Source organism: Myxine glutinosa, chromosome 1, assembly GCF_964187855.1.
Source record: "Myxine glutinosa chromosome 1, kmMyxGlut1.1, whole genome shotgun sequence".
Lineage (NCBI taxonomy): Eukaryota > Metazoa > Chordata > Myxini > Myxiniformes > Myxinidae > Myxine > Myxine glutinosa.
Window position 1 is genome coordinate 15,770,369 of NC_136261.1, and position 144,179 is coordinate 15,914,547.

At 46.9% G+C, this 144,179-nt stretch overlaps 2 protein-coding genes across 3 annotated transcripts in view; both read right to left on the bottom strand.

The window, feature by feature from the left end:
• Window positions 1-879: 879 nt before the first annotated feature.
• On the bottom strand, window positions 880-66,560 carry LOC144893597 (uncharacterized). Of its 2 annotated transcripts, XM_078784200.1 has the most exons (4): window positions 66,456-66,560; window positions 61,918-62,347; window positions 6,647-6,787; window positions 880-6,512 (listed from the first exon to the last, which is right to left on the bottom strand). In XM_078784200.1, exons 2-4 carry the CDS (start codon window positions 62,333-62,335, stop codon window positions 5,107-5,109), a joined length of 1,965 nt encoding a protein of 654 aa, XP_078640326.1. In that variant the 5' UTR covers window positions 62,336-62,347; window positions 66,456-66,560; the 3' UTR covers window positions 880-5,106. The 2 variants fall into 2 exon arrangements, with proteins under 2 accessions (XP_078640326.1, XP_078640373.1); XM_078784247.1 differs by lacking the exons at window positions 61,918-62,347; window positions 66,456-66,560 and adding an exon at window positions 32,139-32,902.
• Window positions 66,561-98,123: 31,563 nt separating this feature from the next.
• LOC137421457 (uncharacterized) overlaps window positions 98,124-144,179 on the bottom strand; it is a 51,721-nt gene continuing 5,665 nt past the window's right edge. The window contains exons 2-3 of the mRNA XM_078784302.1: window positions 103,820-103,960; window positions 98,124-103,685 (exon numbers count right to left, since the gene is read on the bottom strand). Coding sequence (XP_078640428.1) covers window positions 102,538-103,685; window positions 103,820-103,960 — 1,289 coding nt within the window. The 3' untranslated portion in view covers window positions 98,124-102,537. The remainder of the gene's footprint in view (window positions 103,686-103,819; window positions 103,961-144,179) is intronic.

A 144,179-nucleotide genomic window follows, 5' to 3' on the forward strand; every position in this document is an offset into this window, starting at 1 on the left:
CTCGGCCAATCGGTAAGGAAGGCGCGAAAGAGCCACAACAAGCGACGCGCTGATTGAAGGACAAGCGCCGGTGATGCAAGAATGCGCGAAAGACCACCAATAAATGACACAATGATTGGGAGAGATACAGGGTGACGTCAGAAGACGATCAGTAAAACGACTCGCTGACCGACATTTTCTCTCTTCGCCTCTGCCTCTCTTCAATTCTTGGCATATTTTGCGCTTGGACCTGTTCTTGCCTTCAGACTTTGGTGGAGAGACGGAGTGCCGACGATTCTTTTCCCCTGTGCTCACATACGAATGACGAGCTAGGCTTGCTGTTGGAGCGCTGACGATCCTCCTTTACTGCATTCACGCACGGGACCTGACGAGTGATCGCGTGGGCGCGCTGAGGGCTGCTCAGCGCCTACGACCAGGCAGTTCCCGCCAACACCAGCGCTGCGTCGCACGAACGCGCTCGATGCCTGACGATTCTTTACGAATCACAAAAGCTAAACTCGCACCACACAAACCCCAACACAATGATTATTTTATTTGAATATTCCTTCGTCCGTGTATTTGAAGTGAGGTGTGGGGACGTCCCGATTTAGGACCTTTATTTTGCCGGCCCATTCTTGTTGGCATCCGTGGCAATAAAACCTTATTTCTTTTTGTACATAATTCAGTGTTCGTGTGAATCTAATCACTTCGCAGGTTGGAGAATGCGCGCGGACTGCCAGGTAAATCTCGCCGCTTCTTCTTCCTCTTTCCTTCTTCCACCCGCGTGTGTATAGCAAATCCACCATTGACCCGGACGCCTCGTTAAGCTCGTTTCCATCCGCTATTCCCCAGTCTTAACCGAGGGCAATCGCGTGACAATATTCACAAAAACACAGGCAGTGCATTTGTGCTTTGAGGACCTCTCTTTATTGTGAAACCCTGAACAAATTAAAGTTTAAGGAAAAACATAGGCAGGACTCTTCTTTTGATAAACAATTTTACAACAAGGGTGTTCTCCCAATATCACACATGGCAATGAAACATGGACGACAGCAAAGATCGAGTAAAAATTGATGTCCAAACTGCCATGGAAAGATTCCATCTGAGCAGAACTAAAACGGGACCAGAAAAAAAACTAAATCAGATGGAAAACAAATTTTCTAGACACTGGTCACAATCAAAAAACGCAAATGGAACTTGGCTGGATACATGGGAAGGACAGAGACAAGAATAACAAAACTGCATTCGAAGAAAGGCCCTGAAAGAAGCACGTTGAGATCCAAGTACAGATTGAGAGATTAAGTTATGTTACCATTTTTTCTTTTTTGTACACAAGATCGAGGTTCGTGTAAGAGCTAACATTGATCACAAAAAGACAAACTGACACATCAAACATATGACAAAAGGAAGGATCGGGAGAGAAGATGGAGAGCAGGGATATTGGGAGATCTGTGGGAGGGAGAGGGCTTGGGGGAGGAAGCATGGGGAAGGGGGCGGGGGGGGGGGGGGTGGGAGAGGTAAAAAAAAAAAACACATGGACACTGCTCGGACATCCAGGAGTGGTCAGAATTTCAAAAAAGTGGATCTGGGGTGAATTAACAGGGGAAGAAAAGATCAAGGTTTTGGATGGGAGAAGATAAGAAATGGTAGTGAACAGCTGTTTTAAAGGCCTGGAGGGAGGAGTGGGATTGAAAAAGAGTGAGGGAGTTTGTTCCAGAGGCAGGAGAAAAGAGGACTGAAAGAGTGAAGGTGAATAGAGAGTCTTGATTTTGGCAGTTTAACCACAAGAGGGTTGCTGGTAGATCTTGTGCGACCTGTAGGAACATTTGTGGGACAGAGCACAGAGAGAGATGGGGAAGCAAGGCTGAAGAGGAGTCGGTCGAAGACAGAAAGACCACCAAGAGGAAGTCTGCAAGCCATGCGTGGAGATTTCCATTGAGTTTGGTGAGCAGAGCAGGGTGCTAGACCGTATCTAAGGCATGTGCTCTGTCGAGGGAGACGGCTCTGATTTATTGTTTGGCATGAAGTATCTCCATCCATTGTTGAGAGAGCAGAAGCAGCATGTCCAGAGTAGAACGTCCTGCTAAGAAATCAAATTTATGATCCAAGATCAAGCCATTAGAGATGAGGAAGGATTTGATGTCAGAAGCGATGGCCGATTCCATGACCTTGCTGATTGTTTGGTGCAGGCTGATTAGTCTGTAGTTTCAAGGATCTGTTTTTGCACCTTTTTGTGCATTGCGGTAATGTTGGCTGATTTCCAAGCAGATGACAGATGACCTTGAACAAAATAGAGGGTGAAGAGAACAGAGAAAGGGTGAGGTAAAGAGGCAGAGAAGGATTTTAGGACCCGTGGGCTGATGCAGTCTGGTCCAGTTGCAGAATCAGAGTCAAGGTTTGACAAAAAGTTCTCCACCTTGTCAGGAGAGAAGGACACAGAGTCCAGGAGCAGCTGGGTACGACTGAGTACGGTGAATACAGAGAGAGATGGGTTTGGGACACAAGATTTTGACGCAAACACAGAGTTGAGGCATTCGGCTTTTTCACGTGCGGTGTCAGCTGTGTAGCCCTTTGAGGTAAGGGAGGGGATGGATGGGGGAACAAACACCAGAAACAGATTTGACCAGATGCTACCAGGATTTGGATGAGGGCGACAGGTTTGAGAATTCAGTCTTGAGAGCAGGGAGATACTGTTTCCGGGCTCTCATGAGGGTAGATACACTTGTTCTGAGCTTTGTGAAAGGAAATGAGATTACCTTCAGTTGGATTTGCCTTCCATGAGGTGATGGCAAGTTGCTTCATGGCAACTGCCTCACTACAAGCTTCAGTGCATCATGGACGGGAGGAAGGGTATGACAAATGAAGAGGAGATGGGATAAATCTATGCATGAGAGAGCAGTTTACTTTGGAAGAATTCCCAGGAAGAGTTGATGTCAGAGGCAGTAAAGATGGGAGACCAGTCCAGATGATTGATGGCTGCTTGAAAACAATGCCAGTCAGCCTGAGTTAAATGCCAGACTCATCGGTGCCGAGGAGGCTCTCTGCGATTGGCCAGAGATGTTCACTTTAACAAGGAAATGATCAGAAGAACCGATTGGAGCAGAAGAAGAGCAGCAGACATTTGCAGGGAAGTCAGTCATAACCCAGTCGAGAAGAGAAAATACTCCGTTTGCTGAGATCCAGGTTGGGAAATTGACAGATTGTGTCAGTCCCAGTGAGTCGCAGAAGTCCTTTGCTGAGGTCTCATCGCTGGTGTGAGAGGAACCCACACCCAATCAGTTGGCATGATGACAGTTCAAGTCGCCATATATGAGGAAGAGAGAGTTGGGATGAGTGGATAGAAGTTAGTCCATGTTGTCAGACAGCGAGATGTAAATGGAGTCATCACTGTTTGGAGGACGGTACAGAACACATATGAACAAAAGGTGGGAGCGGAGAAGACGCCGAAGCCAGAGCTACTCTTGGGGGTGGGGTGGAGAGAGGGCAGTGCAAGGAGAGTGAGGAAGAGAGTCTTTGATAAAGATAGCAACCCCACCACCAGGACAAGGCTCGGGCCTATCATACCGGAGGAGGGAGAAACCAGGAAGAGATATTAAGGAATCAGAGACATCTTGAAGGAGGAAGGTATCTGTTAAGCAGATTTTTTTTTTTTTTTGTATACAAGATCGAGGCTCGTGCAAGAGCGAACATTAATCACACAAAGAGTCAAACCGACACATAACACACAAAATAAGGGGAGCGGTAGAGGTATGTGATGGAAGGGAGGGGAAGTGGGGAGGAGGCAGCTTTGAGGAGGTGGGAGGGGGGAGAAATGGAGAAAAATAGTAGGGTGGAGATTTGAAGGGGAGGTGTGAGGGGGGAGTTTTGAAGGGGAGGGGTGAGGAATGTTTGAATTATTGGCATCAAATTTTTCATCAAGGGGATCAGGGGTGCTGGCTGGTTGTCCGGAGTTACAGGTGGTTCTCTGAGGAGTTGTGCTCACAAGGAATATGCCCAAAGGGATGTACGCTTTCACGATAGCTTTCTCCTTGCTGGTTCACTGAATATCTCGTCTACTGCTGGGGAACGCATACAAGAGGAGCATGCACAACCTGGCACGGGTAATGCTACGTGAATTTAACAAACCTTTAACAGAAAAACTCTTCCCAAGTCAGAGCATTTTTTTTACGTGAGCACTCCAGCGTGGGTTGCACTGTGGAAGTTCAAGCTCCGTTGAGAAATAAAATCCTCGTCAAAAAATAACTTTTGTAAGGACGCTCTCGTTGGTTGTTATCTCCATATGCGGGTTTTAGGAGGTGCGAGTAAGTTCTCCCTGAACTCAAAATCTCCACCTCCTTTTTCGGTGAAGGGTCATTATTCATGAACCACGATGTGAAATTTCATTCTCATAGATTTGTTCCAAGGGCCCGTTTTAGAATCCTCACTGAACATCTAACAGCCTCCACCTGTATCTTGTTTGTCATGATATTCCCCAGAATGCTTTTAAGTGCTCAGTGGGGGTTTTCTTGATCATCCGGAGTCCCTGTTGCTCCGACTATCAGTGGTACAATTTCAGGTTTCTTCAATTTCAAAATACTCTTGACGTCATTTTTCAGATCCTGCTGTTTCAGATTTCAGCTCTCCTGTATGGACCCTTGTATGTAATTTCAAATTGCTTTTTTGAGAGAAACCTTTGTCACATATCGAGCATTTGTGTGGTCGCTCTCCTGTATGGATCCTCATATGTAATTTCAATTTGCTGTTGTTAGAGAAGCCTTTATCACCTATTGAGCATTTGTAAGGTCCAGAGTTTTGTTTTAGATTTGATTCGATTAGATTAGATTTTAAATTAGGTCTGGAGCTAGATTTGCAGGAATAGAGCCTGTGATTGATGTTGTGAAGAGGAACAGGTTGAGATGGTTTGGTCATGTGTTGAGGAAGGATGAAACTGACTGGTTGAGAAGACTGATGGAAATGAATGTAGAAGGGAGTAGAGGATGGGGAAGACAGAGAAAGACTTGGCTAAAGATGGTGGAAGAACAAATGCGGGCAGGGGTTAACAAGGGGAGATGCAGAAAATAGGACAAAATGGAGAAGATCATCATGGTGACCGCAAGGCCAACCCCCGCTCGAGCAGGGAAAATGGCCTTAAAATGCATGTTGTTGTTGTTTTGAGCATTTGTAAGGTCGCTCTCTTGTGTGGATCCTCACATGTAATTTCAATTTACTGTCGCTAGGGAAACCTTTATCACATATCGAGCATTTGCAAGGATACTCTCCTGTATGGATCATCATGTGCGTTTTCAAATCGCCTTTTCCAGTGAAACCTTTGTCACATATCGAGCATTTGTGAGGGCGCTCTCCTGTATGGATCCTCATATGCCTATTCAAATCACCTTTTGCAAAGAAACCTTTATCACATATCGAGCATTTGGAAGGGCCCTCTCCTGTATGGATCATCATATGCGTTTTCAAATGACGTTTTTCAAGGAAATCTTTGTCACATATCTTGCATTCGTGAGGACGTTCTCCCGTATGGATCCTCATATGCGTTTTCAATTGATCATTTCTGTGGAAACCTTTGTCACATATCGAGCATTTGTGAGGACACTCTCCTGTATGGATCCTCACATGCCTATTCAAATCACCTTTTCCAAGGAAACCTTTATCACATATTGAGCATTTGTGAGGACGCTCTCCTGTATGGATCCTCATATGCCTATTCAAATCACCTTTTCCAAGGAAACCTTTATCACATATCGAGCAGCTGTAAGGACGCTCTCCTGTATGGGTCCTCATATAATGCGTTTTCAATTGACCATTTCTTTGGAATCCTTTATCACATATTGAGCAACTGTAAGGACGCTCTCCTGTGTGGATCCTCATATGTAATTTCAAACTGTTGTGAGAGAAACTTTTATCACATATCGAGCAGCTGAAAGGACGGTCTCCTGTATGGATCCTCGTATGTAATTTCAAATGGTTGTTATGAGAGAAACCTTTATCACATATTGAGCAGCTGTAAGGACGCTCACCTGTATGGATCCTCATATGTGATGTCAAATGCAATTTTCGCAAGAAATCTTTGTCACATATCGAGCATTTGTGAGGACGCTCTCCTGTATGGATCCTCATATGCCTATTCAAAATACCTTTTCCAAAGAAATCTTTATCACATATCGAGCATTTGTGAGGCCGCTCTCCTGCATGGACCATCACATGTGTCTTCAAATTACCTTTTGTCAAGAAAGCTTTATCACAAACAGAGCACTTGTGGGGGCGTTTTCCAATGTGGATCCTCATGTGTATTTTGACGTCACTCGTTGAAACAAAATCCATTCTGCACACATTACACTTGTAACAAATTCGCTTTTCTCGAACCTTTTTGAGTTTGTTTAATTTAATATTAATCTTGGTGTTGCGAGGCCCAGACATGCACTTGTATTTCTTCGGAAATGAGTCTTCATCTTGTGATTGCTTCTTCAAAAAAGGCTTCTTCCTCACCGTCAAGCTGCGACTGGACCTTATTTGTCCCATATTATTTCTCGATTGTTCTACAGAAACAAAGAACACAATATTTTCTTTTTTTTTGTCAAAATCAAAATGCAAAGTATTTGACACTTTTCTGAAAATTTATATTTTCTCAATACAAAAGATTGCATGTTAATGTTTTTACATTTCCACTCACCAGATGCAAAACAGGAAGCACTTCCGTTTGTCATGTGAATATCATCTGAACCTTCCTTTGCAGAAGCACATTTTGAATCTTCTGTGACAGATGAATCGTTGTCATGTTGTCTGCCTTCCACATTTACAGGACAGACATCACCTGTGTAGAAATCAGCGTCAGTCTTTTGCAGGGAAATGAGATTGAGAACCATCTGGAGAGTTCATAGAACATGTTACGCCACACAATGTATACTTCAATTCAAATATAACAATTAAGTTAAAGATTGTTAAAGAAAAATTCCGGATGTTAACCCTCTGGAGTCTATTCCCATGATGCACATCGAATCCAGGAGGCGGTAATTGCACGGTAAATTTGAATGCGGTTAGAGCCTACAAATTCGGCTTGCAGACGTTTCGGCGCATGCGTGAAGCCGATAGAATCGGCTTGTAGACTCCAGAGGGTTAAGCACGATTAAAGCAGTCTTTCACATCATCCTTATGCACCACCCTATTTGACATGTCCAAGTGCTGCGATACTGGAGGTTATTGGAATAAACAAGAAGACGATTTATGTTCAACAGTGTTCAAATATTTAATTCAATTCAAATGAAGTAAAGATTGCAAAAATCCTTTCAAAAAAAAAAAAATCTGGAATTTACTGGCATTGTAGTGTCGTGTCTATTACCTCACTCTATCTTACACGTTACATTAGTTATTTGTGCCTGTTGTTTGTGTCCTTTATGATGTCATTCTGAACATTAAGTTTCCTGTTTGGAATGATTTTCAATGTTGTTTGACTGCCAAACCGGCAGACAGAGTGAAAATATTGTTGCAGACACGGGGTTTGGGGTGCATCACGTGTGCGACTTCTCGGACTCTCCCGGAACTCTGGACCTGCAGGCCGCCATGCCGTGGATAGGTCCCCGGCCAGAAAAGATGTTGAGCAACGACTGACACCGATTGAGACCGCCAAACATAGCAACACAATTGATCTCAGCAGGCGATCCCTCCATGGCAGGAACAGGCAGGAAGGTTCTCCTTGGGTGCCCAGCGCGTACAAACAGCAGCGATTGCTCTGGCGTTGCAGCATTTAAGCTGCTTCCATACTCAATATTCTAACCCCAGCAAGCCCCTCTCTGTGGAGAAGTTCGAAGGTGCATCCGTAGTCTACCAGTTAATTTAAAATTTCGCACTGGCATTCGGCGGATTTCCTGCAGGGAACCCCGACGTGTTCTCCATATTCACTGCTTATGCTGCAGAAGTCACACACATACATACGCCCCTCCCCGTAACCTTGACCACGCCCACTCCCACATCATGGTACTTCCCCCAAACCATGCACGCTCAGAAGCTGCCTCACAGACCAGCACACACAACTTACACACACCGGCCATCTCACGATCCCTCGCACCCCAATTATTCGCACAATCAGCTACACAATCATTCTCACTCCATTCACACACATCGGGCCACTCCATGACAGTTTACACACTGCTTTGCAAATGAGCCAATCCCACAGAGGCTTCTCCAAACTCTCTCATACATTCATTCAAGAACCTCTTTGTCCACCTGACTCCGACTTCTCCCGATGCAAGTATCATTTGTGTAATGCCTCGTCAACACCTGGCGCCCTTCCCTTTTTCATCCTCTTCAATGCCGTCCGCACTTCCTTTTCCGTGATCTCTACTTTTCTCTCTATTTAACTCTGCAGCTACAGCTCGCTGCTGCTTCCTTCCTGATTAAACAGCTCTTTGAAATATCCTACACACACCTTCAATTATGCAACCGTCTTTGTCGCTTCCATCCTTAATCTTCTGCAATTCCCTTGAATGCCTCTCCACACTTCTACCATTCCTTCTCCATTTCTTCCCCTTCTTTGCCAAATTGCTCATACCTGGCCCTCAACCTCTCCTTGTACACTTAGGTGACAATTCCCCTAAACCTCCCCCACATAATAACCTTCTGACCCCCTGCTCCTTGGATGTTCATGAAACTGGCATCTCCTCTGCTGGCATTAGTTGGTGGGCGTTAGGCAGGGAAATACTGCTGGATTCTGATGTTGATGCATCGTTTTACTGTTTTATCGGAATAGGTGAGTTCTAAAGGTTTTGAGGAATATCCATTTTGAAATTAGTTCCCTCTTCCAAATCACCTTCACCTGCACACAAGTCGACATTTTATTTTATTGTCTACAAAGTCGAGGCTTGTGTCAGAGCAACACAAAAAGCACAAAGACATAAACAGAAAACACATAAAACATAAAATAGAGGGAGTGGGCGACAAGAGGGGGAGAGAGGAAAGCATAACAACAGAAGAGAACAGCTACTTTTGTAGATCTGCAGAAGGAAGAGGGCTGGAGGGGGATGGGGGAGGGGGGGGGGGGAGAGGAGAAACGGTGCAAAGCAAATAAACACGACTTGGACAATCAGGAGAAAAACGGAATTTGAAAAAGGTGGATTTGGAGTGTATTAACGGGGGTAGAAAAGATCAAGTTTTGGATGGAGGAAGAAAAGAGATGGTAGATAAGAGAAGATAAGAGAAGTTACCCAATACTTCACATCGATAGTCGATGTCCAAACTGCAGGTTCTGAAATTTTGTTCATTACAACTTGAATTATGTTCAAATGAACATTTCAGAATTAAACATATTCTTTTCTTAAGAAAGACCAAATTGTTGTTGGGAAAAAAACAATTTCCACATTTTGTTCGTTTTGTTGACCAGTGGGGGGTTTTTTTTTTGTACACAACATCGAGGCTCGTGGAAGGGCGAACATTAATCACAAAAAAACAAGCGGAAACAAAAAACATACAGTAAAGGGAGCGGGAGACAAGATGGGGAGAGAGAGCGAAGCACACAAGTACAACAGTGGAGAACAGGGACATCGGGAGATCTGTGGGAGGAAGAGGGCTTGGGGTGGGGAGGTATGGGAAGGGGGGAGGGGGTGGGGAGGTGTGGGAAGGGGGGTGGGCAGTGGGAGAGGTATAATACACATGGACACTGCTAGGACTTCCAGGAAAGAAGTCGGTATTTCAAAAAGTGGATCTGGGGTGAATTAACAGAGGTAGAAAAGATGAAGGTTTTGGATGGGGGAAGATAAGAGATGGTGGTGAACAGCTGTTTTAAAGACCTGGAGGGAGGAGTGGGATTGAAGAGAGCGAGGGAGTTTGTTCCAGAGGCGGGAGAAAAGAAGAATTAAAGAGTGAAGGTGAGCAGAGAGTCTTGATTTTGGCAGTATCACCAGAAGGGGGTTGCTGGCAGATATTGTGCGACCTGTAGGAATATTTGGGGGACAGAGCACAGACAGAGCTGGGGGAACTTGGCCGGAGAGGAGTCGGCAGAAGACAGAAAGACCACCAACCTGCCTGCAGTGAGTGATTTTGTTTATTTTATTTTTGTTTATCCCCCACATCCTGTGTTGGAGTTTGTTTTCAAATAAAAGTTTTTTTTTTCAACTTTCATATTGTTCATCCAAATCTTTCCAAGACAAAGAATTATGCAATGTATTTCACTGTTTAAAGAAGGATAAGTGAGGGTGGAGGTACATCATATTGGATTTGGGGGATCTCTTGAAGATCTCCTGGGAGATTGATCGGCTGTCTCCGTGCAGCGGGCCTGTCCCAAGAGAGCTATCCAGGGATTTAGAACAACAACAATAATAATGTTTAATCCCGTCCATGGGTAAAGAGAGGTACTGAAACTACAAGAGCAAAGCATTTCTCGGCATCGCAAATCCCCATGCTGCACACCCAAAGCAAAGTAAAAAGATGGAAACAAGTTCCACCAGGAATGACCCAATATAAAATCTTGAGCTCCTTTCCATTTTGCCCCGTGACACAAAATCCTGGGGCATAAACTGGGAGTCAAAGAAAAAGTTTACATATTTCATGTGTCGCCCAATGCTGATTGCACATACAAGTTTGCATTAAACAAGACCGAAAGTCTAACAGCGGCGTAGCCGGGATTGTTTGATAATTTAATTGAAGAGGATAGTATGACCTGGGTGGAGATACCAGTTCGCAAATAATGCAAGTATTAAATTATTTTGAAGTACTCTAAATCTCAAAGCTGTCTTAAATGTGAACAGATTGCTTTGAGACACTGGTTTATTTGAAACCAGCAAAAATACCCGGCGTTGCCAGGTAACAATGAGTCGCTTCCTGACGGGAATATGAATAAGGAGGGGGGGAGGAGAGAAGGGAGAGAGGGGAGGGGAGGAGAGGAGGGATGAGAAGGGGAAGGGGAGGAGGAAAGGGAAGGGAGAGGAGGGTGGAAGGAAGGGGAAGGAGGGAAGGGAGAGAGAGGACGGAGGGTGGAGGGGAGATAGAGAAATGAGGGAGGAGAGAAGGGAGGGTGGAGGGGGAAAGGTGGAGAGAGGAGGGAGGGGGGCAAAGAGGGAGGGTGGTGAGCAGTGGTGGCGGAGCGAGGAGCAGGGAGGAGAGAGGGAAGAAAAGGAGGGTGGAGCGAGGAATCGGGTTAGAGTGCCAATATCACAAAAAAAATGTCAAATCAATCAACTGCAGGTCAATCAACAAATGGGTACGTGAAAACAAAAAGGCAGCTCTGTCTACTGTAACGCCATGGTTTGCAAGGGCAGCCTCAATGGAGCAAACATTACCGCTTTGCACAAAAAATGCGCAAAAACAGATCCTTGCAACTACAGACGAATCGGCCTGCTCCCAATTATCAGCAAGGGCATGGAATCCATAATTGCTTCGGATATCAAATCCTTCCTCTTCTCCAATGGCTTGATCTCCGATCATCAATTCGGATTCAGACCAGGTCGTTCTACTCTGGACATGTTGCTTCTGCTGTCTCAACAATGGATGGTGGTCCTCAATGCCAAACAGGAAATCAGAGCTGTCTCCCTTGACATACCACGTGCCTTCGATACGATCTGGCACCCACATCTGCTCACCAAACTCTCCTCCTATGGTATCAATGGAAATCTCCACACATGGCTTGCAGACTTCCTCTCTGGTCGTAGTCAACGTGTGGCCCTGAATGGATTTCTCTCATCTCCCCTTCCCGTTCAGGCTGAAGTTCCCCAAGGCAGTGTGCTGGGCCCTGTGCTTTTTCTGGTCTTTATCAATGATCTCTCCGACTCTCTGGAAAATCCTCTGTATCTCTTTGCTGATGACTCCACTCTCTGCCGCTCCATTCCTCTTCCCTCAGATCGGCAGTCTGCAGCCTCCTCACTCTCTGAAGACCTGGACAAAATCACAGACTGGTCAAACATGTGGAACATGTCTTTCAATCCTGACAAATCTCACACTCTTACTATGTCTCTCCGAAAAGATCGACTGGACAACCCTCCCATCTACTTTCTCAACAATCCTCTCCAAGAAGTTCTGTCGCTCAAGCTTTTGGGTCTCACCATCTGCCATGATCTTTCTTGGGAAAACCACATTTCCAAGCTGGCCTCCAAAGCCAGTCGCCGACTGGGCATCCTCCGTCGTGCGAAGTCCTTCCTAGGCACACCTGAGCTCCTCACCACATACAAGGCTTTCATCCGCAGCTCAATGGAATACTGTTCTCCCCTATGGGCCGGTGCTCCTGCCTCACACCTGGCTCGGCTTCACGCTGTTGAATCCAAAGCTTTCAGAATCATTGGAATCTCCCGCGATGAAGCTATCTCTGAGGGCCTTTCACTCACTCACCGCAGGCAGGTAGGTGGTCTTTCTGTCTTCTACCGACTCCTCTCCGGCCTTGCTCCCCCAGCTCTCTCTGTGCTCTGTCCCCCAAATATTCCTACAGGTCGCACAAGATCTGCCAGCCACCCTCTGATGGTTAAACTGCCGAAATCTCGGCTCTCTGCTCACCTTCACTCTTTCATTCCTCTTTTCTCCCGCCTCTGGAACAAACTCCCACACTCACTTCAATCACACTCCTCCCTCCAGGTCTTCAAAACAGCTGTTCACCACCATCTCTTATCTTCCCCCATCCAAAACCTTGATCTTTTCTACCCCCACTAGTGAAAGTCTTGTTTTTGAAAAAAAAAAAGTCTTTGAAAAAAAAAAAACCCCCAGATCCACCTTGTTTGAAATTCCAACTTCTTTCCTGGAAGTCTTGGCAGGGTCCATATGTTTTATACCTCTCCCACCCCCCACCCCCCTTCCCATGCCTTCCCCCCAAAGCCCTCTCCCTCCCACAGTTCTCTCGATGTCTCCATGTCTCTCGGTCCCTGCTCTCAAATGTTGTGTTTGTGTCCTTCCCCCTCTCTCCCCATCTTGTCTACCGCTCCCGATGTTATTTGTTTTGTGTGTCTGTTTGTCTTTCTGTGTGATTAATGTTCGCTCTTTCACGAGCCTCGATCTTGTATACAAAAAAAAAAGAAAAAAAAAAGAAAAAAAAAGATATCTCATTATTATGTGTGTAATTAAGGCTGTGTTCCCAATAGTTTGAATCTCCATTGCATCAATCAAATAAGATAGGTTCCACAGCTCCCTCAATGGCAGGAAGAGTGGTTTTCTATGACCCGTGCAAACGCCATCACGCACGCGGTCCTCTGGCCGAAAAAGTTGGCAAATGGTATTTATTTTATTTTTGTTTATCCCCCACATCCTGTGTTGGAGTTTGTTTTCAAATAAAAGTTTTTGTTTTTTTCAACTTTCACATTGTTCATCCAAAACTTTCCAAAACAAAGAATGATGCAATGCATTTCACTGTTTAAAGAAGGATAAGTGAGGGTGGAGGTACATCATATTGGATGTGGGGGATCTCTTGAAGATCTCCTGGGAGATTGATCGGCTGTCTCCGTGCAGCGGGCCTGTCCCAAGAGAACTATCCAGGGCTTTAGAACAACAACAACAACAATAATGTTCAAGCCCGTCCATGGGTAAAGAGAGGTACTGACACTACAAGAGCAAAGCATTGCTCGCCATCGCAAATCCCCATGCTGCACACCCAAAGCAAAGTAAAAAGATGGAAACAAGTTCCACCATGAGTGACCCAATATAAAATCTTGAGCTCCTTTCCATTTTGACGGGGAGCACCAAATTTGATTGGCAAATGGTATATGGTGTAGGGGGATGGTAAATCCACCATCCCTCACATCATAGCCCGGACACATGAGCAATAGGTTATGGGGTTATGGCGGTGAAAACCAAGCCAGGGAGGGTTTGGTTAATGTTAGGGTTTAGAAAAATGACGTTAGGAGACTTGAGATTTAAGTAGTGACACCATACCTGTAGTGGGGACGTAGCCTAGATTAGTATGGTTGATAACGACGTGGTATGTGCTTAGTTTAAAGGGAGGATGGGGAGCACTAAGTTAGAGGGAAACCAGGTAGCTTAGATGATGCAGTGTGTGATTGAGGAATTGAGATTGTGCATTGGGTGAATGGCATTGTAGTGAATGAAGAAGCCTGGGCGGAAAGGAGGGTGCAAGTGCCACCAGGTGTGTGTGAGCACCAGGTGAGTGTGCAAGTGCAGGTGAAGCACAGGTGTATGGAGAATGGTTGGATGAAATGAATGGTCTGGAGTGAGTGGAGCACGGAATGGATGGTGTGGAGTGAGTAGTGTGGAATATGTGGAGTGGGAGTGCATGGTGCGAGGGTGTGAATGGAGGAAGATGGACCCCCTTCACGAACACCTGGGTAGGGTAGGTTAAGAGTAGGTAGAGGGTATAGGTAAATGGTGGTGGATATTTACATCTGTGGTGCGTGGGTAGAATGGAGTGTTTGGATGGGTGCATTGGCGAAATGAAATAGCTGGGCGTGTGGCCTGTTCGAGGTGTGGTTGTTTGAGTGCTCCGCCACTGTTAGTCTAGGTAGAGGGTATAGGTAGAGGGTAGGTAGAGGGTATAGGTAAATTGTGGTGGATATTGACATCTGTGGTGCGTGGGTAGAATGGAGTGTTTGGATGGGTGCATTGGCGAAATGAAATGGCTGGGCGTGTGGCCTGTTTGAGGTGTGGTTGTTTGAGCGCTCCGCCACTGTTAGTCTGTCGGCCAGGTGAGGCTGCAGGTCGGCTCTGGGAGCCAGTAGTGTTCAGTGGGGCCCGAGGATCCAGGGACGGACCCGGGTAGACCGATGCCAGAGGGGGCATAGATGGGGAAAGAGCCAGAGGGCCATCCACAGGTAGGTAGGTTAGGGTGAGGAGCTAGGTAAGCTCGGGTGGCAACTACAGTGGCGGAGGTGCACAGGTAGGTAGACCTGTTAGGGGAGCCACACGACCCAGTCCCGAAATTGTGCAAGGGCACAGAGGGAAGAATCGGGGGAGTGAGACCCCAAATTGGAGAGCACCACAGTATGTTCAATGGGAGTTCGGTTCTGAGAACCACATAGTGTAAAGTGGCCAATGGTTTTGTAGGGAAAGTACCCGGGTAGTGTAAAGTGTATTAAAGTCATTTAGAAAGGAGTTAGGATTGGAAATCCCTTCGCACCATCTGTACCCACTCACCTGAGGTGATATTGCTCCACACTATGTTTTTTGTTTTTTTGTGCAAATGTTTGGATGAAAGACGCATCATGACGTGGGGGTGACATTGTGCTTCGATTCCATCTCTTCCTCCTTCGGATTGACGAGGAATTGGAATTGGGGGCAAATTTGGGTTAGAGGGATTGTTAACCAATTCGGATTAAGGGGAGATATGGGGAAGACAGGACGTAGCGACAGATTTGTAAATGTGTAAATTTTGTAGATACGGGGTAAGGGCAAGGGTAGAGTAGGTGACAGGGGGGGAACGTACGGTAGGGACGAGCTTTCTCGGCTCGCTCTCCTGCGCACCTCACCTCTGCATTACCTTGTAATAATGTGGACCCTTGCGACCTTGCCCTGATGCTTGCTTTGTCCTTCCTTCCCCACTCACGGCATGTTTCTTTTGGGCCCGGGGGGAGTGCGCAGGTAGCCGCAGTTGTGTGCCCGAACCGCCGCTGCCTGCCTGCCTGGACCGGTACACCACATATGGACCGCACGTCTTGCGGCCTAGCACCGCCATATGGACCACAGTTCTGTGGCCAAGCACCACACACATATGGACCCCACGGGTTGGGACCTGACCCCTCTGCTGGAACCGGCCATTGTGGCCAGAGAAAATCTTGCTTGCGGACCACGGTGAGGTGGCACTTAAGCCATGCAGGCGGACCACCTTTAGTTGGCCCCTGCTGGCCATAATTAAAAGAACAGCGGACGCACTTTGTGCTTGTGTTTATTACCATCAAATAGGCCGCAAGCACAGAACATCGAGCAAGACATCAAGAAACATCGGCCCAGCAGAGCAGGAGCAGAGCTGAGAAGGGTCATCAGTTAGTTTATTATGAAATGTATGACTGAGCACTGGATGGTGCTTTTTGTGTTTTTGGTGCTCTGTGGTGCTTCATGGTGCTTTTGTGAATTGTGGTGCTCTTGTGCTCGGGGGTGCACTGCAATATCAATTGTGCATCCCCGGGCATGTGGGTATGGTGTATCGGTGCAGTGCAGTGCATGCTCTTCCTCTTTTCAAAAGTTCTGCTTTTGTTTCCCAAATGCCAGGTCCTGGGTTCACATTGTAAATACCAAATAGTCTTTGTAAATAATGCTCCCCACCATATATGTGTTGTTTCAAAATAAATCCGTAATTCGGTTATTCTGTGGGCGTGAGTCAGTTAGGTAGGATGCAACGTAGCAGGCAGGACATACTTACCTGTTTTAAAAATGTCTCACTCAGGGTGAAGTTAATAGTAGAGGGTTAGCACACCTGAGTGTCACACTAAATTAAAGTTTTCAGGCCGGGACGTCCCGTGAGGAAATGAGTGTGCAGTGTTGCGGTTTTTAGAACCCTCCACATTGTAAATTTTTGTGTAATATTCCCTTATAAATAATCCCCTGTAAATATCCCCATTTTTCTAACGTAAAGATAGCACCCATAGCTAGTCCACGAGCAACACGTAGCACACCTTAGGATCTCTGTAGATATCTCATTAGTATGTGTGTAATTAAGGATGTGTTCCCAATAGTTTGAATCTACGTTGCATCAATCAAATAAGATAGGTTCTACAGCTCCCTCAATGGCAGGAAGAGTGGTTTTATACGACCCGTGCAAACGCCATCACGCACGTGGTCCTCTGGAGGAAAAAGGGGGAGGAGTAAGTTGAGCGCCAAGAACAAGGCGTGGCCCTGTCAACATCTCGTCAAGGGGCGGACCGGTAAGCCCTCAGGAGCCAACCAGGGCCGAGGCCAGCTCATCGTTGGGCGTGTCCTGGGAGCCGGCGGCACGATCTAACAACGCCCCATAAAAGCGGCCAAGAGGGACTGCTTCGGCAGATCACAGATGAGCACATCGGGAGATCACAGAGGAGAGATCACAGATGAGCACTTCGGCAGATGAGCAGAGGAGCACAACGGCGATACAAGCAGTTCAGAAGAGAGGAGACAAGCGCGGCGTTGATCTATTACATACGCGAGAGCCCGGTTTTCCCCGAGAAATATATTCGCCTTATACGACGCGGGAAAACCATACGTGCAGCTGCCGCCGGGTTTTTGCTCAAGCCCGGAGCGCGACTTGGAGCGGACCCTTCTCCTCCTGCCATCTACCTGGACCCTTCTCCTCCTGCCATTCCTGCCTTTCCTGCCATTCCTGCCTTTCCTGCCATTCCATCCCTTTGAGTGTAAGTGTGTTCGTTCTGTCTGGGCTTTGCTAATTAAGACTAAGGCTGCCCTGTGTCCTGCTTCTTCCTCTTCTTGTAAATTCTTTGCCTTTCGTTTCCTCTTCATTTATTGTACATCCATATATATAAAACACAGTGTGTGTGCGCGCGCGCGCGTGTGTGTGTGTGTGTGTGTGTGTGTGTGTGTGTGTGTGTGTGTGTGTGTGTGTGTGTAATGTTACCGATAGACTCCTAAACGGAGAGGCTTACGTGCTTGATATTTGACATAGACATGGCCATTGAGCCTGGGACGAACATGGCCGAACTCAAAATATTTGACGATCCATATTTTTTATTCATATTGTAACGAATTTGGAAAGTGTAAAGAATGTGAGAACTGGTTTGCTGTGGTTTAACTGACCCTCGTAGAGTAAATAAGGTCGAAGGACGTCCCCCTAGTTAATTCCATGAAACTTACACACAGGCCACGATATATCTTTTTAAATAGCTTATTTCCTTATTCTATGTTGGCTAAATATGTGTTTCCCACTAGATTGACTCTGCATTGTATCAAACGAAATAAGCGTAGGCCCCTTTCAATTTTCCCAATCATCTCCGCTCTCCAAAGTTCCTTTCAAAAGCGGTGCGAGTGGTGTTCAATCCCGCAAGCCGCCATTGCCCATGTGCTAATCTCGGAGAAGAGGGGGGTAGGAGCCGCCAACTCACAGGCGTGGCACGTCGTCATGATCAAAGGGGGAATCGGACAGCCCTAACAGCCAACCAGCACCGCGGTGAGCGACCCGGTAGGCATGCCCTCGCAGCCGGCGGCTTGATTCCGACCCGAGTAATAAAAGCGACTGGAAGGGACTGCTTCGGCAGATGAGAAGAGAGATGAGATGACATGAGAGATGAGCTGTGAGAGGAGAGATGAGCTGTGAGATGAGAGATGAGAGACGCTCCAAAAAGGAGAGGTACTTGGAGATGGAACAAGCTTTGGAGAAACGTGCTGAGAGGAGGGAGACGGCTCCACCAGAAGGAGAGGAGCAGGTGTGACCGAGCCAGCGCGTGACGTCCACAGCATCAGCAGCGTCGACGCGACCGAGGGTTTTCCCGCCAAAAACGCGAAGAGTGGGAGCTGCTACCTCCAGCCCTGCCGGTTGCAGGGACCAGACCCTGCCTCCCTCTCCAGCAACCCACCTCCGCCATTCCTGCCTGCAATTTCCCCCGTGTAAGTGTGAACGTCGTCTGTCTTAATCGTTGTCCTGGGGTTAAGTAAATTGAATCGTATAAGCTAACGATTCACTGTGTGACTGCTCCTTCCATCCATTGCTTGTAAATAACTTTGATCGCTCCTTCTTTTTGCTTGTGTGTATAATAAATCCTGTTATTCCTCCGTACTCTGTCTTCTTCTCTCTTCCTTCTCTTTCGGTCGCTTTAGAGTGCGTTTAGAGTGCGTTTTTAGAGGTTTCCAAATTGAATATCTGTGGCGCGATCTGGTCAACGTTGGGGGAGTCGGGCCAATCGGGGATCCTGTAACGGTCGCGGTTGACCATCCGCTCGGCCCAAAGTAACATCTTGTCCGCGACCCGTAACAATATTTACCTCAGCGCATTTCAGCGAAGTACCCGCTAATCTCAGCCGGTTCCAGAGCAGCTCGCTGATTCGCTCAGAGCGATCACGTGATGTTCCATTCCCGCCACCAGACTGAATCACTCAGAGCGATCACGTGATGTTCCATACCGTCACAAGTTTTTTCACCTTTTATGCGATCGTGTTTTGTATCGATTTTGTGCGATATGAATTAAATGTCTTTGAAACAGCTGTGAAACGTCTTTCCACAACCCTTCCGTAACCGATTGGAGCAGTTTATTGCCGCACAAAACGAGATCCGCAAAGCGAGTTGGTCGAGTCGTGCTGACCAAGATGGCGACACGGCGGCTTCACTTTTCACAGAGTATGAGCGTTCTATATATTTTCAATTCAGTGCGCTCGTGATTTGTGGCATAGACATGACCATTGGGCCTTCACGGTGTAATTTGTGCGACGCTTTTGTCCGAGTGAGCTTGAGTCGAGAGGGCGAATGTACGGGTTGGGAATGTACGGGTCTCCCTTCCCCCGCCCGGCAATGCCGGTACTGGAGGACGTCACAGGATCGGTGAGTCTCCAAAATCCGCTTCATACTGTTGCGAATATGCAGGACTTTGTCCGATTGTTGTGCTGCTCTCCGACCATGAAAACTGCAACATCAATGTTGACTGGCCATCCCCTTCCCTCCCCCTTCCCCCTCCGTCCCCCCTTCCCTTCCCCCTCCACCCTACCCCTCCCCTTCTCCCCTCCCCCCTCCCACCTTCCACCCCCTCTCCCTCCCACCTCCCATCCCTCACCCTCCCATCCCTCACCCAGATCCGTAACAATATCATTCCTGTGATGGTACCATCAGTTTTGTACAATATAACTCACTGTGCTCCAGGTGAGCGAAAAGAACATTCCCAATGTCTCTATCCCAGCATCAAGCCAAAGTCGATCCACGCCCAAGTGATCATCAGAACGATGTCTTATCGAGACCAGAATCCCGTTCGGTTGACAGACACACTGTCAAACATGGGCAAAGGTATCCTCAAGAGGCGACTGGGAAATCACACCTTCGGGTATGGACGTTCAACGGCTCCCAATCGGCGAACCGCAAACTCCCACTCAAAATCCACGTTACACACACACACCAGGTTAACGTCTGGATGCGGTGAAATGGTTGAAGCGAGGTGAAGAGGCGAGAGCAATGCGAAATCAGGCGCGAGGCAAAAATGGCCAACTGGCCCGTACTCGAGACGTAACGGCACTCCAACGATTCTCTTCGGAATCAACCGCAAAACCTGTCACGCAGGTTTATCTGTCACAGCGATAACAACTCTGTCGCAGGAATCCCTTTCCCAGGAAACCTGGGCCCTGTGCTTTTTCTGGTCTTCATCAATGATCTCTCTGACTCTCTTGAAAATCCTCTCTATCTCTTTGCTGACGACTCTACTCTCTGTCGCTCCATTCCTCATCCCTCAGATCGGCAGTCTGCAGCCTCCTCAGTCTCTGCAGACCTGGACAAAATCACAGACTGGGCAAACAAATGGAACATGTCTTTCAATCCTGATAAATCTCACACTCTTACGATGTCTCTCCGAAAAGACCGACTAGAAAACCCTCCCATCCACTTTCTGAATAATCCTCTTCAAGAAGTTCTGTCACTCAAGCTTTTGGGTCTCACTATTTGCCATGATCTTTCCTGGGAAAACCACATTTCAAATCTGGCCTCCAAAGCCAGTCGCCGACTGGGCATCCTCCGTCGTGCGAAGTCCTTCCTTGGCACACCTGAGCTCCTCACCACATACAAGGCTTTCATCCGCAGCTCTATGGAATACTGCTCTCCCCTCTGGTCTGGTGCTCCTGCCTCACACCTAGCTCATCTTCACGCTGTTGAAACCAAAGCATTCAGAATCATTGGAATCTCCCGCGATGAAGCTAACTCCAAGGGCCTTTCACTCACTCACCGCAGGCAGGTTGGTGGTCTTTCCGTCTTTCCGTTCTACCGACTCCTCTCTGGCCTTGCCCCCCCAGCTCTCTCTGGGCTCTGTCCCCCAAATATTCCTACAGGTCGCACATGATCTGCCTGCAACCCTCTTAGGGTTAAACTGCCAAAATCAAGACTTTCTGCTCACGTTCACTCCTCTTTTCTCCTGCCTCTGGAACAAACTCCCTCACTCTCTTCAATCCCACTCCACCCTCCAGGTCTTTAAAACAGCTGTTCACCACCATCTCTTATCCTCCCCCATCCAAAACCTTGATCTTTTCTACCCCCGCTAATTTTGGTCCCTTTGTGTTTTATACCTCTCCCCCCCCCCCCCCCCCCCCACCCCTTCCCACGCCTCCTGCCCCCAAGCCTTCTCCCTCCCACACTTCTCTCTGCTCTCAAATGTTGTTGTGGTTGTGTGCTTCCCCTTCTCTCCCCATCTTGTCTTCCGCTCCCTCTTTTTGTATATTTTGTTTGTCTGGTTGATTTGTTTGTGAAATAAATGTTAGCTCTTTCACGAGCCCCGAATCAGTATACAAAAAAAAAAAAAAAAAAAAAAACAAAAAAAAAAACATTGGAGAAGCAATGATGGATTCCATGACTTTGCTGATAATTGCGAGCAGGCTGATTGGTCTGTAGTTGCTGGGATCTGTTTTTGCACCTTTTTTGTGCAAAGCGGTGATGTTGGCAGATTTCCAAGCAGATGGCAGATGACCTTGAGCAAAAGAGAGGGTGAAGAGAACAGAAATAGGGAGTGAAAGAGCGGAAGAACAGGATTTTAGGACCCGTGGGCTGATGCCGTCAGGTTCAGTTGCAGAATCAGAGTCGAGGGTTGACATTTGGATGAAGGAGACAGGTTTGAGAGTTCAATCTTGAGTGTGGAGAGACAGTGCTTCCTGGCACTCCTGAGGGTAGACACAAACTTGTTTCGAGCTTGGTGGAAGGAACTGAGATTGCCTTCACTTGGATTTCCCTTCCAAGAGGCAAAGGCAAGTTGTTTCAGGGCAACTGCCTCACCACAAGATTTAGTGTACCATGGATGGGAGGAAGGGTAAGACAACTGAAGACGAGATGGGATAAATCTGTGCATGAGAGAGAGCATTGCTTTGGAAGAATTCCCAGGAAGAATTGATGTCAGAGGCAGTAGAGATGGGAGACCAGTCCAGATGATTGATGGCTGCTTGCAGACCGTGCCAGTCGGCCTGAGTGAAATGCCAGACTCGTCGGCGCTGAGGAGGCTCTCTGAGAATGGCCAGAGAGATGTCCACTTTAACAAGCACATAATCAGAAGAACCGATTGGAGCAGAAGAAGAGCAGCAGACATTTGCAGGGAAGTTAGTCATAACCAAGTCCAGAAGAGAAGATACTCCATTGACTGAGATCCGGGTCGGGAAATTGACAGATTGTGTCAGTCCCAAAGAGTCGCAGGAGTCCTTTGCTGAGGTGCCATGGCTGGTGAGAGATGAACCCACACCCAGCCAGCTGGCATGATGACAGTTGAAGTCGCCACATATGAGGCAGAGAGAGTTTGGATGAGTTGATAGAAGTTGGTCCATGTTGTCTGACAGCGAAATGTAAATGGAGTCATCACTGTTTGGAGGACGGTACAGAACACATATGAACAAAAGGTGGGAGCGGAGAGGAAGCCGTAGCCAGAGGTACTCCTGGGGGTGGGGTGGAGAGAGGGCAGTGCAGGGAGAGTGAGGAAGACAGTTTTTGATAAAGATAGCCACCCCACCACCAGGACAAGGCTCAGGTCTATCATACCGGAGGAGGGATTAACCAGGAAGAGATATTAAGGAATCAGAGACATCTTGAAGGAGGAAAGTTTCTGTTAAGCAGATCAAGTCTGGATTGTCAGAAGCAACCTGATGTCCTCCCGATGTCCCTGCTCTCAAATGTTGTGTTTGTGTCCTTCCCCCTCTTCCCCCTCTCTTTTGTGTCCTTCCCCCTCTCTCCCCATCTTGTCTGCCGCTCCCCTTGTTTTTTGTGTTTTGTGTGTCGGTTTGTCTTTTTATGTGATTAATGTTAGCTCTTTCACGAGCCTCGATCTTGTATACAAAAAAAAACAAAAAAAAACAACCTGAATGGAGAGATCAATCAGGTTTGAGCGAAGGCCCCGGATGTTTGAGGTCCATACCGTTAATGAGGAGAGAGGGGGAGCATCGGGTGCAGGACAGGGGAGGGGAGGGGTAGGGTCAGATGAAGGGTGAGAGGGGGAGGTAGGAAGAGCAGTTGATAGTGTGTCAGAGATTACAGAAGAGTTACAAGAAAGGGAAGGATGAGGAGGACGAAAGGTTTGATGGTGATGGGATGAGGCACAGTGAGGGGTTGTTTGAGGGGGGGGGGGCAGAGGAAAGTAGAAGGTTGGGGGAGGTGGAGGTATGAGATAGAAGGGAGACAAAGTGGGGAGGCAGCTTTGAGAAGGAGGTGGGAGGAGGGAGAATTTGGGAGGGATGGTTGGGGGGGGGGAGATTTGAAGGGGAGGGGTTGGGGGAGAGAGTTGAATGGGAGGACAAGGGGGGAGTTTAGGAGGGGAAGGGCAAGGGGGAAGTTTTGGAGGGGAGGGGCAAGAGGGGAGATTTGGAGGGAAGGAACAATGGGGGAGATTTGGAGGGGAGGGGCAAGGGGGGAGTTTAGAAGGGGAGGGGCAAGGGGAGAGTTGAGAAAGTGGATGATTCATGAAAGATGAACATTTATAACAAATTGGGTTTGTTGTGATTTTCAAGTTAGCGATCCGTTTAAGAACGATGGAGGAGGGGTGGAATGAATGAGAATTTAGAGCATGGAGTGATTAGGAATCATAACAGATTGAAATTTTTTTTGAAATGGAATGAGTTGAAGAGGAAATTGAAAGGAGCCTTTTAAATAGGAAGAAAAACAGCGTGTTGTAATATACGACTGAATAAAACATTCCAGGGGAAAGTTTAAACATATTTAAACAGAACCGTGAAGAACAATCTTATATTCACAAAAATACCAATGGGGAGAGGGAGCCTCGAGAGATGACCACGAGTCACTTGAACAGGGCAAAAGGCGGAAGGCAAGGGGAAAATGGGGGTGGGGCGAGACAGCGCACGTGGGCAGAGGAAAAAGCACACGATGGGACAAAAGCACATGAGAAAGGGAAATACGTTTTTTTTTTTTTTTTTTTTGGGGGGGGGGGGGGGTTGGGGGTTAAAATGTCAGACAAATAGTAGATGTTCGGTGAAGTTTTGGGGAGAAGGGAAAATCAAAAAACCTAGCAAAACCAGCGAAGGAAGAAACAAACTTCGACGGGAGAAGCCTGAGGCTGCAAGGCCTCACACGCCGCGCGGCAAACAAACTATTAATTTATGATAAACACAGAGATAAACACCGAGAAACATCCAAGAGACACACTATAAGTTCACACGCCGAAAGATAAAATACAGTTACGACAAAATACAATTGTGAACAGACTTTACTTTGAAAACGTGGAGACCGTGTGGAGCTTCGAAAATTCATGACGTCGGGTTGTTCCTTTAAAAAACAAGCGTTACGCCTAGGTCCCCCGTCGGTGAAGATGCGAGTTGACAAAGTGAAAGACGCAAGGCGGCCATCTTGGATTTTGACGTGGTGACCCAATTTTCAATAGCGTACTTCCTTCTGCCCAGATACACCCACACACCAGATTAGAATTTGGTACTTCGCTTATTTTTCAAGATATTTCGCTCACAAGGTTCAGACATATATATGGGGGCGGCCATCTTGGATTTTGACGTGGCGACCCAATTTTGAAAAGCTTTCTTCCTTATGCCGAGATATACCCACACACCAAATTAGAAGTTGGTACTTGGCTTATTTTTCAAGATATTCATCTCAAGGTTCAGACATACATGGCGGTGGCCATCTTGGATTTTGACGTGGCGACCCAATTTTCAATAGCGTTCTTCCTTGTGCCTAGATACACCCACACGCCAGATTATAAGTTGGTACTTCGCTTATTTTTCAAGATATTTCGCTCACAAGGTTCAGACATATATATGGTGGCGGCCATCTTGGAATTTGACGTGGCGACCCAATTTTCAACAGCGTTCTTCCTTATGCCGAGATACACCCACACACCAAATTAGAGGTTGGTACTTCGCTTATTTTTCAAGATATTCATCTCACAAGGTTCAGACGTACATGGCGGCGGCCATCATTAGATTTTGATGTGGCGACCCAATTTTAAATAGCGTTCTTCCTTGTGCCGAGGTCCACCCACACACCAGATTCGAAGTTGGTACTTCACTTATTTTTCAAGATATTCAGCTCACAAGGTTCAGACATACATGGCTTCAGACATACATGGCGGCGGCCATCTTGGATTTTGACGTGGGTTGCACCTCCACACCAAATTCGAATGCGGTCCTTCGCTTACGCATTCATGCACGCCCGCACAGACGGACGGACGGACGGACGGACGGACAGGAAAACCATAGTCCCCATTTCGCTCCGCGGTGCGACAGGGGACAACAAAAGGGGTGATACTCTTATCTTAGCTTTCAGTGGAATATTTAGTAAAAGCAAAAGGAAACCAAAGAAGTTATGGACTGATGAGGGAGCAGAGTTCTATAACAAAATATTCATAAAATCTCTTCAGGGGGAGGGTATTAAATTATACAGCACCTTTAATGAAGGGAAGGCAGTTGTTATTGAGCGTTTTAATCGTACTTTGAAAGAGAAACTATGTAAAAAATTCACACAACTCGGTTCTAAACAATGGGTATATTTAATTCAGGATATTGTCGATCATTACAATAATACAATTCATTCATCAACAAAATCAAAACCATCGGAAACATTTACAAAATTAGAACATGAAAAGGAGATTAATTTGAGAAAAGGGCAATTCCACGACGTTACGGAGTGACACTTTGAGTCATTTTTGTGAACTTTGATTGCTCTAGCACAGCGATAAAGCCACTAGTACCTACTCTCTATCTATCATATTGTAAAGGAAGAATTGCACTTTCCAGAGATATTAATGGAGTTCCTGTAAGTTGGACCATTGTCAAGTAATTAACATTCAAAAACTGTGTTACGGAGTGACACTGTCTTTTGTGATTTATTAAACAATAACAACATTTATTGAAAACTCTGCTCTCACAATAGTTATAAAATTGTAATGAAATACTGGGAAGATACACTAATAGTTGTACCTTCAGTACAGGGGTTTCAAAATTCCAGACATGACCTAATTACTCTGAAATAATTACAATAGTCCCGTTACGGAGTGACGTAAAATCCCGTTACGGAGTGGCGCGTCAATTTTGAGATTTCTCCCAAAGCAACAAATCATTTCTAGATTACGCCACACTTTCATTCTGAACCCAACTGACTTGTGCTGGCGTTTCAACATCTAACACGTTAGAAAATAATAAAAATAAAAATCTGAACTGAGAAAATATACAATAAACATATACAAAAGTCAAGAAATAGACTAAACAAATTGAGAACAATTTGAAATTGTAGGAGTGGATGACCAGAAACAAAACAAAGTTTGGAATTAATCAGTTGGCCACATCACAAAACTTCACATGACTGCCCTGCAAAAGGTTCCCTTTCCCAAAGGGCATTCAGCAAATACATGATGATTGCGATGGTCGAGGGATGGCTGAAGAAGGAATCTGACGACTTGGTTGGGATCAATCCAGGATTTATCTTCCACCTCTGGGAATGTATATGCCAAGTCAGATAGGCCCGCTTTTCGCAAAAATGATACTTCCAAACAACCATCATCTACTATCTGAGTCACCTGGCCAACAAACAACTTCTTAGATTTTTTTTGTGACATACTGCACAGTCACAAAGTCACCAGGGTGCACTTGGGGTTGACTGTCTGACCTGGGGCGCTCAGCAGGTGCTGGACTAGCAGTATTTTGACATTCCATGGATGAGGGATGATACATGGCACTCGGGGTGAAGACTCACCAATTCAAATTCTGCCGCTGTTGAGTACATCGAGGCGCTCACAACATATTTCCTCACAGGTTTCACACTGTGTTTGGTGTGTATTCGGAAGCGACTTCACTAACTGCCAGCGCTCGTCCAATTGCGACTGGCACTTCTGAATGTCTCCTGCTGCGATGAATAAAACTTCGATCTTTTTGCACTGTGCCGCTGCTACGTGGAAGAAGGATTCTGCATCAGATACAGGATCCCCAGCCAGATTTGCCAACCAAACTCTCCTCTTTACCTCACCTCCTATCCCATCAACAGCACCCTTACCGTGAGATGTCGCAAAGAAATTCCAGGATAATTGAATCATGAACAATTCTTGAAGGAATGTTAGATTGGAAAACAAGAATTTCTGTTTAAATTGACTGGCTGCCCCATCTGAAAAAAAGTCACTCGCCCTAATCCTGGGGTGGCGTGATATTAGTGTGGTGATGATATTGGACAAGAAGGTATGAACAGCATATTTGCCATGCTGGAGGTCATCGCTAACAATAACGAAAGACTCGGTAACATTAACATCAATCCAGGCGCGCACTGTGAATAGAGTGACTTGGACGTGGCTCCAAAGAGCACTCTGGATTTCATTCTGTTCTATCGCAGCATAGTTCTCCGCAAAATCGACCTGGACGACAATGCGATCACCATCAACTGCCTTCCTTCTATCTTCAAAGAAGTAGCTCTGCTTCCTCTTGATGAATGAGTGCAAGCTGAAGCATGGAAGTTGTTTGCAATACCTCATGCAGGGCATCCTGAACAGTCCCATCTCTAGCTACTTTTGTGGCCTGCTGCTCAATTGTCTCCCACTGAAACCACTTCAGCGGCAGGTTAGCTGTTTCGTCGTCGACAGAATACACTGTGGCAAACCTGGTATGGCTTATTTTTTTTTTTTTTATACTGAATCGAGGCTCGTGAAAGGGCTGACAACCGCGAGGGAAAGACAGCACAGGGGGACCGCGAGGGAAAGACAGCACAGTGGGACCACGAGGGAAAGACAGCACAAGGGGCCCACGAGGGAAAGACAGCACAGGGGGACCGCGAGGGAAAGACAGCACAGGGGAACCGCGAGGGAAAGACAGCACAGAGGGACCGCGAGGGAAAGACAGCACAGAGGGACCGCGAGGGAAAGACAGCACAGAGGGACCGCGAGGGAAAGACAGTACAGGGGGACCGCGAGGGAAAGACAGTACAGGGGGACCGCGAGGGAAAGACAGTACAGGGGGACCGCGAGGGAAAGACAGCACAGTGGGACCACGAGGGAAAGACAGCACAGAGGGACCGCAAGGAAAAGACAGCACAGAGTGACCGCGAGGGAAAGACAGCACAGGGGGACCGCGAGGGAAAGACAGTACAGAGGGACCGCGAGGGAAAGACAGCACAGAGGGACAGCGAGGGAAAGCGAGGGAAAGACAGCACAGAGGGACCACGAGGGAAAGACAGTACAGTGGGACCGCGAGGGAAAGACAGCACAGAGGGACCGCGAGGGAAAGACAGCACAGAGGGACCGCGAGGGAAAGACAGCACAGAGGGACCGCGAGGGAAAGACAGCACAGAGGGACCGCGAGGGAAAGACAGCACAGAGGGACCGCGAGGGAAAGACAGTACAGTGGGACCGCGAGGGAAAGACAGTACAGTGGGACCGTGAGGGAAAGACAGCACAGAGGGACCACGAGGGAAAGACAGCACAGAGGGACCGCGAGGGAAAGACAGCACAGAGGGACCGTGAGGGAAAGACAGCACAGAGAGACCGCGAGGGAAATACAGCACAGAGGGACCACGAGGGAAAGACAGCACAGAGGGACCGCGAGGGAAAGACAGCACAGAGGGACCGCGAGGGAAAGACAGCACAGAGGGACCGCGAGGGAAAAACAGCACAGGGGGACCACAAGGGAAAGACAGCAGAGAGGGACCGCGAGGGAAAGACAGCACAGAGGGACCGCGAGGGAAAGACAGCACAGAGGGACCGCGAGGGAAAGACAGCACAGAGGGACCGCGAGGGAAAGACAGCACAGAGGGACCGCGAGGGAAAGACAGCACAGAGGGACCGCTAGGGAAAGACAGCACAGAGGGACCGCGAGGGAAAGACAGCACAGAGGGACCGCGAGGGAAAGACAGTACAGAGGGACCGCAAGGGAAAGACAGCACAGAAGGACCGCGAGGGAAAGACAGCACAAAGGGACCGCGAGGGAAAGACAGTACAGTTGGGACCGCGAGGGAAAGACAGCACAGTGGGACCGTGAAGGAAAGACAGCACAAAGGGACCGCGAGCAAAAGACAGCACAAAGGGACCGTGAGGGAAAGACAGTACAGTTGGGACCGCGAGGGAAAGACAGTACAGTTGGGACCGCGAGGGAAAGACAGTACAGAGGGACCGCGAGGGAAAGACAGCACAGAGGGACCGCGAGGGAAAGACAGCACAGAGGGACCGCGAGGGAAAGACAGCACAAAGGGACCGCGAGGGAAAGACAGTACAGTTGGGACCGCGAGGGAAAGACAGTACAGAGGGACCGCGAGGGAAAGACAGCACAGAGGGACCGTGAGGGAAAGACAGCACAGAGGGACCGCGAGGGAAAGACAGCACAGAGGGACCGCGCGGGAAAGACAGCACAGAGGGACCGCGAGGGAAACACAGCATTCCTGACATTTTCCTGTCATGCAGTTGTCCGAATCCTGATCACATACAATGCTTTCAAGGAATTCACGAAAGTTGGTCGAAAGTCCAGGTACATGAGATGACAAGGCCTCCAATAAGAGGCGCATGTTTTCATGATATCTGCAGAGGCAGACATTGTGCGGAAACTTTGAATTGAGGCACACATTGGCTGGACGAAGTACTGCGAATTTGGATAGCCGATGTTGATGTTTGGATATTTCTCACAAAACAAACTGTATGCCTCTCATATTGTCATCATTAGGAAACTCTTTTGAACCTTGTCCTTCCGTTTCCCAGTCTTAATGACCACAAAGTCTTTCTTCCCTGGCGACATCCATGAAATATCGGGAGTCAGTGTTTTTGCCCTTCGCCCGACATCTCCGCTGACGTGCACGTTCATTTTCCCTTGCCTTCGCAACATTAGCAGCACGCGCCTCTCTTGCGTTTCACATCCAGCTCCCTGCATTTTTCCTTGTGCCTGTCTCGAAAACGCTTTTGTCGCTCGGCAGCAGTCAATGGCATCCTTTCTGTAATATGAATGCATCGACAAATTATCCATTTGAATTGCACCGTACCCTTCTACGAATCATCTAAAAGATCATGAAATGTGTTGGCCACAAAAACTGACAGTAGAGGTTGTAAGCGGCTTCACTCAGCTTGTCCACTGCAAAGTTGGCGGTCCGCGGTGGCGCGGTGATTTGTCTAGTTTTCCTCTTCAATGCGTATCCGCAGGTGACAACAGAGGTGTAGTTTATACTCACCGATTGCTGGATGTAAACCGATTTCAAAACCGCTCAAGATGACCACGTGTAAACTTGAAACTTGTCATACGGAAGTAAAATCTGGCACGCAATGAATTCTGGGACAGCTACTCTGTCGCCACCTTTTTTCAGGCTGAGTTATCAATTGTTTGACAGAATGAGTCACTCCGTAACGTTACGGAGTGATAGGTTTTCTTTTTAATTTATTTTTTGTAGATTTTTTAAAAATGTATTATTATACTGTACAATGATTGGGTGGTATAAGTTCTTAATGACACTGGATTTATTTGGTTTTTCATCCACCAGTTAAAGAGAAAAGTAAACAAATGTCAAATTTTCGTTATGGAGTGACACGTCACGGAGTGACATCCGACTCCTAATTTGAGTGTTAATTAAGCATAGAAGGCCAACTCGTATTTTTTCAATTGGTTTTGAAATAATCTTCATACAGGTATCTTCTGATGGATAGCATTTGTTGACTTCATGCCAATGAATTGAGAGACTAATGAATTAATAGTTCTTTGCATTATCGAGGGCCAATTTTACTGTGCTTTTCAGTGGAATGACTTCATTAATTGCAACGAGTGATGTAAGCCAACAGAGCAAGCTAACTCAGTGATCTTGATATTATCTGAAAGTACATTTTTTCAGCTTTCATTTGGTACATAACATGAACTTTTTCAGTCAAACTTAAAATTTGACCTCCGCGGGCCGTTTCTCATGGAATTGCCCAAAACCTAAGTTCAAAGTTGGTGATATTGTAAGAATATACAGATGGAAAGGACCCCTGAGTTTTTTTAAATTGTTGATGTAATGGATACAGTTACTTGGACTTATAAATTGTATGATTTACATGGAGAAGGGATTTTAGGTTCATTTTATTCACAATAATTGCAGAAGACAAAGTTGCATACAAGTTAAAAGGAATAAAGGTGGAATTAAAGATAGTATAAACTTTGAGAATTATTATAATTGTTTCACATTTGTTACGGATTTATGTGAATTTATGTGAATTACAATTCAGGTCATTGCTTATTAATGTTTATTCTATTAAAGGTTGTTGTGGTTAAATGGTTAGAGGCGCTCTGGATAACAGGAGACCGGAAACGGGATGGTGAACCGGAAGAAAAGAAGAAGACAAGGTCCGGGAGAAGCGGCCATCTTCTTCTCATCGCCCAGCTCCGACGCGAGCGGTGTCGATATTGAGCAGCGTGGGTAACGCTGCGTTTGAAAGCCCCTCTGGCGAGAGGAGTTACCTGTGCGGGGTAATTACCGGTTACACGTCAAGTTGCCGTGGGTTCGTGCATGGAACCAAGCGTCCGGCACAGTTCGCCTCCACGTCTACAAGGACGTGTACGGGTCGCACCTTGGGCCTCGCGCGCTTTGCGAGCCGCGCTTTGCTTTGCCCGCTTTGCTTTGCAAGGAGGTGTGCGCTGCAGCAGCTGTTCCCGGTACGCGACGTGCACGTTTGGAGCACGTCAGCCTGGGGTTCGTTCAACCGCCCGTGTGCGGAGAAGTCGACCTTCCCCTTGGTCTGGAGGACCCCAGAGACATTGTGAGGGACAGTGACCATTGAGGGGTCGTGAGTGGGGAAAGGGGGGAAATATATGAGATGGCCATCTTAGTAATATTGGTGATTGATTGTTGATGGTTGTTGATTGATTGGGGAATATATTGTTACGGGTCGCGGACAAGATGTTATTTTGACCGAGCGGTGGTGTATTACCGCGACCTAACAGTTCCCCCGATTCTTCCCCAACTCACCCGATTCACCCCAAACTTTGGCCGTATCGCACCGCAGCTGCCCAATCTGGAAAACTCTAAAACGACCGAATGCAAAGAGGAAAAGGAATAAGACGAGAAGACGTACAGAAGAGTAATTGGATTTATTATACACACAAGCAAAAAGAAAGCAGTCACGTTTATTTACAGACGAGATTAGATACACAGTGCAACGCTAGCTTACCTACAGTCTTCATTAACCCAGGGACAGAACAAACAAAAGACAGACTCACGCGGGGAATGATGACAGGAATTGGCTGGAAGGAGAGGATGGCTAGGAGTTGTATTGTGCAGCACGATCGGCGCGTTTAGCAGCCGCCGTTCCTTCGCGGCCCTGCTCAAAACCGCCGTCCAGGCCCCAAGCGGCTGTTGAGTGTGGTTGCTGCTGTGGCCGCCGCTGCTGCTGCTGCTGTGGACGTCGCGTGCTTTTCCAGGATTACAGCAGGCTTTGTGCTTTCTGGGATGTCCTCTCCTTGGATGTTCTCTATGTTCTCTTGGTCCAATCACTCCTCACCACCGACAACTCAACGCAACCAACGCAACCACTGACCACCACAACGCAACCACTGACGACCAAAACCACACAACTCAGCTCTGCTTCTTGGACCCTCTCTCTCCTCAACGGCTTGGGCTCCCTTTTCTCTGCCGGTAAAAGCTCATCTCTGCCAAAGCTTGTCTCAGCTTCTCTTTTGGGAGCGTCGCGCTGCGGATTTTAGCTGCGGTCACGCCTGCTCATTCCCTCCTCTCAGCGCCTCTCTCTAAAAGCGCAGCCTCTTCTCATCTCAATGCTCAGTACTCATCTCTTTCTTCTTCAAAGCTCGACTGCTTGGGGAGCGTCGCGCTGCGGGTTATATAGGCCCCGCCCCTCAACCTTTGCGAACCTCCCCGATAGCTCTTCCTCCACCCTCCCTAGCCAAACCCCTGGCTCATGGTTGGTCGAGTGGGGCTGGCTCACTCCTCCCCTCTATGACGAGGTGGAGACAAGCCTTTCTTCTCCGACCCTGCCTCGTGGTCAATGGCGGTTATTGGAGGGGAGGTAATTTCTAATCGACGAAAAGGGGGAATGGAGGTTTTGGGAATGGGAATGAAGGGAATCTATCTCTTTTGCTTGGTGCAATGGAGTACTTCTATTAATGGGAGACACAGCCTTACCCTAAAACACAGAATAAGATATAACTATCGAACAGGGGTATTCTATTATTGGCTGACGTGTATGCTTGTGGACTAATTATGGGATGCCCTTTGACCTTTACACAGCTTCGGAGGCAGGAGGCGCAGAATAACAATAATAATAAAGCACGCAATCAAAAAAAAATACAGTCCTCATATCCGCAACACTATTATTGAGTAATCCGGATCCTTGGTGTGGGGTTTCTTATTGACTTGAATTATTGTGTCTTTCATATTGATTGCGCTACGAAAGCGTATAAATCAGAGATCTTTCTGGCGGGGTCCTCCCACGGTCCGGGGGTCACCACGACCAGGTAGTTACCGGGAGGACCACGTAACAGAAATTGGGGGCTCGTCCAATTGAATTCCGGGATCTAAAATTGTATAACATAATAAAATACTAATTTTTATTAATTAAAATTAATTAATTAATTATTAATTGGTAAATTTTTTAGAAATTGTGGTAAAGTCTTGGGTGAAGGTTAACAGGTGTTAACGATAGTCACCATGGCGTTTGTTGCACAGAACCTTGCGGTAACACCTAGTGAGGCACAGTTCCGAGCGTTACTAAAAGCGGCCCTCTTGAAATTGGCCAAACATTTTAACTTGGAGGTCCGAACTAATTTGAGGAAGGCAGAGTTGCAGACCACGGTGATACAATCTATGGTGGGATTAGGAACATGGGACGAGTTAGCCTGGCAGTGGCTACCCGAAGAACCAAAAGACGTTGAGCTCCGGAAACTGGAGTTGCAATTACGGAGCCAGGAACGGATCAAAGAAGAGGAAAGGAAAGCAGAAGAGAGGAGAGAAGAGAAACAAGCAGAGGAAAGGAGAGTGGAACGAGAACTCCAGGAAAGGTTAAAAGAAGAAGAAAGGAAAGCGGAAAAGGAAAGAGCAGAAGAAGAAAGGAAAGCAGAAAAGGAAAGAGCAGAAGAGGAAAGGAAAGCAGAAGAGAGGAGAGAAGAGAAACAAGCAGAGGAAAGGAGAGTGGAACAAGAACTCCAGGAACGGATCAAAGAAGAAGAAAGGAAAGCAGAAAAGGAAAGAGCAGAAGAAGAAAGGAAAGCAGAAAAGGAAAGAGCAGAAGAAGAAAGGAAAGCAGAAAAGGAAAGATCAGAAGAGGAAAGGAAAGCAGAAAAGGAAAGAGCAGCAGAAGAAAGGAAAGCGGAAAAGGAAAGAGCAGAAGAAGAAAGGAAAGCAGAAGAGAGGAGAGAAGAGAAACAAGCAGAGGAAAGGAGAGTGGAACGAGAACTCCAGGAAAGGTTAGAAGGGAGAAAAGCAGAGGAGAGGAGAGCTGCAAGGGAACTCGAAGCAGAGGCGAGAAAAGCCGAAAGGGAATTAAAGGAACGTGACATGGCGCTTCAGCAAGAAATTAAATTCAAGGAGCTGGATTTAATGAGAGAACGGGGAGAGGTACCACCCTTGCTGACGGAGTCGACACCTAGCCAGAAAACCTGGGATGTGGGCAGACATGTGAGGCTGGTTCCACCCTTCAGTGAAAAGGAAGTCACTCAATTTTTTCCACACTTTGAGAAAGTGGCTCGCCCAGTTAAACTGGCCGGAGGAGGCCTGGACCATACTAGTGCAAAGTGTGCTGGTGGGTAAAGCTCAAGAGATTTATTCGGCGCTACCAATGGACCAATGTGCAGATTATGAGGTATTGAAGAAGCACATCCTCAAAGCCTATGAGTTGGTTCCTGAAGCTTACCGGCAAAAATTCAGGAATGCCAGGAAGAGGGAGAGTGAGACCCATGTGGAGTTTGCCAGAGTGAAAGAAAACATGTTTGATCGGTGGTGTGAGTCGAAAGGAGTCGGGAACGACTTCGAAGCATTGCGTGACCTGATGCTGGTGGAGGAATTTCAACAGTGTGTCCACGAGGACATCAAAGTGTACCTGCAGGAAAAGAAAGTACCAAAGTTGTAGGACGCAGCCACCATGGCAGATGATTATGCCTTAACACACCGGATAGGGGTCCACACACCTAGCTCCTCGCCTAGACTTCAGCAGGGGAGTTATGGAACACCCGGTGCGGAGAACGACAATACATGGCGGCGGCCTCGAGAGGATTATGGGGACAACGCTGATACCCCAACTGTTCGAAATCAGAGGGCTACGGGCCCAAGACAAACTTATTTCCCGGGGGGCCCGAGGCAGACCACGAGTTTTTCCTCCGGGCCTACTTGCGCCTTTTGCAAAAAACTGGACACTTGATGTCCAGTTGTTACCTCATGAAAAGGGACAACCCAGAGCGGAGTCCGACTATTACAACTCCGAATGCGATGGCTAGCGTAAGAAATCGCCCACAGAAGAGTTACCAATCATTTATTTATGAGGGGTTTGTCTCACTCGAGGGAGACTTGACTAACCCAAGACCTGTTAGGGTATTGAGGGACACAGGAGCCCATCAATCCTTAATGCTTGAAGGCATTTTGCCATTGTCAAAGAGTACCGCAACTGGTGATAGTGTTCGGTTACAAGGGATCGGTGGCTGTGTTAGTGCCCCACTTCATGTCATCCATTTGGAATCCGATTTGGTGTCAGGACCGGTCACCGTCGGTTTGCAAGCCACGCTTCCTGTAGAGGGAGTATCGGTGATTATCGGGAATGATTTGGCCGGGGGGCAAATTTATGGTAACCCAAGGGTGGGTAAAGAGCCCCACAGGGGAAATAACACCACCCCAGCTCGGGATGGCGACAAAAGTTCCAAGTTATTTGTAGGGGGACTGAACTTCAACACAGAGGAAGAAGTTCTGACCTCTGTCTTCAACAGATATGGGCCGCTGGTGGAAGTGCGGGTGGTAAAAGACAGGGAAACGCAACGGTCAAGAGGGTTCGGCTTTGTCACGTTTGCAAGCACAAGAGACGCCAGGGAGGCAGAGAAGAATTGGAATGGTAAGGATTTGGAGGGTCGGACCATAACAGTAGGGAAGGCATTTCGTAGGCGTCGAGAGGTCTACAGAAGAGGACCACTTGGCGGTAGTTTTGGTGTTGGCAGCAGCCGATATTACTATGGAGGCTCCCAGAGTTACGGCATCTCCCAAAAGAATGATTGGCAGAGGACTGGCCGAGAAGGAGACCGCCAGTCTGGTGACTGCTGGGACAAGGGGTCCCACCGTAACTGTTAGGAGTCCGGAGAAGTTGAAGCACTCTATATACGGCGGAGCCGCCGAGCCTGGGCTCCTACACGGGCTAACCGTGAACGCCACGTTCTTAAAAGGCGTCCCGGTAGGGAACGTTCCTACACGGACTAACCGTGAACTCCACGTTCTTAAAGGCGTCCATGTAATGAACTTTCCTCCCCGGACTAACCGTGAACCCCACATTCCTTAAGGCGTCCATGTAGTGAGTACTCAGCTGGGCCTCCATCCAAGAGCAACTAGAAGTTGTTGACGCTTTGTCCAGAGTGAATTAATCTGGGGGTTTTTGTGAAATTTTGTTGCTTTATTTTTAAGTGATAATTGTGCCCGGGGGGAACTGAGGATTTGGGGGTGTAAGTTATCGGGTTTGTTTATCAAAGTTGGCCGGCAAAGAAAGTTTTCGCTGGGTTCAAACTTTCTTTCTTGAAGGGGGGGAGTGTTACGGATTTATGTGAATTTATGTGAATTACTATTCAGGTCATTCCTTATTAATGTTTATTCTATTAAAGGTTGTTGTGGTTAAATGGTTAGAGGCGCTCTGGATAACAGGAGACCGGAAACGGGATGGTGAACCGGAAGAAAAGAAGAAGACAAGGTCCGGGAGAAGCGGCCATCTTCGTCTCATCGCCCAGCTCCGACGCGAGCGGTGTCGATATTGAGCAGCGTGGGGAACGCTACGTTTGAAAGCCCGTCTGGCGAGAGGAGTTACCTGTGCGGGGTAATTACCGGTTACACGTCAAGTTGCCGTGGGTTCGTGCACGGAACCAAGCGTCCGGCACAGTTCGCCTCCACGTCTACAAGGACGCGTACGGGTCGCACCTTGGGCCTCGCGCGCTTTGCGAGCCGCGCTTTGCTTTGCCCGCTTTGCTTTGCAAGGAGGTGTGCGCTGCAGCAGCTGTTCCCCGTACGCGACGTGCACGTTTGGAGCACGTCAGCCAGGGGATCGTTCAACCGCCCGTGTGCGGAGAAGTCGACCTTCCCCTTGGTCTGGAGGGGCCCAGAGACATTGTGAGGGACAGTGACCATTGAGGGGTCGTGAGTGGGGAAAGGGGGGAAATATATGAGATGGCCATCTTAGTAATATTGGTGATTGATTGTTGATGGTTGTTGATTGATTGGGGAATATATTATTGAGTAATCCGGATCCTTGGTGTGGGGTTTCTAATTGACTTGAATTATTGTGTCTTTCATATTGATTGCGCTACGAAAGCGTATAAATCAGAGATCTTTCTGGTGGGGTCCTCCCACGGTCCGGGGGTCACCAAGACCAGGTAGTTACCGGGAGGACCACGTAACACATTAAAGACAGAAGAGTTTTGAAAAATGAATGCGATAAGAAGTTATAATAATCAATTATATACTGAAGAGGTGAATAAGAAAGCATTGGGGGCTTTTGATGATAAGAGATTTATTTCAGAGAATGGAATTGATGGTGGCCCTTATGGTTAAAAGTGACAAGATTTTTTTTTTTTTAAAGGGGGGTTAGGGATTTTAAAGGGCTACCGCCACCTTTTTACCATTATATAAATGATTGAACCAGGTTATAACCAAACCAAGGAATGGAGGTGTAATCAACTTTGGTATATAAATGGAAAGCATAACGAATGTGAGAAATACCAAATAGGTATAATTGAGGAAATAACGGGGGTGAAGGTAAATAAACAAATAAAAGAATAAATTTCAATACTAATAAGTTGGAGGCTCTGGGAGGTAATATCCTAGAGTGGACAGAAAATTTTTATGGTTGTCAAGAAATCGAGGGAAAAATAATTTACTATAATCTTAAAATGATATGTGGCTCAGGGGGATTTCAGACAAGGTCATTAAGAGAGGTGTATCATTTTATATCAGCTCAGTGGCGATACCCAAACCAGGAGTTAAATTCCAATACCATATTTATCAATATTTTAGATGGTGATTGTTCTTTTAAGAGAATTAAGCTGTTACCTCAAAATGAAACACAAATATTAGTTGGGTCTCTGTACGAGTATTATGAAAAATGGGGAGAGTTAATAAGCTAAATGCGGACCATTGACTTCAATGTGTTTTAGTAGTAGGTAAATTGGCTCAGAAAAAGAGAAAAAAAGGGATGATTTAGTGCGTTTCAATGCGCTTTCCCCATTCACTTACATGTTAAATGGATTGTGCCCCAGAACCAACATTCTTCCCCTACTGAGGAGTATAGAGGCTCAAATGTCCCAGAGGAGTTTGTAACAACAAACAACAACATGCATTTTAAAGGCCATTTTCCCTGCTAGAGCGGGGGTTAGCCTTGCGGTCCCCATGACAATCTTCTCCATTTTGCCCTATTTTCTGCATTTCTCCTTGTTAACCCCCTTGCCCGCATTTCTTCTTCCACCATCTTTAGCCAAGTCTTTCTCGGTCTTCCCCGTCTTCTACTTCCTTCTACATTCATTTCCATCACTCTTCTCAACCAGTCACTTTCAGCCTTCCTCAACACATGACCAAACCATCTCAACCTGTTCCTCTTCACAGCATCAATCACAGGCTCTATTCCCATCATCTTTTGCAATTCATCATTTGTCTTCCTCTCTCTCAACGATACTCCGCACATCCGTCGAACCATTCGCATTTCCACCCTTTCCAACCTTCGTTGCTGCTCTACGTTCATTACCCATGTCTCGCTCCCATAAAGCATAACACTTCTCACACATGCAGCATACACCTTTCCCTTCAGCTTCAACGACACTCCCCTCATCAGCATGCCACTCAGTTCCCGAAACTTCTTCCATGCACATCTCACTCTAGCAACCGTTGCCGAGTCTGATCCACCTTCTCCATTCAGTACGTCTCCGAGGTAGCAAAATGTTTTCACACCTTCCAGCTTCACGCCGTCTCCAAGATCCAACTCAACATTTCCTCCATCTGCAGCTCCCTCTGTGCACACCTTACATTTGAATGTAGCTGCCACACTGGTTAATGACCCACTCAGACCACTACATTTTTGATGAACCCACTCAGCGCACATTGTACATTGAATGGAGTTCACTCCGACACCCTTCCTACACACAGCACAGGGCCACTTCCCAGTTCTTTCCACCTCACCACATGCTTTACCACTTGCCATCACCTTCGTCTTTCCTATGTTCACCTTCACACCTTTTGTCTCCATACATTCCTTCCACTTGTTCATCTTTTCCTTCAGTCCATCCATACTTTCAGCAATCAACACCAGATCATCTGCATACAACAACTCCCATGGTAAACCCTCCAATACGTTCTGAGCCAGCACCTCCATCACAGCTACAAATAGTAGTGGACTTTGTACCGACCCCTGATGCACTCCCACCTTCACATCAAACTCACCACTGTTCCCGTCCTTCGTCCTTACAGCTGTGCGCGCTCTTTTGTACATTGCCATCACTGCTCTGATCAACCATTCCTCCACTCCTAACTTCCTCAATGCCCATGTCAATACTTTGCGTGGAACCCTATCGAATGCTTTCTCCAGATCAACAAACCCAAGAAACAACTTCTTCCTCTTCTCCATGTACTTCTCCTGCAACTGCCTCACAATGAAAAGCGCGTCTGTCGTTCCTCTTCCTGGCATAAATCCAAACTGCATTTCGTCGATCTTCACTTTCTTCCTTATCCTCCTCTCCAACACCCTTTCCAATACCTTCATTCCATGCTCCAATAACTTTATCGCTCGGTACGAGCCACACTCCAGAGGGTCACCTTTCCCCTTGTATAGAGGGACGAGGGTACTAAGTTCCCAATCCACTGGAATGCGGCCTTCTTTCACCACCAGATTACAGATCTCTGTCATTCTCTTCACACCCCAACTTCCTGCTGCCTTCAACATATGTACCTCTGGCTACGGCTTCCTTCTCGTGCCACGCGCGGCCACGCGGCCTAGTTGTTGAAGCTTCCGACCTGGAGGCTTGGTTTCTCTCCGGGCATCCAAAGTGGTTATTTTTTCATTCGTGTGTTTGTCAAATTTCAACTCGTTACTTTATCGTCCATGCTTTATTGTTTGTTTATAGTTAGTTTTGGTTTGAATTTCCTGTAACTCGTAATTAATTAATCCTGTTCTGCGGCTCGTGTGCGGCCTTGTACCCCTGTCGGTGTTTGTTAACTTAAGTCCCCTACATCGTGTTTTGCTTGGCTCTCAGTTTTTCCCTTCTACACCGAACGTAATACTCTCTGTCTAACGTTTTAAATCCCCACCCCACCCCCTCCCCACCAAAAAAAAAAAACATTTATTTTTCCTTTCTCCACGTGTGCCGTTGTCTCATCCTGTACTTTCTGTCCAGGTGTATCGCGGTGCTTTTCGCCCCGCCCCCATTATCTCCTTGCCATCCACCTTTTGCCCTGTTCACGTGACTTGTGGTGGTCCCTCTCGGCCCTCCCCCTGTTGGTATTTTTTGTGCATATAAGATTGTTCACGGTTCTGTTTAAATATTATTTTAAACATGTTTAACCTTTCCCCTTCAGTGGTTTATTCAGTGGTATATTACAACACGCTGTTTTTCTTCCTATTTAAAAGGCTTTTCTCAATTTCCTCTCCAACTCATTCCACGTCAAAAAAAAGAAATTCAATATCTTATACGTCTCCCTCACTACATGGTCTAAATTCACATTCATTCCATCCCTCCTCCATCGTTCTGAATCGGATTGCTAACTTGAAAATCACAACAAACCCAATTTGTTATCAATGTTCGTCTTTCATTAATCATCCACTTTCTAAACTCCCCTCTTGCCCCTCCCCTCCAAATCCCCCCCCTTGCACCTACACTCCTAAACTCCCCCCTTTCCCCTCCACTCTTAAACTCCCCCCTTGCCCCTCCCCCCCTGCCCTTCCCCTCCTAAAGTCCCCCCTTGCCCCTCCCCTCCAAATCCCCCCCCTTGCCCCTCCACTCCTGAACTCCCCCCTTGCCCTTCCCCTCATAAACTCCTCCCTTGCCCCTACACTCCTAAACTCCCCCCTTGCCCCTCCACTACTAGACTCCCCCCTTGCCCCTCCCCTCCTAAACTCCCCCCTTGCCCCTCCCCTCCTAAACTCCCCCCTTGCCCCTCCCTTCCTAAACTCCCCCCTTGCCCCTCCCCTCCTAAACTCCCGCCTCACTCCTCCCCTTAAAAACTCCCCCCCAACTCCTCCCATTCAAATCTCCCCCCATACCATTCCTCTCAAATTCTCCCTCCTCCCCACCTCGTCTCCCTTCTATCTCATGCCTCCACCCCCCCCAACCTTCTACTGTCCCATTCCCCCCCTCAAACAACCCCTCACTCTGCCTCATCCCTTCACCACCAAACCTTTCATCCTCCTCATCCTTCCCTTTCTTGGAACTCTTCTGTAATCTCTGACACACTATCAACTGCTCCCCCTACCTCCCCCTCTCATCCTTCATCTTACCCTACTCCTCCCCTCCCCTGTCCTGTACCCGATGCTCCCCCTCTCTCTTCTTTAACGGTATGGACCTCAAACATCCGGGGCCTTCGCTCAAACCTGACTGATCTCTCCATACAGGTTGCTTCTGACAATCCAGACTTGATCTGCTTAACAGAGACTTTCCTCCTTCAAGATGTCTCCGATTCCTCAATATCTCATCCTGGTTACTCCCTCTTCCGGTATGATAGACCTGAGCCTCGTCCTGGTGGTGGGGTGGCTATCTTTATCAAAAACTCTCTTCCTCATTCTCCTTGCACTGCCCTCTCTCCTCCTCACCCCCAGGAGTACCTCTGGCTACGGCTTCCTCTCCGCTCCCACCTTTTGTTCATATGTGCTCTGTACCGTCCCCCAAACAGTGATGACTCAATTTACATTTCACTCTCTGACAACATGGACCAACTTCTATCCACTCATCCCAACTCTCTCTTCCTCATATGTGGTGACTTCAACTGTCATCATGCCACCTGGTTAGGTGTGGGTTCCTCTCTCACCAGTCATGGCACCTCAGCAAAGGACTTCTGTGACTCACTGGGATTGACACAATCTGTCAATTTCCCGACCCGGATCTCAGCCAATGGAGTTTCTTCTCTTCTAGATTTGGTTATGACAAACTTCCCTGCTAATGTCTGCTGCTCTTCTTCTGCTCCAATCGGTTCTTCTGATCATGTGCTTGTCAAGGTGGCCATCTCTCTGGCCATTCTCAGAGAGCCTCCTCAGCGTCGAAGAGTCTGGCATTTCACTCAGGCCGACTGGGACGGGCTTCAAGCAGCCATCAATCGTCTGGATTGGTCTCCCATCTCCATTGCCTCTGACATCAATTCTTCCTGGGAATTCTTCCAAAGCAAACTGATCTCTCTCATGCACAGATTTATCCCATCTCGTCTTCAGTTGTCTTACCCTTCCTCCCGTCCATGGTACACCGAATCTTGTGGTGAGGCAGTTGCCCTGAAACAACTTGGCTTTGCCTCTTGGAAGGCTAATCCAACTGAAGGCAATCTCAGTTCCTTCCACCAAGCTCGGAACAAGTGTGTGTCTACCCTCAGGAGTGCCAGGAAGCACTATCTCTCCTCACTCAAGAACGAACTCTCAAACCTGTCTCCTTCCTCCAAATCCTGGTGGCGTCTGGTCAAATCCGTTTCTGGTGTTTGTTCCCCCTCCATCCCCTCCCTTACCTCAAATGGCCACACAGTTGACATCGCACGTGACAAAGCCGAATGCCTCAACTCTGTGTTTGCCTCAATATCTTTAGCCCCAAACCCATCTCTCTCTGTTCCCACCTTTCCCAGTCGAACCCAACTGCTCCTGGACTCTGTGTCCTTCTCTCCTGACAAGGTGGAGGAGTTTTTGTCTAACCTCGACTCTGATTCTGCAACTGGACCAGACGGCATCAGCCCACGGGTCCTAAAATCCTGCTCTGCCGCTCTATCTCACCCTCTCTCTGTTCTTTTCACCCTATCTTTTGCTCAAGGTCATCTGCCAGCATCCTGGAAATCAGCAAACATTACCGCTTTACACAAAAAAGGTGCAAAAACAGATCCTTTTAACTACAGACCAATCAGCCTGCTCCCAATTATCAGCAAAGTCATGGAATCCATCATTGCTTTGGATATGAAATCTTTCCTCTTCTCCAATGGCTTGATCTCTGATCATCAATTTGGATTCAGACCAGGTCACTCTACTCTGGACATGCTGCTTCTCCTGTCTCAACAATGGATGGAGGTCCTCAATGCCAAACAGGAAATCAGAGCTGTCTCCCTCGACATATCACGTGCCTTCGATACGGTCTGGCACCCAGCTCTGCTCACCAAACTCTACTCCTATGGTATCCATGGAAATCTCCATGCATGGCTTGCGGACTTCCTCTCTGGTCGTAGTCAACGTGTGGCCCTGAATGGATTTCTCTCATCTCCCCTCCCTGTTCAGGCTGGAGTTCCCCAAGGCAGTGTGCTGGGCCCTGTGCTTTTTCTGGTCTTTATCAATGATCTCTCCGACTCTCTGGAAAATCCTCTCTATCTCTTTGCTGATGACTCCACTCTCTGCCGCTCCATTCCTCTTCCCTCAGATCGGCAGTCTGCAGCCTCCTCACTCTCTGAAGACCTGGACAAAATCACAGACTGGTCAAACAAGTGGAACATGTCTTTCAATCCTGACAAATCTCACACTCTTACTATGTCTCTCCGAAAAGATCGACTGGACAACCCTCCCATCTACTTTCTCAACAATCCTCTCCAAGAAGTTCTGTTGCTCAAGCTTTTGGGTCTCACTATCTGCCATGATCTTTCTTGGGAAAACCACATTTCCAAGCTGGCCTGCAAAGCCAGTCGCCGACTGGGCATCCTCCGTCGTGCAAAGTCCTTCCTAGGCACACCTGAGCTCCTCACCACATACAAGGCTTTCATCCGCAGCTCAATGGAATACTGTTCTCCCCTATGGACTGGTGCTCCTGCCTCACACCTAGCTCGGCTTCACGCTGTTGAAACCAAAGCCTTCAGAATCATTGGAATCTCCCGCGATGAAGCTATCTCTGAGGGCCTTTCACTCACTCACCGCAGGCAGGTAGGTGGTCTTTCTGTCTTCTACCGACTCCTCTCCGGCCTTGCTCCCCCAGCTCTCTCTGTGCTCTGTCCCCCAAATATTCCTACAGGTCGCACAAGATCTGCCAGCAAGCCTCTGATGGTTAAACTGCCAAAATCTCGGCTCTCTGCTCACCTTCACTCCTTCATTCCTCTTTTCTCCCGCCTCTGGAACAAACTCCCACACTCCCTTCAATCCCACTCCTCCCTCCAGGTCTTTAAAACAGCTGTTCACCACCATCTCTTATCTTCCCCCATCCAAAACCTTGATCTTTTCTACCCCCACTAATTCACCCCAGATCCACCTTGTTTGTAATTCCAACTTCTTTCCTGGTAGTCCTGGCAGTGTCCATATGTTTTATGCCTCTCCCACCCCCTTTCCCATGCCTCCCCCCCAAAGCCCTCTCCCTCCCACAGTTCTCTCGATGTCTCCATATCTCTCGGTTCCTGCTCTCAAATGTTGTGTTTGTGTCCTTCCCCCTCTCTCCCCATCTTGTCTACCGCTCCCGATGCTTTTTGTTTTATGTGTCGGTTTGTCGGTTATGTGTCGGTTTGTCGGTTTGTCTTTCTGTGTGATAAATGTTCGCTCCTTCACGAGCCTCGATCTTGTATACAAAAAAAAACAAAAACAAAAAAAAACATATCTCTCACAACTCCCGTCAGCCCTCCCGCTTTTCTACCCTTCATTGCTTTTATCGCTTCCTCAACTTCCTTCTCAGTTATCTTCTCTGCCGGTCCTAAAACTGGGTTACTCTCTATGTTGCCATCCCATTCATTCTGTGTATTTTTTTATTATTATTATTATTATTTTTTTGTATACAAGATCGAGGCTCGTGAAAGAGCTAACAATAATCACAAAAAAAGACAAACCGACACACAAAACACAAAAAACAAGGGGAGCGGCAGACAAGATGGGGAGAGAGGGGGAAGGACACAAACACAACATTTGAGAGCAGGGACATCGGGAGGACTTGGGGGGAAGTGGGAGAGGAATAAAACATATGAACGCTGCAAGGACTCTGGGGTGAATTACCGGGGGTAGAAAAGATCAAGGTTTGTCAAGGTATTCAACAGCATTTCCATATATCTTTTCCATCTTCCTTTAATTCCATCTGGGTCGACAACGATTTGTCCCACTTCATCCTTCAAGCAACCCACCCCAATCACATCACACCTCTCTTTCGCTATCTGCTTTGCAATCCTGAATACTGCTTTCTGACCCTCTTCCGAATCCAAGCATTCTCCGAACATTTTCCTACATGCCTCCTGCGCCTTTCTACCTCTTTCTTTGCAGCCTTCCTAGCTGCCTTATAACTTTCATGCTCTTCCTTTTCTGCTCCCGTACCCTTCGCCTTCTGCCACTCCTTGAACTTCTTCCTCTTCTCGTCAATCCTCTTTCCAACTTCATCATCCCACCACCATGTTTCCGAGTGCCTCGGTGGTCCTTTTGTCCATCCACATACCTCACCCACGGCTCCCAACAGACTATCTTTCATTGACATTCAACCACTTTCAAGCTCAACCACATCATCCTCGACCCTACTCAGTCTCTCTTTTAATCCCCCCCTCACTGTCACCTCTTTCAACCTCCACACCTTCATTCTCGGTTGGTACTTCACCCGCCGAGCTCTCCTCGCACCTTTCACCTTTATGTCGCAGACAACCAAGTGGTGCTGTGAAACAGCCTCCTCCCCCGGGATCACCTTTGTGTTCCGGAGGTACCCCCTATCTCGCCTACGCACCATCAGGTAGTCAACGGTTGTCGTCGACCCACCTGACGTGTATGTAACAAGCTTATTATCCTCTTTCTGGAACTGAGTATTACAAATCAACAAATCAGCTCCATCAGCAAACTCCAAAATCCTTTCACCTTCTCCATTTCTCACACCATATCCGTAACCCCCATGAACTCCGTCAAAACCATCCATACTCCTTCCCACATGTCCATTTAGGTCTCCTCCTACCACAACAACTTCCTCATCTTTCACGTTTTCCATCAGCTTCTCTATCGCACCTCAGAACCTGTCCTTTTCTTCATCTCTTCGACCAACCTGCGGAGCATATCCCGAGATGACGTTCACCAAGAGCTTTCCAATCATCATTTTCACCATCATCAACCTATCACTCACTCTAGTCACACTCACCACACTGTCTACACACTCCTCAGAAAACAGGACACCAACACCATTCACGCCCTACAGGCACCCTTGCCACATAAGCTTGTATTTCTGTCCCTGCCAACCCTTCACCATTCTCACACCACTTCCCTTCCATCTCGTCTCTTGCACACAACATATGTTCACTCTTCTTCTGACCAATACTTCCACCACTTCTCCTGATCTCCCTGTCATTGTCCCTACATTCCATGTCCCAAACCTCAGAAACTGATCTCCACTTCGGGCTGTACCCTGCCCATATGTAGTTGTAATCATCATGGTTCTCTTTTTGAGGCAATGTTTTTTATGGCCGGATGCCCTTCCTGACGCCAACCCTCTAAGTCGTCTCTTACAACACGCAGGGATACGGTGTACCTATTTTAATCCAGGGTACACACTGGGAAACGTTTAAAACATGGAAATTCTGGGGGGCGGGGGGAGGGCGGCGTCGGCATCACGGCTGCGGTTTAAACATATTTAAACAAAACCATGAAAAACAATCTGGGAAAAGTCTCTAAGTGAGAACGTGGATTTGAGAAAGCAGGAGCAGAGGTGGAAGAAAAACGAGATATAGGGGGCGGGGCACAAGTCGAGACGAGGAGGAGAGCGAACAAGCACGTGTCCGGGAGGAGAGAAAGAATTAATGTAGAATTTTTTTGTTGTTGTTTGTTTATTTGTTTGTTCTGTTTTGTTTTCAAAACGCTGGACAAAGGGTAAGATGTTCGTGAGAGGTTGGGGGGAGAAAAGAAAATCAAAGAAACAAGCAAATCCTATGAAGGAAAGAACCCATATTCAAAAAACACTGACGGGGGGGAGGAAGCCTGGAGAGACCAGGCCGCGCACGAGGCACGCAAAAAAAAAAACGACTAATTACACACAAATTTGCAACAACTACAAAACCAAAACCAAATAGAAACACACAACAACACATACACAACAAAATACCCAGCGGAAATTTGACAAAGACACGAACGGGAAAACACTCAAACTTTGATGCTGTGGAGAGATCGAAGCAAGCCTCGCCGCTCGAGGGACCGGAAGTCGGAAGTCTCTCTATATACGTTTGTAAAACGACTAGAAAAAGACTGTGTTCGATTAACCAAGATAATGAGAGAAACCAATAAACCAATGTCCTCAACAAAAGAAGAAGAAACAGAATTTGGGCAGCCAAAGGTTGTCTGTCATATTTGTGAGGAGAAAATTGGTGAAGGCCTAAAGGTTAGAGATCATCATCATCTCACTGGTAAATATAGAGGTCCGGCTCATCAAAGTTGTAATATTAATTATAAACTCCCCTCTTTCATTCCTGTCTTTCTTCATAATAACGCTCATTATGATACACATCTATTTATTAATGAATTTTCAAAGACATCTGGAGACATTTCAGCAATTCCTCACACGGATCAGAAATACATTTCATGCACAAAAACAATTCATACATCTCCTATAACTCATATCAGATTTCTTGATACATTTAAATTCATGGCAAGTCCATTGCCCAACTTGGTTCAAAATCTAAAAGAGTTACCATGTCTTTGGAAACAAATGTCTTTGGAGTATTTTTCAGATAAAGATTTACGAACACAAAAGAGAATTTACCCCTATGACTATATGGACTCATTTGAGAGATTCAATGAAACACAACTTCCTTCAAAATGAAATTTCTATAATAAATTAAATAATAGTCATATATCTGATAAATATTATGCACATGCAAAAAATGTTTGGAAAAAATACATCAAGAATCTTGGTGAGTATCATGATTTGTATCTCAAAACTGATGTCCGACTATTGGCTGATGTATTTGAGACTTTTAGAAGCGTCTGTCAAAATAAAAATTCCTATGGATTAGACCCTGCTCACTATTACACTGCTCCTGGTTTAGCTTGGAGTGCCATGTTAAAAATGACAAAACAGGTTTGGATTTAATCAGTGATGTTGATGTGCTTTTGATGACAGAAAAGGCTAAACGAGGAGGAATATCTCAAGTATGTTCGAGGAGATATGCTAAAGCTAACAACAAATATCTTCCTGATTATGATACTACAAAAGATCGTTCTTATTTGATGTATTATACAACATGCATTTTAAAGGCCATTTTCCCTGCTAGAGCGGGGGTTAGCCTTGCGGTCCCCATGACAATCTTCTCCATTTTGCCCTATTTTCTGCATCTCTCCTTGTTAACCCCCTTGCCCGCATTTCTTCTTCCACCATCTTTAGCCAAGTCTTTCTCGGTCTTCCCCGTCTTCTACTTCCTTCCACATTCATTTCCATCACTCTTCTCAACCAGTCACTTTCATCCTTCCTCAACACATGACCAAACCATCTCAACCTGTTCCTCTTCACAGCATCAATCACAGGCTCTATTCCCATCATCTTTCGCAATTCATCATTTGTCTTCCTCTCTCTCAACGATACTCCGCACATCCGTCGAGAGATGTATTTGTTGTATTATGATGCTAATAATTGTATGGATGGGCTATGTCTCAAGCCCTACCTTATGGAAAACTCAAATGGATTAAAGAGAAAGATTATGAAAAGGTTTTACAGGATATCGTTATCTCTACACAAAAAGAATTGGATAAAGCTAAAATTGGATATTATTTTGAGGTCGATTTGAAATATCCTGAAGACCTTCATAATAAACATAAAGATCTGCCTTACGCTCCTGATAAAGCAAGACCAAGAAAAGAATGGTTAAGCGATTATCAACAATCATTTTATACAAAAGGCAAATCAACAGAAAAATTACTTACTACATTATATAACAAAGGAAATTATGTTTTACATCAAAGGAACTTGAGACAATGTTTATCAGCAGGGTTGAGAATAAAGAAGATCCATGGAGTTTTACAGTTTAAACAAAGCCAATGGTTGAAGGAGTATATTGATTTTAATACACTCCAGAGAACTGAAGCAAAAACTGATTTTGAAAAGGACTTTTATAAATTGATGAATAATGCGGTCTTTGGTAAGACCATGGAAAATGTTAGGAATAGACAAAACATAAGACTTGCAACATCTTGGGAACAAGCATCAAAATTAATTAATAGACCGAGTTTTTTAAGAGCCGAGGTGTTTACAGAGAACTTTTGTGCGATCCATTTGGTTAAGGAAAGCATAGAAATGAACAAACCGATTTATATTGGAACAATTCTTGATCTTTCAAAGTCTTTGATGTATGATTATTATAATAATAATTTAAAGAAATATCAAAAAGATCTTTAACTTCCATACACAGATTCAGATGGCTTCATCTTGAAAATTAATACTGATGGTGTTTATTCAGACATGAAAAAAGACATTAATATCTATGATACTAGTAATTATAGTCCAGAGAGTGAGTTGTTCTCTTCTAAAAATAAAAAGGTGATTGGAAAGTTCAAGGATGAATTAGGAAGAAATGTTATGAGTGAATTTGTGGGATTGAGGTCTAAGGCTTATGCTTATAAATATATTGATAATAATATTGAAAAGTGACAAAAATTTGAAAGGAATAAAGAAAAATGTTCTTAAAGAAACAATAAACTTCGAAAATGATTATAATTGTATAACTTTAAAGAAAGAAGAGTTTAGAAAAATGAATACGATAAGAAGTTATAAGCATGAGTTATATACTGAAGAGGTGAATAAGAAAGCATTGGGGGCTTTTGATGATAAGAGATTTATTTCAGAGAATGGAATTGACAGTGTCCCTCATGGTTATCAGTGATAAGATTTTTTTTTTTTAAAGGGGGGGGGGGGGAGGTGTGTTGGAATTTTAACGGGCTTCTGCCACCTTTTTTACCATTATATAAATGATTGAACCAGGTTATAACCAAACCAAGGAATGGTGCAATCAACTTTGGTATATAAATGGAAAGCATAACAACAACACAACAACAACATGCATTTTAAGGCCATTTTCCCTGCTAGAGCGGGGGTTAGCCTTGCGGTCCCCATGACAATCTTCTCCATTTTGCCCTATTTTCTGCATCTCTCCTTGTTAACCCCCTTGCCCGCATTTCTTCTTCCACCATCTTTAGCCAAGTCTTTCTCGGTCTTCCCCGTCCTCTACTTCCTTCTACATTAACTTCCATCACTCTTCTCAACCAGTCACTTTCATCCTACCTCAACACATGACCAAACCATCTCAACCTGTTCCTCTTCACAGCATCAATCACAGGCAATATTCCCATCATCTTTCGCAATTCAACATTTGTCTTCCTCTCTCTCAACGATACTCCGCACATCCATCGAACCATTCGCATTTCCACCCTTTCCAGCCTTCGTTGCTGCTCTACGTTCATTACCCATGTCTCGCTCCCATAAATCATAACACTTCTCACACATGCAGCATACACCTTTCCCTTCAGCTTCAGCGACACTCTCCTCCTCATCAGCACACCACTCAGTTCCCGAAACTTCTTCCATGCACATCTCACTCGAGCAACCGTTGCCGAGTCTGATCCACCTTCTCCATTCAGCATGTCTCCGAGGTAGCAAAATGTTTTCACACCTTCCAGCTTCATGCCGTCTCCAAGATCCAACTCAACATTTCCTCCATCTGCAGCTCCCTCTGTGCACACCTTACATTTGAATGTAGCTGTCCACACTGGTAAATGACCCTCTCAGACCACTACATTTTTGATGAACCCACTCAGCACACATTGTACATTGATTGGAGTTCACTCCGACACCCTTCCTGCACACAGCACACGGCCACTTCCCAGTTCTTTCCACCTCACCACATGCTTTACCACTTGCCATCACCTTTGTCTTTCCGATATTCACCTTCAGACCTTTTGTCTCCATACATTCCTTCCACTTGTTCATCTTTTCCTTCAGTCCATCCATACTTTCCGCAATCAACACCAGATCATCTGCATACAACAACTCCCACGGTAAACCCTCCTTTACGTTCTGAGCCAGCACCTCCATCACAGCTACAAATAGTAATGGACTTAGTACCGACCCCTGATGCACGCCCGCCTTCACCTCAAACTCACTACTGTTCCCGTCCTTCGTCCTTACAGCTGTGCGCGCTCTTTTATACATTGCCATCACTACTCTGATCAACCATTCCTCCACTCCTAACTTCCTCAATGCCCATGTCAATACTTTGCGTGGAATAGGGCTGTCAACCGAGCCGAGACCGGGACAAAATCCCGGCGGTTTCGGCTTTCGAGACGGTCTCGGGACGGTCCCGAGATAAATTGATTGACGCAATTTCTCGGTAAAAAAATCCCGGTTAAAATTCCAACTTCTTGCAGATATTTTCCATAATAGAGGCATTTATTGAGCCTTGCTTTCATTACTCTGCTTCTGCACAAGCATCATTTTTCGCAAGTGCAGCTGAACTGACACAAACGATGATAGATAAAGTAAACTCACTGTTCCAGGATTTTCCCCTTGTCAACAAACAATGCACTGCAAACGAATCCGAATTCCGAATCCGGATCTTCACCAACATCTAATCATGTCGTCCTTGTCACACACGCTGCATCTCCACAAAATTTCGTCCGAATCCGTCCACAACTTTTTGAGATATTGTGTTCACAAACAAACGGACAAACAGACAGGAGTGAAAACATAACCTTCATCTACCTTTGGTGGCGCAGGTAACGAAATCAGGATAAAGGGCCCAATGAAAATCCACCGCATCGCGGCTTCATTTAAACCGTTGAATCCTTCCGCTGTATCACTCCGCCTCGCTCCGCTTTACGCTGCGGTCACGTGTCCGTCCTTGGAGACGAGTTACGGAATGTGGTTGCTATGGTATTTTGCACATTAATATCGAGGGATTCGCTCGAGGCCCCGTGATTTGAGGGACGATGTTTATTTCGATTAAAAACACGTTTATAACGGATTATTCTACACACAATGTATTAATACAAGTACAATACATTATGTAGTTTTATGAAATGAGTTTTTGATGAACGTTTATGTTTAATTGCAACGCTAAATCTATAAATTGTAAGAATCCCTCGGGGTTTGGTTTGACGGTTTGAATGTGAAAGTATTTTGGTTATCTTATCTCCACTTTAGGCCTGATAAGTTGATTACGTTTACTTTAGTCACAGAGTCAAAATAAGGAGGAGGGGGGGGGGGGTGATCACTACACGAGGGGGGGGGGGGTGATCACTACACCGCCTGCTTTATAATTTACTAGCAGAAGTACCCGGCATTGCCGGGCGGGGGAGGGGAGGGGAACGGGGGGGGGGGGGGAGCGAGCCCCTTGGCGATCACAACTCACTAAATGATAATGAAACTCCAACCGGGACTCGAATATGCCTGGGCAAAAACATTTTCTCCCTCTCTCTGACATTCCGAGCAAGAAATTACACGACAATACAAACTGTAATGAGATAACCCGGTCCCGTCGCTGGCCGATCATCTGCATGTAGGCGGTGTATTTTATTTCATCCCGGTAAATGGAAGCTAAGTCGGAATTTAAGTACTCAACATCAGAAATGAATTTTTTTCATTGTTGTTTATATATTGTAATGAAATTCCATTCTTTTTGAAGCCTTATTATTTATTTATTTATTTATTTATTTTTATTTTTATTTTTTTTTGCTTTGCCGGGAACCGAGCCGATCCGAGATCCCGTTATGAAAATTGAAAATTTATCGAGACGGTTCCGAGACGGGATTTTGAATCGAGCTAACAGCACTAGCGTGGAACCCTATCGAATGCTTTCTCCAGATCAACAAACCCAAAAAACAACTTCCTCCTCTTATCCATGTACTTCTCCTGCAACTGCCTCACAATGAAAAGCGCATCTGTCGTTCCTCTTCCTGGCATAAATCCAAACTGCATTTCGTCGATCTTCACTTTCTTCCTTATCCTCCTCTCCAACACCCTTTCCAATACCTTCATTCCATGGTCCAAATGGAAAGCATAACGAATGTGAGAAATACCAAATAGGTATAATTGAGGAGATAACAGGGGTGAAGGTGAAGAAAACAAATAAAAGAATAAATTTAAATACTAATAAGTTGGAGTCTCTGGGCAGTAATATCCTTGAGTGGACAGAAAACTTTGATGGTTGTCAAGAAATCGAGGGAAAAATAATTTACTATAATAGGGCGGGTCATACTCAGGTGCCAAAATGAATCTGAAGCAAATCCAAACATGAGGGGTGTCTATATCATGTTTTTTTAATGGGGAATTCAAATATGAGTTTATTTTTTGGATAGGATAACTCTAACCTACATCAATTTGTATTTCTAAATGGCCAATTTTACCCTTTCGAACCCCCTTTATAAGATATTAAAATATATAAGGGAAATCATTCATATTGACACAACCCAATCAAATGTACATATTTATTCACAGGTGAACTGCATGTATATCACTGGTTACAATTACAAAGTTCAATCTCCTTACTTCTTGAACTTTACCAGGTTGCACAAGTCCTGCTTTGACTCATTCTTGGACATCTTCTCCTGTGCTCTATTGACCTTGTTCTTATCAATCACTTTACTTGTATTGTCTTCTGTGATGATTCCTGCATCAATCAGAGCTGCAGTTGCTATCGCTGCAGTTGGCCTCAGCCCTATGCCATACCTTACACTAGCAAGGGCAATGTTTGGAATCTCATCATAGTTTTTCTGGACCTTGCTGAAGCTGCAGGCTCAGTGTCAGTTTCAGGGAAGAGCTCAACTTCAGTGACAAACTCATCTTCAGCACCACTTCTCTCCAATTCCAGATCCTCATCACCATCTGACAAAAATCTCTCAACATCCTTCCTGGCTGCCTTCTCTGCTGCTGCAGCATTTTCCTCCTTGCTCCTTCTCCTTTTCTCTGCATTCTTTTTCTTTTCCTGCCTTTCCAATGTCCTCACCTGTCTCTTGTGCTCTGGCAGATCAGGGCTCCCCATTTGGTGGGGTCCTTTACTTCCAACCTTCTCTTTCTGTCCCTTGATGTAGGCAAGATCTTTCACAGGAATCATTTTCTCTCTGCTGCAGGAACAGTTAATGTGGACTTGGATCACACAGCCCTCACAGCCTCCCCCCTCACAACTGGTAATCTGACACTTGCAAGTCAAAATATCAAATAACTTGTCTAACTTGACAATGAACCTCTCTTTGGCATCAAGGTTGCCCTTCCCAAGAGAAAACTTCACTGCCCGATTCCAGACCTCCTTGAGCTTGGACATGATGGTCACCTTTTCATTGATAACAGGAGGCTTGAAAAGAGCATTAGCTTTGCTCCACTGACAAATCAGACCAGGGTAGATGTCAGACACGAGCTGGTCCACTGGGTAGTTCCTCCTATCATCTTCACTTTGCTCCCTCAAGTAGAGGCCATACCTCAGGATATCCCTCACAGTTGGCAGTTCAGACACCAACAGCTCCTGCCCAGTGCCAACAAGATTACTTAAATGAGAACTTGATTTCATCCTTGTTCTGACTTGAGCCATTTTTAGTAGTTCACACTGAAATAAAAACAGTAATACACAGGTAAGTATCCACTACAGACAGATATTAAGGTATTACACAGGTATTACAGAAAACCGTCAAAATATTCACTTCACAGGTCACTATTTTCCTTCACATGTAAATCAGGCTAGCAATAGGTAAGTACACAAATCAATTAACAAATATAATATAAAACAAGGTAATTTACATCTAAAATTATTATCTATTTGTTCCTCAGGTTCCTAATCAAAAATGTACTTACTGGCAATGCCATAAGAAGAGAAGAGAAGACAGAGATGGATAAGGATTGCCAACCTCCTCAACATCGAGCTTTCAGCAACAAGATGGCTACAACTGCCGTCCCAACAGGAAGTTACCAAAATAAAAGCCCTAACTTCAAAATAAAAAATGTCTCTTTTTTTCCAGAAGAATAGCAAAATAATCAAAAATTTAATAATAATCAACTGCAAATTGATGAAGGTTAGGGTTATCAGAATTTTTTTAAACCTCAGATTTATGTTCTACACACAAAAATACATGATGTGAACACCCCTCTCGATTGATTTACAAAAAAAAAAGAAGTATGGCCCGCCCTATTACTATAATCTTAAAATGATATGTGGCTCGGGGGGGGTGGTCAAACAAGGTCATAAAGAGAGGTGTATCATTTTATCTTGGTTCAAAAGAAATACTTGGAACAAAATGATAATGTATTATTCATCAATATACTGGATGGAGATGAATGTCACAATTTTTTTTTTTTTTTTTTTGTATACTGAATCGAGGCTCGTGAAAGAGCTAACATTAACTTCACAAACAAATCGACCAGACAAACAAAATACACAAAAAGAGAGAGCGGAAGACAAGATGGGGAGATAAGGGGAAGCACACACACACAACATCCGAGAGCAGGGAGATGTGTGGAAGGGAGAGGGCCCGGGGGGAGGAGGCGTGGGAAGGGGGGTGGGAGGGAGAAGTATAAAGCACAAGGACACCAAGGACTTCCAGGCCAAAAGTTGGTATTTCAAAAAGTGGAATTGGGGTGAAATTTGCGGGGGTAGAAAAGATCAAGGTTTTGGATGGGGGAAGATAAGAGATGGTGGTGAACAGCTGTTTTAAAGACTTGGAGGGTGGAGTGGGATTGAAGAGAGTGAGGGAGTTTGTTCCAGAGGCGGGAGAAAACAGGAATGAAGGAGTGAAGGTGAGCAGAGAGTCTTGATTTTGGCAGTTTAACCAAAAGAGGGTTGCAGGCAGATGTTGTGCGACCTGTGGGAATATTTGCGGGACAGAGCCCAGAGAGAGCTGGGGGGGCAAGGCCAGAGAGGAGTCGGTAGAAGACGGAAAGACCACCAACCTGCCTGCGGTGAGTGAGTGAGAGGCCCTTGGAGTTAGCTTCATCGCGGGAGATTCCAATGATTCTGAATGCTTTGGTTTCAACAGCGTGAAGGCGAGCTAGGTGTGAGGCAGGAGCACCAGCCCAGAGGGGAGAGCAGTATTCCATTGAGCTGCGGATGAAAGCCTTGTATGTGGTGAGGAGCTCAGGTGTGCCAAGGAAGGACTTCGCACGGCGGAGGATGCCCAGTCGGCGACTGGCTTTGGAGGCCAGATTTGAAATGTGTTTTTTCCAGGAAAGATCATGGCAGATAGTGAAACCCAAAAGCTTGAGTGACAGAACTTCTTGGAGAGGATTATTCAGAAAGTGGATGGGAGGGTTGTCCAGTCGGTCTTTTCGGAGAGACATCGTAAGAGTGTGAGATGTGTCAGGATTGAAAGACATGTTCCACTTGTTTGCCCAGTCTGTGATTTTGTCAAGGTCTGCAGAGAGTGAGGAGGCTGCAGACTGCCGATCTGAGGGATGAAGAATGGAGTGACAGAGAGTAGAGTCGTCAGCAAAGAGATAGAGAGGATTTTCAAGAGAGTCAGAGAGATCATTGATGAAGACCAGAAAAAGCACAGGGCCCAGAACACTGCCTTGGGGAACTCCAGCCTGAACAGGAAGAGGAGATGAGAGAAACCCATTCAGGGCCACACGTTGACTACGACTGGAGAGGAAGTCCGCCAGCCATGCGTGGAGATTTCCATGGATACCAAAAGAGGAGAGTTTGGTGAGCAGCGCGGGGTGCCAGACCGTATCGAAGGCACGTGATATGTCAAGGGAGACTGCTCTAATTTCCTGTTTGGCATTGAGGACCTCCATCCATTGTTGAGAAAGCAGAAGCAGCATGTCCAGAGTGGAGTGTCCAGGTCTGAAACCAAATTGATGATCAGAGATCAAGCCATTGGAGAAGAGGAAAGATTTCATATCTGAAGCAATGATGGATTCCATGACTTTGCTGATAATTGGGAGAAGGCCGATTGGTCTGTAGTTGCTGGGATCTGTTTTTGCACCTTTTTTGTGCAAAGCGGTGATGTTGGCAGATTTCCAAGCAGATGGAAGATGACCTTGAGCAAAAGAGAGGGTGAAGAGAACAGAGACGGGGAGTGAAAGAGCGGAAGAACATGATTTTAGGACCCGTGCTGATGCCGTCAGGTCCAGTTGCAGAATCAGAGTCGAGGGTTGACAGAAACTTTTCCACCTTGTCAGGAGGAAAGGACACAGAGTCCAGGAGCAGCTGGGTACGACTGGGTACGGTGGGTACAGAGAGGGATGGGTTTGGGACACAAGATTTAGAGGCAAACACAGAGTTGAGGCATTCAGCTTTTTCACGTGCGGAGTCAGCCGTGTGGCCATTTAAGGTGAGGGAGGGGATGGAGGGGGAACAAACACCAGAAACAGATTTCACCAGACGCCACCAGGATTTGGAAGAGGGAGACAGATAAGAGAGTTCGGTCCTGAGGACGGAGAGATATTGTTTCCTGGCTCTCCGAAGGGATGGATAAGGATTGAAATTACGTGAGACACCAATGATATGGTGGCTCAACAAGGAGGTTGACCTGATATACAAATAGTCTCCTGAGGGATAATAAACTTAGGTTGATGCCAAAGGTTGAAGGGGTGTTCATTGGCTCCTTGTTTGAGTTTGCAACAGTTGTCAATACACACCAGGGGGTTGATTTGATAAATATGAAACTGGCTAGACTTGATCATGTCTCAGTGGGGGAGAAATAAGGGTGCACAATTTAATGAGAAAAAGGCATGTAATTTTATGAGAGAGTGGGGGTGTGAGTTTCCTTAATTTAAGTTTCCTTAATTTTCCCCATTGACTTCAATGTTAAATTTCATGTGTCCCAAAACCAAGATTTTCCTTCTACTACCGTCCACAACTTTTTTGAGATATCCTGCTATGTATCGTTTTTGGCCCCATCTCCCAATGGTGAAGAATCACTTCAAAAACTATAGTAGCCGGATCCGAGTCCGGATCTTCACCAAAATCTAATCATTTCGTCCTTGTCACATATGCTACATTTGTGCCAAATTTCGTCCGAATCCGTCCACAACTTTTTGAGATATCTTGTTCACAAACAAACAAATGAAAAATCACTCATGGTGTGACACTTAGCAAAGGAGAACAAAGTAGAATGGCACTTACTAGAGCATCCTTCTGACCTCAAAAATAATTGGTGGTTGAATTCAGTGACTTGATATACAAATAGTCTTCAAATTTTGTGTTAATCGGATGAAAATTGACAATTTTAGAAATCCGGCCTATGTTGACCTTTTAGCCAATGTTGACCTCAAAAATAGTTGGCGGTTGATTTCAGTCTGATGATAAGCAAATCTTATTCAGATTTCAAGTCAATCGGATGAAAATTGAGGTTTTTAAGAATTTGAAAAAAGTGTTTACCTTTGGCCTATGTTGACCTTGTGACCTATGTTGATCTCAAAAATAGATGGTAGTTGAATTCAATTTGCTGTAATGAAAATCCTATTCAAATTTCAAGTCAATCGGATGAAAATTGAGGATTATAAAAACTTGAAAATGTTGACCTATGTTAAAGTTGACTATGTTATGTTATAGTTGATATAGTTTTGGTGTTTATTGTTATAGTTGACCTATGTTGCTATGCATATATGTTATGTTATATGTTGATTGTTGTCGTTATGTATGTTGACCTATGTATACACTTTTTGGCATATGTTGACCTAAAATAGTTGTTGGTTGAATTCAGTTAACTGATATGAAAATCATATTCAAATTTCAAGTCAATCGGATGAAAATTTCGGATTTTAGAAATTTCAAGGACCTTTTGGCCTATGTTGACCTTTTCGCCAATGTTGATCTTCAAAATAGTTGGTGGTTGAATTCAGTCCGCTGACATGTAAATCCTATTCAAATTTCAAGTCAATCGGATTATAATTGAGGATTTTAGAAATTTGAAAAAAAGTGGTTGACCTTTGGCATATGTTGACCTTTTGGTCAATGCTGATCTCAAAATGGTAAACTTTTTTGTGTTGACCTTTTACTTTTTTCCAAGTAACAAACAAACAGACAGACAGACAGGGGTGAAAACATAACCTCCATCCACCTTTGCTGGCGGAGGGAAAAAAAGAAGCAGCAAGAATTAGAATGACGAAAGAGAAATATGAAAAAGTCAAAAGCAATGTGAAAAGACCAAAGATCCCTAACTCCGAGCGCCAACTCCGAGCGCCAACTCCGAGCCCCAACTCCGAGCCCCAACTCCGAGCCCCAACTCCGAGCCCCAACTCCGAGCCCCAACTCCGTGCCCCAACTCCGTGCCCCAACTCCGTGCCCCAACTCCCAGCCCCAACTCCAAGCCCCAACTCCATGCCCAAACTCCCAGCCCCAACTCCCAGCCCCAACTCCCAGCCCCAACTCCGTGCCCCAACTCCCAGCCCCAACTCCCAGCCCCAACTCCGAGCCCCAACTCCGAGCCCCAACTCCGAGCCCCAACTCCGTGCCCCAACTCCGTGCCCCAACTCCGTGCCCCAACTCCGTGCCCCAACTCCGTGCCCCAACTCCGTGCCCCAACTCCCAGCCCCAACTCCCAGCCCCAACTCCCAGCCCCAACTCCAAGCCCCAACTCCAAGCCCCAACTCCAAGCCCCAACTCCGTGCCCCAACTCCGTGCCCAAACTCCCAGCCCCAACTCCCAGCCCCAACTCCCAGCCCCAACTCCGTGCCCCAACTCCCAGCCCCAACTCCCAGCCCCAACTCCCAGCCCCAACTCCCAGCCCCAACTCCGTGCCTCAACTCCCAGCCCCAACTCCTAGCCCAAGCTCGGACAGAACCTGGATAACACTCAAATTTGTATTATGGACAGGTAATTACTGTCCCTCATGCAACACAGATATTTTATGATTTGCAAGGAAATCAGAGATTGTATCAAGCAATTTTCCATAAATGCCTTTTGATTTGAGCCTTTTAGATGTCAAGAGCAACAACCCTGGATTGTCCACGATGATACAAAGCCCTCTTCACACGTTCAGTGATAAGGGATAGAACATCACCAGTCGACCTAGACAGTCGAAAGCCACACTGCATATCAATTAGGAGAATGTGGGTTTCCAGATGAGTCATGAGTTGTTGTTTTATGAAGGATTGAAACACTTTGCTGATAATAGGTAGAAGGCTAACAGGCCGATAGTTAGAAGGATCTGATTACTCACCGGAGCCGTTAAAGACAGGGACTACAGAAGCCTGCTTCCAGCCAAGTGGAAATACAGACTTTGACATGCACAATCAATTCAGTTTTGAGAGGACACGAGACAGCTCAAATGAATACATCTTCGAAGCAATTGTAGGGATTCTATGTGGTGCAGTAGATTTTGAAATGTCAAGCCTTTGAATAATCTTAGCAACTTTCCTGGGTGTGCTGATGATGGTGGAAAGCCTGGTGTCAAGACGGGAAGGACAAACAGGCAATGTTTGTCCGTGGTCTTCAAGTGTGGAGTTTGGAGAAAAATGCTCAACAAGGAGGTTGACTTTATCAAAAGCACTTCAGGGCAATTGAAGAGGACAGGAATCGATGACTGATTACGGTTGAAAATGCTGTCAGCAATTCTCCAAAAATCTCGAGAACCAAGCTGTTTATTTGAGATAGAATTACAAACAGATTCTGCATTCTGTCGCTTCGCATTTTCCAATCCTCGTTTACATTGGTTGCTCACAAAAGATGTGCCTCTCTCGAGCTCGATACTGGTTGAAAAAGTGATTGCGATGGGCGATGGCGGCAGAACAAGCCGGAGTGAACCATGGCTGAGAGTAATGTCATACAATTTACAAAACAAAAATAAAAATAGGGGCAATGGACCCCAATTTTTTTCGAAAACTGTGAACAAACTTTGGTACATTGGTACATCACGGGCGACGAAGGTTGTGATCAAGGTTCATCAAAATTGTGTGTAGTTTCGGATAAAAGAACAAATACCAATTTTAGGAGATCATAACCCACTCCACTTCCCCCCACACTTCCCCTTAAACTCTGATTTTTTTATTTTTTATTTTTTTGGCTGTGAACAAACTTCGGTGCATCACGGGTGATGAACGTCGTGGTGAAATTTCATTGAAATTGTGTGTGTAGTTTTGTAGGAGCGAGCAAATACCTATTTTGGGGAACTCAACCGCCGCGCCGCCCCCATCCCCCCCCCCCCCACCCCCAACAACATTGAGCTCATGAGACCTCGATTTTTTTATGTCGTGTACAAATTTTGGTACATCACAGTTGATGACGGTTGTGGTCAAGTGTCATCGAAATCGTGTGGATGGTTTCAGAGAAGAGAGCAAATACCTATTTTGGGGGATTAAAACCTGGACCCAATCTGATCCCCCCACTCTCCCTCCCCTTTGACCCCCGGTAGTTCCACTTTGGGGGGCTGGGTTGGGTCAAATCTGGACTTAATTTGACCCCCGATAGACCTCTGAGACCTCGATTTTTTTAATGCCGTGAACAAACTTAAGTTCAAACACAAGAAACATAATTTTAGCCAAGTTTGGTCACAATCCCATTAGCAGTTTAGGAGAAGAAGTTGCAAGTGTTTATGGACGAACTGAAGATGCGCCATCCCATAAGCTCCCCGGATATATGTTCCAGGTGAGCTAAAAATTGACTTTGTACCATACATCAAAAATACATTCATATTAGACAACACAAAGCTGCACCAAAAGAGTTTATACAAGTTAAAATAATTTTTAAAAAGCAATGGTAGAAGATAAAGATATTTGTTGACATGCTATATCGCAGGAACCTGTCACATACCAGATGTGGATCTTAATCCATCCTGAGAGCGGAGGCTGCAGACATCACTGAACCCAATTCCAGAGACCCCAGGACGATTTTCCAGCTGCACATTTTGGAATCGAACAAAGTTTTGGCAGAAATTGGAAAGTTCCCGAATAACATTATCCAAGTTGACGAAAATACTTCCCAACAGAGAAGAACCTGCAATCTGGACATCTTGTGGCTTTAAAAAAGAATTCATAAATTTACAGAAGTCAGCATACATTGCAAATTGAAATTTCTCTTTGGAGAGAGCAAGGAGCTCATCCCGCAATGAATCTGACTCGGTACAAGCTCCAATAACCTTCTGATTCTCAATTCCAAGCTCGTCGATCACTGCTTGGGCTGTTTCTGCTCTCAGGCCTTGTGATTGGAGCCATTCCAAGAAGCTCTCCATTTCACCGATGACCTGCCAAGGATACAATGTTGATGTTACTCACAGAAAAGTTATACATGATATATTCCTTACTCTGTTTGGAATTTTTGTGATTCATTTCCATGGACAATCCAGTCAATAATTATCCAATAAATACGGGCACTGATCATGCACTGATCATGTTTGTATTCAGTTTGTTGACCCACTGTGTCCCATTTTGTAAGTTTTCCCATCAATAAGGATCTAATGAATGCAAGTTTTTATTTACAGAGACAAAAATAAACCCAGAGTAAACACAAGAGGAGACCATTCGACCCATGATGCTGCGCTACATCAACACCAAACCAATTTTATCCGCCAAAACAATGCAATTTCATTTGGGGAATGAGAGGAGGAATGCGGATGAGCCGATGTGGCATGACCAGGCATATCCCAAGCGCGTCAAATACAAATGGGGAAATGCATTTATTTTAATCATCATATTAAAATACCCAATTTGGGGTCTGTCTGTCTGTCTGATGATTTTTGACCGCGATACATTCCGTCGTCACTTATCCAATCTCAACCAAACTTGACAGGACGAATAGTCACACAATGAAGGTTGTAGCACATTCATTTCCCCCCCCCCCCCCCATTCCCAAGGGGGTTTTTCTCCCTTAAAGGTGTTTTCCCACCATTGGGGACACGTGTTGAGGTGTATATCAATGTTAAGTTAGCGATATTGTTACATTTTTTCAAGGCCGCTTCTACTAACAAAACTAATGATAATAGCATAAGATTTATGTAATTACAAAACAACATTAATCGTAATAATATCCCACCTCCACAAGTGGTTTTTAACTGCCGTGTTAATGTGTATAAATCGCTTAAAGTGCCGTTTTTGTGGGAGTAACGGCCAATACAGGAAGAAAAAATATTATAAACCACAAACATATTTGGTTATCTATATGAAGAGTCGATAATGCTGTTCCACACTGAATTGAAATAGATTTAGACTCGGACATTTGTCCATGCTTATCACATCTGATCGTAGATCTACTGCACTCTATATACCCACCAAGGGTTAATAACACGACCCTTCCTGCCGCTTCCGTGGAGTTCTTTCAAGGCGTTTTTGTGGCGTTTGTGTGGAAGCTCCTTCTTTTTACAAAAGTAATAAAACATGATGATCACATAATATTAATTATGTTATGAAACAATAACCCCACTCCTCAAAGGGTTTTGTGGATTGAGATATTGCCTCCCCCCTCCCCCACCTCAAAATCCTCACTGAAGTAAATATTACGATCAGTAATTTAAAATGGTGAGGTACGGTCTGATCCTTTCAATGACCTGATCGAACATGATATGATGTCATGCATGTTCTGATCATTTAAAAAAAAAAATTGGTATCGAAAGCCAAAGCTCGTGCAAGAGCGAACACATTAAACATGAAAACATGCACAGATCTACCATGTTATAGTATCTTGCGCATGTTTTGATGCTTTCAATGACCTGATCTAACATGTTATTATATTAAGCATGTTGTGATCGTTTCAATGACCAGATCTAACATGTTATAATATCATGCACGTTCTGATCCTTTCAATGACCTGATCGAACATGTTATAATATCATGCACTGTCTAATCCTTTCAATGACCTGATGTAACATGATATAACATCATGCACATTCTGATCCTTTCAATTACCTCATCGAACATGTTATAATATCATGCATGTTGTGATCCTTTCAATGACCTGATCAAACATGTTATAATATCATGCACTGTCTGATCCTTTCAATGACCTGATCGAACATGTTATAATATCATGCACATTCTGATCGTTTCAATGACCAGATCGAACATGTTATAATATCATGCATGTTCTGATCCCATCAATGACCTCATCGAACATGTCATAATATCATGCACTGTCTGATCATTTCAATGATCTGATCGAACATGTGATATCATGCACTGTCTGATCCTTTCAATGACCTGATCGAACATGTTATAATATCATGCACATTCTGATCGTTTCAATGACCAGATCGAACATGTTATAATATCATGCATGTTCTGATCCTATCAATGACCTGATCGAGCACGTCATAATATCATGCACCGTCTGATCCTTTCAATGACCTGATGTAACATGATTTAATATCATGCATATTCTGATCCTTTCAATTACCTGATCTGACATGTTATAATATCATGCATGTTCGAAACCTTTCAATGACGTGATATAACATGTTTTATATATCATGCATGTTCTAAACCTTTCAATTACCTGACAAAACATGTTATAATATCATGCGTGTTCTGATCCTTGCAATGACTGCATCAAACATGTCATATCATACAGTCTGATCCTTTCAATGACCTGATTTAACATGATATAATATCATGCATGTTCTAAACCTTTCAATGACCTGATCTAACATGTTATAATAGCATGCATGTTCTGATCCTTTCAATGACCTGATCGAACATGTTATAATATCATGCACTGTCTGATCCTTTCAATGACCTGATCGAACATGTCATAATATCATGCACATTCTGATCGTTTCAATGACCAGATCGAACATGTTATAATATCATGCATGTTCTGATCCTATCAATGGCCTCATCGAACATGTCATAATATCATGCACTGTCTGATCATTTCAATGACCTGATCTAACATGATATAATATCATGCATGTTCTAAGCCTTTCAATGACTTGATCTAACATGTTTTAATATCATGCATGTTCTAAGCCTTTCAATGACCTGATCTAACATGTTTTAATATCATGCATGTTCTAAACCTTTCAATTACCTGATCAAACATGTTATAATATCATGCATGTTCTGATCCTTGCAATGACCTGATCGAACACATCATAATATCATGCACTGTCTGATCCTTTGAATGACCTGATGTACCATGATATAATATCATGCACGTTCTAAACCTTTCAATGACCTGATCTAACATGTCATAATATCATGCATGTTCTGAGCCTTTCAATGACCTGATCTAACATGTTATCATATCATGCATGTTCTGATCCTTTCAATGACCCGATTTACCATGTTATATCATGTATGTTCTGATCCTTTCAATGACCTGATCTGACATGTTACAATATCATGCATGTTCTGATCCTTTCAATGACCTGATCTTACATGTGATAATATCATGCATGTTCTGATCCTTTCAATGACCTGATCTAACATGTTATCATATCATGCATGTTCTGATCCTTTCAATGACCCAATTTAACACATCATATCATGCATGTTCTGATCCTTTCAATGACCTGATCTAACATGTTATAATATCATGCATGTTCTGATCCTTTCAATGACCTGATCTAACATGTTATAATATCATGCATGTTCTGATCCTTGCAATGACGTGATCATTTGGAGTTCTTTGATTGTGGGGGAGGCGGGAGGTCATTGTCATTGAAAAGAAAGGATCAGAACATACAACTTCCTCAACACCTGAAATATTTAAATAAAACTTTCAGTGAACAAAGCCCATGGGATAATGGGACACACATTTTAATGACTTAATTTATACTTCATAATCAAGCAATTAACATGTTGCTAATTAGCGATATTAATTACTTTCGTGAATAAATTAACTTTGTGAACTCAATGAAAAGTATCTCCGATGCAGAAACTTAGTTCATTGATAAAGTACTGAAGGTAGAAAGCCAATCTTTGTGAATCAAATCTTGTTTAACTGGTATTTGATAATGTAAGAGCTTGCAAACCATGAACCATCGAAATTTGGTGCAAAAGGCCAATGGGCCCCCGAGTTCACATGAAATGAAGGAGTTTTCCTGATCAAACTTCAACAAGAACTTCAATTTCATGTTTCCGGACTCTTGATTTGACAGATAATATTATTATCTGTTGACAGATAATATTGACAGACTTGATATTTGACTTGATATTGACTTGATATTGACAAATATTGACAGATATCGATTACGGATAGCCGTCCTTGCCACACAGGCCTCGATCAGTCACCGATAGATTGGATAAAACAAGCAAATAAAATCGTCATTCATCCACGTCATAAATGCATCACTTGAATAAAATACCAATGAACAACAATTGAAACTTTTAAAACTTCCATTATGATGCCATACTTACAAAAAAAAGCGATTATAATCGTGTTTTTTACAACGAAGATCGTCCGACGAAAAATGGACTGCAAGTGAAAAATCACCAGAGGGCCGATACCGGATATGATGTGTCCAGTTTCCTTCATGACCGGATGTGATGCTTATTTTTTATTGCCGCTCTTTAACATATCGTGATGTGTATAATCATAATGTTGGCCCCATCTCTCTGTTGTGAAGAATCCCTTCAAATGATCGTTTTACAGATCTTTCTTCGTATTAATAAAAAAATGAGAAACTCCGAACAAACCTTTTCCTCAGAAGATCCGACCCGAGCACGAGGATCTTCGTCACAGTTAGTTCAAAGTTTGCAAGATCACCCGTAAGTTTATCCTCGTTATTCAATTTTTCCTGTAACAGTATTTCATTCTTCTTCTTCCTCCCCGCATTCACCAAACTCCACCCACTGATCTCGAGATCAGTGGTGGAGGAGGAGGGCTGACGTGGGCTCCACCACATGATGTTGCAGTTGATGGCTCATTGACCAATTGGCGTCACATAAAGAACTGAAGTCACAGATCGGCCATTTTTCCACTCCCATTCTTGGTGCATGAGAGTTATTCCCTTTCGTTCAGTTGTTGTTTGATCGTCGACTTGGCAAGAAGTTTGGAGTTACACACAACCCCTTCTACTGACCGCGTAGTGAACGAGAGAACATCAGAACCCTTTCCAGCAATGCCGCGCCCTTCGGAGTGCCACTCGCCACTCACACCACCCCACCCCGTCCCACCCCGTCTCACCCCGTCCCACCCCGTCTCACCCCTTCCCACCCCGTCTCACCCCTTCCCACCCCGTCACACCCCGTCCCACCCCGCCCCCGATCCAACTGTTCTTGGAAACACCGAAACCAAAATTCTGGTCGATCTACTAAACTACACTAACAGCAGTTTTATTTGTGTTTTCTCCTTTATGACACGAGGAGGGGGAAAGTCTATCAGAATGACGGGTGCACAAAAATATACACAACACAAAGGATTACAATAAATACAGTTAGGCCTATGGATTATGTAAGATGGATTATTTGCAATAAATAATACAGTCCAAGAAACGAGACCTTACCTGGGAAAGATTAGAGGTTAAGACAGCAAAATGTCGAAACATTGCATGTTGAATTGAGAGAATTGTAACTTCACCAGGCTCTCCCTCCCCCTGCTGGTAAGGCCATCTTTCGCATCCCCGCAACAGGACAAGGACGTCTTCAGTATTACCACACCCTCCAACAGGTGGTTAAGACCATACTTCGCCTTACCCCCAGGTCCCCATTCCCCTGCAACAGGAGAGTAGGTGGTAGTCTTTTGCACCAACCGCCTCCCCCACCCCCCCCCCCCCCCCCCCCCACAACAGGAGGGAAAGACCATCTTTCGCATTACACCCTAACCCCCACCCCCCCCTCCCCAGCCCCCAACGGGTGAGTAAGGCCATCTATCCATCCCTCCCAACAGAACGGAGAAAGACAAGGTTGTAGCGGTTACCGCTGGATGCACACAATCGCCTTGCACCAGCCAGAACACGGCCAGATGCGCCTCTCCCGAGCATGCCAGGACTCACTGTTCCCGGGCATGCCCGAACCTCCCGGGCACGCCCGGTCTCGTCTTTCCCGGGCATGCCCGCTCTTGCCTTTCCAGGGCTCGCCCAGAGCGTCCGGGCATGCCCGCTCTCGCCTTTCCAGGGCTCGCCCAGAGCGCTCGGGCACGCCCAGCCTCGACTTGCCAGACCGCGTCCAGGACGCCTGGGCATGTCCAGACTCGCCTTTCCAGGACTCGCCCTTGACACCCGGGCATGCCCGGTCTCGGTTTTCCCAGGCAAATGCCCCGGCATAAATGTGTATATATATTGCTGCCCGATAAACGGGCTTTTCAGAATACCTGAGCTGTTTTGTTGGAATAAAGCAACTCGGACGAATTCCGTCTTTGGTCGCGTCAATTCTTTCGACTCGCGTTGGAGCGCAGCTCCTTCAATATAATACAACAAATATCATGAAACATTTACATTTTGTAGTCCATTGTATCATTTAAATAAACATAAATGCAAATTTCGCATGTGGAAAAAGTAAGTACACCCTTGGCTCTAAGTACATAGGTGGTATTGTAAGTACATAGGTGGTATTGCCCCCTTTGGCAGAAACAACCTCAAGTCGGCGTTTCTTATAACTGTCTGCCAGTCTCTGACATCGACAGGGAAAAATTTAGGTATTTGAAGTCGTGATAAATGTAGGGGTGTACTTACTTTTTCCACATGCGAAAGTTGCATTTATGTTTATTAAACATAAATGCTGTCTCTCGAATTGTCCTGTCTGCCATTGTTGGTTATTTGAGCTGGATATGTATTATATTGTGGCGAGCACAAGGGACAATAATTCCGCACACCAGTGGGTGGCGCGAACGTCCAGGCGGGGAACTGTAATGCATGCCCCGCCTTTCGGCCGATCGGCCACACCCGCGGGCAAGGCGTGGCCTCGGGACATATATGCGGGCTCTAAGCTCAAGCCCGCCCAGTGCTGAAGTGCGAGCTCTTAATGAAGACTCTTTATTTGTACCAACGTGTTGTGGCCTACCTCTCTGGCAATCGAGACGTGTGTGCGCAGCACCACACTGGTGACCCCGCTTGGGTTCAGCTGTTGCTGACCCCCGAACGCGCCATGGCTACCAACGCCGTCGCAATCAAGCTCCCGGACTTTTGGGAGGCGCAAGCCGACGTTTGGTTTGTACAAGCCGAAGCTCAATTTCAACTCCGGGGCATCACGGCGGACGAGACCCGGTACTACCACGTGGTCGCCGCCCTCGGGCCCCGCACTGCCGCCCGCGTGGTGTCCATCCTTCAGTGCCCGCCGGGTGACCACAAGTACGAGGCACTCAAACATCTCCTCCTCGCCATGTTCGGGCTCACGGAGGTCGAACGTACCGACCGCCTCCTGGACCTTCCCGCCCTCGGCGACACACGACCATCCGTACGGATGGATTTCATGCTGTCCCTACTGGGAGACCGCCCCCGGATTTCTTATTCCGGGCACTTTTCCTACGCCAGCTGCCTGTACAGGTGCGCCTCGCGCTGACCGGTTCCAAAATAAAGGAACCCCGCGCCCTGGCTGGAGAGGCCGACAAGGTTTTCGCGGCCTGCGACACGCGGTCGGTTTACGGTGCTGCCGTAGTGGATCCCGGTGCAGAGGCTACAGCGCCCCCGGTTTCCCTCGTGGCCGCGGCTGCGCACCGCCCACTACCGCCGCCGCCACCACCACCGCCGCCGCCGGCACGGCCGACGCGGCCATCACTGCCGCAAACCTGGTGCTACTACCATGCCAGGTTCGGCCGCAAGGCTAAAACGTGCCGCCCGCCGTGTTCTCTTGATGGGTCGGGAAACGACCGGGCCGGCGCTCATTTGCGGCCCTAAGCGTCGGCCATTCCGGCAGCCTCCTGTTCATCACGGACGCCTTGTCTGGGCGCCGTTTCCTTTGCGACACAGGAGCGCAGGTAAGTGTCCTCCCTGCCTCCATGTCCGACAAGCAAGCCGCGGGCCGGGGCCCCGCTTTGCTTGCCGCCAACGGTACACCCATCCGCACATTCGGGAAGCGTTGCCTCTCACTGCGGTTCGGAGGGCAGCGCTTTCAATGGTCGTTCGTCACCGCCAGCATGCCAATGGCCCTGCTCGGTGCAGACTTCCTATGTGCGCATGGGTCTGTTGGTCGACGTTAAGCGCAGCCGTCTCGTCCAGGCCGAAACCTTCAGCTCGCTCGGTTGTTCGCTGAGCAGCTCGCTGAGCGGCTCACCGAGCGGCTTGCTGAAAGGTTCCGTCCCGGCGAGTTTAGTTTGTACGCTTCCGGCAGCGGACAAGTTTACCCGCCTCCTCGCCAGTTTCCCGGCCCTCACGCGGCCCACCTTCTCAGCGGTGGCCGTTAAAGACGGGGTGGAGCACCATATACCCACGGTCGGGCCACCGGTCTACGCCCGGGCACGCCGACTCGACCCCACCAAGCTCGCCGTGGCGAAGGCGGAGTTCGCCACGCTGGAACGGCTGGGTATCATGTGGTGCTCAAACAGCGCTTGGGCCTCTCCGCTGCACATTGTGCCAAAGCCCGGCGGAGGATGACTCTCGCCGGCTCAATGATGCCACCACCCCCGACCGCTACCCGGTCCCGCATGTCCAGGACTTTTCCGCCCGGTTGGAAAACACAACCGTGTTTTCCAAGGTGGACCTCATCCGGGGCTACCACCAGGTCCCCGCACAACCGGGCGATGTCCTAAAGACGGCCGTCATCACCCCTTTCGGCCTCTTTGAGTTCCTGCGAATGCCTTTCGGGTTGAAGAATGTGGCCCAGGCGTTCCAACGGCTCATGGACAGCGTCCTGCGTGACTTACCTTTCATCAATCTCTACCTGGACGACATCCTAGTCGCGAGCGCGTCCCGGGAGGAGCACCTGCTCCACCTCCGCATGCTTTTCGAACGCCTGGGCCAGCATGGCCTGATCATCAACCCCGCAAAGTGCCGTTTCGGCGTCGCCACAATCGACTTCTTGGGGCACCGCATCACCAGGCACGGGGCCGTCCCTTTACCGGCCAAGGTGGAGGCGGTCAGGGATTTCCCATGCCCCCGCACGGTCATGGGGCTCCAGGAGTTCCTGGGCATGGTAAATGTTTACCACCGCTTCGTGCCCCAAGTCGCCCAGCTCCTCCGCCCCCTGCACGAGGCCCTCCGGGGCAAGCCGGGCAAAGGTGACGTCGCCTGGTCGGAGCCGATGGCCATGGCGTTTGCGGGCGCAAAGCTGGCCCAGGCCAACGCCACCATGCTGGCGCACCCGGTGCCCGATGCACCGATCGCCCTCACCACCGACGCATCGGACTACGCGGTGGGCGCGGTGCACGGGCAGTGGGTGCGTGGTGCTTGGCAGCCGCTGGCGTTTTTTAGCCGGCAGCTTTGCCCGCACGAACGGCGCCACAGCACCTTCGACCGCGAGCTGCTTGGGCTCCACCTGGCGGTCCGACATTTCCGCCATCTGCTCGAGGGCCGCCCGTTCACGGCTTTCATTGACCACAAGCCACTTGTGTTCACGATGGCCAAGGTCGCCGAGCCATGGTCGGCACGGCAGCAGCGTCACCTCTCTGCCATGTCCGAGTATACGACGGACATCCGTCACGTGGCGGGTAAAGACAACCCGGTGGCGGATTGCCTTTCCCGGGCCGCCGTCACGGGCCTCCGCGTCACCGAGGTGCCGTTCGACGTCGCGGAAGCGGCCCTCCTGTGCGACGTCTCCCTCGGCCGGCCTCGCCCCATCGTGCCCGCTGGCTGGCAGTGCCCAGTTTTTCACGCCATCCATGGCCTGTCCCACCCAGGCACGAAGGCCTCCCAGAAGCTCGTCGTGGCGAAGTTCGTCTGGCACGGCCTCAGGAAGGACGTCCGCGACTGGGCCAGGACGTGCCTCGCGTGCCAGCGCGCAAAAGTCCACCGCCACACCCAGGCCCCATTGGCCCCGTTTACGGTGCCCAAGCATCGGTTCGACCACGTTCACGTCGACTTGGTGGGACTTCTACCTCCCTCGCAGGGATTCACCCACCTCCTCACCATGGTGGACCGCAGCACATGGTGGCCGGAGGCCGTGCCATTGGTGGCGATGTCTGCGGCTGAGGTGGCGCAAGCCTTCATCGCCACTTGGGTTGCCCGGTTCGATGCCCCCTCGGACATCTCGTCCGACCGCGGCCCCCAGGTCACCTCGGAGCTCTGGGGCGCGGTGGCGCAAGGGCTTGGCGTAAAGCTGCACTGCACCATGGCTTACCACCTCCAGGCCAATAGCCTGTGTGAGCGCTTTCATCGCTCGATGAAGGCCGCGCTCCGGGCCAGCCTCCGCGACGGCAGCTGGGCTGACAGGCTCCCATGGGTCCTGCTGGGCTTCAGGACGGCGCCCAAGGACAACCTGCGCGTGTCCTCGGCGGAGCTGGTTTTCAGGCAACCGCTGCGGGTACCGGGCGAATTTATCCCCGACTCCATGGCTCCTTGATCCGTGGCGCAACAGCGCTCCACCCTGCAGGAGACCGCCTGGAGGTTCGCCCCGGTGCCGACGGCACACCACGGTTGCCCGTCCTCCCACATCACCCCAGAGCTTCGCACGGCGGAGTACGTCTTCGTCCGGCACGACGCCCACCGGGCACCGCTACGGCCCCCGTACGACGGCCCCTTCCGCGTGCTGGAGACCGGGGACAAATATTTCACCATCGACATCGGCGGTGCCCCGGATCGTATCTCCGTGGACCGCCTCAAGCCGGCCCACCTCGATCTGGACCACCCCCCGCAGGCAGCTCTGCCTCCGCGTCGAGGCCGCCCCCCGGCGGTCAGACCCCTGGCACCCCCCAGCCCCGCCGTCCCGCTACCCCCCAGCCCTGCACGCATCGCCAGGGGGCGTTTCGGCCGGGTCATCCGGCTTCCCCGCAAACTCACCCTTCAGGTGCGCGGGAATTCTGGGGGCGCGTGTGTGGCGGGCACAAGGGAAAATAATTACGCGCACCAGTGGGTGGCGCGAACGTCCAGGCAGGGAACTGTAATGCATGCCCCACCTTTTGGCCGATCGGCCACGCCCGTGGGCAAGGCGTGGCCTCGGGACATATATGCGGGCTCTGAGCTCGAGCCCGCCCAGTGCTGAAGTGCGAGCTCTTAATGAAGACTCTTTGTTTGTACCAACGTGTTGTGGCCTACCTCTCTGGCAATCGAGACGTGTGTGCGCAGCACCACAATATCACCTTTATCTTTCAATATTGTTGAAATGAAGATCAAATAGCTTTATGTTGAAATATGTTGAAAAAGTCAAAACTTTACATGGGGTGTACGTACTTATTCACGTGAAAGTATATCTCCGAAAGTGCTCAACAGAAAAAATTGAGACATGGCTCATTGTAAAGAACTCTCCATGTGGATAAAATAGGTTAATGATGATGTCATAGGTGCCTCCATTGTGACGTCATAATTCGACAACTACAAAATGTCATTCGATCAAGATGAAATTTGTTGAGCATCATCTTGGGATAAATTGGTTGAGAAAAAAAAAATAATGACGTTATTGGTCACGTGGTTCGGCCGCCATATTTGTTTTAACACAAAAGCCTGAAAAACCACTGAATCAGCCCCCTCCCTCCCACAGATCTCCCGATGACCCTGTTCTCTACTGTTGTACTTGTATGCTTCCCTCTCTCTCCCCATATTGTCTCCCGCTCCCTTTATTGTATGTTTTGTGTGTCCGTTTCTTTTTTTGTGATTATGGTTAGCTCTTCCACGAGCCTCGAACTTGTATACAAAAAACAAACAAAACAAAAAAACACTGAAAACACGTCCTGGTGAGGGTCTGCAATGTCAGATTGCTCTTTCTTGTTTGTTTTGTGCTGTGAGGAAAGTGGTGAAGTGAATTTATGAAGATAAAAGGAAACAGATTTTATTTGCAGCACCAAACTGTCCTGAGGGTGTGCGTCACTCAGTCTATAAAGGGTACTGGAGGTATACAGTGACTCCGATTGCTATAAAGGTCAAATTGACTGGAAAACTGAAATAGCATACATAATTTGTGGATGGGTATTTGGTAAATAAAGAAGATGATTCATTGATGCTTTTATTTGGATGATATTTCCACAGGTCTGGCAAAATGTTACACTCTGGCAGTTGTCAGGTGTGAGAAATCCATTGGATGAATAAAAGACCCATAAAATTTCAAAGCCTGTGAAAATCATAAAATCTGAGAATCTATATTATAATAGAGGAAACGTATATGGTTATGTATGTTTGTTTATATGCGACCAAAACATCTTCTTCAAATAAAATGAACACGCAAAACACAGTCAATGAACTCTTAATTACGTTTAGACTGCTGAGACCCCTCAGACCTTTGACGACCCTTTAAGTCCCCCAAGACCCAAAAGACACTGAAGACCCCAAATACCCCAAGACCCAAAACACCCAAAAGACCCCAGAAACCCAAAGCCCCTGAAGACCCAAAAGACCCCAAAGTCCCAGAAGACCCAAAATACCCTTAAAGGCCCTGAGGCTCCAAGAGACCCTGAAGACCCAAATGGCCCTGAAGACCCAAAACACCACGAAGACCCAAAAGACACCGAAATTATCAAAGATGCCTGTCCCTCTGAAACGAGGTGTGGTGAGGGGCACGGTGCGCGCCGAGTCACGCCAGCAAAAATAATTAAGCTTGTTTTTTCCAAAGGAAAAGTCAGAAAAATCGAATCGGTGATCCAGTGTAAAAATGGTCAATCCATGAAAAAAATATCACCAGATCCATCTCGATATGTGTGCACTGTATGGAAAGATAGAACACTAATATTTTGCAAGCAAGTACTTAAGCCAAGTGGCCTCAGTACTCAAGCAAGCACACCAACAAAAGCATTGGTGAGGAATTGTTGGCTTGGCAAGTGATAGCAAGCTGATTGGTAACTGAACACACCAAAGGTGTGCGACACAGATTGTAGTTCCTTTCTTTTAGTTTGGTGGCTTGTGTAATGGGAAAAGTTAATTTCGGGTAAAACATCGTACATAACATAATAGTTTACAACAGTGTAATTATGTTTTCATTGCGTTTGATGCAGATCTGGCCTGTCAATGTGTTTCGAAAGGCGTGAGCTGTTTCGCCCAGCGATGGTGTTCCCCAATGTGGGGAGATTTGGAATTGGTCTGCCTTGTGTGCAACGTGTAGTATATTTTAGCAGAGGCCGTTAACGAATTGCCGAGACGATGAACAGTGAGGACGTCAAAGGCATTGAAATTAAAAGTTTAAAACATGCGTTGATTTATATCCACGCAGATTTAGCACGGGAATTGAACTAATCTTGTGAAGGAATCGGAAAGATCAGATAATGCGTTCAAGAAATATCGTTTAATACGAAAAATATTACATACGCAGATTCAAAAAGTTCTCGGAATACGATGGTTGTGTCGATCCATGAGAGCCAAGATTAGAAGTGTCCGTTAATACCTAAATACAATTGTGATTTAGCAGGGTGTTTCGTTATAGTATCAATTTGTGATTGGAGTAGTGCTGTTTGGAATGAAATAGGGATATTAAGGATAAATATGAATGAATAAATGATGTTGTGGCGTACACGAAAGCCCACTGGCGTGGTGACATCATTCCGCGCACCAAGTGGGCGGGGCCACGCCCGAGGGGTAGGCGTGGCCTCAGGATATACACCGGGTGCGCAGCCCGGAGCGCGCCAGTGCTACAGTGACCTCTTTGAATAAAGAACATCAAACTTAACGCGTTGTCCGCTTCCTCCTTGGTAGCAAGTCACGCGCGTAGCACCGCGTGCTAAATTGGTGACCTCCGACATTCGAGTCAGCCGTCGCTGACTACCCGAAACCGCCGCAACAATGGCTACCAACGCGGTCTCCATCAAGCTCCCCGAATTCTGGGAGTCACCACCCGAAGTTTGGTTCCTGCAGGCGGAAGCCCAGTTCCGACTTCGAGGCATCACGGTGGACGAGACCATGTACTGCCATGTGGTCGCCGCCCTCGGGCCCGGCACAGCCACCGGTGTCGCATCGGTCCTAAGGGATCCACCTGCCGACGGCAAGTGCGAGGCGGTCAAGTGTCTCCTCCTTGCCACGTTCGGCCTTACGGTGGACGCACGGGCCGATCGCCTCTTGGACCTCCCCGAGATCGGGGACACGTGACCGTCGGTCCATATGGACCATATGCTGGTGCTCATGGGCGACGAAACCCCGAACGCTCTATTCCGGGCGTTGTTTTGACGCCCGCTGCCAGCACAAGTCCGCCTCGCTTTGGCTGGTTCCGCGTTAACGGAACCCCATGCGCTCGCTGCCGAGGCCGACAAATACTACGCGGCTTTGGCCACGCAGGCGAGTCTTGGTGCGGTTGCCACTCCCGAGGCTCCCGAGGCTCCCGAAGCTTTCCCCGATGCACCGCACCTCGTGTCCGCCGCCACGCCCCGACCACCACCGCCGCCGCCGTCGCGAAGAAAACCGCGGCCTACGACGCCGCAGCTGCCCGCCTGGTGTTTCTTCCACGCCAAGTTCGGCCATGAGGCTCGGCAGTGTCGCCCGCCGTGCTCATTCGGCAGGTCGGGAAACGGGCGACCCGGCGCTCGGTGGCAACGGTGAGAGTCGGCAATTACAACAGCCTTCTAAACATAACGGACACCTTGTACGGGCGCCGTTACCTGTGCGATACGGGAGCGCAGGTGAGTGTCGTTCCTGCCGGTACGTCTGACAAGCACACCGCGGGCCAAGGTCCCGCGCTGCTTGCGGCCAATGGTACGTCTATACGCACGTACGGAAAACGCTGTCTCTCCCTGCAGTTCGGAGGTCAGGTTTTCTGTTGGTGGTTCGTTACGGCCGACGTGCCCATGGCACTGCTTGGCGCGGACTTCTTATGTGCTAATGGATTACTGGTCGATGTAAAGCGCAGAAGGCTTGTCCAGGCTGAGACGTTCAGCTCGCTCGCGTGTGCGCTGCCCGGCTCGTTGAGCAGCTCACAGAGCGGCTCCTCGAGCGGCTCGCCAAGTGGCTTGCTGAGCGGTTCCGTTCCGGCCAGGTTCATCTGTACGCTTCCGGCAGCGGACGAATTCGCCCGCCTCCTCGTGGGTTTTCCGGCCCTCATGCGGCCGACCTTCTCGGCGAGGACCGTCAAGCACGAGGTGGAACACCACATCCCCACCGCCGGGCCACCGGTCTACGCCAGGGCACGCCGCCTCGAGCCGACGAAGTTCGTGGTAGCGAAAGCGGAGTTCGCTACGTTGGAGCGGCTCGGCATCGTGCGGCGCTCCGAGAGCGCGTGGGCGTCCCCGCTCCACATCGTGCCCAAGCCCGGCGGGGGATGGCGACCGTGCGGGGACTACCGGCGCCTCAACGACGCCACCACCCCCGACCGCTACCCCGTCCCCCACATTCAGAACTTTTCCGCCCGCTTGGCGAATATGACCTTCTTTTCAAAGGTGGACCTCGTATGCGGCTACCATCAGGTCCCTGTCAGGCCGGAGGACATCCCGAAGACGGCTGTCATCACGCCATTCGGGCTTTTCGAATTCCTTCGGATGCCCTTCGGTTTGAAAAATGCTGCTCAGGCGTTCCAGCGCCTCATGGACAGCGTCTTGCAGATTGCAGCATCAGCGTCATATGCAGCGTCATATGCAGATTCACCATTGACTGGGGATAGAACCATTCAGACAGGTATCTTGCTCGACTGCTGGTATAATTTAAAAAATAAATAAGAGGAGTTTTTCTCACCACTCGGATTGATCTGCAGATGCTTGTGTGAGCTGCACACCTGGAAAAGGTTGGGGCAGTGTGCAGCTTACAAGGTGGGGATAAAGGGGGTGCAGCTTTAACTCAAACCAGTTGTCTGCTGTGTTGTCAAGAGCTGCCTACCAGAGCTGAATGATGTCTGAGGACGAATGGACAGGTCTGTGGAGATAACAAAGGTTTTTCTTGGGGACGAGTAGGGATAGAGCCACTGTTTCGTACTGTTGCGGTTTTGAGAACCCACACTTTTGTAAATAAATAATCACTCTTGTAAATAATTCTCATCATTAAAATGTCAAAGGTAGCACCCATAGTTAGGCCACAGCAACACGTAGGTCACCTTAGGATCTCAGTTATTTCCTTATTATGTGTTTCGTTAAGGCTGTGTTCCCAATAGTCGAATCTGTGTTGCGTCAATTAAATAAGAATAGTTCCCATTCCCATTCCGGTCATTTTGCAGTCTCTCTCTCTCTCCATACGACGCCATTATGCGCCCCTACAGGCCAGGCTTGTCTCTCTCCCAATTCTGTTACGCGCCTTAGCGCTCGCCACAGACGCCATTACGCACGCGGTCAAGCTCAAGGAAGAAGGGGGTGGAGCACCAAGGACAAGGTGTGGCCCTGTCAACTAGCCGTCAAGGGCGGAGCCGGTAAGCCCTCGCCAACCAACCAGGGCTGAGATGAGCTCGCTGGCGGGCGTGGTTTCCAAGCGCGCGGATTGATCTGGAGGCGCACTATATAAGCGCACGCGCCAAGCCCTATCACGGCCTGCGCGAGGGAACTCCATTGTTAACGGACTTGTCGGGAGCGCGCACGTATGCACGGACTGCGTGAGGGAGCTTGATTGATACGGACTGCGTGGAGACAGCTCGATTATACGGACTGCGCTGGGGGGACTCCTTTGCATGAACCGCGCGAGGAGTTATTGAGTGGCGCTGATTGCTCTTTGATACGAACTGCCTTTTTGATATGAACATTGACCGGGAGAGAGAGAGAGCGTTGGGCACGATAAACGTATTACGTACCCAGCATCCCGGTCCCCCCGCTATATGTAAGGTCCGCTCGTGGTCGACGACACGCGAAGCTGCCTGCCATTCTTCGCCGCGGAACCGGAGCCTGGACGGAGTCGACCTACCTGGAACCATCTACCTGGACCTTCCCCCCGACCAGCTACCATCCCGTGTGTGTGTATGTTTGCCGGGGTAACACGTTAAGACTGTATCGTTAAAATTGCCCTGTGTCCTTTTGCTTCTTCTCCTTCCTGTACATTCTTTCCTTTCTTTTCCTCTTTGGTTTTGTACATAATTAATAAACCACGCTTTGTTCTTCCTTTACTCTGGTTTCCTCTCCATCCGATCACTTTAGTCTTTTCCCAATTGAGTACCTGTGGCATGATTTCGGAACCGCTCAGGATCGGGTTTAGTTCTTGTTAACGGCCTGAGTCGTGGCTCACTTCGCTCAGCGTGTCCATTACCGCTGCGGCTCGGGTCGGAGTTATCTCCTCGCTTTACGGCCGGTGGTCGTACTTAGGTACTAAGACTAATTCGGCTTACAACCCTACTTACCACCGACCGGAAGTGACGTCATAGCTTCCAGGACTTGGGAACGGCCAGCTTAAAAGACAAGGGGATTAACCCCCCCTTGAAAGGGGAGAGCCGACCCCCAAAACCGTTACAATTGGTGTCAGGAGTGGGATTTGGACCCGAACCAAATTTTTTTATAATCCGAAAAAGATTTGGTCAAAATTACAAGCGGCCGAAATTTTTATTAACAACCAAATTGAATCGTGCCATGGATAATCAAGGCGATCGGATGCCGTTGGGGGAAATAGAAGAGGGGTTAGAGTCAACCCAAGACTCCAGGGAGGAGGTGGGAGTAATGGAGGAGGAGAACAATGAAGGTGCGGTAGTGGGGGTTGTAGGCGCAAAAAATGACGGCGCCTCGCACATGGCGACGAGGGCCGCGCCCGCTGCACAAATGGGGGGTGGGGGGTAGACATGCAGGCCTTCATGGCGCAGATACAGGCAGCCATACAAATGGGGGTGGACAAAACGCAGGAGCAAATTGGGGAATTGAGAAATGACATGGGAAGCCAAATTGGGGGATTAAGGAAAGAAATGGGAGAAATGAGGGCCGATAGTGAGGGAATGGAAAATAGAATGGGGGAGCAATTGGGAGGTCAAATTGGTGAGTTGAGAAATGAATTGGGCGGTCAAATTGGGGGATTAGAAGGTAAATTGGGAGGATTAGAGGGCAAATTAGGGGGCCAATTGGAGGACGTGGGTAGCCAAATTAGGGAAATGAAGGACGGGTTAACGGGATTGGAAAATAGAATGGCCACCCAGGAGAACCAAATGGAAGGGGTGAAGAATGGGTTACCGGGGTTAGAAAACAAGATGGGAGGCAAATTGAGGGAAATGGGGGATCAATCCGCCCGGGAAATCAAACGAATGGGGGATCAGATAGAGGAGGTCAAAAACAGGATGGACAGCAAATTGGACGCTCAAAAGAATGATTTGGAACAGATGAGGGTGGCATCTACCAGGGAAATGGGAGAGATGGGGGAGGTTATAAGGCGTGGGGTGAGCGAGGAGGTCGGAGGGGTACGCGCGAGGTAAAGCAGTGTGAGGAGCGCATGGAGAAAGAGGTGAGGAAGAGTACGGCTAGGTCACAGGGGGGTATAGAGGAGTTGACGCGGGAGGTAGAGAAGCTGACAATGGGACAAAAGGAGTTAGGGGAGCAAGTAGGTAAGAACTCAGCCGTGATAGGGGGCCTGAAATCAGCCCAAAAAGAAATTAAGAAAGAACTTATAGCGACGAAGACAGAATGTCAGATGGAACTCAAGGGGTTGACAAAGAGGTTGGATGCGGTGGTAGAGACGTTGGGGGCAAGAGAACAAGAGGTTGGGAGGCATATAGAGACAACTAAGGTGGCCTTAGAAGAAGAAATTGTGGGGGCGCACCGGGAGATAGAAGAGGTGAAACAAAAGTTAGAGGAAGTGGAAGAGGGGGTGAGTGAAATTAAAAAGAGATGGGGGGAGACTAAGAAGGAAATAAAGGAGGAGGTGATTGAAATGGTACAAGGTCTGTGCTCACATCGTGATGACGTGCTGAATAACCAAATAAAGAGTTTGCAGGTGGCGGAGGAGGAGCGAAGAAGAAGAGGCGCCTAGGTGAGTGGCGATATGATCGGAAATGCATATGGTGTGAGGGGAGGTACAGCGAGCTTGGGGGTTGGTATAGACCCGGGCGTTCGTGAGAGGCCAAGGGTAAGGTGTGCGACTGGTCCAGAGTGTGTGGAAGGAGAATGTGTGCAAGGATGTCCGATCATGGGGAGTGTGAGAGGTGTTGGTGAGCCAGGATGTGCGAGTATGGAGTGGGTAGCGGGTTGCGGAGGGGCAGCCCAGGCATCGACACCGACAGGGGTAGTCTTTAGAGGGACGGGGGATGCGCGAGAGTCCCCCGGGAATAGTGTACTGTGGGGGCCCGAACGGTTCGGCCCCGTGCTAACCCCGCAAGCAGCGACGCACGGGGTCCAGCCTTCGGGCAGCTATAAGGTTCCACTCGCGTCTTGTGACGGTAAGAGTGATCTGAGGGCATATCTGGCGCAATTCGACCATGTGTGTAGGGGTAACGGTTGGAAACCGGACGAAGGTGGAATACACCTTGTGGGGGCACTGCGCAGCGCGGCGGCGGAGGTGCTGACAGCCTTACCACCGGGTGCTGTCACCCTGCCAGCCCTCCGTGCGGCCTTAATTAACAGGTTCGGCATGGAAGAGCAGAACTTGCATACGAAATTCGCCGTGCAGTCGGGATTGCACACGCAGACATGTCGGCGGGTTCCCAGGAAAGGCTGGCGCTGGATCATTTTATCCAGGCCTTCCTGGACCCGGATCTCAGACAACAGCTCGCCATGTGGTGCCCGCAGACCTTGAGCCAGGAGGGTGACGCTGCAGCCCGTTGGGAAGCAGCGAGGCCCCTGGCCCGGGGAAGCGAGTGCCACGCCGTGGCGGTGTGCCAGGCAGGGCCCGTGGCCGGTGGTGGCCCCCCACGGGGGTCTGCCCCCAAAAGGGGCCCTGACCTGGAGAGCATGGTCCGGAGGTTGGTGGACCAGCATCTGGCGGGACCTGGACCATGGCAGGCGGCTCCGGAGGTGGCACATGGTAGGCCACGATCAAATGTCCCAATTCGGACCTTCAGGGGGGAGAAATGTGAAATTCCGGAGGCAAGCACCTTACCAGGTGAGGTGCTTTAATTGTAGCCAGCTGGGCCACCGTGCGTGGGAGTGTCGAGCTCCTCGCCGGGACGGACCCCGACAGCCGAGACCATCAACTCCACCTCGAACGGGTCGGACTAGCCGACCCCAGACACCTCCCACCTCCCCCCCCCCCCCCCCCCCCCCCCACCAGGGCCCGGGAAACTAGAAGGTGCCGGACATACAGGGCCGTGTTCGGCAGTAGGGGATGGTGAAGCGCCCTCATTGACGCGACAGGTCATCTATTGTGGCCAAACTGGTACTGGTAGTTTGACAATTCGGTGCAAAATTGCCGGCGTGGGGGTAGACGCCGTAGTGGACACAGCAGCAAACGCCACGATCATCAGCCCTGTGATCCTCAATTCGAGCGCAGACGGCTGGGATAAAATCCAGCGTCTGGAAAATCATAGTTTGCAGCTGGCTACCGGGGTAACGGCCCCGATCATAGGGCATGGTTTTGTAACCCTCAAGTTGGGGTCGGTAAAGAGGGATATAGAAGTTTGGGTTGCGGAGCTGTGCGACCCATGCTTCATAGGGTTGGATCTGTTGACTGCCAGCGGTTGTAAAATCGATTTGTGCCGGGGGACCCTGCAAGTGGGAGTAGAAGAGCGACCATTGGAGGGGGTGAGCATGGCCGAGAGGATGGAGCTGGAGGCTTCTGAGGCCGTGACCATCCCTACGCGGGCCAAGGCCGTAGTGCCGGCCCGATGGTTAGCTCGCCCAACATGGCAGGAGTCCTGCGGCCTGGTCGAACTGGTGGCAGCGCAGTCCATCCCGGGTTTAATCGTGGGCCGCACCCTCGTAAAAACGGATGGGCCAGTGGTGGCCGTCCGAGTAATTAATATGAGTGCAAAACCACACACTTTTGTAAGGGGCACGAAGATAGCCGGCTGCACCCCAGTTAACGAAGTCGCGCCATTGAGGGACGAGAACGTCCAGCCGAGCCGGCCCCAGGGGGAGCCTTCAAAAAGTATTAGGAATTGGCCCGAGCCCATTTGCGAGATGGTAAATCGTAGTAGTGCAGAGTTGGGAGGTACCCAGAGGGAGGCCTTACACAAATTAATTGAATCCCATTTGGATATCTTCTCCATGTCCTCCGAGGATATTGGACGGACGGGCCTGGTGAAACATCAGATCCACACCGGTGAGGCCCGGCCTATTCGTCAGCCCGCCTGACGGCTCCCTTGGAGCAAGAGGGAGGAAGCTGACGAGCAGGTAGAAAAAATGCAGGTATCATCGAGCCCTCGGGAAGTCCTTGGATGTCACCTGTTGTGCTGGTCAAAAAGAAAGATGGGACCACTCGTTTCTGCGTGGACTATCGCCAGCTAAACAACGTGACACTCAAAGACTCAAATCCCCTGCCAAGAATTGATGACGCCCTCGATGCCGTTGCGGGCTCAAATTGGTTCTCAACTTTGGACCTCAAGAGTGGGTATTGGCAGGTGGAGATGGATAGGGCAGGGAAGGAGAAAACGGCATTTTCCACAGGTAAGGGACTGTATCAGTTCACCGTGATGCCGTTTGGTTTGTGTAACGCCCCCGCCACCTTTGAACGATTGATGGAGCAATGGAGCATGGACTGGGCCGCATGCCATGGCAGTCCTGCCTGTGTACCTGGATGACGTCCTGGTACATGCTAAAACATTCCCCCAGGCAATAGCTAATTTGGACCAGGTGTTTGGGTGCCTCAGACAGGCAAGGTTGAAATTGAGTCCAATTAAATGCACTTTGTTTGCTCGAGAGGTGGCCTATTTAGGTCATGTTATCGGTCGCGAGGTGGTAAAAACAGACCCAGGCAAAATTACGGCGGAAGAGGAGTGGCCCGCACCACGTACCATCAAGGAGGTGCGGGGATTTTTGGGACACTGCTCCAACTACCGGCACTTTGTGGCAAAATTTGCAGAGTTGGCCCGGCCCCTTCACCGGCTTACGGAGAAGGGGACGAGATTTAATTGGACTAGGGAGTGCCAAGAGGCCTTCCTAGCATTAAAGGGGTGTTTGACATCCGCACCCATTCTAGCGTACCCCACTAATGACGGGACATTTACCCTGGACACGGATGCATGCCAGGAAGGATTGGGCGCAGTTTTGTCTCAAACACAGGAGGGCATGGAGAGAGTGATCGCGTATTATAGTCAGGCCATGAGTCGGCCCAAACGAAATTATTGCGTCACTCGCAAGGAACTATTGGCTATGCTGGCTGCTATGAGCCATTTCCACCCGTACTTGTACGGGCGGAAATTTTTGGTTCGAACTGACCATTCCTCCTTGCAATGGCTCCTTCGGTTCAAGGAACCGGAGGGCCAAATTGCAAGGTGGTTGGAAAAGTTGCAGCAGTACGATTTCAGTGTGACCCATGGGGCCGGGAAGGCCCATGGGAATGCCGATGCACTCTCTCGGCGTCCTTGTTTAGGGGAAAACTGTAAATTTTGTGCGAGACATGAGGAGAGGGAACAATTGAGCGATTCCACCTCTACCCTCGTAGTCCGTGCAACCCAGGTGAGAGGGCCAATTTTGCCACTAACCGCAGATGAAGAATTTGGAACTTTGGCTTGGAGCACGGCCCAGCGGGAGGATCCCATCCTGGGACCGGTGTTCGAATGGGTTTGATTGGGACAGAGACCTAATGGGGAGGAGGTCACCCCCCTCGGTGCACCAACAAAGGCATATTGGGCTCAGTGGCAAACCCTGGAATTGAAAGATAACATCTTGTATCACAAGTGGGTGGAGGTTCCCTCGGAGAGAATTTCCTGGCTGGTGATAGTCCCTGACAAATTTAAGAACCCAATATTACAGGAGGTGCATGGTACCGGCTCCGGCTGCCATTTTAGCAGGACAAAGACAACATCTCGGGTCCGCCGGAGATTCAATTGGGTAAATATGGGGCGCGATATACAGGACTGGTGTCGGATATGCGACGCCTGTACTGCTAAAAAGGGACCAGCATGGAGGATGAGGGCCCCCCTTCAATTACACCAGGTGGGGGCCCCCCTTGAGCGGGTGGCTATGGATATTCTAGGACCACTACACCGCACCCGCCAAGGTAATAAGTACATCCTTGTTGTAATGGACTATTTCACCAAGTGGCCGGAGGCATATGCCCTCCCCAACCAAGAAGCCGGGGTAGTAGCACAGGCCTTCGTGGAAGGATTTGAATGTAGGCATGGGATTCCACAGGAGCTGCACAACAACCAGGGTCGAAATTTTAAAAGTCAATTGCTAAAATATGTGTGCAGACTCCTGTCAATTAGAAAGACACTGACAACGCCCTTGCGACCACAATGTGATGGGATGGTGGAACGGTTCAATCGAACCTTGATCCAACAACTGGCATTGTTCACCACCACCCATCAGGACGACTGGGACGAACATCTCCCGTATTTGTTAATGGCCTACCGAACTAGCCAGCACGGGGCCACCGCATGCAGTCCAGCGTTGCTTATGTATGGGCGGGAGTTGCGGGCTCCCGCCGACTTGCTATGCGGTCCCGTGCCAGACACCACTAATATCCCGCCGAGGGAGGGCTATGCACGTCACTTAGAAGAAGGCATGGAGCGGGTCCACGCCTTCGCCCGCCGCCAGCTCCAGCTGGCGGGGGCCAAGATGAAGCGCAGGTACGACCACCGGAGCCATGGGAGTCAGTACGCTCCGGGGATGAAGATCTGGTTCTTTCATCCCCGGAGGCGGAAGGGTAGCTGCCCCAAATTCACCTCTCCCTGGCAAGGCCCGGAGGTTGTCCTGTCGCAAGTCTATGACATGGTCGTTAAGATCAAAATGGGGCCATGAGCCCTCCCTCGGATCGTCCATACCGACTGGTTAAAGACCCTACACCGGCGAGCAGGCGCCCTCGTGGATCACCTCGGCTTTAGATGCCGAGGTGGGACCCAGTACCTCTAACGATGGGGGCTCGTAGTGCTAGAGGACTGGCATAGTCGTAGTAATGGCGATAGTGATGGTGATTGGTAGTTTTACCATTCACCTCACATCATTTTGGGCACATGAGCTGGAGGATTTATGGGGATTGGCTGTACAAACTAGCCCGGGAGGGACCTAGAGATGACCATAGGTGACCAACAGTTAAGTAGTGACATGATACAAGTAGTGGGGACGTAGAGTAGGGTAGTTGGTTGATAATGACGTGGGATGTGCATCGTGTAAGGGATGACAGGGGGAAGCACGAGTTTTAGAAGGGAAAAATAGTTAGTGCAATGATGCTATGTGTTTGGAGTGAGAGTGATGAAATGAGGCATTGCGAATGTAAGTTCATGGTAGTGCTGGTGATGAAATGAGGCAATGCTCATGAATGATGTGTGTGTGTAAAAGTGAATAGATGGTCTGGAGTAAATGGTCTGGAATGGATGGTGTGGAGTGGGAGTGTGGAATACGTGGAGTGAAGTGTATGGTGCGAAGGAGTGGATGGGGGAAGGATGGACCCCCTTCACGAGCACCCGGGTAGGGTAGATTAAAAGTAGGTAGAGGAAGTAGGTAAATTGTGGGTGGATATTGACATCTGTGGTGCAGGTAGTGGAAAGAAGTGTGTGATTGGGTGCATGAGTCAAATGGAATGGCTGGGCGTGTGGCCTGTTAGTGAGAATGATTAAATGGGCACTCCGCCACTGGTAGTCTGTCGGCCAGGTGAGTCCGCAGGTCGGCTCTGGGAGCCAGGTAGTTTTGAGTAGAGTTCAGTGGGGCCCGTGGATCCCGAGAGAGGACCCGGGTCTCCCGATGCCAGAGGGGGCATGAGTGGGGTAAGGGAGCCAGAGGGCCTTCCCCAGGTAGGTTAGGGTGAGGAGCTAGGTAAGCTCAGGTGGCAACTGCAGTGGCAGAGGTGTGCAGGTGAGCAGACCTGCTGGTGAGCCACATGACCCAGCCCCGAAATTGTGCGAGGGCACAGGGTGAAGAATCGGGGGAGTGAGACCCCAAATTGGTACAGCACCACAGTATGGACAATGGGAATTGGTTTTTAGAACCACATAGAGTAAGATGGCCAATGGTTTTGCAGGGAAAGACCCCGGGTAGTGCAAAGAGATAAAGTCATTCAGTAGATAGATAGGAGGAAAATCTCTTCGCACCATCTGCATCCACTCACCTCGGTGATGTGACTCCACACCATGATTTTGCAAATGTTTGGGAATGAAAGACGCATCCGGACGTGGGGGAGACATTGTGTTTATTCCATCTCTTCCTCCTTAGGAGGGATTGATGACGAATTTGGCATAAGGGGAGATATGGGGGACGAGACAGTAGAGACGAATTGATAAATTTGTAAATTGTGTAAATACAGGTAAGGGCAAAGGTAGGGTAGGTGACATGGGGGGAACGTACGCGAGGGACGAGCTTTCTCAGCCCTTCATGTCTGCATTGCTTTGTATTGATGTGTACCCTCGCGCCCTTACCCCGCTGCTTTGCTTGTCCTCCTTCCCCCCTCATGGACTTGTTTTTTGGGCCCAGGGGGAGTGCGCAGGTGACCGGAGTTGTGCGCCCGCACCTTCGCTGCCTCCGGCCTGCACTGATGCACCATATGGACCACACGTTCTGTGGCCTAGCACCACCTATGGACCACACGTTCTGTGGCCTGGCATCATCTCTGGACCACACGTTCTGTGGCCTGGCGTCTCTGCTGGGACCGACCATTGTTGCCAGCGGTATCTGGTTGCGGATCACTGTTTTTAAAGTGGCATCCATGCCCAGCAGTAGACCACCGGAGTTGGCCCTGCTGGCCAAATCAATAATAAAAAGCGGACGCGGTGTGTGCCCTTTTTAATAAACTAGGGCATGCCCGTACTATATATAAGCTAGGACGTGCCCGTACGTGGGTGCCCGTTCCTTGCCAAAAAAAAAAAAATTTGTGTAGGGGTGTGTGTGTGTAAACATCCTAGGGCGTGCCCGTACGTGGGTGCAAAAAAACATGCGTGCAAACAACAACAACAAAAAAAAACTTTGAAACCACGTGGCAGTAACGACCACAGAACCCCCCCCCCCCCCATCTATTTACATGAATGGTTTGGTCCATTCGCAACGACCACAGAACCCCCCCCTCTATTTACATGCAATGGTTTGGTCCAAAGCGAACGGCTTGCAGTGTTTGGTAAAGAAATCGCCATAGCTCGGTAACTACTTCTCCGATTAATATGAAACCTTGAAAAGGCACATCCTCGGGTCCCCAGCAATATACCTGGCAAGTTTAAAGTATATCGGACCGGTAGTTGTCGAGAAACAGCGGTCACAGACAAACATACACACATACAAACACACATACACACAGAGATTAATGGAATTATAGATAGATAACAGTAAGCAAGAAGACAACCAGAACAAGCGGCCCAGCAGAGCAGAGAAGAAAGAAGACACCATTTATTATTTTTAAAATGTTTATTTTTGGTGCTTTTCTGTGCATTTTCATTTACGGTGCTTTTGGTGCATTTTATTTTATGGGTGCATATGGTATGGTGTATCGGTGCAGTGCATGGCAATAGCCTTTCCTCTTTTCAAAATATCTTCTTCTTCGCACAAAAGACAGGTCCTGGGTTCGAGTTTTGTAAATAATCAAATTAGTGTCTTGTAACTAATGCTCCCCACCGGCTAAATGTGTAGTTTGAAAATCATTCCGTAATTCGATTGAGAGTTAGGTAGGACCAACGCAGCAGGTGGGACATATTTAATATTAAAACTGTCGCACTCAGGGTGAGGTTAAAAGTAGAGGGTACCCACACCTCAGTGTCACATTAATTTAAAAAAAAAATAGTCCTTTTTGTTTCGGCCCGGGCCGGGCCTGGAGGAAAGGAGGGTGCAGTGTTGCGGTTTTGAGAACCCACACTTTCTAAATAAATAATCACTCTTGTAAATAATTCTCATCATTAAAAGGTCAAAGCTAGCACCCATAGTTAGGCCACAGCAACACGTAGGTCACCTTAGGATCTCAGTTATTTCCTTATTATGTGTTAAGTTAAGGCTGTGTTCCCAATAGTCGAATCTGCGTTGCGTGAATTAAATAAGAATAGTTCCCATTCCAATTCTGGTCATTTTGCAGTCTCTCTCTCCAAGCGACGCCATTATGCGCCCTACAGGCGGGGCTTGTCTCTCTCCCAATTCTGTTACGCGCCTTAGCGCTCGCTCCAGACGCCATTACGCACGCAGTCAAGCTCGAGGAAGAAGGGGGCGGAGCACCAAGGACAAGGTGTGGCCCTGTCAACTAGCTGTCAAGGGCGGAGCCGGTAAGCCCTCGCCAACCAACCATGGCTGAGATGAGCTCGCTGGCGGGCGTGGTTTCCAAGCGTGCGGATTGATCTGGAGGTGCACTATATAAGTGCACTATATAAGTGCCAAGCACTATCACGGACTGCGCGAGGGAACTCCATTGTTAACGGACTTGTCGGGAGCGTGCGCGTATGCACGGACTGCATGAGGGAGCTCGATTGATACGGACTGCGCGGAGACAGCTCGATTATACGGACTGCGCTGGGGGGACTCCTTTTTGCACGGACCGCGCGAGGAGTTATTCAGCGGCGCTGAATGCTCTTTGATACGAACTGCCTTTTTGATACGAATATTGATCGGGAGAGAGAGAGAGCGTTGGGCACGATAAACGTATTACGTACGCAGCATCCCGGTCCCCCCACTATATGTAAGGTCCGCTCGCGGTTGACGACACGCGAAGCTGCCTGCCGTTCTTCACCCGTGGAACCGGAACCTGGACGGAGTCGACCTACCTGGACCTTCCCCCCTACCATCTACCATCCCGTGTGAGTGTGTATGTTTGTCCGGGGTAATAAGTTAAGACTGTATAGTTAAGATTGCCCTGTGTCCTTTTGCTTCTTCTCCTTCCTGTACATTCTTTCCTTTCGTTTCCTCTTTGGTTTTGTACATAATTAATAAACCACGCTTTGTTCTTCCTTGACTCTGGTTTCCTCTCCATCCGATCGCTTTAGTCTTTTCCCAATTGAGTACCTGTGGCACGATTTCGGAACCGCTCAGGATCGGGTTTAGTTCTTGTTAACGGCCTGAGTCGTGGCTCGCTTCGTTCGGCGTGTCCATTACCGCCGCGGCTCGGGTGGAAGTTATCTCCTCGCTTTACGGCCGGTGGTAGTACTTAGGTACTAAGACCAATTAGGCTTACAACCCTACTTACCACGGGCCGGAAGTGACGTCATAGCTTCCAGGACTTGGTGACGGCCAGCTTAAAAGACAAGTTGATCAAATCCCCTCCAACCCCCTTGATAAAGGGGGAGCCGATCCCCGAATCCGTAACAGTACTCTCCTCTGGTCTTGACCATCGTTAGTTGTGCTGTCTCTCGATTGGTCCTGCCTGCCATTGTTGGTTGTTTGAGATGGAGAGAAGGCAAGCTATTACCGGCATTCTGGGCAACAGACAACGTAAGTAACAAACAGGATGTCACTGACTTCAAACAGTAAGATGGTTAATAGACTTCCACTGGAGAAGACCTTTCCAGAAGACTGGAGGAGAAGAAGAGGTAGGAGTTTTTCTTTTCCCAAACAATAACAATTCTTGGCTGCAAAACTGTGAGGCAATCATATTGGGATTTGGATGCGTGCTCTGCTTTACACTATTACATTACCTTGGAGTTTTGCATTAATCAATAAAGCGGTTCAAGAGATAAAATTTTAAGGAAGAATTTTTGTTCGAATTGTAACCACCAAACCACATGACCTAAGATATCATAATTATCATTTAAGATTTTACAGGTGGATGTGGGCCTGTGGTGAAAATTTATTGTCAAATGGCCGAGCAGTTGCAGAGAAAAATGTAGAAACAAACAAACGGGCCCAAGTGGGGTAACCTCTGGCAAGGGTGGCAAATAATTTCATGGTCATACGAATAATAAATTCTGAACAGCTGTGTAAAAGTAGCTATTGAGTTGCGGAATCCCAAATTAATGTGGGTGCAACCCTTTCCATGGGCCATGGATGTGCATGTGTGTTGGGACAGCATGCGTGACTAATGGAGTTATTCAGAGATGTTTTAAATCACATGAATTGTCGAAGCTTATTCCAGGAGAATTCGGAGAGCCTGGCATATTGGTGAGCTCCAACAGGTGGCGACATCTCCAGTAATTTGCAGGCACACTAACTGGTTTGGAAAGAGAGGTGCCGGAGGCATTATTACAGGTTGCGTACACGTGGTTGCAGGGGAACACAATGCTATGCATAGTACCTGACCGGAAAAATTTAATGTGACATGATGTTGACAAATGGGAATTGCAAAATAATAACATGACGGTGCCGGTGATGCAGTGTCCCAATTCGAGTAAACTGGAGTGCTTTTTCTCAAATTTGAGGGATGATGGGCTAATTCAATCCGCCTGGTGCTATCTAGCATCACAATGGGGGGTTTGGGCTCAGAAAATGAATGAACGATGGGAAGAGTAAATACTAATTTGGATTATACAGCTTATCAAAAGGTGGAACAAATTGTTCCAGAGTATAAAAGTAAACATATTTTGAAATAGAGTTGAGCCAGGGGCAGACACAAGTATCATTGTGCGAAATATCAGCGAAATTGGAGACATATTTTGATTATTGAGGACAAGCAAAATAAGATGCTAAATTATTCCTTCTCTTCATACTGTTGCTGCTTTACAAGCAGCTATTGATACAACAGAGGAGGATTGTGGGTAACCTTGGGGACTTGTTTTAGGTGTGGGAGAAGAGGGCATGTACAGTGGGAGAAGAGGGCACGTACAGTGGGATTGTCGACTACCACCTGGGAAACCACCTCCTAACAGGTCTCAGCCCAGAAATGAGGGGACCCACAGTAAGACCACAGGTGCCAGAAAGAGGATCACCACCTAGGCTTGGGCCTGTCGCCATAGAGTGTTTGGGAAACTAGAACGAGCCAAGCATATGGGGCCATGCTCAGCTGGCAAGTGTGTGGAGAAGCACCCTCCTTTTGTGAAAGTAGTGAATTGCGGAAAAATTTCCATGGGTAAGCTCAGTGTTCGATGCAAAATCGAGGGGGAATTTTGTGAGGCTGTGGTGGACACTAGGGCCAATGACACCATTATCAATCCTGAGTGTGTTATACCAGAGTGTTGGAGGCTGGGATAAAATTGATCAGGTAGGACACAGCCTTCAACTGGCTAAGGGGGCGACGGCACCAATTAATGGGACGTGGTGTGGTGAGGATGGAGTTGAGTAGTCTGGAGGTCAATGTGGTGGCATGGGTGGCCTCAGTGTGCGATCAATGTCTGCTGGGATTGAGATTCTTGGTGGAACACGACTGCCAACTAGACCTCGGGCGTGGTCATATGTGGTTGGGCACTGACAGGCTGCAGATGGTAAGACTGGGGGATGATGAGGAGGTGCAGGGAACGTGGCTGGAGGTGGCGCGCACTGTGACCGTACCTCCCAACTCCGAGGCTGTGGTGAAGGTGGAATTAGCAGCAGGTGTTCAACACATTGGCCAGCTGGGGCGAATGGAGTCGTGGTCCTCACAGCGGGCCAAAGGATGGATGGTGGGTTGTGCCCTCGTAGACACCCGTGGGCCTATGTTGGCAGTTTCGCTGCTCAACTTGTCCGATAACCCTCGCACTGCAAGGGGTGGAGCCATCATAGCCAAATGCAGTCATGCAGTTGAGGTCATCGGAGGAAGTGGATCCACATGCTTGCCAGTACAGCCGGAAAAGGGGGAAAATTTGGGGAAATGTGATTGGCCAGAGGGAGTGCGGGACATGATGACACGCTCTGAAAAGAGCCCAACATCGGAGCAGGTAGAGACTTTGCACAATTTGGTTGGTAAGAACTTGGATGTTTTCTCTCTCTCTCTCCTGAGGATGTTGAACGCACGAGCCTCGTTAGGCACCAAATTAGTACTGGTGAGGCTCGGCCTGTTCGCCAACCGCCAAAGGGGCTCCCTTTCGCTGAGAAAGAGGAGGAAGAACAGGTGAGCAAAATGAAAAAAGTCGGATTTACCGAGCCCTCGGTGAGTCCTTGGGTGTCACCAATTGTCCTGGTGAAAAAGAGGACAGGACCACTCGGTTCTGTATGGATTACCGCCAGCTCAATCACGTGACACTCAAAGACTCGTATCCCTTGCCAAAGATTGACGACACCCTCGATGCCGTTTCAGGCTCAAAATGGTTCTCCACATTGGATTTAAAGAGTGGTTATTGGCAGGGGGAAATGGATAAAGAGGTGAGGGAGAAAACAGCATTCACCACAGGAAAGGGTCTCTGGCAGTTTGTCGTTATGTCTTTTGGATTGTGCAATGCCCCTGCCACGTTTGAGCATCTGATGGAACGTGTTTTAATTGGTTTACCATGGCAGACTTGCCTCGTCTATCTGGATGACGTATTGGTCCACGCTCCCCCATTTGAACATGCTGCTAAAAATTTGTCAGAGGTATTTGATAGGTTAAGGGGTGCTGGGTTGAAATTGAATCCGAGCAAGTGTAAAATTTTCAGGAGAGAGGTGACTTACCAACGTCGCGTGATTAGCGAGAGCGGCATGGCCACTGACCCTGGAAAGGTAAAATCTGTAAAAGAGTGGCCCACCCTCAAAAATGTAAGGGAAGTCAGAGGATTTTTGGGCCTCTGCTCCTACGACAGGAGATTTGTGGCAAATTTTGCAGAAATCGCAAGACCCTTGCACAAATTGACAGAGAAAAGAGCCCGATTAATATGGTGAGAGAGCTGCATCGAAGCATTCAGTCACTTAAAACAATGTCGGGTGGAGGACCCAGTTTTGGCAAAACCGAAGGATGATGGCAGTTACATCCTTGATACGGGTGCAAGTCCGGAAGGATTGGGAGCTCTGTTGTCATAAATGCAACAGTGAGTCGAGAGGGTTATTGCGTATTACAGTCAGGCGCTTTCGAGGCCCGAGCGAAATTATTGCGTTACATGCAAATAAATTGGCCCTACTCTCGGCAGTTGGACACTTTCACCCTTACCTTTGTGGGAGGGAGTTTGTGATCCGAGTGGCTCATGCCTTCTTGCAACGGCTTCTTCGGTTCAAAGAGCCGAAGGGACAAATTGCCAGGTGGCTTGAGAGGCTGCAGCAGTATAATGTCACTGTGTAACATCGGCCCGACAAAGCACATGCCAATGCAGACGCGCTCTCTTGGTGGCCCTGTTTGGAGGCACAGTGCAATTTTTGTGATAGACAGGAAGCCAAGAATCCAATTGGGCAGGATCAAATTGATGCATGCCGATATGCAGCGAGAGTGACAAGGCAAACTTTGCCACAACTCCCACCTGAATTGGGCGATGTGAATTAGCGAGAGAGTCAAAGGGAGGATCCTGTTTTGGGGCCCCTTTTTCATTGGCTAAAGGAGGACAAAAGACCTTCTTGGGAGGAGATTGCTCCACACGGGGCCCAGGTGAAGGCCTATTGGGCACAGTGGCAAAATGTTGGGGTTGAAAGATGGCCATTTGTATTGGAAATGGGTCACACCAACGGGCAATGTAGCTTCGGTTGATAATTGTACCAAACAAATTGAAGGAAGTGGTTATGGGGCACGTACATGGGACTAGGACAATGGGACATTTGGGCGTGGCCAAAACTTTGTCCAAATTGCGGCAAAAGTTCTACTGGGTGAATTCGGGCAGGGACATTCAAGATTGGGTGAGATCCTGCGACCTCTGCTGCGGTAAGAAGGGACCCCCACGTGCGCGCAAGGCCCCGCTCCAGGTGTACAACATGGGAGCACCACTTGAGCGAGTGGCAGTAGATGTAGTGGCCCCCTGCCAGTCACCCGCCAAGGGAACCGGTACATTATGGTGGCAATGGACTATTTTACCAAGTGGCCAGAAGCCTACCAATTACCCAACCAGGAAGCCCGGCTGGTAGCTCGGGTACGAGTTGAGGGATTCTTCTCCCGATTTGGCGTTCCCAGGGAGCTACACACCGACCGGGACCAGAACTTTGAAACCGTGCTCCTGCGGTCGATGTGTGAGATCCTCCAAATTCACAAGACCAGGACGACCTCTCTTAGGCCTCAATCGGATGGGATGGTGGAGAGGTTTAACCGGACCCTTTTGACACAATTGGCCCTCTTTACATCCAAAAACCAGCAGGATTGGGATGACCACCTCCCCTTTGTACTGATGGCATGCAGGACCCGACAGCATGGGACCACTTGGTGCACCCCCGCCGTGTTGATGTTCGGTAGGGAGATGCGAGTCCCCACAGATTTGTTGATGGGACTGTCACCAGAGGAACCGGGTGAAGCATCTGTGGAAGGCTATGCAACCAATTTGAGAAAGAGCATAGAAAGGGCTCACGAGTTTGCAAGGAAGCAAATTGGCTTGGCTTCCTCACATATGAAAGTGCGGTATGACGTTCGGGCACACACACCTCGGTTCCTCCCCGGAGACCTTATTGGGCTCCACTGGCCCCGGAGGAGGAAGGGGGTGTGTCCAAAACTCACCTCACCCAAGAAGGGCCCAGGGGTGGTACTTCGGCAGGTGACTGATGTGGTCTTCAAAATTGATGGCATGGTCGGTGAGGGGTGGAATGTATGCAACACAGTGTCTTGTGGGTGGGCGTTTGTTTTTGTGTGAAGGTGATGTGTATTTATGTGGTGGTGAGGTTTGAGATTATGGATGAGTGATGATTACTGTGATTATGAAAAGTATTGGTTAAATGTGAATATGGGATTTCACATCATGGCAGGCCATGGCAGCAACGTTTGGAAACGACTCTTTTTAAACATCTGCTCTGGAAATTTGTTTGAAAATTGAATGGCAGCAGGGGAGGAAATGTGTTTTGGGGATTTTGTGAGTGGGGAAGGTGTGCGTGTCCGCAGGTACAGATCAAGCTCTGAGGAGCGATGACTGCGACCCCCCTCTGCGGCAATTACCCCTGACAATCAGTGGTGACTGGAAATTGGAGCCCGTCGGTGGAGGGTCTGATTGGGCGCCTTGGGTTAGAAGACTCCTGACGACCCGTGTAGCTGCGTGGAAGCAGGAGGCAACAGACCCTGGAGTGTGGAGACCCCCACCAGCGGGGTAACGGCGGAAAGGGGCTGTTTGACTGTCACGGGGCGAAGAGGTAAAGGGGGGGGGGGGCAATGAATTTGTAAGTCAAGTGACTTGCGTTTGGACTGCGGGCACCACAGCCTGAAGTGCCCCCACCATCTTGATTGTGCGGTACCTCCCCGCTGCCTAGTTGAGAGCAACACACACATGTGAGATGACAGGTCCTGCAGGGGGATGGATTAAGTGCTTTGTTGACTTTTGAAATGTTTGGTTGATGGAATGTGTATGAGTGGTTATGGGTTTGTGTTGAATGAATGTGGGCGAAATCCACCGAGCCAAGTCACTCACCTGTAACACCAGGAAAGGGCCCACGGAAATTTTGGGGTGCATTGGGACAGCCCCGAAGGTAACGTTTAGTCTTGTGGCATCCACCGTGGGACGCGGTCTGTAGGAAGGGGTTGTATAAATGTTTGTAGAATTTTTGAGTTTTTGCATGTTAAGGTTAAGTTTGTGGTTGTTCGTTTTGCGTGTTGCTCGTTTCCCTTCCTCTGCAGGAACAATAAATTAGAATCATTGTAAATATTTGAAATGCATAATTGTAAAGGGGATGAGCATGTTAAGGAGCCGATGTCGGTAGCTTCGGCTCACTTCCCACAGCCCTCCTGATTTATTTCATAGGGTAATTAGGTGTGAGACCGTAAGTGCTAAGACTGGAATAGTAGCGCATGCAGTGAACCTAGCAGGGGCTACAGTTCCAGGGGGGCGGAGGGTTGGGGATGGGGCTGTGTTATGTCGGTTGTGTAGGCATATATAGATCCAGGTAGATCTGCATAGGTATCATGCTTCGTCTGTCCAGTGAGAACAATCTCAATGTGATAAGTTCTGTGTTTAGGTGGTTTGTCGGATCAAGTGTGTACTTGTGATCATACGAGGATGATCCGGTGATAGGTAGACTAGGGACTATGATACTTCCCCTGTGTGTGAAACCTCTGTGCTCCATCCATTGTCCCTTATGGCAACACACCACATACATGAGCTAGATCCATTAATGCACCACATTAATTCCCCCGCCGCCACAATGACTGACCGAAAAGACCGACAGCAAGCGGCCGCACAGTGGTACACCGTGGCGATCAAACATTGACCAGGCCGGCTGAGAGCCACATCCAGGGAGAACTCGTGATTGGCCAGGGGAGGGGCAAGCAAAGAGCATGCCACCAATTGGCAGAGCAGGGAAGGACGTGTGATTGGTCAGGGAAGGGACAAAAAGCTTCCCCGGGATTGGGAGTAAGCAAGGTAAAGGAGCGACACTGATTGGCCACCGACCGATGACACCTCGGCCAATCGGTAAGGAAGGCGCGAAAGAGCCACAACAAGCGACGCGCTGATTGAAGGACAAGCGCCGGTGATGCAAGAATGCGCGAAAGACCACCAATAAATGACACAATGATTGGGAGAGATAGAGGGTGACGTCAGAAGACGATCAGTAAAACGACTCGCTGACCGACATTTTCTCTCTTCGCCTCTGCCTCTCTTCAATTCTTGGCATATTTTGCGCTTGGACCTGTTCTTGCCTTCAGACTTTGGTGGAGAGACGGAGCGCCGACGATTCTTTTCCCCTGTGCTCACATACGAATGACGAGCTAGGCTTGCTGTTGGAGCGCTGACGATCCTCCTTTACTGCATTCACGCACGGGACCTGACGAGTGATCGCATGGGCGCGCTGAGGGCTGCTCAGCGCCTACGACCAGGCAGTTCTCGCCAACACCAGCGCTGCGTCGCACGAACGCGCTCGATGCCTGACGATTCTTTACGAATCACAAAAGCTAAACTCGCACCACACAAACCCCAACACAATGATTATTTTATTTGAATATTCCTTCGTCCGTGTATTTGAAGTGAGGTGTGGGAACGTCCCGATTTAGGACCTTTATTTTGCCGGCCCATTCTTGTTGGCATCCGTGGCAATAAAACCTTATTTCTTTTTGTACATAATTCAGTGTTCGTGTGAATCTAATCACTTCGCAGGTTGGAGAATGCGCGCGGACTGCCAGGTAAATCTCGCCGCTTCTTCTTCCTCTTTCGTTCTTCCACCCGCGTGTGTATAGCAAATCCACCATTGACCCGGACGCCTCGTTAAGCTCGTTTCCATCCGCTATTCCCCAGTCCTAACCGAGGGCAATCGCGTGACAATATTCACAAAAACACAGGCAGTGCATTTGTGCTTTGAGGACCTCTCTTTATTGTGAAACCCTGAACAAATTAAAGTTTAAGGAAAAACATAGGCAGGACTCTTCTTTTGATAAACAATTTTACAACAAGGGTGTTCTCCCAATATCACACATGGCAATGAAACATGGACGACAGCAAAGATCGAGTAAAAATTGATGTCCAAACTGCCATGGAAAGATTCCATCTGAGCAGAACTAAAACGGGACCAGAAAAACAACTAAATCAGATGGAAAACAAATTTTCTAGACACTGGTCAGTGGTCACAATCAAAAAACGCAAATGGAACTTGGCTGGATACATGGGAAGGACAGAGACAAGAATAACAAAACTGCATTCGAAGAAAGGCCCTGAAAGAAGCACGTTGAGATCCAAGTACAGATTGAGAGAGTAAGTTATGTTACCATTTTTTCTTTTTTGTACACAAGATCGAGGTTCGTGTAAGAGCTAACATTGATCACAAAAAGACAAACTGACACATCAAACATATGACAAAAGGAAGGATCGGGAGAGAAGATGGAGAGCAGGGACATTGGGAGATCTGTGGGAGGGAGAGGGCTTGGGGGAGGAAGCATGGGGAAGGGGGCGGGAGAGGTAAAAAAAAAAAAAACCACATGGACACTGCTCGGACATCCAGGAGTGGTCAGAATTTCAAAAAAGTGGATCTGGGGTGAATTAACGGGGGAAGAAAAGATCAAGGTTTTGGATGGGAGAAGATAAGAAATGGTAGTGAACAGCTGTTTTAAAGGCCTGGAGGGAGGAGTGGGATTGAAAAAGAGTGAGGGAGTTTGTTCAAGAGGCAGGAGAAAAGAGGAATGAAAGAGTGAAGGTGAATAGAGAGTCTTGATTTTGGCAGCTTAACCACAAGAGGGTTGCTGGTAGATCTTGTGCGACCTGTAGGAACATTTGTGGGACAGAGCACAGAGAGAGCTGGGGAAGCAAGGCCGAAGAGGAGTCGGTCGAAGACAGAAAGACCACCAAGAGGAGGTCTGCAAGCCATGCGTGGACATTTCCATTGAGTTTGGTGAGCAGAGCAGGGTGCTAGACCGTATCTAAGGCATGTGTTCTGTCGAGGGAGACGGCTCTGATTTATTGTTTGGCATGAAGTATCTCCATCCATTGTTGAGAGAGCAGAATCAGCATGTCCAAGTAGAACGTCCTGCTAAGAAATCAAATTTATGATCCAAGATCAAGCCATTAGAGATGAGGAAGGATTTGATGTCAGAAGCGATGATCGATTCCATGACCTTGCTGATTGTTTGGAGCAGGCTGATTAGTCTGTAGTTTCAAGGATCTGTTTTTGCACCTTTTTGTGCATTGCGGTAATGTTGGCTGATTTCCAAGCAGATGACAGATGACCTTGAACAAAATAGAGGGTGAAGAGAACAGAGAAAGGGTGAGGTAAAGAGGCAGAGAAGGATTTTAGGACCCGTGGGCTGATGCAGTCTGGTCCAGTTGCAGAATCAGAGTCAAGGTTTGACAAAAGTTCTCCACCTTGTCAGGAGAGAAGGACACAGAGTCCAGGAGCAGCTGGGTACGACTGAGTACGGTGAATACAGAGAGAGATGGGTTTGGGACACAAGATTTTGACGCAAACACAGAGTTGAGGCATTCGGCTTTTTCACGTGCGGTGTCAGCTGTGTAGCCCTTTGAGGTAAGGGAGGGGATGGATGGGGGAACAAACACCAGAAACAGATTTGACCAGATGCTACCAGGATTTGGAGGAGGGCGACAGGTTTGAGAATTCAGTCTTGAGAGCAGAGAGATACTGTTTCCTGGCTCTCCTGAGGGTAGATACACTTGTTCTGAGCTTTGTGAAAGGAACTGAGATTACCTTCAGTTGGATTTGCCTTCCATGAGGTGATGGCAAGTTGCTTCATGGCAACTGCCTCACTACAAGCTTCAGTGCATCATGGACGGGAGGAAGGGTGTGACAAATGAAGAGGAGATGGGATAAATCTATGCATGAGAGAGCAGTTTACTTTGGAAGAATTCCCAGGAAGAGTTGATGTCAGAGGCAGTAAAGATGGGAGACCAGTCCAGATGATTGATGGCTGCTTGAAAACAATGCCAGTCAGCCTGAGTTAAATGCCAGACTCATCGGTGCCGAGGTGGCTCTCTGTGATTGGCCAGAGATGTTCACTTTAACAAGGAAATGATCAGAAGAACCGATTGGAGCAGAAGAAGAGCAGCAGACATTTGCAGGGAAGTCAGTCATAACCCAGTCGAGAAGAGAAAATACTCCGTTTGCTGAGATCCAGGTCGGGAAATTGACAGATTGTGTCAGTCCCAGTGAGTCGCAGAAGTCCTTTGCTGAGGTCTCATCGCTGGTGTGAGAGGAACCCACACCCAGTCAGTTGGCATGATGACAGTTCAAGTCGCCATATATGAGGAAGAGAGAGTTGGGATGAGTGGATAGAAGTTAGTCCATGTTGTCAGACAGCGAAATGTAAATTGAGTCATCACTGTTTGGAGGACGGTACAGAACACATATGAACAAAAGGTGGGAGCGGAGAAGACGCCGAAGCCAGAGGTACTCTTGGGGGTGGGGTGGAGAGAGGGCAGTGCAAGGAGAGTGAGGAAGAGAGTCTTTGATAAAGATAGCAACCCCACCACCAGGACAAGGCTCGGGCCTATCATACCGGAGGAGGGAGAAACCAGGAAGAGATATTAAGGAATCAGAGACATCTTGAAGGAGGAAGGTATCTGTTAAGCAGATTTTTTTTTTTTTTGTATACAAGATCGAGGCTCGTGCAAGAGCGAACATTAATCACACAAAGAGTCAAACCGACACATAACACACAAAATAAGGGGAGCGGTAGAGGTATGTGATGGAAGGGAGGGGAAGTGGGGAGGAGGCAGCTTTGAGGAGGAGGTGGGAGGGGGGAGAAATGGAGAAAAATAGTAGGGTGGAGATTTGAAGGGGAGGTGTGAGGGGGTAGTTTTGAAAGGGAGGGGTGAGGAGCGAGTTTGAATTATTGGCATCACATTTTTAATTTTGGTTGTGAGAATATGGAGAACCAAATTAATAAATTCAACATTTTTTTCCCTGTCGTTTTCTATAAATTTAGTTTGAGTAGCATGTACGTGGATGGGCTTAGCATCCTGAGATTCTTGTTACCTTTGGGCGCAGGTTTGCAGTCATTGTTGTGGATATTCTGTTAACAGCCAGCCGTATGGCTTTCATCAAGGGGATCAGGGGTGCTGGCTGGTTGCCCGGAGTTACAGGTGGTTCTCTGAGGAGTTGTGCTCACAAGGAATATGCCCAAATGGATGTACGCTTTCACGATAGCTTTCTCCTTGCTGGTTCACTGAATATCTCGTCTACTGCTGGGGAACGCATACAAGAGGAGCATGCACAACCTGGCACGGGTAATGCTACGTGAATTTAACAAACCTTTAACAGAAAAACTCTTCCCAAGTCAGAGCATTTTTTTTACGTGAGCACTCCAGCGTGGGTTGCACTGTGGAAGTTCACGCTCCGTTGAGAAATAAAATCCTCGTCAAAAAATAACTTTTGTAAGGACGCTCTCGTTGGTTGTTATCTCCATATGCGGGTTTTAGGAGGTGCGAGTAAGTTCTCCCTGAACTCAAAATCTCCACCTCCTTTTTCGGTGAAGGGTCATTATTCATGAACCACTTTGTGAAATTTAATTCTCATAGATTTGTTCCAAGGGCCCGTTTTAGAATCCTCACTGAACATCTAAAAGCCTCCACCTGTATCTTGTTTGTCATAATATTCCCCAGAATGCTTTTAAGTGCTCAGTGGGGGTTTTCTTGATCATCCGGAGTCCCTGTTGCTCCGACTATCACTGGTACAATTTCAGGTTTCTTCAATTTCAAAATACTCTTGACGTCATTTTTCAGATCCTGCTGTTTCAGATTTCAGCTCTCCTGTATGGACCCTTGTATGTAATTTCAAATTGCTTTTTTGAGAGAAACCTTTGTCACATATCGAGCATTTGTGTGGTCGCTCTCCTGTATGGATCCTCATATGTAATTTCAATTTGCTGTTGTTAGAGAAGCCTTTATCACCTATCGAGCATTTGTAAGGTCCAGAGTTTTGTTTTAGATTTGATTCGATTAGATTAGATTTTAAATTAGGTCTGGAGCTAGATTTGCGGGAATAGAGCCTGTGATTGATGTTGTGAAGAGGAACAGGTTGAGATGGTTTGGTCATGTGTTGAGGAAGGATGAAACTGACTGGTTGAGAAGACTGATGGAAATGAATGTAGAAGGGAGTAGAGGATGGGGAAGACAGAGAAAGACTTGGCTAAAGATGGTGGAAGAACAAATGCGGGCAGGGGTTAACAAGGGGAGATGCAGAAAATAGGACAAAATGGAGAAGATCGTCATGGTGACCGCAAGGCCAACCCCTGCTCGAGCAGGGAAAATGGCCTTAAAATGCATGTTGTTGTTTTTTTGAGCATTTGTAAGGTCGCTCTCTTGTGTGGATCCTCACATGTAATTTCAATTTACTGTAGCTAGGGAAACCTTTATCACATATCGAGCATTTGCAAGGATACTCTCCTGTATGGATCATCATGTGCGTTTTCAAATCGCCTTTTCCAGTGAAACCTTTGTCACATATCTTGCATTCGTGAGGACGTTCTCCCGTATGGATCCTCATATGCGTTTTCAATTGACCATTTCTGTGGAAACCTTTGTCACATATCGAGCATTTGTGAGGACAATCTCCTGTATGGATCCTCATATGCCTATTCAAATCACCTTTTCCAAGGAAACCTTTATCACATATTGAGCATTTGTGAGGACGCTCTCCTGTATGGATCATCATATGCCTTTTCAAATCGCCTTTTCCAGAGAAACATTTATCACATATTGAGCATTTGTGAGGACGCTCTCCTGTATGGATCCTCATATGCCTATTCAAATCACCTTTCTGAGAGAAACATTTGTCACATATCGAGCAGCTGTAAGGTCGCTCTCCTGTGTGGATCCTCATATGTAATTTCAAACTGTTGTGAGAGAAACTTTTATCACATATCGAGCAGCTGAAAGGACGCTCTCCTGTATGGATCCTCATATGTAATTTCAAACTGTTGTGAGAGAAACTTTTATCACATATGGAGCAGCTGTAAGGACGCTCTCCTGTATGGATCCTCATATGTGATTTCAAATGCAATTTTCGCAAGAAACCTTTGTCACATATCGAGCATTTGTGAGGCCGCTCTCCTGCGTGGACCATCACATGTGTCTTCAAATTACCTTTTGTCAAGAAAGCTTTATCACAAACAGAGCACTTGTGGGGGCGTTTTCCAATGTGGATCCTCATGTGTATTTTGACGTCACTCGTTGAAACAAAATCCATTCTGCACACATTACACTTGTAACAAATTTGCTTTTCTCGAACCTTTTTGAGTTTGTTTAATTTAATATTCATCTTGGTGTTGCGAGGCCCAGACATGCACTTGTATTTCTTCGGAAATGAGTCTTCATCTTGTGATTGCTTCTTCAAAAAAGGCTTCTTCCTCACCGTCAAGCTGCGACTGGACCTTATTTGTCCCATATTATTTCTCCATTGTTCTACAGAAACAAAGAACACAATATTTTCTTTTTTTTTGTCAAAATCAAAATGCAAAGTATTTGACACTTTTCTGAAAATTTATATTTTCTCAATACAAAAGATTGCATGTTAATGTTTTTACGTTTCCACTCACCAGATGCAAAACAGGAAGCACTTCCGTTTGTCATGTGAATATCATCTGAACCTTCCTTTGCAGAAGCACATTTTGAATCTTCTGTGACAGATGAATCGTTGTCATGTTGTCTGCCTTCCACATTTACAGGACAGCCATCACCTGTGTAGAAATCAGCATCAGTCTTTTGCAGGGAAATGAGATTGAGAACCATCTAGAGAGTTCATAGAACATGTTACGCCACACAATGTATACTTCAATTCAAATATAACAATTAAGTGAAAGATTGTTAAAGAAAAATTCCGGATGTTAACCCTCTGGAGTCTATTCCCATGATGCACATCGAATCCAGGAGGCGGTAATTGCACGGTAAATTTGAATGCGGTTAGAGCCTACAAATTCGGCTTGCAGACGTTTCGGCGCATGCGTGAAGCCGATAGAATCGGCTTGTAGACTCCAGAGGGTTAAGCACGATTAAAGCAGTCTTTCACATCATCCTTATGCACCACCCTATTTGACATGTCCAAATGCTGCGATAAAGGAGGTTATTGGAATAAACAAGAAGACGATTTATGTTCAACAGTGTTCAAATATTTAATTCAATTCAAATGAAGTAAAGATTGCAAAAATCCTTTCAAAAAAAAAAAATCTGGAATTTACTTGCATTGTAGTGTAGTGTCTATTACCTCACTCTATCTTTCTTACACGTTACATTAGTTATTTGTGCCTGTCGTTTGTGTCCTTTATGATGTCATTCTGAACATTAAGTTTCCTGTTTGGAATGATTTTCAATGTTGTTTGACTGCCAAACCGGCAGTGTGAAAATATTGTTGCAGACACGGGGTTTGGGGTGCATCACGTGTGCGACTTCTCGGACTCTCCCGGACCTCTGGACCTGCAGGCCGCCGTGCCGTGGATAGGTCCCCGGCCAGAAAAGATGTTGAGCAACGACTGACACCGATTGAGACCGCCAAACATAGCAACACAATTGATCTCGGCAGGCGATCCCTCCATGGCATGAACAGGCAGGAAGCTTCTCCTTGGGTGCCCAGCGCGTACAAACAGCAGCGATTGCTCTGGCGTTGCAGCATTTAAGCTGCTTCCATACTCAATATTCTAACCTCAGCAAGCCCTTCTCTGTGGAGAAGTTTGACGGTGCATCCGTAGTCTACCAGTTAATTTAAAATTTCGCACTGGCATTCGGCGGATTTCCTGCAGGGAACCCCGACGTGTTCTCCATATTCACTGCTTATGCTGCAGAAGTCACACACATACATACGCCCCTCCCCATAACCTTGACCACGCCCACTCTTACATCATGGTACTTCCCCCAAACCATGCACGCTCAGAAGCTGCCTCGCAGACCAGCACACACAACTTACACACACCGGCCATCTCACTTACCCTCGCACACCAATTATTCGCACAATCAGCTACACAATCATTCTCACTCCATTCACACACATCGGGCCACCCCATGACAGTTTACACACTGCTTTGCAAATGAGCCAATCCCACAGAGGCTTCTCCAAACTCTCTCATACATTCATTCAAGAACCTCTTTGTCCACCTGACTCCGACTTCTCCCGATGCAAGTATCATTTGTATCACTCACAAAATCCACCCATAACTTTGCCCTCAACATCGACGGTATCCCAGTATCCACCTCCCCTCACATCCGGAATCTTGGCGTCATCTTTGACCAAACCCTTTCCTTCGACAAATACACGAAACAGATCACAAAGTCAGCCTTCTTTCACCTGAAAAACATTGCCCATCTCCGCTCATCCCTCTCCTCCACGGCTGCAGAAACCCTCATCCACGCCTTCATCACCTCCCGTCTGGACTACTGCAATAGCCTCCTCTATGGTTCACCCTCAAAAATCACCAATAAACTCCAATACATTCAGAACTCCGCTGCCCATCTACTCACCCATTCCGGGACCCGTGACCACATCACCCCCGTCCTTTACAAGCTTCACTGGCTCCCCATCCCCCAGAGAATCCAGTACAAAATCCTCCTCTTGACATACAAAGCCCTCCATAACCTGGCCCCATCCTACCTGGCTGACCTCCTCTCCAGACACACTCCCACCCGCAACCTCCGCTCTGCTGGTACCAACCTCCTGACCCCCTCCATCCGGACCAAATTCAGATCCTGGTGGGACAGGGCCTTCTCCATCGCTGCTCCCACCCTCTGGAACTCACTACCTCACACCATCAGAGACTCCTCCTCACTCACCACATTCAAAACATCACTAAAGACCCACCTGTTCAACACTGCATTCAACATTCAACCCACAGCATTTAACCCCTGACTATCTCTTCTCCTTCTCCCTCCTTTTGCTTTAAATATTTCCCTATTGATTCTTGTCTTTTTGCAATTGTTGTTTTCATGTATTGTTATGCATTATGTTTGCCACTCTGTCAAAGCGCCTTTGGGCTTCTGGAAAAGCGCTATACAAAATAAATGAATTATTATTATTATTATTATTATTTGTGTAATGCCTCGTCAACACCTGGCGCCCTTCCCTATTTCATCCTCTTCAATGCCGTCCGCACTTCCTTTTCCATGATCTCTACTTTTCTCTCTATTTAACTCTGCAGCTACAGCTCGCTGCTGCTTCCTTCCTGATTAAACAGCTCTTTGAAATATCCTACACACACCTTCAATCATGCAACCGTCTTTGTCACGAGCGTACCGCTTCCATCCTTAATCTTCTGCAATTCCCTTGAATGCCTCTCCACACTTCTACCATTCCTTCTCCATTTCTTCCCCTTCTTTGCCAAATTGCTCATACCTGGCCCTCAACCTCTCCTTGTACACTTAGGTGACAATTCCCCTAAACCTCCCCCACATAATAACCTTCTGACCCCCTGCTCCTTGGATGTTCATGAAACTGGCATCTCCTCTGCTGGCATTAGTTGGTGGGCATTAGGCAGGGAAATACTGCTGGATTCTGATGTTGATGCATCGTTTTCCTGTTTTATCGGAATAGGTGAGTTCTAAAGGTTTTGAGGAATATCCATTTTGAAATTAGTTCCCTCTTCCAGATCACCTTCACCTGCACACAAGTCGACATTTTATTTTATTGTCTACAAAGTCGAGGCTTGTGTAAGAGCAACACAAAAAGCACAAAGACATAAACAGAAAACACAAGACATAAAATAGAGGGAGTGGGCGACAAGAGGGGGAGAGAGGAAAGCATAACAACAGAAGAGAACAGGGACTTTTGTAGATCTGCAGAAGGAAGAGGGGGGAGGGGGATGGGGGAGGAGGGGGTGGGGGGGGGGAGAGGAGAAACGGTGCAAAACAAATAAACACGACTTGGACAATCAGGAGAAAAACGGAATTTGAAAAAGGTGGATTTGGAGTGTATTAACAGGGGTAGAAAAGATCAAGTTTTGGATGGAGGAAGAAAAGTGATGGTAGATAAGAGAAGATAAGAGAAGTTACCTAATACTTCACATCGATAGTCGATGTCCAAACTGCAGGTTCTGAAATTTTGTTCATTACAACTTGAATTATGTTCAAATGAACATTTCAGAATTAAACATATTCTTTTCTTAAGAAAGACCAAATTGTTGTTGGGAAAAAAACAATTTCCACATTTTGTTCGTTTTGCTGACCAGTGGGGGGGGGGGGTTTTTGTACACAACATCGAGGCTCGTGGAAGGGCTAACATTAATCACAAAAAAACAAGCGGACACAAAAAACATACAGTAAAGGGAGCGGGAGACAAGATGGGGAGAGAGAGGGAAGCACACAAGTACAACAGTGGAGAACAGGGACATCGGGAGATCTGTGAGAGGAAGAGGGCTTGGGGTGGGGAGGTATGGGAAGGGGGGAGGGGGTGGGGAGGTGTGGGAAGGGGGGTGGGCAGTGGGAGAGGTATAATACACATGGACACTGCTCAGACTACCAGGAAAGAAGTCGAAGATTTCAAAAAAGTGGATCTGGGGTGAATTGACAGAGGGAGAAAAGATGAAGGTTTTGGATGGGGGAAGATAAGAGATTGGGGGGAAGATAAGAGATGGTGGTGAACAGCTGTTTTAAAGACCTGGAGGGAGGAGTGGGATTGAAGAGAGCGAGGGAGTTTGTTCCAGAGGCGGGAGAAAAGAAGAATTAAAGAGTGAAGGTGAGCATAGAGTCTTGATTTTGGCAGTTTCACCAGAAGGGGGTTGCTGGCAGATCTTGTGCGACCTGTAGGAATATTTGGTGGACAGAGCACAGACAGAGCTGGGGGAGCTTGGCCGGAGAGGAGTCGGCAGAAGACAGAAAGACCACCAACCTGCCTGCAGTGTGATTTTGTTTATTTTATTTTTGTTTATCCCCCACATCCTGTGTTGGAGTTTGTTTTCAAATAAAAGTTTTTTTTTTCAACTTTCATATTGTTCATCCAAATCTTTCCAAGACAAAGAATTATGCAATGCATTTCACTGTTTAAAGAAGGATAAGTGAGGGTGGAGGTACATCATATTGGATTTGGGGGATCTCTTGAAGATCTCCTGGGAGATTGATCGCCTGTCTCCGTGCAGCGGGCCTGTCCCAAGAGAGCTATCCAGGGATTTAGAACAACAACAATAATTATGCTTAAACCCGTCCATGGGTAAAGAGAGGTACTGAAACTACAAGAGCAAAGCATTTCTCGCCATCGCAAATCCCCATGCTGCACACCCAAAGCAAAGTAAAAAGATGGAAACAAGTTCCAGCAGGAATTGACCCAATATAACATCTTGAGCTCCTTTCCATTTTGCCCCATGACACGAAATCCTGGGGCATAAACTGGGAGTCAAAGAAAAAGTTTACATATTTCATGTGTCCCCCAATGCTGATTGCACAAACAGGTTTACATTAAACAAGACCGAAAGTCTAACAGCGGCATAGCCGGGATTGTTTGATAATTTAGTTGAATTTAGATAGTACTAGGGCATGCCCGTACTATATATATATCTAAAAGTATATCCCCCCCCTCTATTTACATGCAATGGTTTGGTCCAAAGCGAACGGCTTGCGAGTACGGTGACAATCCCCCCCCCCCTCTATTTACATGAAATGGTTTGGTCCAAAGCGAACGGCTTGCGAGTACGGTGACAATCCCCCCCCCCCCCCCCCTCTATTTACATGAAATGGTTTGGTCCAAAGCGAACGGCTTGCGAGTACGGTGACAATCCCCCCCCCTCTATTTACATGAAATGGTTTGGTCCAAAGCTAACGGCTTGCGGAGTTTGGTAAAGAAATCGCCATAGCGTGCACAAATGCGCAGGAAAGCGAAAGAATCGCAAATTAGTTGTAATTAGTTTTAAAACATAGTTTAACGCCCGAGCGAGTTTAACGCAATCGCAAATCGCATCGCAAAGCGAAAGAATCGCAAATTAGTTTTAATTAGCTTTAAAACATAGTTTAACGCCAACATAGCGCCAACATAGTTTGCCGACGGGAAATAAATGAATACGCTCTCAAATGTGCCATCCGAGGCAGAGTCTGTTCGCCACGTTCGGCACACGTGATAGCTCGCTGCTCTCTGATTGGTTGAATCGTTTTTTGGACATAGCTCGGTAACTACTTCTGCGATTAATTTAAAACCTTGAAAAGGCACATCCTCGGGTCCCCAGCAATATACCTGGCAAGTTTCAAGTATATCGGACCGGTAGTTGTCGAGAAACAGCGGTCACAGACAAACATACATACAAACATACATACAAACATACACACAGAGATTAGTGGAATTATAGATAGATGACCTGGGTGGAGATAACAGTTCGCAAATAATGCAAGTATTAAATTATTTTGAAGTACTCTAAATCTCAAAGCTGTCTTAAATGTGAACAGATTGCTTTGAGACACTGGTTTATTTGAAACCAGCAAAAATACCGGCGTTGCCAGGTAACAATGAGTCGCTTCCTGACGGGAATATGAATAAGGAGGGGGGGAGGAGAGAAGGGAGAGAGGGGAGGGGAGGAGAGGAGGGATGAGGAGGGGAAGGGGAGGAGGAAAGGGAAGGGAGAGGAGGGTGGAAGGAAGGGGAAGGGGGGAAGGGAGAGAGAGGACGGAGGGTGGAGGGGAGATAGAGAAATGAGGGAGCAGAGAAGGGAGGGTGGAGGGGGACAGGTGGAGAGAGGGAGGGGGGCAAAGAGGGAGGGTGGTGAGCAGTGGTGGCGGAGCGAGGAGCAGGGAGGAGAGAGGGAAGAAAAGGAGGGTGGAGCGAGAAATCGGGTTAGAGTGCCAATATCACAAAAAAAAGTCAAATCAATCAACTGCAGGTCAATCAACAAATGGGTACGTGAAAACAAAAAGGCAGCTCTGTCTACTGTAACGCCATGGTTTGCAAGGGCAGCCTCAATGGAGCAAACATTACCGCTTTGCACAAAAAATGTGCAAAAACAGATCCTTGCAACTACAGACGAATCGGCCTGCTCCCAATTATCAGCAAGGGCATGGAATCCATAATTGCTTCGGATATCAAATCCTTCCTCTTCTCCAATGGCTTGATCTCCGATCATCAATTCGGATTCAGACCAGGTCGTTCTACTCTGGACATGTTGCTTCTGCTGTCTCAACAATGGATGGAGGTCCTCAATGCCAAACAGGAAATCAGAGCTGTCTCCCTTGACATACCACGTGCCTTCAATACGATCTGGCACTCAGATCTGCTCACCAAACTCTCCTCCTATGGTATCAATGGAAATCTCCACACATGGCTTGCAGACTTCCTCTCTGGTCATAGTCATTGTGTGCCCCTGAATGGATTTCTCTCAACTCCCCTTCCTGTTCTGGCTGGAGTTCCCCAAGGTAGTGTTCTGGGCCCTGTGCTTTTTCTGGTCTTCATCAATGATCTCAATGATCAACCATAACAATTACAGCTACATATGGGCAGGGTACAGCCCAAAGTACCCCGTGGGTAGCCCACTCCCTCTCGTCAAAACTCAAGGTGGGGAACCCGATCAAAGCAAGGGTGGAAATCACTCCATTTATGACGACGAAAAGTCTGATGCCCGATGTGGAGATCGGTTTCTGAGGTTTGGGACATGGAATGTAGGGACAATGACAGGGAGATCAGGAGAAGTGGTGGAAGTATTGGTCAGAAGAAGAGTGGACATATGTTGTGTGCAGGAGATGAGATGGAAGGGAAGTGGTGTGAGAATGGTGAAGGGTAGGCAGGGACAGAAATCCAAGATTGTGTGGCTAGGGTGCCCAGAAGGCGTGAATGGTGTTGGTGTCCTGTTTTCTGAGGAGTTCGTAGACAGTGTGGTGAGTGTGACTTGAGTGAGTGAAAGGTTGATGATGGTGAGAATGATGATTGGAAAGCTCTTGGTGAACGCCATCTCGGGATATGCTCCGCAGGTTGGTCGGAGCAATGATGAGGCCAAGTTCTGGGGTGCAACAGAGAAGCTGATGGAAAACATGAAAGATGAGGAAGTTGTTGTGGTAGGAGGAGACCTAAATGGACATGTGGGAAGGAGTATGGACGGTTTTGAGGGAGTTCATGGGGGTTACGGATATGGTGTGAGAAATGGAGAAGATGAAAGGATTTTGGAGTTTGCTGATTTGTTGATTGGTAATACTCAGTTCCAGAAAGAGGATAATAAGCTTGTTACATACACGTCAGGTGGGTAGACGACAACCGTTGACTACCTGCTGGTGCGAAGGCGAGATAGGGGGCACCTCCGGGACACAAAGGTGATGCCGGGGGAGGAGGCTGTTTCACAGCACCACTTGGTTGTCTGTGACATAAGGGTGAAAGGTGCGAGGAGAGCTCGGCAGGTGAAGTACCAACCGAGAATGAAGGTGTGGAGGTTGAAAGAGGTGACAGTGAGGGAGACATTAAAAGAGAGGCTGAGTATGGTGGAGGATGATGTGGTTGAGCTTGAAAGTGGTTGGATGTTGTTACGTGCTCATCCCCAAACCCCGGTCACCGAGAGGTCACCGAGAGGTACCTCCGAGCCCCGAGAGGAGTCACGGCAGAAAGATGAGTTATTCTGTGTGTCAAAGATCAATGGTGAAACCACACCAATAGTTACCAAAAAAACAAGTATTGTATTAAGGTCACTCAAGAATAACAGCACAAAAACAATAGTAATCAATTGTACAACCAATATATTGTTGCGGTTTTTAGAACCCTCCACATTGTAAATTTTTGTGCAATATTCCCTTATAAATAATCCCCTGTAAATATCCCCATTTTTCTAACATAAAGATCGCACCCATAGCTAGTCCACGAGCAACACGTAGCACACCTTAGGATCTCAAAAGATATCTCATTATTATGTGTGTAATTAAGGCTGTGTTCCCAATAGTTTGAATCTACATTGCATCAATCAAATAAGATAGGTTCCACAGCTCCCTCAATGGCAGGAAGAGTGGTTTTCTATGACCCGTGCAAACGCCATCACGCACGCGGTCCTCTGGCGGAAAAAGTTGGCAAATGGTATTTATTTTCTTTTTGTTTATCCCCCACATCCTGTGCTGGAGTTTGTTTTCAAATAAAAGTTTTTTTTTTTTTCAACTTTCACATTGTTCATCCAAATTTTTCCAAGACAAAGAATGATGCAATGCATTTCACTGTTTAAAGAAGGATAAGTGAGGGTGGAGGTACATCATATTGGATGTGGGGGATCTCTTGAAGATCTCCTGGGAGATTGATCGGCTGTCTCCGTGCAGCGGGCCTGTCCCAAGAGAGCTATCCAGGGCTTTAGAACAACAACAACAACAATAATGTTTAAGCCCGTCCATGGGTAAAGAGAGGTACTGAAACTACAAGAGCAAAGCATTGCTCGCCATCGCAAATCCCCATGCTGCACACCCAAAGCAAAGTAAAAAGATGGAAACAAGTTCCACCAGGAGTGACCCAATATAAAATCTTGAGCTCCTTTCCATTTTGACGGGGAGCACCAAATTTGATTGGCAAATGGTATATGGTGTAGAGGGATGGTAAATCCACCATCCCTCACATCATAGCCCGGACACATGAGCAATAGGTTATGGGGTTATGGCGGTGAAAACCAAGCCAGGGAGGGTTTGGTTAATGTTAGGGTTTAGAGAAATGACGTTAGGAGACTTGAGATTTAAGTAGTGACAACATACCTGTAGTGGGGACGTAGCCTAGATTAGTATGGTTGATAACGACGTGGTATGTGCTTAGTTTAAAGGGAGGATGGGGAGCACTAAGTTAGAGGGAAACCTCGGTAGCTTAGATGATGCAGTGTGTGATTGAGGAATTGAGATTGTGCATTGGGTGAATGGCATTGTAGTGAATGAAGAAGCCTGGGAGGAAAGGAGGGTGCAAGTGCCACCAGGTGTGTGTGAGCACCAGGTGAGTGTGCAAGTGCAGGTGAAGCACAGGTGTATGGAGAATGGTTGGATGAAATGAATGGTCTGGAGTGAGTGGAGCACGGAATGGATGGTGTGGAGTGAGTAGTGTGGAATATGTGGAGTGGGAGTGCATGGTGCGAGGGTGTGAATGGAGGAAGATGGACCCCCTTCACGAACACCTGGGTAGGGTAGGTTAAGAGTAGTGTTACGTGGTCCTCCCGGTAACTACCTGGTCTTGGTGACCCCCGGACCGTGGGAGGACCCCGCCAGAAAGATATCTGATTTATACGCGTTCGTAATGCAATCAATAGGAAAGACACAAACAATTCAGGTCAATAAGCAACCCCACACCAAGGATCCGGATCAATTAATAATATATTCTCAATCCATCAACAACAATCAACAATCCATCAGCAATATTACTAAGATGGCCATCTCATATATTTCCCCACTCACGACCCCTCAATGGTCACTGTCCCTCACAATGTCTCTGGGCCCCTCCAGACCAAGGTGAAGGTCGACTTCTCCGCACACGGGCGGTTGAACGGACCCCTGGCTGACGTGCTCCAAACGTGCACGTCGCGTACCGGGAACAGCTGCTGCAGCGCACACCTCCTTGCAAAGCAAAGCGGGCAAAGCAAAGCGTGGCTCGCAAAGCGCGCGAGGCCCAAGGTGCGACCCGTACACGCCCTCGGAGGCGTCGAGGCGAACAGTGCCGGACGCTTGGTTCCTTCCAGGAAGCCACGGCAACCTGACACGTAACAGGCAATCACCCCGCGCAGGTAACTCCTCTCGCCAGACGGGCTTTTCAAACTCAGCGTTCCCAACGCTAATCAATATCGACCCCGTTCGCGTCGGAGCTGGGCGAGGAGCAGAAGATGGCCACTTTCTCTCGGACCTCGTCTCTTTTTTCTTCTCCTTCCGGTTTACTATCCCGTTTCCGGTCTCCTGTTATCCGGAGCCTCTCTAACCATTTAACCACAACAACCTTTAATAGAATAAACATTAATAAGCAATGACATGAATAGTAATTCACCTAAATCCGGGATCCGTAACAGTAGGTAGAGGGTATAGGTAAATTGTGGTGGATATTGACATCTGTGGTGCGTGGGTAGAATGGAGTGTCTGGATGGGTGCATTGGCGAAATGAAATAGCTGGGCGTGTGGCCTGTTTGAGGTGTGATTGTTTGAGCGCTCCGCCACTGTTAGTCTGTCGGCCAGGTGAGGCTGCAGGTCGGCTCTGGGAGCCAGTAGTGTTCAGTGGGGCCCGAGGATCCAGGGACGGACCCGGGTAGCCCGATGCCAGAGGGGGCATAGATGGGGAGAGAGCCAGAGGGCCATCCCCAGGCAGGTAGGTTAGGGTGAGGAGCTAGGTAAGCTCGGGTGGCAACTACAGTGGCGGAGGTGCACTGGTAGGTAGACCTGTTAGGGGAGCCACACGACCCAGCCCCAAAATTGTGCAAGGGCACAGAGGGAAGAATCGGGGGAGTGAGACCCCAAATTGGAGAGCACCACAGTATGTTCAATGGGAGTTCGGTTCTTAGAATCACATAGTGTAAAGTGGCCAATGGTTTGGCAGGGAAAGTACCCGGGTAGTGTAAAGTGTATTAAAGTCATTTAGAAAGTAGTTAGGATTGGAAATCCCTTCGCACCATCTGCACCCACTCACCTGAGGTGATATTGCTCCACACTAATATATATATATTTTTTGTGCAAATGTTTGGATGTAAGACGCATCATGACGTGGGGGTGACATTGTGCTTTGATTCCATCTCTTCCTCCTTAGGAGGGATTGACGAGGAATTGGAATTGGGGGCAAATTTGGGTTAGAGGGATTGTTAACCAATTCGGATTAAGGGGAGATATGGGGAAGACAGGACGTAGCGACGGATTTGTAAATGTGTAAATTTTGTAGATACGGGGTAAGGGCAAGGGTAGAGTAGGTGACAGGGGGGGGGGAACGTATGGTAGGGACGAGCTTTCTCCACTCGCTCTCCTGCGCACCTCACCTCTGCATTACCTTGTAATAATGTGGACCCTTGCGACCTTGCCCTGATGCTTGCTTTGTCCTTCCTTCCCCACTCACGGCATGTTTCTTTTGGGCCCGGGGGGAGTGCGCAGGTAGCCGCAGTTGTGTGCCCGAACCGCTGCTGCCTGCCTGCCTGGACCAGTACACCACATATGGACCGCACGTCTTGCGGCCTAGCACCACCATATGGACCACAGTTCTGTGGCCAAGCACCACACACATATGGACCCCATGGGTTGGGGCCTGACCCCTCTGCTGGAACCGGCCATTGTGGCCAGAGAAAATCTTGCTTGCGGACCACGGTGAGGTGGCACTTAAGCCATGCAGGCGGACCACCTTTAGTTGGCCCCTGCTGGCCATAATTAAAAGAACAGCGGACGCACTTTGTGCTTGTGTTTATTACCATCAAATAGGCCGCAAGCACAGAACATCGAGCAAGACATCAAGAAACATCGGCCCAGCAGAGCAGGAGCAGAGCTGAGAAGGGTCATCAGTTAGTTTATTATGAAATGTATGACTGAGCACTGCATGGTGCTTTTTGTGTTTTTGGTGCTCTGTGGTGCTTCATGGTGCTTTTGTGAATTGTGGTGCTCTTGTGCTCGGGGGTGCACTGCAATATCAATTGTGCATCCCCGGGCATGTGGGTATGGTGTATCGGTGCAGTGCAGTGCATGCTCTTCCTCTTTTCAAAAGTTCTGCTTTTGTTTCCCAAATGACAGGTCCTGGGTTCACATTGTAAATACCAAATAGTCTTTGTAAATAATGCTCCCCACCATATATGTGTTGTTTCAAAATAATTCCGTAATTCGGTTATTCTGTGGGCGTGAGTCAGTTAGGTAGGATGCAACGTAGCAGGCAGGACATACTTAACTGTTTTAAAAATGTCGCACTCAGGGTGAAGTTAATAGTAGAGGGTTACCACACCTGAGTGTCACACTAAATTAAAGTTTTCGGGCCGGGACGTCCCGTGAGGAAATGAAGGTGCAGTGTTGCGGTTTTTAGAACCCTCCACATTGTAAATTTTTGTGTAATATTCCCTTATAAATAATCCCCTGCAAATATCCCCATTTTTCTAACGTAAAGATCGCACCCATAGCTAGTCCACGAGCAACATGTAGCACACCTTAGGATCTCTATAGATATCTCATTAGTATGTGTGTATTTAAGGCTGTGTTCCCAATAGTTTGAATCTACGTTGCATCAATCAAATAAGATAGGTTCTACAGCTCCCTCAATGGCAGTAAGAGTGGTTTTCTACGACCCGTGCAAACGCCATCACGCACGCAGTCCTCTGGAGGAAAAAGGGGGAGGAGTAAGTTGAGCGCCAAGAACAAGGCGTGGCCCTGTCAACATTTTGTCAAGGGGCGGACCGGTAAGCCCTCAGGAGCCAACCAGGACCGAGGCCAGCTCATCGTTGGGCGTGTCCTGGGAGCCGGCGGCACGATCTAACAACGCCCCATAAAAGCGGCCAAGAGGGACTGCTTCGGCAGATCACAGATGAGCACTTCGGGAGATCACAGAGGAGAGATCACAGATGAGCACTTCGGCAGATGAGCAGAGGAGCACAACGGCGATACAAGCAGTTCAGAAGAGAGGAGACAAGCGCGGCGTTGATCTATTACATACGCGGGAGCCCGGTTTTCCCCGAGAAATATATTCGCCTTATACGACGCGGGAAAACCATACGTGCAGCTGCCGCCAGGTTTTTGCTCAAGCCCGGAGCGCGACCTGGAGCGGACCCTTCTCCTCCTGCCATCTACCTGGACCCTTCTCCTCCTGCCATTCCTGCCTTTCCTGCCATTCCATCCCTTTGAGTGTAAGTGTGTTCGTTCTGTCTGGGCGTTGCTAATTAAGACTAAGGCTGCCCTGTGTCCTGCTTCTTCCTCTTCTTGTAAATTCTTTGCCTTTCGTTTCCTCTTCATTTATTGTACATAATTAATAAACCTGTGTTCTTCCTTTACCTCTTTCTGATTTATTCTCACCCGATCGCTTGCGTCCTGTCCCCCAATTGAGTACCTGTGGCCCGATTTGGCCAACGCTCGGAATCGGGTTAGTCTTCTTGCAAACGGCTCGAGCTTCGGATTGCTAAACTGCTCGGCAAATACCATCTTGTCTGGGGCTCGAGCGGGACTTATCTCCCTGTTTTGCGGAGAGATTGGCAAAGGTATCTGGGAGCCCATCTTGACCAATCACCCTGGCCAATCTCGACCCCGCAAAAGAGCGTTATAAGTTCCAGGACTGGGAGATCGGCCAGTGTAAAAGATAAGGGGATTAACCCCCCCTTGGTAACGGGAGTGCCGACCCCAGATACGTAACAATATCATTTCTGTGATGGTACCATCAGTTTCGTACAATATAACTCGCTGTGCTCCAGGTGAGCGAAAAGAACATTCCCAATGTGCCAAGGCATCAAGGATCAAGCAACAAGCTCAGCATCAAGCCAAAGTCGATCCACGCCCCAGTGATCATCAGAACGATGTCTTATCGAGACCAGAATCCCGTTCGGTTGACAGGCACACTGTCAAAGATGGGCAAAGGTATCCTCAAGAGGCGACTGGGAAATCACACCTTCGGGTATGGACGTTCAACGGCTCCCAATCGGCGAACCGCAAATTCCCACTCAAAATCCACGTGACACACACACACACCAGGTTAACGTCTGGATGCGGTGAAATGGTTGAAGCGAGGTGAAGAGCCGAGAGCAATGCGAAATCGGGCGCGAGGCAAAAATGGCCAACTGGCTCGTACTCGAGACATAACAGCACTCCAACGATTCTCTTCGGAATCAACCGCAAAACCTGTCACGCAGGTTTATCTGTCACAGCGATAACAACTCTGTCGCAGGAATCCCTTTCCCAGGAAACCCAAAGTTCACTCATGACCCCCGTTCACCAGTGTTTGCTCAAGACTTCGGCTCGGCTCCTTCTCGACTTCCTTCGCTCCGCCTCCTTTTCCCTCTTCTTCCTCTTCGTCCGGTTCCCGATCCGGTTTCCTCTTCTTCCTCTTCGTCCGGTTCCCGATCCGGTTTCCGGTTTCTTTTAAAACACTAACTTTTTTTACCTTTTGAAAACAGTTATCTCTATTTCACTTAAACGATAACAATAATGGGTACATGCAACCAAAAATGTTCACAGTGGATGAGAACCACAACAACGGAAATGACGAATCCGTAACAATGTCAATGAAAGATAGTCTGTTGGGAGCCGTTGGTGAGGTACGTGGATGGACAAAAGGACCACTGAGGCACTCGGAAACATAGTGGTGGGATGATTAAGTTGGAAAGAAGATTGACGAGAAGAGGAAGAAGTTCAAGGAGTGGCAGAAGGCGAAGGGTATCGGGGCAAAAAAGGCAGAGCATGAAAGTTATAAGGCAGCCAAGAAGGCTGCAAAGAAAGAGGTAGCAAAGGTGCAGGCCTGTAGGAAAATGTTCGGAGAAAGCTTGGATTTGGAAGAGGGTCAGAGAGCGGTATTCAGGATTGCAAAGCAGATAGCGAAAGAGAGGTGTGATGTGATGGGGGTGAGTTGCTTGAAGGAAGAAGTGGGACAAATCGTTGTGGACCCAGATGGAATTAAAGGAAGATGGAAGAGATATATGAAAATACTGTTGAATGCAGAGAATGAATGGGTCGGCAACATAGAGAGTAACCCAGTTTTAGGACCGGCAGAGAAGATAACCGAGAAGGAAGTTGAGGAAGCAATAAAAGCAATGAAGAGTAGAAAAGCAGGAGGGTCGACGGGAGTTGTGGGAGACATGTTGAAGGCCGTGGGAAATTGGGGTGTGAAGAGAATGACAGAGATCTGCAATCTGGTGGTGAAAGAAGGCCGCATTCCAGTGGATTGGGAACTGAGTACCCTCGTCCCTCTATACAAGGGGAAAGGTGACCCTCTGGACTGTGGCTCGTATCGAGCGATAAAGTTATTGGAGCATGGAATGAAGGTATTGGAAAGGGTGTTGGAGAGGAGGATAAGGAAGAAAGTGAAGATTGCCAAAATGCAGTTTGGATTTATGCCAGGAAGAGGAACGACAGACGTGCTTTTTATTGTGAGGCAGTTGCAGAAGTACATGGAGAAGAGGAAGAAGTTGTTTCTTGGGTTTGTTGATCTCGAGAAAGCGTTCGATCGGGTTCCATGTGAAGTAGTGACATGGGCATTGAGGAAGTTAGGAGTGGAGGAATTGTTGATCAGGGTAGTGATGGCAATGTACAAAAGAGCGCGTACAGCTGTAAGGACGAAGGACAGGAACAGTGGTGACTTTGAGGTGAAGGTGGGAGTGCATCAGGGGTCGGTACCAAGTCCACTGCTATTTGTAGCTGTGATGGAGGTGCTGGCTTGGAAGGTAAAGGAGGGTTTACTGTGGGAGTTGTTGTATGCAGATGATCTGGTGTTGATTGCGGAAAGTATGGATGGACTGAAGGAAAAGATGAACAAGTTGAAGGAATGTATGGAGAAAAAAGGTCTGAAGGTGAATATCGGAAAAACGAAGGTGATGGCAAGTGGTAAAGCATGTGTTGAGGTGGAAAGAACTGCGAAGTGGCCGTGTGCTGTGTGCAAGAAGGGTGTCGGAGTGAATTCCATTCAATGTAGAATGTGCACTGAGTGGGTTCATCAAAAATGGAGTGGTTTGAAAGGGTCATTAACCAGTGTGGCAACTACATTCAAGTGTAAGGTGTGCACAGAGGGAGCTGCAGATGGAGGAAATACTGAGATGGATGTTGGAGACGGCGTGAAGCTGGAAGGTGTGAAAGCATGCTGTTACCTCAGAGACATGCTGAATGGAGAAGGTGGATCAGACTCGGCAACGGTTGCTCGAGTGAGATGTGCATGGAAGAAGTTTCGGGAACTGAGTGGCGTGCTGACGAGGAGGGGAGTGTCGTTGAAGCGAAAGGGAAAGGTGTATGCTGCATGTGTGAGAAGTGTTATAATTTATGGGATTGAGACATGGGTAATGAACATAGAGCAGCAACGAAGGCTGGAAAGGGTGGAAATGTGAATGGTTCGGTGGATGTGTGGAGTGTCGTTGAGAGAGAGAAAGACAAATGATGAATTGCGAAAAATGATGGGAATAGAGCCTGTGATCGATGCTGTGAAGAGAAACAGTTTGAGATGGTTTGGTCATGTGTTGAGGAAGGATGAAAGTGACTTGGTTGAGAAGAGTGATGGAAATGAATGTAGAAGGAAGTAGAGGACGGGGAAGACCGAGACAGACTTGGCTAAAGATGGTCGAAGAAGAAATGCGGGCAAGGGGGTTAACAAGGGGAGATGCAGAAAATAGGGCAAATTGGAGAAGATCATCATGGGGACCGCAAGGTTAACCCCTGCTGTTGTCGGGAAAATGGCCTTAAAATGCCTGTTGTTTAATCAATGATCGCTCCGACTCTCTGGAAAATCCTCTCTATCTCTTTGCTGATGACTCCACTCTCTGCAGACTTGGACAAAATCAGACTGGTCAAACAAGTGGAACATGTCTTTCAATCCTGACAAATCACACACTCTTACTATGTCTCTCTGAAAAGACCGACTGGAAAACCCTCCCATCCACTTTCTCAACAATCCTCTCCAAGATGTTCTGTCGCTCAAGCTTTTGGGTCTCACTGTCTGCCATGATCTTTCTTGGGAAAACCACATCTCCAAGCTGGCCTCCAAAGCCAGTCGCCGTCTGGGCATCATCTACCGTGCGAAGTTCTTCCTTGGCACACCTGAGCTCCTCACCACAAACAAGGCTTTCATCTGCAGCTCAATGGAATACTGTTCCCCCCTCTGGGCCGATGCTCCTGCCTCACACCTAGCTCGGCTTCACGCTGTTGAAACCAAAGCTTTCAGAATCATTGGATTCTCCTGCGATGAAGCTAACTCCGAGGGCCTTTGACTCACTCACCGCAGGCAGGTTGGTGGTCTCTCAGTCTTCTGCCGACTCCTCTCCAGCCTTGCTCCCCCAGCTCTCTCTCTCTGTGCTCTGTCCCCCAAATATTCCTACAGGTCGCACAAGATCTGCCAGCAACCCTCTTATGGTTAAACTGCCAAAATCTAGGCTCTCTGCTAACCTTCACTCTTTCATTCCCCTTTTCTCCCGCCTCTGGAACAAAACTCCCCCACTCCCTTCAATCCCACTCTTCCTTCCAGGTCTGTAAAACAGCTGTTCTCCACCATGTCTTATCTTCCCCCATCCAAAACCTTGATCTTTTCTGCCCCTGCTAATTCACCCAAGATACACTTTTTGAAATTTGAACTTCTTTCGTGGAAGTCCTTGCAGTGTCCATATGTTTTATACCTCTCCCACCTCCCCCCAAGCCTCTCCCTCCCACAGTTCTCTCGATGTCCCTGCTCTCAAATGTTGTGTTTGTGTCCTTCCCCCTCACCCCATCTTGTCTACCGCTCCCCTTATTTTGTGTTTTTGGCGTCAGTTTGACTTTCTGTGTGATTAATGTTCGCTCTTTCACGAGCCTCGATCTTGTATACAAAAAAATAAAATAAAATTGTGATTGAGGGAAGCCTTGCTGAGGGCAGCAAGCTGATTGCTTCTGGATGAAATGTCTGAGGAATTTTAAAAACAGATCGATTTCGAGCAGAAAATAATGTGGAAACCACTGAGAGCAGACAAATTCAAAAAAGGGCGTTATAACACACAAAAACTTCCCCGGCCTTGTGACTAAAAACAGAAAGGGAGCTCTGCCTACTGTAACGTGATGGCTTGCAAAAGCAGCCTGAATCAAATTCATGAAATGCTAGATATGGTGAATTTTCTCAGATTTCACTGCAGATTTGGACATTATTTAGTCTACAGCATCCAATCCTCATATCCGAATCCAGATTCTGATGTGCTTCAATTATGTAATGAGAATAGATCGTGTTTCCAAGGCAAGGCATGATTAAGGAGGCTGAAACAAAATGGTGGGTTAAGAATCCAGCAAGTTAGAGTGGGGGCTGGCCAAGATGGCAGGCCGCCATATTGGTAAGCCAACACATCGGGTTTTTTTCTTGAGCACCTTGTTAATCATCTTCAAAAAGGGTGTTATAACACACCCAAACACCCAGTTTTCATCTTTGCAATCTGTTGGAAGTCCAGGTGTATGCACGCAAAGTTTGGGCCCGCAAAGAGGAGTCGGAAAAGATTGGTTCTGAGACACACCTAATTTTCCATTAAGTGAACTAGCAACGGTACCCGCCCTAAGGGCAGGGCTTCAATTGGGAAGCCCAAATGGAAAGGCAAAATATCAGGAATTGAAGGCTTTTATATTTTGAACAATTCATGTAAACATCCGTTGAATCATATCACATGGAAATCATCAAAATAAAGTACATAGCGTATTCAACAGGACATGGGTAAACAGTACATGCTGAACAGTACATGGTGCCCATTTTGAAAAAAGATTGAATTCTGCAAAACGGAAGCGGTCACTACACGTCTTTCTCAGTCGCACGTTTGTGTGTGAAGAGTGCATGCCAAATCTAACATGGAAGCGGCCGCTACACCTGTTTCTCAGTCGCTTTGCACATGCTGCAGTGTTACTTCGGAGCCGCAAGTTTATTTAGGAAGAGTTTGTCAGGAGTCGATCAACTCTCCTGGTACGTAGAATTTCAACAAAAGCCACATCACTGTTCATTATCGGTAAATATTATTCCATCGTGTTTGGAAAAACTGGAAAATTGGAAAACTTGGAAAAATTGGAGAAACAATATCGCCTATTTTACCCCCAGGGGTCCCAGGATTACCCATCCAAAATATAGTTGCGATCGGTTCAGCCGTTTTTGCGGTACCTTTGAACGGACAGACAGACGGACATTTGGTGAATTATGGTAATATGGGGAAAGTGCATTGGAACTTATGGACCACCCACCCAAAAACCCAAAAACATCCAGAAATTTCTCCCTCCCCATCTAATCCAATGACAAAGGTTAAATCCTCAATAAACCCCCAAACCCTTTGTTGATTCAAAAACACCCATATTTTCTTTGAGCACCTCCTGAGTCACATTTTTTTCTGAGCCCTGCCCACCTTTTTCTTAGCCAAGCCCATTTTCCCAAGCCAAGCCCACTTTCCCCAAGCCCTGCCCACTTGCCCTCAGCTACATCCACTTTCCCACAAGTCCGCCCACCTTTCCCAAGCCATGCCCACTTTTCCTAAGCCCGCTCACTTTTATAAACCCCACCAACTACGACATCATTTTCAATTAAGCCTTGCTCAGGCTTGCCAAGAGATTTTCTGATGGAATTTCCAAAGGAAACCACACCCACCATTCTTATATAAAGGGTTGAAACACAGGCTAAATGTACTGAGCTAAATGCTAAATGTACTAAATGTACAGTGCTGAGTTTAAATGGGATGACTTTGGAGTTCCTTGGAGTCCTACTGCCTCTGTGGAACTAAACCTTAAAATTGATGAACTGGATTCAAACCTCTTATCAATGGAGGGAAGAGTTTCTTTTAATATTTGGAGAGTTTGATTTCTACATATAATTATGTTGTATCTTTACTATAATTCACCAAATGTCTGTCTGTCTGTTCGAAGGTACCGTAAAAAACTGCTGAACCGATCTCAATGATATTTTGGGTGGATAATCCTGGGATCTCCAAGAGTAAAATAGGCTATTTAGTTTTCCCAATTTCAGCTTTAGTCTAGAGCATGCTCAGGTTTGGACTCGCGCATAACATTTGCGTTCGCATGACGTTCATTGTGACGATGGATGTGTTCACGGTAGTGTTTGACGTGACGGTGTGAATGTAATTTCGTAATGTTTTTCGTTTCGTAATCCTTTAATGAACATTTAATGTTTAATGAACGTTCAATGCCCTTCTATGTCCGGGGCCGCATGCGCGCTACACTGGACGGGCCAGTGTGTACCTTGCCCTTCGCCGTCAGGCTCGGGTAAACCGCTGAGCCCCGTCCATGATGGGGACTGGGGCTTGAGACAGTGTCACACGTACGAGGAATTCCCAGTAAGTGCGAGTCATCAGCTCACGTTGATCAAGTCCATGCCCTTTGTACACACCGCCCGTCGCTACGACCGATCGCACGGTTTGATGAGATCCTCGGATCTCTCCCTGCACGGGCCGTTCTTGGCTCGTGCCGGTGCACCGAAAAGATGAGCGAACCTGACTGTCGAGAGGAAGTAAAAGTCGTGACATGGTTTCCGTAGGTGAACCTGCAGAAGGATCATTATCGGGACAACATGAGAGCAAGCAAGACGGGAGACGTATGTGGTACGTGATCGTCCATGTACTGTTTAGCCATGTACTGTTTAGATTTTGATGATTTGCATGTGATATGATTTAACGGATGTTTATATGAATCGTTTAAAATAAAAAGCCTTCAATTTCTGACATTTTACCTTTTCATTTGGGCTTCCCAATTGAAGCCCCGCCCGTCGGGCAGGTACTGTTGCTCGTTAAATTAATGCATTATTTTCCCTCACAGGAAATTGTGTCTGAGATACAAAATGAAAATACTACTTTTACCACAACTTGTGATGAAATTATTGATTTGTTTGAAGACCTTTTGAACAACCACGACCCACAGAACGAGTTTTACCTTGATAATCCAGCCAGAGTTATACCTTTGAGACTCACTAAATTTGGGTAAAACATTGTGGGGGTTACAATTCAGGTCATTTCTTATTAATGTATATTCTATTAAAGGTTGTTGTGATTAAAGGGTCAGGAGCCCTTCTGGGAAAAACGAGACCGGAAACGGGATCGTGAAGAAGAGGAGGAGGAGAAGAAGAAAGGGCGGCCATCTTAAGCTTCGAGAGCTCCGACGTGAGCGGAGGCGATCGTTACCTACTTTGGAACCGAGTTGGAAAAGCCCGTCTGGCGAGAGGAGTTACCTGCGCGGGGTGATTGATTGCCGGTTACGTGTCAAGGTGCTGAGTGGTCCTGGAAGGAACCAAGCGCCCGGCGCTGTTCGAGAGATTGGAAGGAGACGGTTGAGAGTTGAGACTGCAGCTCGAGACCGAGCCGCCGAACGTGAAGGACAAGGGAACCGTGCCTCTGTGAACCGAAGTCCGCGCGTCAGGAGAGCGCCGGATTACTGCGGAACCTGCGAAGTCGGGTATCCTCGCTGAGGTTGTCGAGTACCCTCACTCCCAGCCCCGGATTGGAATCGGACCTAGATTCCCCGATCGCTCGATCGACTCGACGTCACCTGGGAGGCGTGCAGGAATCGGACATTGCTTCCCCGATCGCTGAATCGACTCGGTCACATGGGAGGCGTGCAGAGACATTGGGGGCAAGGGCCGTGAGTGTTGCCAACACTGTTGTGGGTTAAGGTGGCGCCACATATACTATAGATAAGGATTGTATGGAAGTGCTGTAAACGTATTGTGATTCCTGTGCGGGATTTGGGAATATATTGGGGCTTGTTCGTAACCCTTGGTGTGGACTCGTTATTGATCGACTTATTTTCACCCAAGGACCATACATCTTTCTGCCGGGGTTCCCCCATCGAGGTTGACCCCGTAACAACATGTTCTAAGTTCTGCCGAGATGGTTCTAAAAGTGGAGCCTTTCTTGGAGACTCACAAAATTTGGGAAAAAACATATGATAAGTTCTGCCGAGATGGTTTCAATACCGACCTTGGAGACTCAATAAACTTGGGTAAAGCATGTTTTGAGTTCTGCCTTGATGGTTCTAAATGTGGAGCCTACCTTGGAGACTCACAAAATTTAATAAAATCAAGAAAAGAGTTTTAGCTTGGACACTTTCAAAACTGGTTTCATTTTGGAAACTCTGCTTGAGATGCCCATCTTATTTTTTTATTTTCAACACAAGATCAAGGCTCGTGAAAGAGCTAACACTAATCACACAAAAATCAAACAGACACATAAAACATACAATAAGGGGAGCGGCAGACAAGATGGGGAGAGAAGGGGAAGCACACAAACACAACATTTGAGAGCAGGGAGATGTGTGGGAGGGAGAGGGCTTGGGGGTAGGAGGCGTGGGAAGGGGGAGGGGGGGTGGGAGAAGTATAAAACACAAGGACACCAAGGACTTCCAGGACAGAAGTTGGTATTTCAAAAAAGTGGAATTGGGGTGAAATTAGCGGGGGTAGAAAAGATCAAGGTTTTGGATGGGAGAAGATAAGAGATGGTGGTGAACAGCTGTTTTAAAGACCTGGAGGGTGGAGTGGGATTGAAGAGAGTGAGGGAGTTTGTTCCAGAGGTGGGAGAAAAGAGGAATGAAGGAGTGGAGGTTAGCAGAGAGTCTTGATTTTGGCAGTTTAACCATAAGAGGGTTGCAGGCAGATCTTGTGCGACCTGTAGGAATATTTGTGGGTCAGAGCCCAGAAAGAGCTGGGGGGGGGGGGGGGGGAAGGCCAGAGAGGAGTCGGTAGAAGATGGAAAGACCACCAACCTGCCTGCGGTGAGTGAGTGAGAGGCCCTTGGAGTTAGCTTCATCGCGGGAGATTCCAATGATTCTGAACGCTTTCGTTTCAACAGCGTGAAGACGAGCTAGGTGTGAGGCAGGAGCACCAGCCCAGAGGGGAGAGCAGTATTCCATTGAGCTGCGGATGAAAGCCTTGTATGTGGTGAGGAGCTCGGGTGTGCCAAGGAAGGACTTCACACGACGGAGGATGCCCAGTCCGTGACTGGCTTTGGAGGCCAGATTTGAAATGTGGTTTTCCCAGGAAAGATCATGGCAGATAGTGAGACCCAAAAGCTTGAGTGACAGAACTTCTTGGAGAGGATTATTCAGAAAGTGGATGGGAGGGTTGTCCAGTCGGTCTTTTCGGAGAGACATCGTAAGAGTGTGAGATTTGTCAGGATTGAAAGACATGTTCCACTTGTTTGCCCAGTCTGTGATTTTGTCCAGGTCTGCAGAGAGTGAGGAGGCTGCAGACTGCCGATCTGAGGGATGACGAATGGAGCGACAGAGAGTAGAGTCATCAGCAAAGAGATAGAGAGGATTTTCAAGAGATTCAGAGAGATCATTGATGAAGAACAGAAAAAGCACAGGGCCCAGAACACTGCCTTGGGGAACTCCAGCCTGAACAGGAAGAGGAGATGAGAGAATCCCATTCAGGGCCACACGTTGATTACGACTAGAGAGGAAGTCCACCAGCCATGCGTGGAGATTTCCATGGATACAAAAAGAGGAGAGTTTGGTGAGCAGAGCGGGGTGCCAGACCGTATCGAAGGCACGTGATATGTCAAGGGAGACAGCTCTAATTTCCTGTTTGGCATTGAGGACCTCCATCCATTGTTGAGAAAGCAGAAGCAGCATGTCCAGAGTAGAGTGACCAGGTCTGAAACCAAATTGATGATCAGAGATCAAGCCATTGGAGAAGAGAAAAGATTTCATATCTGAAGCAATGACGGATTCCATGACTTTGCTGATAATTGGGAGAAGGCTGATTGGTCTGTAGTTGCTGGGATCTGTTTTTGCACCTTTTTTGTGCAAAGCGGTGATGTTGGCAGATTTCCAAGCAGATGGCAGATGACCTTGAGCAAAAGAGAGGGTGAAGAGAACAGAAATAGGGAGTGAAAGAGTGGAAGAACAGGATTTTAGGACCCATGGGCTGATGCCGTCAGGTTCAGTTGCAGAATCAGAGTCGAGGATTGACATTTGGATGAAGGAGACAGGTTTGAGAGTTCAATCTTGAGTGTGGAGAGACAGTGCTTCCTGGCACTCCTGAGGGTAGACACACACTTGTTTCGAGCTTGGTGGAAGGAACTGAGATTGCCTTCAGTTGGATTTCCCTTCCAAGAGGCAAAGGCAAGTTGTTTCAGGGCAACTGCCTCACCACAAGATTCAGTGTACCATGGATGGGAGGAAGGGTAAGCCAACTGAAGACGAGATGGGATAAATCTGTGCATGAGAGAGAGCATTGCTTTGGAAGAATTCCCAGGAAGAATTGATGTCAGAGGCAGTGGAGATGGGAGACCAGTCCAGATGATTGATGGCTGCTTGCAGACCGTGCCAGTCGGCCTGAGTGAAATGCCAGACTCGTCGGCGCTGACGAGGCTCTCTGAGAATGGCAAGAGAGATGTCCACTTTAACAAGCACATAATCAGAAGAACCGATTGGAGCAGAAGAAGAGCAGCAGACATTTGCAGGGAAGTTAGTCCTAACCAAGTCCAGAAGAGAAGATACTCCATTGACTGAGATCCGGGTCAGGAAATTGACAGATTGTGTCAGTCCCAATGAGTCGCAGAAGTCTTTTGCTGAGGTGCCATGGCTGGTGAGAGATGAACCCACACCCAGCCAGCTGGCATGATGACAGTTGAAGTCACCACATATGAGGAAGAGAGAGTTTGGATGAGTTGATAGAAGTTGGTCCATGTTGTCTGACAGCGAAATGTAAATGGAGTCATCACTGTATGGAGGACGGTACAGAACACATATGAACAAAAGGTGGGAGCGGAGAGGAAGCCGTAGCCAGAGGTACTCCTGGGGGTGGGGTGGAGAGAGGGCAGTGCAGGGAGAGTGAGGAAGACAGTTTTTGATAAAGATAGCCACCCCACCACCAGGACAAGGCTCAGGTCTATCATACCGGAGGAGGGATTAACCAGGAAGATATATTAAGGAATCAGAGACATCTTGAAGGAGGAAAGTTTCTGTTAAGCAGATCAAGTCTGGATTGTCAGAAGCAACCTGAATGGAGAGATCAATCAGGTTTGAGTGAAGGCCCCGGATGTTTGAGGTCCATACCGTTAATGAGGAGAGAGGGGGAGCATCGGGTGCAGGACAGGGGAGGGGAGGGGTAGGGTCAGATGAAGGGTGAGAAGGGGAGGTAGGAAGAGCAGTTGATAGTGTGTCAGAGATTACAGAAGAGTTACAAGAAAGGGAAGGATGAGGAGGACGAAAGGTTTGATGGTGATGGGATGAGGCACAGTGAGGGGTTGTTTGAGGGGGGGGGGCAGAGGAAAGTAGAAGGTTGGGGGAGGTGGAGGTATGAGACAGAAGGGAGACGTAGTGGGGAGGCAGCTTTGAGAAGGAGGTGGGAGGAGGTAGAATTTGGGAGGGATGGTTGGGGGGGAGATTTGAAGGGGAGGGGTAGGGGGAGAGAGTTGAATGTGAGGACAAGGGGGGAGTTTAGGAGGGGAAGGGCAAGGGGGGAGTTTTGGAGGGGAGGGGCAAGAGGGGAGATTTGGAGGGAAGGGGCAATGGGGGAGATTTGGATGGGAGGGGCAAGGGGGGAGTTTAGAAGGGAAGGGGCAAGGGGAGAGTTTAGAAAGTGGATGATTCATGAAAGATGAACATTTATAACAAATTGGGTTTGTTGTGATTTTCAAGTTAGCGATCCGTTTAAGAACGATGGAGGAGGGGTGGAATGAATGAGAATTTAGAGCATGGAGTGATTTGGAATCATAACAGATTGAAATTTTTTTTTAAATGGAATGAGTTGAAGAGGAAATTGAAAGGAGCCTTTTAAATAGGAAGAAAAACAGCGTGTTGTAATATACGACTGAATAAAACATTCCAGGGGAAAGTTTAAACATATTTAAACAGAACCATGAAGAACAATCTTATATTCACAAAAATACCAATGGGGAGAGGGAGCCTCGAGAGACGACCATGAATCACTTGAACAGGGCAAAAGGTGGAAGGCAAGGGGAAAATGGGGGCGGGGCGAGACAGCGCACGTGGGCAGAGGAAAAAGCACACGATGGGACAAAAGCACACGAGAAAGGGAAATAATTTTTTTTTGTTTTTTTTGGGGGGGGTGGGGGAGGAGGGGGTTACAACGTCAGACAAATAGTAGATGTTCGATGAAGTTTGGGGGAGAAGGGAAAATCAAAAAACCTCGCAAAACCAGCGAAGGAAGAAACAAACTTCGACGGGGGAAGCCTGAGGCTGCAAAGCCTCACACGCCGCGCGGCAAACAAACTATTAATTTATGATAAACACCGAGATAAACACCGAGAAACATCCAAGAGACACACTATAAGTTCACACGCCGAAAGATAAAATACAGTTACGACAAAATACAATTGTGAACAGACTTAACTTTGAAAACGTGGAGACCATGTGGAGCTTCGAAAATTCATGACGTCGGGTTGTTCCTTTAAAAAACAAGCATTACACCTAGGTCCCCCATCGGTGAAGTGATGCGAGTTGACAAAGTGAAAGACGCAAGGTGGCCATCTTGGATTTGGACGTGGCGACCCAATTTTCAGGAGCGTTCTTCCTTGTGCCTAGATACACCCACACACCAAATTAGAAGTTGGTACTTCGCTTATTTTTCAAGATATTTCGCTCAAGGTTCAGACATATATATGGTGGCGGCCATCTTGGATTTTGACGTGGCGACCCAATTTTTAAAAGCTTTCTTCCTTATGCCGAGATACACCCACACACCAAATTAGAAGTTGCTCCTTCGCTTATTTTTCAAGATATTCATCTCAAGGTTCAGACATACATGGCGGTGGCCATCTTGGATTTTGACGTGGCGACACAATTTTCAATAGTGTTCTTCCTTGTGCCTAGATACACCCACACACCAGATTATAAGTTGGTACCTCGCTTATTTTTCAAGATATTTCACTCACAAGGTTCAGACATATATATGGTGGTGGCCATCTTGGAATTTGACGTGGCGACCCAATTTTCAACAGCGTTCTTCCTTATGCCGAGATGCACCCACACACCAAATTAGAAGTTGGTACTTCGCTTATTTTTCAAGATATTCATCTCAAGGTTCAGACATACATGGCGGCGGCCATCTTGGATTTTGACGTGGCGACCCAATTTTCAATAGCCTTCTTCCTTGTGCCTAGATACACCCACCCACCAGATTAGAAGTTGGTACTTCGCTTATTTTTCAAGATATTTCGCTCACAAGGTTCAGACATATACATGGCGGCGGCCATCTTGGATTTTGACGTGGCGACCCAATTTTCAATAGCCTTCTTCCTTGTGCCTAGATACACCCACACACCAGATTCGAAGTTGGTACTTCGCTTATTTTTCAAGATATTCAGCTCACAAGGTTCAGACATACATGGTGGTGGCCATCTTGGATTTTGACGTGGGTTGCACCTCCACACCAAATTCGAATGCGGTCCTTCGCTTACGCATGCATGCACGCCCACACAGACCGACGGACACACGGACGGAGGGGAAAACCATAGTCCCCCTTTCGCTCTGCGGTGCGACAGGGGACAACAAAAGGGGTGATACTCTTATCGTAGCTTTCAGTGGAATATTTCGTAAAAGCAAAAGGAAACCAAAGAAGTTATGGACTGATGAGGGAGCAGAGTTCTATAACAAAATATTCATAAAATCTCTTCAGGGAGAGGGTATTAAATTATACAGCACCTTTAATGAAGGGAAGGCAGTTGTTATTGAGCGTTTTAATCGTACTTTGAAAGAGAAACTATGTAAAAAATTCACACAACTCGGTTCTAAACAATGGGTATATTTAATTCAGGATATTGTCGATTACAATAATACAATTCATTCATCAACTAAATCAAAACCATCGGAAACATTTACAAAATTAGAATATGAAAAGGATATTAATTTGAGAAAAGGGCAATTCCACGACGTTACGGAGTGACACTTTAAGTCATTTTTGTGAACTTCGATTGATCTAGCACAGCGATAAAGCCACTAGTACCTACTCTCTATCTATCATATTGTAAAGGAAGAATTGCACTTTCTAGAGATATAAATGGAGTTCCTGTAAGTTGGACCATTGTCAAGTAATTAACATTCAAAAACTGTGTTACGGAGTGACACTGTCTTTTGTCATTTATTAAACAATAACAACATTTATTGAAAACTCTGCTCTCACAATAGTTATAAAATTGTAATGAAATACTGGGAAGATACACTAATAGTTGTACCTTCAGTACAGGGGTTTCAAAATTCCAGACATGACCTAATTACTCTGACATAATTACAATAGTCCCGTTACGGAGTGACGAAAAATCCCATTACGGAGTGACGAGTCAATTTTGAGATTTCTCCCAAAGCAACAAATCATTTCTAGATTACGCCAGACTTTCATTCTGAACCCAACTGACTTGTGCTGGCGTTTCAACATCTAACACGTTAGAAAATAATAAAAATAAAAATCTGAACTGAGAAAATATACAATAAACATATACAAAAGTCAAGAAATAGACTAAACAAATTGAGAACAATTTACGAGTGGATGACCAGAAACAAAACAAAGTTTGGAATTAATCAGTTGGCCACATCACAAAACTTCACATGACTGCCCTGCAAAAGGTTCCCTTTCCCAAAGGGCATTCAGCAAATACATGATGATTGCGATGGTCGAGGGATGGCTGAAGAAGGAATCTGACGACTTGGTTGGAATCAATCCAGGATTTATCTTCCACCTCTGGGAATGTATATGCCAAGTCAGATAGGCCCGCTTTTCGCAAAAATGATACTTCCAAACAACCATCATCTACTATCTGAGTCACCTGGCCAACAAACAACTTCTTAGATTTTTTTGTGACATACTGCACAGTCACAAAGTCACCAGGGTGCATTTGGGGTTGACTGTCTGACCTGGGGCGCTCAGCAGGTGCTGGACTAGCAGTATTTTGACATTCCAAGGATGATACATGGCACTCGGGGTGAAGACTCACCAATTCAAATTCTGCCGCTGTTGAGTACATAGAGGCGCTCACAACATATTTCCTCTCAGGTTTCACACTGTGTTTGGTGTGTATTCGGAAGCGACTTCACTAACTGCCAGCGCTCGTCCAATTGCGACTGGCACTTCTGAATGTCTCCTGCTGCGATGAATAAAACTTCGATCTTTTTGCACTGTGCCGCTGCTACGTGGAAGAAGGATTCTGCATCAGATACAGGCTCCCCAGCCAGATTTGCCAACCAAACTCTCCTCTTTACCTCACCTCCTATCCCATCAACAGCGCCCTTACCATGAGATGTGGCAAAGAAATTCCAGGATAATTGAATCATGAACAATTCTTGAAGAAATGTTAGATTGGAAAACAAGAATTTCTGTTTAAATTGACTGGCTGCCCCATCTGAAAAAAAGTCACTCGCCCTAATCCTGGGGTGGCGTGATATCAGTGTGGTGATGATATTGGACAGGAAGGTATGAACAGCATATTTGCCATGCTGGAGGTCATCGCTAACAATAACGAGACTCGGTAACATTAACATCAATCCAGGCCCGCACTGTGAATAGAGTGACTTGGACGTGACTCCAATGAGCACTCTGGATTTCATTCTGTTCTATCGCAGCATAGTTCTCCACAAAATCGACCTGGATGACAATGCGATCACCATCAACTGCCTTCCTTCTATCTTCAAAGAAGTAGCTCTGCTTCCTCTTGATGAATGAGTGCAAGCTGAAGCATGGAAGTTGTTTGCAATACCTCATGCAGGGCATCCTGAACAGTCCCATCTCTAGCTACTTTTGTGGCCCGCTGCTCAATTGTCTCCCACTGAAACCACTTCAGCGGCAGGTTAGCCGTTTCGTCGTCGACAGAATACACTGTGGCAAACTTGGTGTGGCATTCCTGACATTTTCCTGTCATGCAGTTGTCCGAATCCTGATCACATACAATGCTTTCAAGGAATTCACGAATGTTGGTCGAAAGTCCAGGTACATGAGATGACAAAGCCTCCAATAAGAGGTGCATGTTTTCATGATATCTGCAGAGGCAGACACTGTGCGGAAACTTTGAATTGAGGCACACATTGGCTGGACGAAGTGCTGCGAATTTGGATAGCCGATGTTGATGTTTGGATATTTCTCACAAAACAAACTGTATGCCTCTCGTATTGTCATCATTAGGAAACTCTTTTGAACCTTGTCCTTCCGTTTCCCAGTCTTAATGACCACAAAGTCTTTCTTCCCTGGCGACATCCATGAAATATCGGGAGTCAGTGTTTTTGCCCTTCGCCCGACATCTCCGCTGACGTGCACGTTCATTTTCCCTTGCCTTCGCAACATTAGCAGCACGCTCTTGCGTTTCACATCCAGCTCCCTGCATTTTTCCTTGTGCCTGTCTCGAAAACGATATTGTCGCTCGGCAGCAGTCAATGGCATCCTTTCTGTAATATGAATGCATCGACAAATTATCCATTTGAATTGCACCGTACCCTTCTACGAATCATCTAAAAGATCATGAAATGTTTTGGCCACAAAAACTGACAGTAGAGGTTGTAAGCGGTTTCACTCAGCTTGTCCACTGCAAAGGTGGCGGTCCGCGGTGGCGCGGTGATTTGTCTAGTTTTCCTCTTACGATGCGTATCCGCAGGTGACAACAGAGGTGTAGTTTGTACTCACCGATTGCTGGATGTAAACCGATTTCAAAACCGCTAAAGATGACCACTTGAAACTTGTCAAACGGAAGTAAAATCTGGCACGCAATGAATTCTGGGACAGCTACTCAGTCGCACCTTTTTTCAGGCCGAGTTATCAATTGTTTGACAGAATGAGTCACTCCGTAACGTTACGGAGTGACAAGTTTTCTTTTTAATTTATTTTTTGTAGATTTTTTAAAAATGTATAATTATACTGTACAATGATTGGGTGGTATAAGTTCTTAATGACACTGGATTTATTTGGTTTTTCATCCACCAGTTAAAGAGAAAAGTAAACAAATGTCAAATTTTCGTTATGGAGTGACACGTCACGGAGTGACATCCGACTCCTAATTTGAGTGTTAATTAAGCAAAGAAGGCCAACTCGTATTTTTTCAATTGGTTTTGAAATAATCTTCATACAGGTATCTTCTGATGGACAGCATTTGTTGACCCCATGCCAATGAATTGAGAGACTAATGAATTAATAGTTCTTTGCATTATCGAGGGCCAATTTTACTGCGCTTTTCAGTAGAATGACTTCATTAATTGCAACGAGTGATGTAAGCCAACAGAGCAAGCTAACTCAGTGATCTTGATATTATCTGAAAGTACATTTTTTCAGCTTTCATTTGGTACAAAACATGACCTTTTTCAGTCAAACTTAAAATTTGAGCTCTGCTGACCGTTTCTCGTGGAATTGCCCAAAACCTAAGTTCAAAGTTGGTGATATTGTAAGAATATACAGATGGAAAAGTCATTTTGAGAAGGGGTATACACAGAGATGGATCCCTGAGCTTTTTGAAATTGTTGATGTAATGGATACAGTTCCTTGGACTTTTAAATTGTATGATTTACATGGAGAAGAGATTTTAGGCTCATTTTATTCACAAGAATTGCAGAAGACAAAGTTGCATACAAGTTCAAAGGAATAAAGGTGTAATTAAAGATAGTATAAACTTTGAGAATTATTATAATTGTTTCACATTAAAGACAGAAGAGTTTTGAAAAATGAATGCGATAAGAAGTTATAATAATCAATTATATACTGAAGAGGTGAATAAGAAAGCATTGGGGGCTTTTGATGACAAGAGATTTATTTCAGAGAATGGAATTGACGGTGGCCCTTATGGTTATAAGTGACAAGATTTTTTTTATTTTTAAAGGGGGTTAGGGATTTTAAAGGGCTACCGCCACCTTTTTTTACCATTATATAAATGATTGAACCAGGTTATAACCAAACCAAGGAATGGAGGTGTAATCAACCTTAGTATATAAATGGAAAGCATAACGAATGTGAGAAATACCAAAGAGGTATAATTGAGGAAATAACGGGGGTGAAGGTAAATAAAACAAATAAAAGAATAAATTTCAATACTAATAAGTTGGAGGCTCTGGGAGGTAATATCCTAGAGTGGACAGAAAATTTTGATGGTGGTCAAGAAATCGAGGGAAAAATAATTTACTATAATCTTAAAATGATATGTGGTTCGGGGGGATTTCAGAAAAGGTTATTAAGAGAGGTGTATCATTTTATATCAGCTCAGTGGCGATACCCAAACCAGGAGTTAAATTCCAATACCATATTTATCAATATTTTAGATGGTGATTGTTCTTTTAAGAGAATTAAGCTGTTACCTCAAAATGAAACACAAATATTCGTTGGGTCTTTGAACGAGTATTATGAAAAATGGGGAGAGTTAATAAGCTAAATGCAGACCATTGACTTCAATGTGTTTTAGTAGTAGGTAAATTGGCTCAGAAAAAGAGGAAAAAATGGGTGATTTAGTGCGTTTCAATGCGCTTTCCCCATTCACTTACATGTTAAATGGAATGTTTCCCAGAACCAACATTCTTCCCCTACTGAGGAGTATAGAGGCTCAAATGCCCCAGAGGAGTTTGTAACAACAAACAACAACATGCATTTTAAAGGCCATTTCCCCGACTAGAGCGGGGGTTAGTCTTGCGGTCCCCATGACAATCTTCTCCATTTTGCCCTATTTTCTGCATCTCTCCTTGTTAACCCGCTTGCGCACATTTCTTCTTCCACCATCTTTAGCCAAGTCTTTCTCGGTCTTCCCCGTGCTCTACTTCCTTCTACATTCATTTCCATTACTCTTCTCAACCAGTCACTTTCATCCTTCCTCAACACATGACCAAACCATCTTAACCTGTTCCTCTTCACAGCATCAATCACAGGCTCTATTCCCATCATCTTTCGCAATTCATCATTTGTCTTCGTCTCTCTCAACGATACTCCACACATCCGTCGAACCATTCGCATTTCCACCCTTTCCAACCTTCATTGCTGCTCCACGTTCATTACCCATGTCTCGCTCCCATAAATCATAACACTTCTCACACATGCAGCATACACCTTTCCCTTCAGCTTAAACGACACTTCCCTCATCATCAGCATGCCACTCAGTTCCCGAAACTTCTTCCATGCACATCTCACTCCAGCAACCATTGCCGAGTCTGATCCACCTTCTCCATTCAGCATGTCTCCGAGGTAGCAAAATGTTTTCACACCTTCCAGCTTCACACCGTCTCCAATATCCAACTCAATATTTCCTCCATCTGCAGCTCCCTCTGTGCACACCTTACATTTGAATGTAGCTGCCACACTGGTTAATGACCCTCTCAGACCACTACATTTTTGATGAACCCACTCAGCACACATTGTACATTGAATGGAGTTCACTCCGACACCCTTCCTACACACAGCACAGGGCCACTTCCCAGTTCTTTCCACCTCACCACATGCTTTACCACTTGCCATCACCTTCGTCTTTCCTAAATTCACCTTCAGACCTTTTGTCTCCATACATTCCTTCCACTTGTTCATCTTTTCCTTCAGTCCATCCATACTTTCTGCAATCAACACCAGATCATCTGCATACAACAACTCCCACGGTAAACCCTCCATTACGTTCTGAGCCAGCACCTCCATCACAGCTACAAATAGTAGTGGACTTAGTACCGACCCCTGATGCACTCCCACCTTCACCTCAAACTCACCACTGTTCCCGTCCTTCGTCCTTACAGCTGTGCGCGCTCTTTTGTACATTGCCATCACTACTCTGATCAACCATTCCTCCACTCCTAACTTCCTCAATGCCCATGTCAATACTTTGCGTGGAACCCTATCGAATGCTTTCTCCAGATCAACAAACCCAAGAAACAACTTCTTCCTCTTCTCCATGTACTTCTCCTGCAACTGCCTCACAATGAAAAGCGCGTCTGTCGTTCCTCTTCCTGGTATAAATCCAAACTGCATTTCGTCGATCTTCACTTTCTTCCTTATCCTCCTCTCCAACACCCTTTCCAATACCTTCATTCCATGCTCCAATAACTTTATCGCTCGTTACGAGCGACACTGCAGAGGGTCACCTTTCCCCTTGTATAGAGGGACGAGGGTACTCAGTTCCCAATCCACTGGAATGCGGCCTTCTTTCACCACCAGATTACAGAACTCTGTCATTCTCTTCACACCCCAACTTCCTGCTGCCTTCAACATATCTCCCACAACTCCCGTCAGCCCTCCCGCTTTTCTCCCCTTCATTGATTTTATCGCTTCGTCAACTTCTTTCTCAGTTATCTTCTCTGCCGGTCATGAAACTGGGTTACTCTCTTTGTTGCCATCCCATTCATTCTCTGTATTCAACAGCATTTCCATATATCTTTTCCATCTTCCTTTAATTCCATCTGGGTCGACAACGATTCGACCCACTTCATCCTTCAAGCAACTCACCCCCATCACATCACACCTCTCTTTCGCTATCTGCTTTGCAATCCTGAATACTGCTTTCTGACCCTCTTCCTAATCCAAGCGTTCTCCGAACATTTTCATACATGCCTCCTGTGCCTTTGTTACCTCTTTCTTTGCAGCCTTCCTGGCTGCCTTATAACTTTCATGCTCTCCTTTTTCTGCTCCCGTACCCTTCGCCTTCTGCCACTCCTTGAACTTCTTCCTCTTCTCATCAATCCTCTTTCCAACTTCATCACCCCACCACCATGTTTCTGAGTGCCTCGGTGGTCCTTTTGTCCATCCAGATACCTCACCAACGGCTCCCAACAGACTATCTTTCATTGACATCCAACCACTTTCAAGCTCAACCACATCATCCTCTGCCCTACTCAGCCTCTCTTTTAATGCCTCCCTCACTGTCACCTCTTTCAACCTCCACACCTTCATTCTCGGTTGGTACTTCACCTGCCGAGCTCTCCTCGCACCTTTCACCCTTATGTCGCAGACAACCAAGTGGTGCTGTGAAACAGCCTCCTCCCCCGGGATCACCTTTGTGTCCCGGAGGTGCCCCCTATCTCGCCTACGCACCATCAGGTAGTCAACGGTTGTCGTCGACCCACCTGACGTGTATGTAACAAGCTTATTATCCTCTTTCTGGAACTGAGTATTACAAATCAACAAATCAGCTCCATCAGCAAACTCCAAAATCCTTTCACCTTCTCCATTTCTCACACCATATCCGTAACCCCCATGAACTCCGTCAAAACCATCCATACTCCTTCCCACATGTCCATTTAGGTCTCCTCCTACCACAACAACTTCCTCATCTTTCACGTTTTCCATCAGCTTCTCTATCGCACACCAGAACCTGTCCTTCTCTTCATCGCTTCGACCAACCTGCAGAGCATATCCCGAGATGACGTTCACCAAGAGCTTTCCAATCATCATTTTCACCATCATCAACCTATCACTCACTCTAGTCACACTCACCACACTGTCTACAAACTCCTCCGAAAACAGGACACCAACACCATTCACGCCCTCCAGGCACCCTTGCCACATAAGCTTGTATTTCTGTCCCTGCCTACCCCTTCACCATTCTCACACCACTTCCCTTCCATCTCGTCTCTTGCACACAACATATGTTCACTCTTCTTCTGACCAATACTTCCACCACTTCTCCTGATCTCCCTGTCATTGTCCCGCCATTCCATGTCCCAAACCTCAGAAACCGATCTCCACTTCGGGCTGTACCCTGCCCATATGTAGTTGTAATTGTCATGGCTCTCTTTTTGAGGCAATGTTTTTTATGGCCGGATGACCTTCCTGACGTCAACCCTCTTAGTCGTCTCTAACGACACGCAGGGATACGGTGTACCTATTCTAATCCAGGGTACACACTGGGAAACGTTTGGAACATGGAAATTCTGGGGGGTGGGGGAGGGCGGCGTCAGCATCACGGCTGCGGTTTTAGCATATTTATACAAAACCATGAAAAACAATCTGGGAAAAGTCTCTAAGTGAGAACGTGGATTTGAGAAAGCAGGAGCAGAGGTTGAAGAAAAACGAGATATAGGGGGCGGGGCACAAGTCGAGACAAGGAGGAGAGCGAACAAGCACGTGTCCGGGAGGAGAGAAAGAATAAGTGGAATTTATTTTTTTTGTTTGTTTATTTGTTTGTTCTGTTTTCAAAACGCTGGACAAAGGGTAAGATGTTCGTGAGAGGTAGGGGGGAGAAAAGAAAATCAAAGAAACAAGCAAATACTATGAAGGAAAGAACCCATATTCACAAAACACTGACGGGGGGGGGGGGGGGGGGGGAAAGAAGCCTGGAGAGACCAAAAAAAAGAGAACAAAGAAAAAAACGACAAATTACACAAAAATTTGCAACAACTACAAAACCAAAACCAAATAGAAACACACAACACATACACAACAAAATACCCAGCGGAAATTTGACAAAGACACGAACGGGAAAACACTCAAACTTTGATGCCGTGGAGAGATCGAAGCAAGCCTCGCCGCTCAAGGGACCGGAAGTCGGAAGTCTATATATATGTTTGTAAAACGACTAGAAAAAGACTGTGTTCGATTAACCAAGATAATGAGAGAAACCAATAAACCAATGTCCTTAACAAAAGAAGAAGAAACAGAATTTGGGCAGCCAAAGGTTGTCTGTCATATTTGTGAGGAGAAAATTGGTGAAGGCCTAAAGGTTAGAGATCATCGTCATCTCACTGGTAAATATAGAGGTCCGGCTCATCAAAGTTGTAATATTAATTATAAACTCCCCTCTTTCATTCCTCTTTCTTCATAACAACGCTCATTATGATACGCATCTATTTATTAATGAACTTTCAAAGACATCTGGAGACATTTCAGCAATTCCTCACACGGATCAGAAATACATTTCATGCACAAAAACAATTCATACATCTCCTATAACTCATATCAGATTTCTTGATACATTTAAATTCATGGCAAGTCCATTGCCCAACTTGGTTCAAAATCTAAAAGAGTTACCATGTCTTTGGAAACAAATGTCTTTGGAAATGTCTTTGGAGTATTTTTCAGATAAAGATTTACTAACACAAAAGAGAATTTACCCCTATGACTATATGGACTCATTTGAGAGATTAAATGAAACATAACTTCCTTCAAAAGAAAATTTCTTTCATAAATTAAATAATAGTCATATATCTGATAAATATTATGTACACGCACAAAATGTTTGGAAACAATACAACATCAAGAATCTTGGTGAGCATCATGATTTGTATCTCAAAACTGATGTCCGACTATTGGCTGATGTATTTGAGACTTTTAGAAGCGTCTGTCAAAATAAAAATTCCTATGGATTAGAACCCGCTCACTATTACACTGCTCCTGGTTTAGCTTGGAGTGCCATGTTAAAAATGACAAAACAGGCTTTGGATTTAATCAGTGATGTTGATATGCTTTTGATGACAAAAAAGGCTAAACGAGGAGGAATATCTCAAGTATGTTCGAGTAGATATGCTAAAGCTAACAACAAATATCTTCCTGATTATGATACTACAAAAGATCGTTCTTATTTGATGTATTATGATGCTAATAATTTGAATGGATGGGCTATGTCTCAAGCCCTACCTAATGGAAAACTCAAATGGATTAAAGAGAAAGATTATGAAAAGGTTTTACAGGATATCGTTATCTCTACACAAAAATAATTGGATAAAGCTAAAATTGGATATTATTTTGAGGTTGATTTGAAATATCCTGAAGAACTTCATAATAAACATAAAGATCTGCCTTACGCTCCTGATAAAGCAAGACCAAGAAAAGAATGGTTAAGCGATTATCAACAATCATTTTATACAAAAGGCAAATCAACAGAAAAATTACTTACAACATTATATAATAAATAAAGGAAATTATGTTTTACATCAAAGGAACTTGAGACAATGTTTATCAGCAGGGTTGAGAATAAAGAAGATCCATGGAGTTTTACAGTTTAAACAAAGCCAATGGTTGAAGGAGTATATTGATTTTAATACACTCCAGAGAACTGAAGCAAAAACTGATTTTGAAAAGGACTTTTATAAATTGATGAATAATGTGGCCTTTGGTAACACCATGGAAAATGTTAGGAATAGACAAAACATAAGACTTGCAACATCTTGGGAACAAGCATCAAAATTAATTAATAGACCGAGTTTTTTAAGAGCTGAGGTGTTTCTAGAGAACTTTTGTGCGATCCATTTGGTTAAGGAAAGCATAGAAATGAACAAACCGATTTATATTGGAACAACAATTCTTGATCTTTCAAAGTCTTTGATGTATGATTATTATTATTATAATTTAAAGAAGAAATATCAAAAAGATCTTAATCTTCCATACACGGATTCAGATGGCTTCATCTTGAAAATTAATACTGATGGTGTTTATTCAGACATGAAAAAAGACATTAATATCTATGATACTAGTAATTATAGTCCAGAGAGTGAGTTGTTCTCTTCTAAAAATAAAAAGGTGATTGGAAAGTTCAAGGATGAATTAGGAAGAAATGTTATGAGTGAATTTGTGGGATTGAGGTCTAAGGCTTATGCTTCTAAATATATTGATAATAATATTGAAAATGGACAAAAATTTGAAAGGAATAAAGAAAAATGTTATCAAGGAAACAATAAACTTTGAAAATTATTATAATTGTTTAACTTTAAAGAAAGAAGAGTTTAGAAAAATGAATATGATAAGAAGTTATAAGCATGAGTTATATACTGAAGAGGTGAATAAGAAAGCATTGGGGGCTTTTGATGATAAGAGATTTATTTCAGAGAATGGAATTGACAGTGTCCCTTATGGTTATAAGTGATAAGATTTATTTTTAAATAAAGGGGGGGGGGGGGGGTAGGGATTTTAACGGGCTTCCGCCGCCTTTTTTACCATTATATAAATGATTGAACCAGGTTATAACCAAACCAAGGAATGGAGGTGTAATCAACCTTGGTATATAAATGGAAAGCATAACGAATGTGAGAAATACCAAATAGGTATAATTGAGGAGATAACAGGGGTGAAGGTGAAGAAAACAAATAATAATAATAATAATAATAATGCATTTATTTTATATAGCGCTTTTCAGGAAGCCCAAAGACGCTTTGACAGAGTGCAAAACATAATGCATAGCAAAACATTAAGACAATTGCAAAAAAAGAAGAATCAATAGGGAAATATTCAAAGCACAAAGGAGGGAGAAGGAGAGGAGATAGTCAGGGGTTAGATGCTGTGGGTTAAATGTTGAATGCAGTGTTGAACAGATGGGTCTTGAGTGATGTTTTGAATGTGGTGAGTGAGGAGGAGTCTCTGATGGTGTGAGGTAGCGAGTTCCAGAGGGTGGGAGCAGCGATGGAGAAGGCCCTGTCCCCCCAGGATCTAAATTTGGTCCGGATGGGGGGGGGGGGGGGTCAGGAGGTTGGTACCAGCAGAGCGGAGGTTGCGGGTGGGAGTGTGTCTGGAGAGGAGGTCAGCCAGGTAGGATGGGGCCAGGTTATGGAGGGGTTTGTAGGTCAAGAGGAGGATTTTGTACTGGATTCTCTGGGAGATGGGGAGCCAGTGAAGCTTGTAAAGGACGGGGGTGATGTGGTCACGGGTCCGGGAATGGGTGAGTAGACGGGCAGCGGAGTTCTGAATGTATTGGAGTTTATTGGTGATTGTTGAGGGTGAACCATAAAGGAGGCTATTGCAGTAGTCCAGACGGGAAGTGATGAAGGCGTGGATGAGGGTTTCTGCAGCCACGGAGGAGAGGGATGGACGGAGACGGGCGAAATAAAAGAATAAATTTAAATACTAATAAGTTGGAGTCTCTGGGCAGTAATATCCTTGAGTGGACAGAAAATTTTGATGGTTGTCAAGAAATCGAGGGAAAAATAATTTACTATAATAGGGCGGGTCATACTCAGGTGCCAAAATGAATCTGAAGGAAATCCTAACATGAGGGGTGTTTCTATATTATGTGTTTTTTTATGGGGAATTCAAATACGAGTTTATTTTTTGGATGGGATAACTCTAACCGACATCAATTTGTATTTCTAAATGGCCAATTTTACCCTTTCGAACCCCTTTATAAGATATTAAAAGATATAAGGGAAATCATTCATATTGACACAACCAAATCAAATGTACATATTTATTAACAGGTGAACTGCATGTACATATATCACTGGTTACAATTATAAAGATCAATCTCCTTACTTCTTGAACTTTACCACGTTGCACAAGTCCTGCTTTGACTCATTCTTGGACATCTTCTCCTGTGCTCTATTGACCTTGTTCTTATCAATCACTTTACTTGTATTGTCTTCTGTGATGATTCCTGCATCAATCAGAGCTGCAGTTGCTATTGCTGCAGTTGGCCTCAGCCCTATGCCATACCTTACACTAGCAAGGGCAATGTTTGGAATCTAATCATTGTTTTTCTGGACCTTTGCTGAAGCTGCAGGCTCAGTGTCAGTTTCAGGGAAGAGCTCAACTTCAGTGACAAACTCATCTTCAGCACCACTTCTCTCCAA

Excerpts from the sequence above, each read along its gene's own strand:
- LOC144893597 (XM_078784200.1), bottom strand. The coding sequence starts at position 62,335 with ATGGAGAGCTTCTTGGAATGGCTCCAATCACAAGGCCTGAGAGCAGAA. Across the intron at positions 6,788-61,917 it reads TGGATTAAGATCCACATCTG|GTGATGTCTGTCCTGTAAAT; the intron begins GTATGTGACAGG and ends ATTTCTACACAG. Across the intron at positions 6,513-6,646 it reads TGCTTCCTGTTTTGCATCTG|AACAATCGAGAAATAATATG; the intron begins GTGAGTGGAAAT and ends TTGTTTCTGTAG.